The sequence below is a fragment of the Haliotis cracherodii genome, unplaced genomic scaffold, assembly GCF_022045235.1.
Source record: "Haliotis cracherodii isolate W230 unplaced genomic scaffold, xgHalCrac1.p SCAF_10, whole genome shotgun sequence".
NCBI lineage: Eukaryota > Metazoa > Mollusca > Gastropoda > Lepetellida > Haliotidae > Haliotis > Haliotis cracherodii.
Genome location: NW_027266265.1, coordinates 40,165,529 through 40,309,707, shown reverse-complemented (window position 1 = coordinate 40,309,707; position 144,179 = coordinate 40,165,529). Strand labels below are relative to the sequence as shown.

The 144,179-nt window shown below is 39.7% G+C and overlaps 7 protein-coding genes across 7 annotated transcripts; 2 read left to right on the top strand and 5 right to left on the bottom strand.

Annotated features, from left to right (window-relative positions):
• Positions 1-33,169: 33,169 nt before the first annotated feature.
• On the bottom strand, positions 33,170-52,831 carry LOC139454379 (alanine aminotransferase 2-like). The gene is made up of 13 exons (XM_071236044.1): positions 52,553-52,831; positions 50,407-50,496; positions 49,543-49,651; positions 47,245-47,375; positions 46,101-46,217; positions 45,560-45,689; positions 44,133-44,212; positions 42,105-42,238; positions 41,852-41,960; positions 39,627-39,692; positions 38,374-38,529; positions 37,768-37,880; positions 33,170-37,508 (listed from the first exon to the last, which is right to left on the bottom strand). Exons 1-13 carry the CDS (start codon positions 52,757-52,759, stop codon positions 37,418-37,420), a joined length of 1,533 nt encoding a protein of 510 aa, XP_071092145.1. The 5' UTR covers positions 52,760-52,831; the 3' UTR covers positions 33,170-37,417.
• Positions 52,832-58,106: 5,275 nt separating this feature from the next.
• LOC139450543 (NF-kappa-B inhibitor-interacting Ras-like protein 2) lies at positions 58,107-68,174 on the bottom strand. The gene is made up of 7 exons (XM_071232286.1): positions 67,840-68,174; positions 66,205-66,300; positions 65,074-65,121; positions 64,617-64,712; positions 63,204-63,297; positions 62,004-62,090; positions 58,107-60,295 (listed from the first exon to the last, which is right to left on the bottom strand). Exons 1-7 carry the CDS (start codon positions 67,942-67,944, stop codon positions 60,240-60,242), a joined length of 582 nt encoding a protein of 193 aa, XP_071088387.1. The 5' UTR covers positions 67,945-68,174; the 3' UTR covers positions 58,107-60,239.
• Positions 68,175-70,294: 2,120 nt separating this feature from the next.
• LOC139450536 (triple QxxK/R motif-containing protein-like) lies at positions 70,295-76,555 on the top strand. The gene is made up of 5 exons (XM_071232278.1): positions 70,295-70,426; positions 71,278-71,444; positions 72,395-72,545; positions 73,770-73,855; positions 74,708-76,555. Exons 3-5 carry the CDS (start codon positions 72,467-72,469, stop codon positions 74,825-74,827), a joined length of 285 nt encoding a protein of 94 aa, XP_071088379.1. The 5' UTR covers positions 70,295-70,426; positions 71,278-71,444; positions 72,395-72,466; the 3' UTR covers positions 74,828-76,555.
• A 3,557-nt stretch (positions 76,556-80,112) lies between these two features.
• On the bottom strand, positions 80,113-91,996 carry LOC139450530 (cyclin-D1-binding protein 1 homolog). Its single transcript, XM_071232264.1, has 10 exons — positions 91,913-91,996; positions 89,217-89,279; positions 88,141-88,220; positions 87,934-88,015; positions 86,494-86,587; positions 84,700-84,770; positions 83,804-83,880; positions 82,231-82,545; positions 81,048-81,094; positions 80,113-80,269 (listed from the first exon to the last, which is right to left on the bottom strand). The coding sequence occupies exons 1-10, from the start codon at positions 91,989-91,991 to the stop codon at positions 80,164-80,166; spliced, it is 1,014 nt and encodes a 337-aa protein (XP_071088365.1). The 5' UTR covers positions 91,992-91,996; the 3' UTR covers positions 80,113-80,163.
• A 331-nt stretch (positions 91,997-92,327) lies between these two features.
• Positions 92,328-101,034, top strand: LOC139454378 (programmed cell death protein 5-like). The gene is made up of 5 exons (XM_071236043.1): positions 92,328-92,402; positions 95,662-95,773; positions 97,368-97,459; positions 97,623-97,694; positions 98,515-101,034. The coding sequence occupies exons 1-5, from the start codon at positions 92,337-92,339 to the stop codon at positions 98,560-98,562; spliced, it is 390 nt and encodes a 129-aa protein (XP_071092144.1). The 5' UTR covers positions 92,328-92,336; the 3' UTR covers positions 98,563-101,034.
• Positions 101,035-106,250: 5,216 nt separating this feature from the next.
• Positions 106,251-109,436, bottom strand: LOC139453813 (chloride intracellular channel protein 6-like). Its single transcript, XM_071235272.1, has 4 exons — positions 109,354-109,436; positions 109,068-109,116; positions 108,514-108,556; positions 106,251-107,044 (listed from the first exon to the last, which is right to left on the bottom strand). Exons 1-4 carry the CDS (start codon positions 109,434-109,436, stop codon positions 106,251-106,253), a joined length of 969 nt encoding a protein of 322 aa, XP_071091373.1.
• Positions 109,437-112,915: 3,479 nt separating this feature from the next.
• On the bottom strand, positions 112,916-142,094 carry LOC139450519 (uncharacterized). Its single transcript, XM_071232254.1, has 7 exons — positions 142,021-142,094; positions 132,053-132,225; positions 129,827-129,891; positions 121,703-121,826; positions 120,983-121,117; positions 115,258-115,409; positions 112,916-113,822 (listed from the first exon to the last, which is right to left on the bottom strand). Exons 1-7 carry the CDS (start codon positions 142,046-142,048, stop codon positions 112,916-112,918), a joined length of 1,584 nt encoding a protein of 527 aa, XP_071088355.1. The 5' UTR covers positions 142,049-142,094.
• Positions 142,095-144,179: the final 2,085 nt, after the last annotated feature.

Here is a 144,179-nt window from a genome sequence, read left to right as displayed (position 1 = left end):
CTCACTCACTCCTGCAGTTGGAGGCGATAAGACACATGATGCACCTAAGCTGTATTTCTTAACATATTGTATTTACTTGACAAGAATTAATACTCACAGAGGTCCTTCTGTCTTAATCCAACCTATCTGTTTGTAAGAGCTGTATAATATAAAACGTAAACGCAAGAGAATAACCAATCGCGATTACCTGACGAAACCAGATTCCATTGGGCGTAAAAGGATAAATAGTGGTGAAAATTATTTGAAGAGATCGCTAAAAGATCCGTGATGACTACCCAGTTGTTCGCTCAAAGGGTAAACATGTCCTGCCTGTTAATGCCCCCAGTCCAATAACCAAAACCAACCGCTGTAGACACTTCGCTTCTTTTATTCTTCCGATAGAACCCGAAATTAAATCGTACAGGGGCTCGGTTAGGGTTACAGGCCGGCAAAGCCACATTTCGAAAATAGATAGCCCAAATTGATGTGGCTCTCGCGGCAATGGTTATGGTTGCGTGATTGTATAATGTGGCTCTCGCGGCTATGCTGTCAAAACATGCTTTGTGATTCTAACAGGTTACCGTATATAACAAAACAAGTCTTGTTTTCTCATTTATTATTCAACAAGGAAAACATATTCATCAAAACTTTACATTGATGAATATGAATAGCATATGAATATCATAATGGATTTAATGTCATTACTGCATTACTGCAATACGTGCATCGATTGCCTTGTACTTCTTTCTTCGTGAAGGTTCTCACCGCTGGTGAGAGAGTCTCAGGACTGCAACCTCTTTGAGTGACTGCTCTCGCTGAAATAGCTTCACTACCTCGTAGATGTTCGGGTGGCACTTCTTGGCAAGTTTCTTTATCTTGTTGTGCCACCCTTCCAGGGGATTGTTCGTACGGTGGCCTTGGTTTTCGAAATGGTTCCAAATCTCTGGCATGAAGGCCCCTCCTTGAACCTAACTGGTTGTCACGTAGTCCATGAAGGCAGTCACTTTAGGGCCAGCAGGAGAGTCAGCAATGGCATCAAGCCACACATCATCCACTTTGTCACGAGGTACCAGAGGGAGGGCAGCGGCTCTTCTCACCAGCTTCTTCACCTCCTCATCTTCCTTATAGTCCATCACCAGACCTTCTTTCTGCACCCTCCTCCAGATACATTTGGTGAAGTGAAAGAAACACCCTCTAACTAATGTCCCAGGAAATACATCAGTCACGGCATTGTGAGCTGCACGTTCAAAGTCCAACTGAATTGTAAGTGGGGCAAACTCTAGACCTCCTCTACTAGCAAAATCGCATAGGTACTGAAACATGTTGACATAACACTCTTTTGTTCGATTGGACAACAAACAGTAAACTAATGGAAATATATGGCCAAACACCTCAGCATGTAAACAATAAATCTGATCGAACAACTTGGGACAGGCATAAAATATACCATCACAAAATACAATGTCTGCAGTACACAAATGTTCAATGTTCTTATCTGTAGTGAATATGAGGATGTCGTCACTAAGACGGTGTAGGAACTGGTCGCCTCCCTCAGTCTGGGAGTATTAAATTGGGAGTATAATTAAAATGTGGGACAGTCATATACAGGTATCGGTAATCGGATTAATTAATTACCCGCTAGAATAGGTGAAATGCACTCAGCTGAAAATGTGGCTCTACCGGCAATAGCCAGTTCTGAAATGTGGCTCTCCCGGCTAGACACCCTCGGTTATGTAGGACCCCCCATTCGTCACCACTCGCCCCTTTCCGTACCCTGCAAGAAGCCCTTTTCGGCTTGTCCCGGAATAACACGAGTTGGTCACGAATGGTAGGACCCCGTGGGGTTGCTGGGTTAGAATTGACTGCGTGTCATCATGCCCCGACGGCGTAGATCGTTTCTCACAGTATCGAGCACTGGTTTGTCTGATCCAGACCCTGGTTATTTACAGACCGCGAACACAAACCAGGAATATTGGAGTGCCGCGTTAAACAAAACAATATTTTAAAATGAAATGTAGATAGGATTTAGTTGCTATTACAATAGATTATTGATAAATTAATTTTACTGCTAGAGTCATATCATCGTATAAGATAGTAGCACAAAAACACACATTCCCAAACATATGGAACTTATACTAAAAGATGAATGGGCATTGGCTCTATGTATTGGCTCCTTTCTTCTATTTATCATTGTAAAAATATCTGTCTCAAGTCCCTGGCCTTATTTTTTTTTAAATAAACCCTTCCCTTGATATTCCCTTACACTTTGGATGATGATTTTCGGCAGATTATCGTTTGTCATATTTCGGATTATTCCGGCATATCATTCGGGAACGCCCGTCGTTATGCAAAACGAAGAGATGCTCCGATCGTTTCACGCACGTGAGTAATGGCGAGTCCAGCGGAAAACAGAGAAGTTAGACAAGAAAATGGCAGGAGAATCTTAATAATTTGGTAAGAAAGTTCTGTCATGTGAACAGATTTTCCGTAAAGAGTCCTAGCACATGTCACTTTCAGAATTGGCAGATGCAAAATATGGTGTTTGTTTTGATGGGGAACCACTGGCGTTCTGAACCAAATGCCTGTCCGTCTCGTCTGACACACTGATCAAGTAAAAATGACATTCGTCCATGCCTAAATCGACAGCGACAGACTTGGTGGAGAGTCGGGTTGTGTTGTCATGTTGCATGCACTGACAATAACATAATCAAATGTACAAATAGTTTTCCCAGTTTTGTTCGCTATCTTTTCAAAATTCATTGGAACATCACGAACAGACGTGAATATTTTTTAATGAATTTAAAATTTATATCTACTACTGACTTGTTGTTTACAGTTAAGTGGTTTTCAATAAAGTTCGATAATTTAAAAAATCATTTGTCGTCGATACATTCCTCAATAGGAAGTTTAATCATGTGGGCATTTATTGATCAAATATCCCTGTGAAACATGGGTTCTCAGGACAATCTCCACGATAGGTCACATGTCACAAAGACAAGCAACCAGCTTTTGTGAGAATCAGTTGGACGTGAACTCCCTAACCTTCGGATTGTTAGTCCGACAGTTAACTGACTGAGCTACCAAGTGACCAGACAGACACTTACAAAGATTACGGGTAGGCCTGGTGTCTCGTGACCTTAGTCTACAGACACTTATGAATGATCCTGATGCACACTTGTGCCATTCTGTAATCTACAAGATACTGAGTGGTAAGGAATGAGCCGATATGATGCGAACAACTCCTGGCGTCAGATGTTGAATTCACACCTATTCATGAAGGACAGGGTTTTAATCATTTGTTGGGTGATTTTTTGTCAGAGAAAAGTGTTAACATTGTAAGGATAACGTGGATCATAGTAAGGAACTAGGAAGGCATAATTATTGCTACTGAATGATTACTGACAAAGTTTAGAGATTGAAAGTGGCTTTAGGGGCTTTTAATTCCATGGCAGTTCCTGCAGCCAAAATCTTTAACATGAAACTACTTCATCGTACTCACTCAATCTTCTTGTGAGGGAAATAAATGTAACTGAAAATTAAGTCCTTTGGATATCCAAAGGAATGTGGTAATGTTTGTGACAAGTCAAAATCAAAGTCCTTAATAGGGAGCAGCACAGAGATCCTATTACCATCAGCAAAAGTATTTTAAAATCATTTTTGTTCTTTACCATGCTTACAGTGTATTCATTTATCGGAGCACCTTTAGAATACAGTACCACAACTTCTCGTGAGGACGATCTCTGCCATAGGTCACATGTCACAAGACAAGCAACCAGTTTTAGTGAGAATCCGTCGGACGCGAACCCGCGACCTTCGGATTGTTAGCCTGACAGCTAACCGACTGAGCTACATCCACACTGTTAAACTTGGTGCAAATTTACCTAGTCATGCCTATGATGTTACGGAACTGAACGAAAAGGGTCGAATAGGTGACGGACACTTATGAAGGTTACGGGTGGGCATGGTGTCTCGTGACTTTAGTCTACGGACACTTACGAATGATCCCAATGCCATTTGGCACACTTGTCACATTCCGTAATCTACAAGATACCTGGTGGTGAGGAATGAGCCGATATGCCGCGAACTGAAAACGGCTCCAGACGTCAGACATGTAACTCGCGAGTGCGCATGAATTATATGGTATTTATTAATTCGTCGGGTGATTTTTGTGACAGAAAAGTGTGGTAGGGAACACTGTAAGGATGATGTGGATAATAGTAATGAACGATGGAGGAATAAGCATGACTAGTGACACAACGGTGAGTTCGCTTTTGAATCAGTACTGAAAAATGTAGCCGGTGAAAGTGGCTTGTGTGAATGTTCCAGGACAGTTTCCAGTTGCCAAAATATTCGACACAAAACCATTTCATCCTTTTTACTCGACGTTTTTATGGGAAGAATATAAGGAGCCGCTATATAATCTATAATAGCCACTAAACGAGTACCTAGCCCCTAACCCTAATGATCGTAAAGGGGTGTTTGATCGTAAAGGGGATCCAAGGGTTAAGGATAGACTTAGGGTAATCTAATAGCCACTAAACGGGTTCCTAACCCTAATGATCGTAAAGGGGTGAATTATCATAAAGGGGATCCAAGGGCTAAGGATAGACTTCGGGGTAACCTACCCTAACACTGGCGACATTTGGATGTGTTCAGCACCACTAAATATCCCTAACAAACTACATTCTTTTGCATAATAATGAAAATTAATGCACCGAAAAAATAATATATGTATATTAGTTCCCATTTATAACCTTTTTAGCCACTTGAATTACGAAAAACGAAATAAAAAATAAATAAAAAATAAATAAAAAATAAAAGTGCTTTCTTAAACTAGCGCTTGCTATAAAATGCGCAAAACAAATATTCAAAACTCTCCACAGCACTTGGCATATTCAATGACATTTCGTGTAGAGAAGATAGATCACTGGGAGGAGCTTATGCACACTCGATGACCCCTGACGTCACAGGGCATTGTTTCGCTGGTGTGACTGGCAACAAAATACTACAAATTACGTCATAGGGTATGATCACGTGTTTGGAAAGTTTGTGGTACTGTATTCTAAAGGTAGGCCCATTTATCTTTTTGTATTTGTATATTTTTCATCAGGTTTTCAGTCCAAAACATATTGCTGTCAATAATTTAGTAACCATGAAATTAGTATTTGTTTGGTGATATTGACTTTTTAGGTGCTTTCAAATAAACATTATACAACAAAATCTGAACTTTCATTTGCCATAAAGAATGTTGGATAATAAAGTGACGTATTTTGAGGCAAAATATTATCAAATTTGAAACATGCGTAAATATCAAAAACATTATCACCTATAACTTGGCCTTAGTTGGGGCTGAGAGTTCATTATGTGAAGGTTTAGACATGTTCAACATGTTCAAGGTTTTAAGAATTAAGACCACACCCTGGTACCTCAGAAAATTGTCAAGTACAAGTACAAGATATTGATCAGTTTCTAAGTATGGGTTAGAGCACAAGGACCTTGTGTCTAATCGTTGAGACTAACTAACTATGTCAATGATGTCCAACATTTAAAACACCTAAAATATTTAAAAAACATTGTTGTTGTGTTTTTTTCAAGGTATTTTGAAAGATATTCAGGAACTCTATGCTTAACTGTGAGGACACTGTGAGTTGTCCCTGCGTAATGCACATGAAATTTTGTAAGTGCACCTCACACTTTGATGACTCGGAAATGCATGTGCCTTGGGCAAGTATACCATTCTGAATACCTCTGAATTTTAGACAGTAGACAAATTGAAAATTTAGTCGCATTGGCGACCGTTTTAGTCACAACTTTGAGGCCTGATTTGTGTGTACAAATACTACAATATATGGAGAAACATACCGTATTAAAACTGCCTAAAAAACATATTTTACAGTTCATTAATGGATAAACAATTAGTCATGATGTATGTAAATATTTACTTGTTAATTTCATACAATTTCTCCCATATCGCCGTGGCAGAAGACTACATTGATTAGACTTTGATGCAGACTTTGTGGGTTCGACACACATCTTTCATGAACATGTTCTGTCATCAAGGTAAAAATTTAGGGGGGAAAAGAAGTAGTTGTATTACTAATAATTCAGTTAGTTAATACACAGTCGAAGACAAAGGCGCCTTGGTTAAGAAACTGTATGTTGCCATAAGCCAAGTTCTGGTTCCTAGAGTTTTATAAAGAGAGTGCAACAAAACAATTTGGACTAAAAAACTTGACTTTCAAAATATTATAACATTCGGGGACAATAAAATAACCAAGAAAGTTTGTGATCTTTGTGCTTTCTATTACAGGCTGTACATAACATGGGGGACCCGAAATTTGACTTCTATGTGGATTTCAGTATGACAACAGTAGTATTCAACAGTTGTGAGACAAATCAGTTGATTTTCTTAGTTACTCCCTGTTCTTTTGCTCTAGTCAAAATACATTTTGGAAATGGAGCAGCCCAAGAGTTTTTCATTCAGTCACACTCAATAATCATAGCCACTAGTCCGAAGACAGAGTCTTGTAAAGTTCTGTTTGTCTCATAAGATCTGCTATTAAAATACCATATGATAACACCCAAACTCATTTAAAATCTGACCTTAGTTCTCGCTACCGCTAAACAAAGATCTGAGAACACCCCATCCATTACAGGTCACGTCAGACCGACCTTGCGCGAAGTTTGACGACCAATGTAATGACTGACAGGAAGTCAACATTAGCCAATCAGTAGACAGCTTTCTCGTGATGCTAATTTCAAATTGGCGACTACTCTTCGAAACATATTTTGACAAATTCTCGATTAAAAATTTGAAACCTGAACAAAAGAACATTCTGGAATCGCTAATAGATGGGTTAGATTGTATGGATTCAGTCGTGAAGCCCGTAACTATTGTTTGGAATACCCCGTGTTAAAATTTTCAAGGTTGCATCACATTCCGAGTGTCACCTTCATGATCTGGTAAGCGACGCTCTGATTAGTCAGATGAAAGGTCATTCTGATTTGACTCAGATCTAATGGGATGTGCTCAGATCTTTTCTTAGCGGTAGCGAGAACTAAGATCTGATTTTAATGAGATTGGATAACACTAAAAGATAACAATAATGATGCTAAGAGCCAAGTTCGAACTAGTAGACTGATAACTTATGAGTCATAAGTGTTGGGCACAGACTGCACTTAGTAAAAGCCTGGCATTTTAAATACAATTTCATTTTAATTTCAATCAATCATCTTCTGAAAATGATGCAAAAAACAAAACAAGTTTAGACTAAGAAGTTCAAAAGGCTTTGGTCCAGTCTAAATGAAACTGTTCTAAACAGGAAATAAGGCAGAATTTGCTTCTATAATGTGCATGGGTGTTGGTCAGTGATACCTACCTGCCGACGGTCTGTTCTCAGATGCTCTCTCCCTTTTTTTAAAATATGCACACATCCGATTAGTTAATAAAACATTGAATATGAACTTCTTTAGTGAATATAGAGTATTCTCATCTGTAATTATTTGTCTTATGGTTCCGTCTTTATTGGTGGATGATTTGTAACCTAACAGGCAATTTACCATACCTGCCAGTCCATCTGTATGACTGAAGTTTATCTGAATTTTGAACACTGTAGATACTTACCTAATATGATGATTGATATTTTTCTAGCAATGTTTTGTAACAATGATTCTTCTGTTTATATCAGGACACCATGGAAAAGTCCAGCCTGCTTCTTCGCAAGACAGACACCAACTTGAAAGAGAACTCTGAAGTTGAAACTTAGTTTTCCAAAGAATGTGATAAATTTCCTTGACTGAAAAAAGATATGAACAGATAAGCAGTCAAAGAATGAATTTCAGGTTTCGTCCAGGGTTGCTTGGGGATCCCACTCAAGCCTTTGGAAACAATCACCATGCACAGGCAAACATGGGATTCTGTGCTTCAGGAAATGTGAACTTGAGCTCATGTGGTCCAGGGCTATTTGCTGAAGGAAGGGGTAATTTTGGGTGTAGACATTTTCAACACTCAACACCGAGCAACATCGGTGTATGTTCTAGACAGTATGGTCCATTGAATATGGCAGGTGGAGCAATCCACCAGAATGGTTCCGTTGGACAGAATCAGTGGACTGGAGGAGCCACGCCCAACATGGCGGCTGGAATGCTGAATGACAATCAGTGTGGTATGATGAACTGGAATCAGGGAAACTTTAGCTACAATCAGCTGAATCAAGGAAGCAATATGTCAAGGTTTCCAAGGTTTCAGAATGCTCTCAAGCCAAGAATGTTGCAAAACCATAGTCTAAATCCACAGATAAACCAGAACAGTGCACACAGAATGATGATGATCAGGCAACAGAACTTCAGTGGGAATTGTATGCAAAACATATCACAGATGAGAATGTGCCTGCAGCAGCAGCAAATGTTCTACAGAGCCCATGGTATGTCCATGGACAGCTGTGTGTCCTCAGACAGTAAGCCATTGCCATTACACAACTCTAGGATTGGTCGGTGGCAAACTGCTCAAGACAGTAGCAATATGATGAACAGTATGCAATCAAATACAAATTATCCCACCTTTCTCAATCAGAATTTTAATCCAGGAGACAATACAGGATACCAGCAACAGCCTTGGGGTGACCAGTGTGCAACAGAGAAAGTACATGTGGAGAAAGTTGTCACGTGTCGGACCGTTACTGGCACTCTACGAAGGTCTCACATGCAGAAGGATGACAAGACCTGTGGGAAAGAGACTGTCACAGTGCAGACCAGAGAGACTATCTTCAGGCAGACCCCAGTACAGGAAGTATTTGAGTACAACCACAACAGCTCACACCCATCTGGTGGTGCCAAACCAGTGTCTCTCTGCAGAGACCTCAGTCATACAAACAGCTCACACTCATCTGGTGGTGTCAAACCAGTCTCTCTGTGCAGAGAACTCAGTCATAAAAACAGCTCACACCCATCTGGTGGTGTCAAACCAGTCTCTCTCTGCAGAGATCACAGTCATACAAACAGCTCACACCCATCTGGTGGTGTCAAACCAGTCTCTCTCTGCAGAGATCACAGTCATACAAACAGCTCACACCCATCTGGTGGTGTCAAACCAGTCTCTCTCTGCAGAGATCACAGTCGTACAAACAGCTCACACCCATCTGGTGGTGTCAAACCAGTCTCTCTCTGCAGAGAACTCAGTCATACAAACAGCTCACACCCATTTGGTGGTGTCAAACCAGTCTCTCTCTGCAGAGATCACAGTCATACAAACAGCTCACACCCATCTGGTGGTGTCAAACCAGTCTCTCTCTGCAGAGACCTCAGTCATACAAACAGCTCACACCCATCTGGTGGTGTCAAACCAGTCTCTCTCTGCAGAGATCACAGTCATACAAACAGTGGAGGAGATGCAGACGCTAGGTCCCAAGTTGCTCAAAAAGCTGATCAAACAGAGAGTGATGACATGAGCAGGAATCACAGTTGTGGTGCCGATGTAAAGACACTTGTAAGAGAATATCATCACAGAAAATGTCAGGACGAGAATGATTCTGCAGGAAAGGCCAGCTCAGATAACCTGGATGTGAATGTAGATAGTTCACCAGAGACGGAGAAGCAGTTGAAATCAAGAGGTAGCCTTATAGATTCAGTTGATGAACTGATACCAAGTGATACGTCTACAGAGAAACGTAGAGACAAATCATTCGTGCGTGGACTAGAAGATCGTCATCGCAGATCTAGGTTAGATAGATGGACAGATTACAAGCCAGGTGAAGAAGTAAATCAGAGTATTCAACCTCATCCCACAGGCATGGAAAAGATCCCTCCACTTGTTGACAAAAGTCTCTCCTTTGATCATGTTAACACAGCAAAAAGAAGTCAAACAGAAGACAAGAGTTGTGAAGATAGCCTGCAGTCAGATTCGAAGAGAGTGAAAGGGAGGCAAGCACCAGATGTAATAAAGGAAAATGAACATATTTTGTCGCCCCCTGACAAATACTCACAATTAAGATCAAAGAGAAACAGTGCAGGTCTTTCATGTCATGTTCACTTGAGTGAAAAAAATCATTTACGTCAATCTCACAGACAAATTGAAAGACGGTCCTCTCCAATAGACAAACCGGAGAATAGGTTATATCAGCACAGAACAGAAGGAGGACATCACAGATCCAGAAAAGAGAAGAGTCATCCATCAATTGTCAAGAGCAAGACTGGAACACGATTGCAATCTCTGGATACAGTAAGAAGTGTTCCATGTGGTGACGTCATCAGTAGAGTAAGACAAGCAGATCCCATCAATACATCAGCAACTCAGTCATATTCTCCAAGAGGAAAAGACAAAGGTCCGTCTTCACATGAAGAAGGCAAAGGTGTGAGACACTGGGATGAAAACAGAACATCAGTGGATCAGATGTATTCTGAGAAAAAGATCAAAGGATACGATCTACTTCTCGGGGATCGAAAAAAGATGGGGGATTCATATCAAGTCACAAACAAAACGAGAGGATGTTCTCATCCAACTGTTACAGAAAAGAGTCTTCCATGCTATGAGGAAAGAGAAAAGAGATCACATAGGGACAAGACTGAAAATTGTCCAAAGACTGTCAACAGGGATGCAAGAAGACATTCAGATCCTATCATCACATCAGCGAAACAGCCATATGATCAGCAGAAAAATGAACATGTTGATTTTTCTCCTTCGTACAGTACAGAAAATAGACATGCCTCTCATAGCAAAAGAACAGTTGTGATTGTAAGATCTCCACAAAAGTCTTCTAAAATCATAAAACATGATGACACAAAAACATGTGAAAGACAAATTGAACTGTCAACCATGAAATCCCAAGACATGTCATTAGAGTTGAAAAAGAATAATCTGAAAACTATGGACTCTCAAGGGTTAGGATTTTCATTTTTGAAGCCCAAACAAGGTGAAAAACACATATCCTCTAAGGTTAAAAGTCCTCCAAGATTCTGGTCTTCTGAATATTTGAACTATGTGTCTTCTAGAAAGACTCACAAGAACTCCACTGATGATAGTGATAGTGAAACCAGCTCAGCCAAGCTAAAGTCTTCATATTGTTTCCTTCCACGATCTGTCAGTTTGGGTCGTGCTCCCCAAAAGTTGCCTACTTCCCGACAAGGTGCAAAAAACAAAGTTACACAAGCAATGAGCCGTATGAAGAGCAGAGAACCAGACAAGCAGGATCAGTTGTTTACACCCGATCCAGTCACTGTAGCCACTAAGAGTACAGTTTCCTTAAATAAACACAAACATGAATCATTCAAAGAAACATCATCAGCTATGCATCTCCCTGAACTTTCCAGTTTGTCCAGAAAGTCAGAACACACTCGTGTTGAGAGTCACTCACTTCCTCCTACCCTTACCAACAAGTCTCTGCATTCTGGAGCACAGGCCCCCAAAGCTCAAGAAAGTCATAAAGTAAAATTGTCAGGAAGTGGTCTGAAAATAACTCTCATTAGATGTGTAAAACCAGGCTCACAAGGTCCATTAGAAAGTAACAAAGGTAGTGAACCAAAGTCAATTCCAGTATCACGACGAACCAACCCTCGCACATGTGTGTCTGCAAGAAAGAGTGTAGTTACAGGAGAGCAGAAATCGGTGAGGAAGTCAAGGTCATTAGAATGCAGTCCAATGGATGTCAAGAAGGAAGGGCATTGCCAGATACAGGGTCGGAAGCAGATGATCAGGAGATGCCTGGGAGATAGATTTAGTTTACAACTCAAATCCCCTTTAAGTCATACAAAGTCCTTTGTGAAGCAAACCAAATCCCGGCATCAAGCTGAGAGCAACACAAAATCCCTTCAAAGTCACATTAAATCACTTCCAAGTGAAGCAGCAACTCCTCTGTGCCACACTACAGCTTCAATGTGCCAATTAAAGTCTCCTCTTCGTCCCATTAATCCACCACCTAGTAAAGTAAGGACACCTCTGTGCCATGCTAGATCTCCCCTGAGTCTATTGAAGACTCCCCTTCATCATGTTAAATCACTCCCTAGTAAAGCAAAGATATGCCGCACTCAATCTCCAATGAGTCAGTTAAAAAACATTAGGTTAACCCCCAGTCAAAATAAGCCTAATTCAAGTCATACTAAGTCACCTCCCATTCAAGCAAGGTCACCTCTCAATCTGATCAAGTCTCCTGTAAGTAAAACCAAGACATTTGTAACTCCATCAACACGTTCCCTTGAACGCAAGATCTGTGATCGAAAAAGAAACCTGAAGTCCCAAGTCATTCCATCTGGCAAGGTGATACCATTGAGTATACCCATGCGTAGACTAAGAGATCTTCAACAGAAACCTATCAAGACAGACTCGACACAAAACTTGGGCTCGAGATGTGTGACCCCGCTCAGGTTGTCTGTGACAAAGAAAGGGACTGCCAATGTGATGACGTCCAGATGTGGAGACCATCGAGCTGCACCAACAGCTTCTACTCAAAAGGTAGGGACTCCTGTGTCTTCAAAACAGTCACAAATGTTTCACACACATTCCCGCAGTCATAGTACTCATGTGACTCCTCCCATGAACCGGGGACAAAAATGGAGTAAGAAGACACGAACACCCCTTAGGGCGGTGTCCACTCATTCCCCTACAAATCGTACCTGTGTGACTCCCACACGGAAGTCCGGGCAGAGAGGGAGTGAGAATACTCATTCCCGTACCAGTGTGACTCCCACCCGGAACTCCGGGCAGAGAGGGAGGGAGAATGCTCATTCCCGTACCAGTGTGACTCCCACCATGAACTTAAAGTCACTGGCACCTTTGAAGATGTCCATGAAGTCAGTTACTGCTGAGACACAGAGAACCGCTGAGCCAGAGAAGGCATCATGGGGCCTAGGCAACAAAACAACAGCCTGGAGTGGTAATGAGGAAGGATCTCATTGCAGAAATGATGAGGGCACAACAAGCAACAGTTCAGATCATAAAGGAAGTAGTGAGGATGAGAACAGAGACAACACTGAGAATGTCACGGAACTTGCTTTGAGTGTGACAAGTATCCAGTCAGAGACCGACACGAATGCTGGTATTAAGTTAAAGTTTACTAGCATCAAGAAAGACAACTTTCGGAAGCCATTTTGCTCTTCATCAAGTAATATAGAAGATGGTATGGTACTCTCTTGTGTTCAGGATACGAACGGTACTGCTACTAGAAAGAGAGTTCCACAGAGTAGACTTGGTGCTTGTCTGAGGGGTCAACTAAAGTCTTCAGAGGAGCAGCTCAGTGCTGAATGTGTTGTCAATGTTAGTTACACAGACGTTTGGAGGAAGCAAAGGTCAGTAAATAAACCTTCATCTGATGTGAATCCACACTGCTCCTCAAAGAAGGCAAGACTATCAAATAGTGAAGTTTCTGATTCAGAGATGGAAAACCGTCCAACTGACAATGAAGATCCTGTAAGCCATACCAATGACCAGGAGATCTGGAGTCAAGATGTGAACCTTGATGTTGATGTACACCCTCAAATGAAAGGAGATATAGTGGACACTACTGATTTCAGCTTTCCTGAAGTATCAACTGTCTCAAGTGATATGCTGATGAATCAGGAAATTCAGTCTGCTAGGAAAGATTCTGAAGTCGTCGTACGATCATCAGAAAAACAAAATGGAGGTGATAAGAAGAAGCATATCAATGGCAAGAAGGACTATTATTTGAGAAACAAAAGTAAGTCGAATAGTCTTGAAAAGAAAAGAAGCTCTGTCGGCATGTGGGATGCTCCAGTGAATCACAAACATTCAAGGAAGAAAGGGAGCAACTCTGAAAGCGAGAATGTTAACTCAAAATACAAATGCAGCTGTAAGGTAGGTAGAAAAATTGATCGTAGAGGCAGACATTCAAAACAATGTGAAGTCTCCAAGAGGAAAAGGCACTTATCTGAGGTTACTGACTGCAAGCATAACAGGGGATTGTCCAGTAGAGAGAGTGGGAGCCATGTGGATAGGCATAGGAGGAAATACAAGGACGGGACATCAAACGTTGCCTCCAACAGCAATGCCCTGAAGCCCAGGTCCCCAGCCAGCAAGTCACTTGGTAAGACGAAATGTCAATTTGACAGCCGAGTGGCAGCAGAAAAGGAGAACACACATCGCATCACGTTCAACATAATCCAGGGAGATCAGTTGACTCAGCCACGCCTCCGACTAAGAAAGTGTGTCTACTGCGGCTCCTTCTGTACCCGTCTCACACACATCATGAGGGAACATGTCACAGTCGTCCATCCACACAAGTGTCTCACCTGCCATATCGCCTTTAAGAATAAGGTAGGTAGCTTTCTCTTGATAATAATGTGAAGTTAATTTTGGTTGTTGTAATCATGTAATACGCCATATGTTTTTAGTTTGAACACCAGCCTAGACGATCCAAGTGGGCTTACATCATTTGCCTGAATGTTGATTTTTTACCTACCGTATTTTCTTGAGTATAGTGCGCACCCATGTATAATGCGCACCCCCCTCTAGCGGGTTCAATATTTTGGAAAAAAAGAAATTTGAATATAATGCGCAGAAAAAATTTACACCGTACCCTTTCAGCGAAGTCCGGCAAACGAACGGGTGCTGAGAAACTTCGTCAGTACAAATTCGAAATTTGAGATAAAAAATCACCAGACATGTTTATTTACCGTTTAAATAGTATTTATTGTTCTGCTAGGCATTGTTTTATATCTAGGGATTAAGATTACCTTGTGTATTTTCTCGTAAACTAAGCCGGAAACAGCAATCAGCTGTACACACGTTTTCTTGGAATCGACCGGTGATTCGGTCAAGACACACCCAATGATATAACTTTATAGGATTTTTAATGCAAGGATCGGCAACAATTGTATCTGAAACTATTTTATTTATCGGGAATAATATATTCCATTATTTTCTTAATTATATGCAGCCTTTACTAAACATATTTAAAATAATAATAACCCTAAGCGAAGCAGCTGATCGCTATTCCCGGGTATTATTTTTTACATGGAACATGTCTGACCAGTCACCGTCAAGGCTCACGCGCACGTGAGCGCGAGAATTTCATGTTGACATAGAATCGTCAAACAAAAACAAATATGACTTTTAACGAGTCAAAGTATGTCATTTATGATATATGTATCCATTCTCTGTCAACTAAAGTTCGTTTCAAGGCGTCAATAGCGGTATTCTGACCGTGGTTGCTGTTAATAACGGTGAGTTGTGCGATCTTCCGATCGCTTCACACACGATTTCGCCGAAATTAATAAAAACAATATTATAAGGAATTTTGAATAAAATTAATGAAGTAAGTTACAAACATAAGTCCAGAAATACAAAGAACACTTTTTATAGACAGACAGTGTAATTACATAATTATTTTGCGTACTTCAGTATGGATTTGTTGACATGGTATTTCCGGTGTTTCGTGCTCACGGTACGTAATGTCTTTCCATGGGAGGAAAAAACATCCAAACTCATAATTCGTGTATAATGCGCACCCCCTTCTACACAGCTGTGTTTTTCCGAAAAAAAGTGCGCACTATACTCAAGAAAATACGGTATTCAAAACAGCTGAAGAGATAAAATATGATAAATTTAATTCAGAAGTGCCAACCATTATGCTTTTGGCGTAATAACTACACTTTTGAGCTGAAAATTATGCTCTTACGCTTGTCCTCCCCCCAATTACATTTTTTTTACATTTTTTTCACAAATTGTTTACATGAATAAAATATCACAGAGAGCAAATTGTTGATGCACCAGTCATGTGACGCATTCTACAGGGACCTAATAGCATGTACACCGATACTTCTTCAGGATTCAGAACACAACATTGTTTTAATGAAATACAGTCAACTGGTGTAGCATTATGCATTTTATGAATGTGTGGATGTTTGCTTGCCCACATTTTTCATGCACATCTAGGCCTACAAACCAATCAAAGCAAAAATGTCGAAGCGAAAACCCTCATCAGATATTCTCAAAGGAGATATTTCTATAAAATGTTTGCAATGTCCTGAGATTGAAAACTGAAAATAGCACTGAATGTCAATGTTTGAAACCATCGAGACTTAGAAATATGTGAGCTTTTTTCACTTTTTGTACCAGTAATACTGACTAGTGATATGTTGAAGGATAACTACAGAGCTCCAGATAAGCTGCGTATCTGCATGAAATAAGCATCAGAAATGCAGAAATATGCAGTAAAATCAAATCCAAGAGTATCAAATACGCAACGAATATTACAGATAAGCTACAAAAGTAAAACTTGTGTGTATCATCAAAATATTGTGAAGTAACCCTGCGTATTCGATTAGCAAATCAGGAACTTATTTTGAAATCATTAACAGGCATTCTGTCAACAATGACAGTTACATCATGATCATTTGCCATCACACTTTCTTGTGGAAGAATCGTGGTACTTTTGAGTCCTATAAAGCTCTAGAACCCACACGACACCAGTTTGCAAGGACTAGATGAAATAGTGTTTTTAAATATTTAACTTAAATACCCACGTGTAAAAACTAGTGGGTAACAGAAATTTGAATACCCAGATAGAATTACTGATACCCAATGATTTTAAAATGCATGGGTAAAACACCCACAACGCCAAAAGCTTATCTGGAGCTCTGATAACTACCAGATTCACATACAAGGATGCCCTTGTCACTTGGTTCACCTTGCAGCCCTAAGGGAGCAACTGCTTTAAACTGCACTGTTAAGGATGTTTTGATAGACTGTTACTTCCCATTTGGATAAGAGTTCTAAAAGAAGATATGAGATACGGGCTCAATGTGAAGAAAGTGATCAAACATGTAGCTACTAGATGGCTGCATGTCTCTGGAAGAATGTATGAAGAGATTGATGGAATTGTGAAGGAATTCTGTTTCACAGCCTGTACCTGTACCTGTACAGAAGAAAACAACTTAAAAAACAAAGTTTACAACCTCAAACGATAAAAAACACCATAGCCCTTAGAAAGCCAAGTTCTTCTAATGTTCAAGGACATTTTGTTGAGACTAGGAAAGACAGTGGTAGTGAAAAAACTAAAGGCTCATGGTATCTCTTCAGTGAATTCAGATGAACGAACAGGTATAACAAACTTGGTCAATAAAAATATGAAATTTGATGTAAGACATCACTACACTGATGATTTATCACTTAAATTGTATTTCCTGCTTTGCAAGGCAGAGATTAAGATTACCCTCTGTATTCTTTTCGTAAACTAATCCGGAATAAGCAATCAGCTGTACACCAATTTTCTCCCAAACCTCGGTGATTCAGTAAAAAAATTACTCAATGATACTACTTCAAAGTATTTGATGCAGTGGTTGGAAGAAATTGTATCTGAAATTATTATTTTATCAGGAATAATGTATTACAATATCATGTTATTTTAGCAGCTTTTAGAGTTTTACTATATATATTTAAAGTTATAAGAACCATAAGCATAGTACTTTGGTACTGCTGATTGCTATTACAGGATTCTTTTCCATATGGAACAATTTGACCAGTCACCATAGGGACTTCTGGCACTATATGTATTTTTCGATTGTGAAAATGTTATGTTGACATGTAATAATCAAATTGCCACAAATATGACTTTTAATGAGTCAAAGTATGGCAGATGTATCCATTCTCTGGAAACTAAAGTTCGTTTCAATGGGTTAATAGCAGTAACCTGCCTGTGGTTGCTGTAAATAACAGTGAGTTGTGCGATCTTCTGATCACTTCACACACAACTTCACCAAAATTAATGTAAACGATATTGAATGAAATTTTGAATTGAAATAATAAAATGTATTACAAACGTAAGTCCAGGTATGCAATGAATAAATTTTTGTAACAAGTTAGTATAATTATGTGATTATGTTTGAATATGTTGACTGGTATTTCCGGTGTTACCTGCTCACGGTAATCAGCTGATAATGTTTTTGGAGATGGGAATACTGTAACCTTAGGTTCCGGGTACTTTACCCTTCTACCTATGGTCACTTCTACTTATCAACTACTCCTTGGTTCTAGGGATGATGTAGCTCTCTTTCAAAATCACAAGTCCGATGGTTTGCTCCAGTCCTTTTTATTTATGATAGAGTTAATCATAAATATACACACAAGGTCCTCAGATATATTCTTGTTGTTGCCTGATATAAATACAACACATACCTAGATGATGGTTGAAGAGCCTGATGGTTTTTCTGATGGACTTTAACTCTACTTCTTTTCTGACTCGGGATCCCAAAACCTACAGAGAACCGTTCTGTTCAGCTGTATGCTCCCGACTCCCCGCAACACTCTCGGACAACTCCCTAAATACTATTCATGATAATTTTTGCTCCTCCCACCGAAATATTATTTGACGTCATGTGAAACGAGTCCTAACGCTCACCTCCATATGAACCCCAATTTCCGTTCCAATCAGTTTTTCTATCAAGCCCTTCTTAACCAAACCTTCAGCTAATTTCCTAACTCATTGGTCAACCGAATATACCCTCAACTCTAAACAACCCTAGATGTAAACCCAATACTCTGCCAGATTGGAAGGCGCCGAAAAGATTGTGATTCAAATGAAGCTTGTTATTTAGTCATTCAAGTCAGTAATAGCTTGCAGAAATATTTGATCACATCCGGACCCTCCGACCCTTACACTTCAAGACCATATTCTACCAATTTCCTCAGATTAATGAAAAGCCATCTCTATCACTCAAGAGAAGCAAAATAAATAATCATATGCCCTGGGGGTTATGCCCTCACCCCGTACGGTCACTTCTCTCATATGCATCCATATTCTACCCAAAAGCTCAATTTAGTAAACTACATTTTAAGTAAGTATTAAAAACCCTTTTTCCAAAATACCCTGGTTATAATACCCATTGTGTCAGTGTAAAACTTGTTTTTGTTAAAAATCTAAGTAAATTTGGGAGCCATGCCCAACTGCGTGCTATAACCAAGTTATCGCTTTATTGAAGGGCGCAATTACGAGGGAACACTGTACTACAGAGCAGCAATCTACTAGTGACAAGAAATGCAGTAAGGACCATTTAAATAACACAATACCAATCTTCAACAGAGCTAATTAAGCTTTACAGAGAGAATCTCCCCAGGTAGATAAAATGAGAAGCATTCTGCAAGGGATATTGATAGCCATGTTTGTGAGGTTTTTATTTCGCAAAGCTGTGGCTGGTGCTACGATACATTTTCAGCATTGATTTGGAAAGAAAGAAGCATCAAAGAGACAAAGCGGATATTATTAAAGGATCTGCAGCAAGGATGTTTATCAAAGAGGAGAATGGAGTTGGAAGACTTAGGTTTGAAATTGTAGCAGACTTCTGGAGAGAAGTTAGACAGTTTTACTGTAATTTTTGGAATTCCATTCTAAAGACTTTCCCTTCAGAGCATTAGCTGCAAGAAAATGCTGAAGTATTGGACATTACTTTAAGCGCTTCAGCAAAGTTCTCATTTCAATCAATAGATTTCCATTCTTGACAAGATCAATCAAGGTTCCAGATGCAGGGAATTTGCAAGACAGTTTAGAGAAAGAATTTTTGAAATATCAAATTGATAGCTTTCTAGAAGTGATTCTTCAAGCTGAGATGATTGATGAGATGAGGCTGGAATTTGATAGGACAGAAGAAGAATGTAGAAGGAGAATTGAAGTACAAACTACTTTCTAAATTAATGTTGGGAATTAATGCTGACAGTGAGTACATATTTAGCCAAGTCAGAAAGAACAAAACTGACTTCAGACTAAATTTGTCAGTTAATGTACTTTCATCAATGATGATCCTGAACATGCTGAAGGATGAAGGAAGGTGTCAGTGGCTGCAGAGTAAACTGCCTGTTATGAACAAATACCTACCAAGAAACTACTCAAAAAGGTCAAAAGTGCCACTAACTCTGATGAACAAATATCTTCCAAGAAACTACTTAGAAATGTCAAAGTGCAACACACTCTGCCCTGAACAAGAAAATATATGATTGTGCGCACTGTTATGCATAATTGTTTTAAAATATCTTGGTCATCATCATGATTATCATGGTACTGTTAGCATTACTCCTGTTGAAATGAAATTAATCCTTTTTAAACCACACTAATTACTCCAAAGCTTCAATTAGGGTTGGCATCCCTGTGAACTTAAGCATGTTAAGGAAGGTGCCTGACTGTGTACTTATACACCAATTTGTGCATGGTGTTTTCTTTAGTTTTGTAGGCATCAACTGAACATTAGGTTATACTGCTGGAATATTGCCGACTACATATTTTTTATTTGTTTGAGATGACAATTCAAGTCCAGATTTGTAGATTTAACTTTTGAAACAATTTGTACCTCTTTCAGGCTTGCGATATTTCTGTTTAAAGTCAGAATTACATCTTTATTACCTCTGCATGTTTGCCAACTTGATATAATGATTTCTTGTGAAAAAAGTCTGAGGTTTATAAGTTCTTGGCTTTTTGTCATCCAATTACATGCCTGCTTAGTGTTCTTTGACTGTTATGTTTGTATATGATTGAAATTGTTCACAAACAATTGTCAAACAACAAAAGTAAAGAAAACATCAGTGGCAAATCATCATGCATATTTCTTGCAGTTCCAAGGAACAAAGATGTGTGGTATTGAACTGTATTGATCTTTAAGAACTTGATGCTAGGGTTAAATCTGTAAGATATGTTCTGATTTTAGCTGGAGGCACGGGCACACAAGCTGTCTCGGCATCTGAAGGAGGTCCACCATTGTATGCTGTGTCACAAAGTGTTGATGTCTAGACTCCGCTATGAGAGACACATCCAGTGCAAATCTCACCTGCGTCTGATGGAGGCTCAGAGAGAGGCTCTTGGGGCTATCTGCAGGGCGTTCTTTCAGGGAGGTCAGGAGGATTTTGCAGGTGAGATGACTGAGAGTGAATGAGTGAGCAGGGTTTGTGCACAGATTTTAGCAGTAATCCAGCAAAGTCAACTCCACTCCATGTCCTCGAAAACGTTTGTACCCCAAAAAAACATGTATTTTAGGTAAAAGTTTGTACATGTCGTACGAAAGGTTGGGCCTGAAACTATAAATCTATTGAGTGACTAATGTAGATGTTTCAATGTGTCATTGTCTGTCATTCATTGAGGGAAACTATTTATTAGTTTGGATAGGGTGTATTACTGAATTGCCCAAGCTCTGGGGCTTTCATTCCAACAAGTCCACAATACGATAAATGAAACAAAGAAGGTAGGGACGTCTCAAAAACAAAACCGGGACGTACAAGGATATTAGAGTGAGTGAGTTGGGTTTAATGCTGCTTTTAACAATATTCCAGTCATATCGCGGCATGTCAGCTTAATGTGGGAGGAAAGCCCGAAGTGATGCAGGTTTCAGATGTTTACCACTTCGGTGAAACCCACGAGCACGGGTATGGTGCTGACAAACCTAGAAACATAATCAGGGCGAACCGGGATTCGAACCCACAATCATAGGTTTCTGGCGTGCCCAAGGGACGCAACTCTGCACAGCGAATCGCGGCGCCTTAGACGACTGGGCCACCTGTGCACCCTCAAGGATATTAGACAGCTTTGATACCTTTTAACTATTCCATGACTTTTATAAGCAAATATTATGCAGTACATATCCTTACTGCTACACCTGTCAACGCATATCTCAAGAAAGTACAATAACAGCAATATTTTGAGACGATCCCCAGCTCCAAGTTGATTTTAACACCTGTGAGAATACACGGGCCGGTGTGAGGTCATCACCTCGGGAAAGGTGTTAGGTAATTACTTCAGGCCATTTCATTCATGCATGACAACACATGAATATTTTTTAAGTTTATCATCATTTTACTTGTAAAAGTACCTGCTAGGACAGGCAAGATTAGGTAAGTTTACGTACGTTATTTTGATATATGCTATTTTCATAGCCCAGTTATTCAAATTTAATATATGATGCCAGAAAACCATTTTTCTTGCTTTTCTGACAGTTCTTAGGCTACAAACTCTGAGGACCAGTAAAAACGTTTCTAGTTTATTATTAAACAATTGAAACAATGTAAGTTCTTTGAGTTTTATTGATTTTCAATATGGAACATATTCTATGTTTCTTTTTATCTGTAGACACTCTCAGAAAGGTACAGAGCCAGGAAACAGGTTTGTGGAACCCAGGGAGGGAATGTGGAAAAAAAGCTCTCGCAGCCCCAGAGGACGAGCCTGTCCCTCCTCCCCAACCTGCCCCCAACCTCTCTCATCTCCGCCATTTCTACTACGACAATCCAGAGCTAGGACAAATGGTGAAGAAGTTTGAGGAATGTAGTCCTGCCCAGACTCGAGCACTCGGCTGCGGGGGTTCTTCAGCAACAGTGTCCTACACGGACCCTCAGTCAGATGTCTTCTTCTTCCCTCTGCCTCCTGTGCAGGACTCAGAGAGTTGGACTCTTACAACAGAGACAGAATCTGAGACCGAGGTATCCACACAGATAATTTTACAGGACAGAGACCTTCTAGATTTAAGTCTCAGTGAAGCTCTGGGAACTGCTATTTCAGAGTGGAAGGATCCATTTCTATCAGGACGGGTTTCAGAAAACCAGAACATTTCAAATGTGTATGCCAGTAAAGAACAGTTAATTTCGGACAACAACATGACAAACATAGAACTGCTATCCATAGATAGTAATAATCAGCCATCCAGTGTGGTCATCTGTAGCGGGGGTGAGCCACCACGCACAGATATGTATCAGTATCAGACAGACACAGAGCCAGTCACAGACTCAGCCACAGAATCGTCAGTCTTCTCAGATTGGGATGACCCTCACAAGATGTCTCGACATCTGCCGTTCCCCAACAGGAGTCAGGAACAGGTGCCATCAGTAGGGCCTGTGACATTTACCAGCACACCTACAAAGATGTCATCCAGCGTTATAGACATAAACACAAGACTTTCATCTTGTCAGGACAACTGCTCTGTTCTTTCTTTTCCTCTGAAGGAGACTGAAGCAACTCTTACCACAGATGTCAAGGTCATCACTGAGTTTGGTGACAGTACAATTTGGCCCATAGACAAAAGTCTTTCTGCAGTAGCACTCCCTGCGGAGATAATTGGTGATAATGAGAAGTGCATGAAGTATGGTCAGAGTGTTGCGATGGCAGACCCACATCTGGGCGACAGTGATATGAATGTCTATGTCAACACTGATCGCAATGAAAAGGGAGTTTTCAGAATAGAAAATAGTGAGGGTCCTCTGTGTTTAAACATGACAAACATGGTTGATGTTGATACTGGTCCACCTGCCCCACTGATGTTGTCAACAGTTACTAGCACATCAGACACCACAAACACATGTGTTGATAAACGACCTCATGACTCCTTGACATGCAATGACCCACAGCAAACCCAGACTGCCTCAGCATCAGACACCGACCATCCTTCTGCACCCATCTCGCCACCAGCAGACTGTCCACTCAAGGAAGTATCAACACCATCCTGCACATCGAACAGCATTCAGCCATTACCATTGAAACTGCCTGCAATTCCACCAGACATTCTTCCATCTCACCAGTGCAATATCACACTGTTGTGTGACTACACAGACTCCAGCGAGGAGGAAAGTAGTGCAGGTGCTGAGTGTTCTGAGAGTTGGATTCAGACTGGACAGGATAAGAATTCAAAAATCCCGGGTCAGGAAAGTGTAGATCCTGAGGTAACTGAGAGTCTGGTCCAGTCAGAACTGGATGGGAAACACGCATCTCCTGGTCAAGGCAGTGTAGGTGATGAGGTGACTGAGAGCTTAGTATGGTCAAAGCAGAGAAGGAAACTTACATCTCCGGGTCAAAACAGTGTAGATGCAGAGGTAACCAAGGGCTTTGTGTGGTCAAGTCAGAATAACAAGACCAGCTGTTCAGAAGAATCCAGTGATGCTATAAAGGAAGTTGATGATTCTGAAGAATGTCGTTTGAAGGCTGAATTCAGTTTACTTCTGAAGGAGATTGCCGAAGATGAGAAGTTCCTGGGTACTGCCTAAGCTGAAAGTTGACCACAGGACAGTAGAAGGATAGATACCCCATTATGAAGTGTCTGGATAAACCTTTCTTAAACAGTATACTCAGTCAGGAGTATGACTAAACATAATAAACAACATCGTTTTCGCTTGGATTCACATGCTGTTTTCGTTCATGTAAACCTGTAATGAAGTTAGCTGGAAGCTATCATTCCAGTTTAGGATTTTGTTTTATTATTGAATGCAAGCTATGTTAGTGTATGTGAGATATGCGTGTTAAATCTATGTTATATCTGTTTTAAGTTGTTATTGTTCTAGGTTTATTATTTCAAGTGATAAGGTAAATACTGTTTATCACGTTTGTAACCTTACAGGCCAAGGTCACTAGCAAAAAAAATCACTTACGGCTTTCCTCCCACACAAAGCTGACACGCAGTGATATACTGTAAATTTCGAAATTAAGTGTGAATAAAATGCAAAAAATGTGAGTGGTCTATGCTCGCTTTAATTAACTTCGCATTTATGTCTCCAAAATGACTGTCATCAAAAAGACGGCTTCACTGCACACTTTGGATAGTGGAAATGCCAACTTGAATATAAACTCAAACACAGTTTATTAAGCAGTTGTAACCAGTATATAACAATGCCATTTAAAGAATCGGAATTACCCAATGGGCATTTGGTAAGTTATCACTGCTGGGGTCAAGAGTTCTACCCACTCATGTTAAGCTTGTTGACACCTTCTCCGCATACCAATCAGTGAACTGTTGTTGGTGAATACATTTTATTACCATTGAACTTCTTTAATGCCAGTTAACAAATTGACCATATAATCAGTGTGTTGTTTTTAAGAAAACACTGTTTATTGTTTTTGAGGAAGTTCTCTACTCAGTGCTAATAAGCAGTGCTATTTGCTGTTTCATTGGATTGAGGTAAGGATATGCATCATTCCACTGGGGATAGGAAGGGACAGTCTCATTGATATTGAGACATATTTGGCTAGGGGTCAGCAGTTATTTGAAACACTGATCAGTCCATGTGGAAGTGTCGTTGTTGCACTGAGATTATCACTCTGTGGAGTGGGGCAAAGACTGATACTGGTCATCACATGGAAAGAAGTGAAATTTGATTTCGAGAGTTCACAAATGTTTTCAAAATGACAGATGACAATATTTTATTGGAGAATACATTAGATGAATATATTACTAGCCATAGCTAACAAGCAGGCAACAGTGTCAGACTCTGTTCTTTGTGTTGTAGGGGCACGGGTGGCCCAGTCGTCTAAGGCAGGTTCGCTGTGCAGGGTTGCGTCCCTATGATTGTGAGTTCAAATCCTGTTTCGCCCCGATTATGTTCCTAGGTTTGTCAGCACCATACCTGTGCTTGTGGGTTTCGCCGAAGTGGTAAACGTCTGAGACCTGCATCACTTCGGGCTTTCCTCCCACTTTAAGCTGACACGCCATGATATAACTGAAATAATGTTAAAAGCAGCATTAAACCCAACTCACTCACTTTGTGTTGTATGACATTGATTCATTAAAGATGTAATGCTAAGACTACCTTTGGAGTAGAATAAGAGGAACTATGCTCAAGAAGTTGTTAAGAAACCCGATGGTTAAAGATGGTTAATTTGGTGATAAAAATTCTCTGGCATTTGCCAACAGAATGTTTTCTTCAAGGTTTTATGACTAGATATTTATAACCTATTTAATTTGATACTTGTTCATGTGTTTGGACATAGCTGTATCCTAATCATTCTCTAGTGTTAATACAGTAATATCTGGATGTATGTTTGATGTACTGATTCACATAGGCTGATTTTAAGCTGTATTACGTAGAATTCTGCAAATATGAATATTCTAAATATACGAGAATGAAGGGTTATTTTATTATTTAGGATATTTTACTTGCTGTAAAACTGATTTGATATTATGTGTTTTAGATAGACATTGTTGTTAATGATAGGCAAATAGAGAACTCTGTTTAAAGTGAAATGTTTGATTTGGCAATTCAGTTAGTCATGGTACCAGCACTGAACATAATATCAGACTCCATGCTTGTCTGGTATGTCTTTGAAACATTGTCTTTTCTTGAATCTAGAAATCAACATTATTTTTAGTCAGATCTGAGGTATTAACGTTGCTGATTTTCAGGAAGTCATTTGTGTGGCATGGATCACATTTAAGATAAATGTTTTAATGCAGAGGCATTCAATTATGTTTTGTGAATGCATTTTTAATTACCAATGTCCTTGCTTGTGTCAATCTCATTAAAATCAAATATTAAATCATGCTGCAAATTCTAAGGACATCCCATTACAAGCCACATCAGAATGACCTTTCATGAACTTTGAATGATTAACAGGAGGTTTACATTAGCCTATCAGAAGCAGCTTTGCCTAGCTTTATGGCACTAGTTTCAAACTGAAAACTTCTAATTCAAACTACCTTTTAAAAATTATTTGGCTGAGATTGTATGGCAGTAGTTTCCACATGCCCTGGGAAGTCTCTTCCGTTTCAAATGTTTATCGTATTGAAGCGATTGAAATCTTGTCATAGAACCCTATCTTATTTAGAAAGCCTCTTGTTAACCTTTTCCAGGTTGCATGCTTAGAAAAGACATTTGGACTTTCACTTCTCGATCTCGTTATGCTGTGATCTGTCAGATGGAAGGTTGTTCTGAAATAAGGAATTTTCTCAAATCTTTGTGTAGCAGTAGCGAGCACTAAGATCTGATTTTAATGGGAGATTATGCGTGTGTTATGATATTAGGACTTGTGTTCTAGTGTCAGATTACGATGTATTTTGTAGAGGTATTATGTCTCATGGCTGTTGGTCAGTCATGCTCCACCAGTGTTTTATAGTAGGAAGTACATGCTGCTATGCCACTGTTGTTTTCTTGCCAGTTTACACTACAATTTTATACTTGTTCTTTTACCAGCATTGAAGTGCTGCACTGTGTTTTACTTGTCAGTGTCTTGATCATGATTAATCACATGACCTGTCACCACTGGTTGCTAGGAAACCAGATGTTACTGGTTGCTGAGGAGCCGTTGTTCCATATTGTTTGCTGTTTGGGTCATCCGAACGAAAGTCAAATGAGCTAATGTATATCTGCAGTGTGTGTAAACATCTTCTGATGAGAACTACTAGAGCAATGAAGCTTAAATTTGGCGCACTTGTAACCACCAAGCATGTTCTGATTAGATTCTCATAAAAATTGACTTTTTGTGAAGCAATTGAATTTAACTTTAGAAGAGTGTTGCATAATATACCTTGCATCCATCTTTAAAATTTAGTAACTTGTTTCATATTTTCCCTATTGTCCTGAAACCATGCTGAAAATTGTTGAATAAGAATTCTGAGAACTTTTCAGTAATCGATTGTTCATGTAATCACATATAGGTCTTATAAGTCAAGACTGTTATTTCACAAAAATATCAGTAAGTTCAAATTTTACTTGGTTTCTTTCCTTGTTGTTTAACGCCGCTCTCAGCAATATTTCAGTTATTCATATGTTGTAGCACTTACATTCCTTTTTATTTAAAAAATAGTCCATAAGTTAGGTCAACATGGCCAAGTTGCACTTCTTGATCTTGATGGTGGTGTAGCCAAGTGGTTAAGGAGTTTAGTCGTCACACTGAAGACCTGAGTTCAATTCCCCGAATGGGTACAATATGTCAAGCCAAGCCCCTTTCTGGTGTCCCTTATCCCCCCCCCCCAAACCCCAAGTCAATCAATCAATCTATTAATCAATCTGTATATATCAGTTATCAGTCTATCTGTCTGTCTATCAATCAGTCTGACTGTCGATCTATCTAATCAGATTCTTATTCATTGTATTTACCTGGTGTCACTGTTGACAGGTCTGTGAGTTTTAACAATGCCATGATAATGTGCCTTACGATGTTTTTAATGTACCTGTTTCACAGGAGTGTTTGAGGTATGTACCATCAGTAGGTGAGCTACATGCTTTCTTGTTTATCGTCCGTTTTATGTTTCCTGTTGAAGACACCTCTGATCATGATGAAAGATATATCTTTGAGTTCTTGTTGAAAGTAGACGAGATAACATCAGAGCAGTCCTTGTTATGTTGATGGGTTTCTTCAGGAAGACCATGGAACACTTTCTCAAATCATTTTCCTCTACAATCTAAAGAATTTTGGGAGATCATTCATGAACTTTTTGGTTCTGTCTATACTACTCAAAAGAAGTTAAAGAATACACGAATCTTTCAGTTAACTAGTTAACTATCGTAATAGCAAAGAATCAGGTAGTCCTTAACTTCTTTTGGGTAGTATATTTCACATTTACAGGATGTGATATCTATTATGTGTCCCCCAAGCTATGTTATGGTGTATTTACTGGTAATGTCATGTTCTCATTATTTGATAAAACTTAAGAATATTTGGCCTTTTGGTTCAAATTTTGACAAAATTATTTACCTGCCAACCCATATAATTGAAACTGAGGTTATTATTTTGAAAGCATTTTACTCTTAAGATAACGATGTGTATACTATTGAGTTTCTGAATAACAAACCATGGAAATTGTTGACGCCCTTTCATGTGGCAGTTGATTTTAGTTTCATGCTTCACAACTGCTTATCTGAAGTTGCAAACTTGCAATCCGGTAGGCTGATAAAAAGGAACCTCAAACTTTTTTATCTTACCTGTTTAACACCAATACTATGCAACTCATTTCAATATCTCTGTGATGCCATTTTCCCCTGAGTTAATGTATAGGCTTCACATTAAGTTCAGTTCACTAATTATTTTGGGCACTTTATCAGTATCAGTTTATTTCAGACACTCCAGCAAGTATTTATGACATTTGATTTAATTTGCAGAGGAATATATCTGTTTGATTTTCTCACAATATTTCTATCATTTCAGCAAACATCTTATTAAATATTTTGCATCAACATACTGTGTTTAGTGTTCTTTGAAGCAGTGAAATATTACTTGGTGAGTGTTTGCATGTTTCCAGTAGTTGGTTGTCTGGAATCATTCTTGTCACACCAGCATATTGCTGCTGGTTATTGTTAAAAGAATCTTAACACCGTTCATACCCATCCATCATTAAAAGCCACAAATTATTGATTATTTTTACATTGTAGTGATGCCAAGTTAATTAAGACAAGAAAACAGTGTTATCACTATCCCCCCGCCATGGGGCACGTTAGAATTTTGTTTGTTCATTAGAAGTGAAAAAACTATTTAAAGAAAAAAGGAGTCCTATGAAGTCTTCACAAGTATCATTTAGATAAGCTTGCAAGTATCGTCAGTAGTTCATGAGAAAACTTGTCTCCACTTCACAGTATGCACGAAGTTGAAAAGCAGGGAGCAAGGGACATAACTCTCAATAAATATATGACCCGACCAATTTTGACAAGTATCTCTTGGATAGTAAACATTAGCTTCTCAGTAGCTTACATATTTTGTTTAAGAAAATGTATTTTGGATTTTGAAATCATTTAACTAATAAGCTTCAGAACTGAAAACAAACCTACCCCAGAGTGTGACATGTTGCATCAATATATAGCAGAGTAATGTGCCAAAATTGGTATTTTCAGTGTGCTGACGATGTCAAATTTGTCTTCCATAACTGAACGTCAAATGTCTCAAGTGGCATTTTAGAAGCTATTGTATCAATGAAGACTTACTATTGTATCAATGAAGACTTACTATTGTATCAATGAAGACTTTACTATTGTATCAATGAAGACTTACTATTGTATCAATGAAGACTTACTATTGTATCAATGAAGACTTATGGATTCATAAATGTGCCAGTACTTGTACCTAAATGTCACACAGAAAGAATAATTTTTTTAATCAACGCTGTCTTCAGTAAGGCTAAAAAAAATAATAGTCTTGGTTCTCAGGTACTGCCTGCATAATCATAAAGTTCACCACACATTTCGTTATATTTACATTTTTTTAAACACACACACACAAATCCTTAAATATTCCAAGTTCAATAGAAGTGAAATACTGTATTCCAGTATTTTACTCATCAAGGAACACATTTATGTAGGGAGGCCCTTTTTACATGTTTATTGTACACAATTGTTTATTGGTTACACAACTGTTTATTTGGTTACATACTAGTTTGAACAATAACAACAACAAAAAAGGAAAAAAAGACACCACCCACCCACTGCGCACTATATTTTCACAAACCATTGCCTGAGAACCAATTCTTTTATTTTGTTAATCTTAAAGAACAAACATTTATCTTATTGTGGTCTAATCCTGTTCTCTTCATCTCTAGCCACCATACATATAACAAAGTATCATCAGCAATAAAGGGTTTATTGACAGGGATGACCTGTCCAAGCACTCAATACAAGCAGTGAGGTCTGCAGCAGCAACATGTATGTCCATGAAGACACTGCGCTAGCAAATTGGGTGTGTATGAATTTACTGTATTAATGCAACCCAGTGCTGAAACATGTAACAAATAGCAGTTTACATGGAATACATCGAACCTGTGGGTACTACAGTTTGGTCTGACCTACCAGACTTGAACCAAGTCTATATCAACCAAGAGAAAATACTGGTTCTGTGGACCTGGAATATTATGTTAGTAAATTCTGAATTAGCATTACCGTATATGGAATGGACTGGTGGAAGATCAAATAAATACTATACATCCAGTACACTATTACATTAAAAATTGCAATTACAATTCAACGCAATTACACATTCCTCTACAAGCAGGAGTTACTTGCTCATTACAAAAGCAAGATGCAAAATACCTTATTTGACGTAATAAGCACCCAGGGGGCTCTTATTAGAATATTATTTTGGTGGTAAAAAACAAGGTTGAAATATAAATTTCGTGGTTTATGCTGACAGCCTGAAATGTTTATATACGAGATATATTTTTTCCGAATTTAATTGCCCATAATTAAGGGTGCATATTACATAAGTGTGCGTATTATACGCGAATAAATAAGTCTTGTGTACATTAATCAATCAAATTGCTAATTGGGAAATTTCACTAGCCAATATATTAGCAAATATCACCATGGGCGCTTATTATGTTTAATACGGTAGTAAGATGACCAAGTGGGTAGTGCACCAGTTATGCCAGACAAGGCCTGGGTTTGAATCCATATGTACTGTATCAATGCCATGAATATTACCCCCAATTGTGAAAAAGACTTGCAAGGCCCAGTACTAAGGATACACTACATTATATAATTTAAAGATACTGCTATTGGTTAATCAGAGGATATTCTTTGATAACTGAAATGAGTTACTGGTTTACCAGATGATCTTTGATAATTTACATGAGTTGTAGTTGACCAGGGGATATTCTTTGGCAGTTTATTCCTGGATATAAAAAAAACAATTATGCAAGTAATGACAATGTGAATCCATGCACTCCATACTTGACACGGTCTGTGCTTCAGTAGTCATGGAAGAACTCCCTTTATTCTAGTATTCATTACTGGCACAGCAACAAGACTTCTCTCTTTAAGTTGAAGGATCTTGAACTAGCTATTAAAGCAAAACAGAGACTAAAGTCAAAGATACAAAACAATTGCAAGATGTACACTGACTACTTTCTCCGCCCATCCAGGGTATCGGCTTCTGCAAAATCAAGCTGACCTATAACCTAGTTCAATACTTGCACAATGACTGATACTACCTGTTAAAAAACATAGTTTGGCCAAAATCACACTTTATCTTGAAGAACAATTCCCTTCTTAATATGGGGTTGTGATAATGTTGATCAGTTAAATCAACCATGGACAAAAGAATGTCTACCAAGAAAAAAAGAACTGATCTTAAAGGGACTTTATCAAGGACCAGTGGCCTGTTAATCCTATGGATAACATGCAATGTTTTTGGTTATGTAACACACAAAATTCTAATGATAATTTATGAACAAAATGTCCTTTTGACAAAAATAAGTAGTCACTTTGTTGTGGCCTGACCATCAAATTCTCAGTTCCAACTAATGAAAAATTTAAGACAAATTAATATGTTTCAAGCTACAACAATCTTGTTACCGTAAATAATGGGTGTATCATTTATTTCAGAGATGTCATACACTCGGCATCAGTTCAAAGCAGGTGTCTATATTTTAGGTATGGTAAACACTTTTAAGATGGGATGAGTAATTGAATATAATGTATGTATTTGCATGTTGTATAAAAACAACATTTGTTTCAATATCACTTCTAGTTTCTTAATGTATTTCTATGTTTTGTTGATTTTGACCTGGAGTCTATTCAAGGCTGTTGTTTCACAAGTCAGAACCGACTGTATTCAAAAGGTGTTTATTCAAGGATTTACGGTATATATTGCTTCTGGACTCCTACAAGTTAACACAGACCCACTCACCTACGTAGACACAAAGATCTGATTAATAAGGTAAAAGCAAGACGTATAGTATCAAAACCATGAGAAATCAGATACACAGAGTATAACCGTTCAGAACAATGTGACGAGATTATTTGCCATTATTCATGTATTTACAACACTGCATATTGTATCCCCACTGCATCCTCCAAAAGTTAGTGCCATACCAAATATTCTTTAAACAATGTTCTAGCTGTGACATATTCTCTAATGCACAGAAATGTACAGCAAGACTTCACACACAATAGCATACATGATGGGTATCATAAGACATGTATTAACAAATATTAATCAGTTCATTTGCAGTTTTCCTGTGCATACAGTCTCCATTCTATTATGATAAATACCCATGACCCATTCGCCACCACAGCTTCTTTTCAAGTCCAATTTGAAATATACTGAACCGCAAAAGAAACATCAGTTCATGAAATTAATTCATGAAAATAGTTCATGAAAGATTCCTATTGAAATATCAATGCATTTTTTGGAGGTATCTCGTTTTTGGCGTTATACAAATTTAATGATAAAGGCCAAAAAGTGACACAAATTTGGATATTATGGAAAACTTTCATGAATTGTTTTCATGAAGTGACGTTTTTATTTATGATGGGAAAACACTCATCCAATCAAATCATACACATCAGAGAAAATCTGCAAAGATACTGATATGAAAGATGGAGGTGGTGACCTAATTTCTCAAATGAAACTGTTGTGACAAAAGGGACTACACGGACATGAGTATCGGGTTCACGGTGTGATCTGGCAGTTTGTGTGTTGCTCCTACATCAATTAGTGGTGGATCGTATGTACAGGCTGATGTAGTCAGAGTAATGCAGCAGTATCAAACCAATCTCATTAAAATCAGATCATATGCCCCAATGCTCGTTGTCTAGGTGTGGAGACACCCCCATAGTCTCTTTGACTGCCTATTATGAATAAAAAATGCCCTGCTTCAGATGTCAGCTTTCAATCATTTATTTACTAACTCAATTTGGAATTTTCATTTTGGCAAAACAGAACCTCTAGAGAGCACAAATATACCTTTGAAAGTAACCATTTTCAGTGGTTTGATTGATTGTTTGTTGTTTAACGCTGCACTCAGCAATATAAAGATAGGCACAATTTTTATGGATAACAACTTCTTTAATACTGTAAAAAGACCTTGCTTTTTACAGTATTAAAGAAGTTGTTATCCATAAAAATTGTGTCTATCTTGTCATCCGCCAACTTCTAAGTAATGCCTATCAAACAACTCAGCAATATTCCAGCAATATGATGGCAGTCTGTAAATAATCAAGTTTGAACCAGTCAATCCAGTGATTGACATCATGAGCATCGATCCACGCTATTGGTATACATGACATGCAATGACATGACAATTTAGCGAGCCTGACCACCCAATCACGTTAGTCGCCTAAGCAGTGTCGCCTTTTACGGCAAGCATGGGTTGCTGAAGACCTAGTCTACCCTGGATCTTCACTGGTCCCTTTTGAATGGAGATGCCATGATGCTCAGCATGAAAGCAGGGACAACAGACACCATTGGTCATATCCAACTAGTCTGCAACTCATTTCGGACTAGTGGTTTCCTGAAATACAACAGATTAGGGGAGGAAAATAACTGGTCCGTCTAGATTTTCACTAGTCTCAGACTATGGCCATGTCTATCCCCGAGTTAAAGCAGGATGTGAAAAATACCGATGACCTTATTTTGTTCATTCAGAATTCCCTGATCATGTTAATTTTTTAGATACAATCACTCATACACAGAATTTACAAGCATCAATGCTGACTTGTTAACTAGAATTTTAACCTGACGCAACCTGCTACGGAGGTGTCCACAGGTCTTCATGCAGTGAGTGAGTATGGTTTTACGCTGCTTTTAGCAATAGTCCAGCAATATCATGCCGGGGAACACCACAAATGGGCTTCACATATTGTACCCATGTCGGGATTCGAACCCGGGTCTTCGGCGTGACGAGCCAACGCTCATTGAGTGAGGAAACGTATTGGAGTATAAGATCTGATTTAACAAGATTATATTTGTATTCAACAGTTTGTAAAATTAAATTGTGTGGGCCCTGGGCGCTAAATACATTGAGTATGGTAACACTTGAATTCAGGTACATCCTCTACACAGCATAGGGAGTTCTTCTCCCTATCACATGGAATTCTTGATATATGTCAATAAAGTGGAATCATCTCAACTATTTCATTGTTAACAATAATATAAAATATGTACATTTGTATACCAGTACTAAAATGTGTGTAAAGAATTGACATAATAATCTATAAGGTTAACAAACAATGAAAATATCTTCAACGATAGCACTCAACTTACAATTTTCATTAAACTACAATTCACATTATTTGGCTTTTCATACACAAAACTTCGATAAAAACAGGAAATGTCATGCCTAAGGGTGTAAGTCAGACTGAGGCTATTTGTCACCATAGTAACCAAAAAATTGTCTTAACAGACCACAAATTTCCATACAAACAGGTATATTTCACAGATAAAAGAATAATTTTTGTAGACATACAGATTAAACTCAGCATAAGAGTCAGTGGAATACTGAAACAGTGGCAGACAATATGGAGGATTTTCTGATAATATTGGATGAGCAGATCTTTATGGAAAAAATATGTCTTTGATGAAAGTTGGTATAAATGGCTGTGTAGGGTGTTATAGGATATAACTGATAGCTGAGTACATAGAATCCGATCCCTCCCAACCTGACAACTGTGTCAGCAGGCAGAACCACCCATCAGATCCATGCCCAGTGAGGATAGCACTGGCTATACAGTGCAGTCACTTCAACACACTTGTAACAAACTCACTCACATCTATCAACTCTAGTACATCACTCCACTCGCAGTACTGATAATTGTTTCAGCTAACAAACAGGATTGATTCTCAGGGAGAATACCAGAGCTCAATAAAATAGCATTATTTTCTGTTTGGAGTAAAAACAAGTGTTTTTACAATTGCATGTCAAAACAGGAGACCACCCTTCTGCACCTATTTCCAAATTCCACTTCAAGGGAAGCAATTGTTTTATTGCTTGTATCCTTCCCATAAAATGCACTTCATTACAGCCATAAAGATAATTTCCCATCCATTGTATGCAATATACCACGTATTGGGGTCAAAGTCAGTATGCCCAATCCATTGTATGCAATATACCACGTATCGGGGTCAAAGTCAGTATACCCAATCCATTGTATGCAATATACCATGTATCAGGGTCAAAGTCAGTATACCCAATCCATTGTATGCAACATACCACATATCGGGGTGAAAGTATACCCAATCCATTGTATGCAATATACCACATATCGGGGTCAAAGTCGTAATACCCCATCCATTGTATGCACTATACCACATATTGGGGTCAAAGTCAGTATACCCAATCCATTGTATGCAATATACCACATATCGGGATCAAAGTTAGAATACCCCATCCATTGTATGCAATATACCACATATCGGGGTCAAAGGGACAATACCCCATCCATTGTCAACAACATACCATGTCTAACCTGTCAGTGACCACAACATCTTAATTATGTACCAAACGCTTTCAAACAGAGCAAGCTGACATTTGATTGCTTAAAAAACTGTTCACCTTAGTGACCTTGACACTACAATGAAGGTGAAGGTAGCAGCTGGGTGATCCCTTTCCACACTGACAGACAGAAAATATTTGATTTATAATATAATCTTATCATAACAGCTCATAATCTGAACATATTAACTGGCATAAGTTATTATCAAGGTTATCACTAAGGTCATCACTTAGGTCAATATTGAAAATAAAGACCAAGGTCATCACCCAAGGTATTACTAAGGTCATCACTTAGGTCAGTATTGATGTTAAACACCAAGGTCATTACTAAGGTCACAACCATGGGTGTCATGATATGCTTACATACCGTACTGATACACACACTGTAATACTGGAGTCATGGTATCATGATACTTAATTTGTGCCACTTTTCATGAAAGTCTCCATGTTCCATGTGAAGTGGCATACAAAAACTTGCTGTCAACAAGACTCTTTTACTCACATGACTGGTTAATTGAGGCTCTTTCTAATAGTATAATGCAATCCAATTCAGACTGTTTTACTTACATGACTGGTTAATTGAGGCTCTTTCTAACAGTATAACACAATCCAATCCAGCTCCTTGTTTCCTTACAGTTAGGAAGGTAATGCTAGCCAATGTAGTTATCAGGCCAGATTTTTGTAAAACATCAAGAATAACACTGTTGAAAATTGACAAATTGAATCGATAAATGGGTAGGCATATCCACATGTATCATCAGGAGTAAGTTTGCAATGTATCGATACATCTAGCGATCACTATATAGCACACTACGTAGTTGTGAGGACGTCTAAGGCTCGTCCATCCAATGATGTCTTCTTTGTCTGTGATTCCTGGTCTATGGACACTTACTATAACTACAGTATACTTCCTGGTGTGTAGCAGCACTCTGATAACATGGGTCCAGCCACGGTATGAGATTCCCAACTCCAGAAACTTCATAATTCCTGTTGCATTGCAGTCTGAATCAAAATGTGTGTCTCCCAGTCCGTGGTCTGGCTGTCTGTGTCTGTCTCAGTCTGTGCTCTAGCGGTCTGTCTCTCAGTCTGTGGTCTGGCTGGCTGTCTCGCAGTCCGTGATCTGTCTGTGTCTGTCTGTCTGTAAGGGTGATGTTTGAATAATTCGAGAGGAATCTGTTGTGAAATCGTCCAGTCTGAATAGTCTCTTGTCTACCTGTGTCTGTGTCAATCTATGAGGGTAATCAAGGAATATTTGGATAGGAAGTTCGGTCGGTCGTGTCTGTCCAGTCAATCTGCGAGAGCGATCTAAGAATACTTGAGGGAAGTTGTGGAATCATTCAGTCTGTCATCTGGCTGTCTGTGTCTGTGTCTGTCCAGTCAATCTGCGAGAGCGATCTAATAATACTTGGAGAGGAAGTTGTGGAATCATTCAGTCTGTTGTCTGGCTGTCTGTGTCTGTCCAGTCAATCTGTGAGAGCGATCTAAGAATACTTGGCGAGGAAGTTGTGGAATCATTCAGTCTGTCGTCTGGCTGTCTGTGTCTGTGCAGTCAATCTGTGAGAGCAATCTAAGAATACTTGGAGAGGAAGTTGTTGTGGAATTGCCGAAACCTCTCCATCATTTCACCCAGCTTGGCAACGGGAGGAAGAATGGTGGTTCTGAGGAAGAAAAAACAGTTCAATTCAAACTGATCATAACTAACATGGTCACATTTACCACTGTTACAGTGGCTTTGCCAAAATTTACAAGATTTCAACATAACTTTCTACAGAAGACAGTCTGAACAACTTGCACAGCCAGATGATTAATGTAGTGTGATTAACTTCCCATTGGTATTCCGTTAACTCTCCATCTCAACTCAATCCTGAACTGTTCGTGAAGGCCTCCCCATCTTCTCCCACTCACTCACTCCCTCACCTGAAGTGGAATGTCCCCGGCAGCTGTCCGAAGCCGCTCCCTGGCACCACACATATCCCAGTGTCCTCCAGCAGACTGAAGCAGTAGAAGGCATCCGGCGCCTGTCCCTTGGCCTGTAGTCAACAATACAGCATCAGTCATCTTAACACCTTGATGCTACATCACTGTATCTCCTGCCTATTTCCATGTACAACTACTACTACTACTACAACTACTACTACTAATAAAAATAATAATAATACATCACTATATATCCTGCCTATTTCCATGTAATAATAATAATAATAATAATAATAATACATCACTTTATATCCTGCCTACTTCTATGTTATGATGATGATGATGATGATGATGTGTTCTTATGTTGTGCTTGCTTCCATACACAAGATACATGCTCAAAGCACTTATATTCTTACCCCGGTCAATGGATCAGTGTGAACGCGATGTTCATTTTCAGCTCCCTGGGGAGTATACAAACCAAACAGCCCTGTTAGGCTCTACTAGAGGGTTTACAGTCACAGTATCATATCATCCCACCGGGTACCCATTTCTACTGCTGGGTGACCATATATAGATGTATTCAGCCATGACACAGGGGTGGCCTACCTTGGCGGCCTCGATGGCCTTCTGTGGCAGTGTGATCCGTGGGAAGGCATACATGGCACCCTGCACCTTGTTACACCTGATGCCTTCCATGGAGTTGAAGGTCTCCGTCACCATCTTGGCTTTTTCCGCCAGTTGACTCAGCACCTCAGTCTTCTCCTGTAGACGGGAGGCAGCATATGCTCACACTGACTTAGCACTCTTACTGGGTCTTTAATGGGTCTTTAATGGGTAACAAACTAACCACCTTTGAAAAACTCTTTCTTTTTTTATTCATTGGGACTAGGGCCTACTTGCACAAAGCGATCTTAGCGCTAAGATGATCATAACTCCCATACTTACGATAATCTTAGCGCTACGATCACTTTGTGCAAGTGGGCCCTGATCTTGGAGTCTAGGAACACCTAGATCAATCCCTGGGTGGGCCATTTGGGGATATTTTACAATGCAATAAGACTGTAACAGCTATATATAACTTGTATTGTTGTTGCTGTTTATTGTGTAACGCCACACTCAGTAATATTCCAGCTATATAACGGCGGTCTGTAAATAATCGAGGCTGGACTAGACAATCCAGTGATTGATATCATGTGCATCGATCTTTGCAATTGGGATACGATGACATCCATCAACCAAGTCTGCAAGCCTGACCACCCGATCCCGATAGTCGCCTTTTACGACAAGTATAGTCGCCTTTTTTGGCAAGCAAGGATTGCTTAAGACCTATTCTACCCCAGGTCTTCACCAGTGTCCCCAAAACAATGCCACCAGTGCCCCTTGAACACTGCCACCAGTGTCCCTAAACAATGCCACAAGTGCCCCTAAACAATGCCACAAGTGCCCCTAAACAATGCAACCAGTGCCCCTTGAACACTGCCACTGTGTTACAGCAAGCATACTGTACTGGGGTCTCTGCTACCCTGGCATCTCAACATTCAGACATCTCAAAATTCAAGTTGGGCACCAGGGTACGATGATACACAATTAGCCAGGTAAGGTAACCCAGGGTACTCTACTAGGGTACTGGGGACCTACTCTGCTATCCTGGCATCTCAAGGTTAAGTCACCTCTGAAAACATGTCTACTCCGTTTCATTTGACCTCGTATTCAAGTAGGGTACCAGGGTACGATGATACACAATTATGTACCCTGGGTCTCCACTCTTAAGATAAGCATGGGGTACTAAGGTACTGGGGACCTACTCTGCTATCCTGGCATCCCATGGTTCAGTCACCCCAAACACATATCTACCTCACCTTGTTAAAGAGCTCGTACGAAGGTTCGCCTGGCTGTGGTGGGTTGACCACGACATCCATCACAGCCTGCAACATAGATTTGGTTTGGTTGTTTGTTTGTTGTTTAATGCTGCACTCAGCAATATACAGCTATATGACGGCTGTAAATAATCGAGTCTGGACCAGACAATCCAGTGATTAACATCATGAGCATCAATCCAGGCCATTGGGATTGATGACATGCATCAACCAAGTCAGCAAGCCAGACCACCCGATCCCGTTAGTCGCCTCTTACGACAAGCATAGTCCCCATTTACGGCAAGAATGGGTTGCTGGAGACCTACTCTATCCCGGATTTTCACAGGTCTGCAACATAGCCAACATAGAAGGCCTGTGGATGATTGAACATTGCTTCAACAGGGACTTACTTGGGCAAATCAGCAGCCTTATCTCACACAAACAACTTATAATCATTATATCACAGTTAACTATACCCACCGCCAAAAGAAACACGTAAACTATACTTGTTGATCGATATATGAAGACTTACTCATGATCAAGTGAGTGAGTGAGTGAGTTGGGTTTAAAGCCGCTTTTAACATTATTCCAGTCATATCATGGCGTGTCAGCTTAATGTGGGAGGAAAGCCCCAAGTGTTGCAGGTCTTAGACGTTAACCACTTCGATGAAACCCTTGAGCACAGGTATGGTGCTGACAAACCTAGAAACATAATCGGGGCGAACCGGGATTTGAACCCACAATCATAGGTTTCTGGCATGCCCAAGGGACGCAACTCTGCACAGTGAATCGTGGATCAACAGACATGAGATTGGTTCGATGAACATAGTGGTATCCTGTGTGAACCGATGCTCATGAATGCATCACATATGACGTAGATCCATGACTCGAGTTTCACCATTTGTCTCATGCAGGATTAGCGTGTAAAGTTTGAAAATCACATGCAGCATATCGTGATAAGAATAAAGTCACTCTGTGGTAACACTTGACTGATTGTTAGTTTTGTCATTAATTGGTACACATTGGAAACTTCTCTTCTTAAGGTAGACATGTCTCTATATGTTTCTATGGCTTGCATTTCTTTTGGCGTGAGTATATAACCCTGATTAGCATAAGACGTTTCAGTGTCACACGGCTACAAAGTCCAGTGAGCGAGTGAGTGAGTGAGTATGGTTTTACGCCGCTTTTAGCAATATATCAGCAATTATTGCGGCGGGGGACACCAGAATTGGGCTTCACACATTGTACCCATGTGGGGAATCAAACCCAGGTCTTCGGCGTGACGAGTGAACACTTTAACCAGAAGGCTACCCGACAGCTCCCACAAAACCTAGACCTTTCTGAATACAGACAACAGAATGAGGAGCATATTCCTTCCTTAACATATCATCCAAATGTAAAAATACATCTGAATTTCAGAAAGTAAGGATTTTACATCAATTTCTAATTTGGGACAATCAAATTAAAATCAGATCTTAGTTCTCGCTATCAGTAAACAAAGATCTGAGGACATCCCATTATGGGTCATGTCAGAACCACCTTTCATCCGACCAATCAAAGTGTCGCTTACCAGATCATGAAAGTGACAGTCGGAATGTGTTTTCTAATCATGCAACTTTGGAAACGTTAACACAGGGTATTCCGAACAACAGTTACGGCCATACGACTGATTCCGTCAAAATTATCGTCTATGTCTTACTTCCATGGGATAAACATTTGAACGGAGGAAACGTTGCACAGTACGTGGGAAGCACTGCCATACAATCGCAACCATATATTAGACATTCCTGAATGTTCATTTGTTCAGTTTTCAAAATTTCAATCGAGAACTGTGTCAGCATATTTTTCAAGCGCAGTCTGAAATGGAAGTCACCAGGTTGAAGTGAGTTCCATAAAGCTCAAGAAAGCTGCTTTCTAATTGGCTGATGTCGACTTCTTGTTAGTCGTTTCGTAATGGGATGTCCTCAGATCTTTGTTTAGGGGCAGCAAGAACTTAGATCTGATTTTAATGAGATTGAATTTGGGACAAAATATTCTCTATTTTAAATATGCCTGACCCAGGCAATATAGTTAAAATCATAAATAAATGACAATTACAACTCAAAATTTAATATTGTATTTTTAAGTAAATGTTATGTTCAAATATGCTATAAAAGGTGGCTCAGATGTATTTTGAACAGTGTAACCTACTGATAATATTCTAATTGAGGACATTCCAACCTACTCACCTGGCCGGACACGGATGAACAGAGTTTGGCTGAGATTGACTTCACTAACATTGCCTTCACCTCAGGGTCAAAGTTTATGACCTCTGAATAGCCTCCTCGAAATCCACATCTAAACCAATGAAAACACAAAGCTTATTTCACGATTTCCTATATTTGGCTACAACAAAACAATTGTCTTTCTGACAATTTAAGCCTTTTAGCCTCAGTGCTATATTGCCATACTACATCATTAGGTGAAAGTAACTATACTCACTCTCCCATGTACCCCTTAGACGTGGACATGAATGACGCCATCTCCATATCGCTGTACGGCGACCCCATCTCCATCAACACCTTCTTGAAGCTGTGGAACTCAGACTCCGCGGCGTAGACATTGTGCTGGTACACCTGGATCAGTGAGTGAGTCAGTGAGTGTTTGTTTCTTTAAATGTTTGTTTGTTTGTTTGATGTTAACGCTACACTCAGCAATATTCAAGCTATATGTCAGCGGTCTGTAAATAATCAAGTCTGGACCAGACAATCTAGTGATTGACATCATGAGCATCGATCCACACAATTGGGATACGATGACATGCATCAACCAAGTCATCGTGCCAGACCACCCGATCCCGTTAGTCGCCTCTCATGACAAGCATGGGTGCTGAAGACCAATTCTAACCCAGATCTTCACGGGCGAGTAAATGAGTGAGTATTGTTTTACGCCCCTTGCAGCAATATTCTAGCAAAATCACGGCGAGGGACACCAATTATTGGCTTCATCCTTGTAGGAAACTGAACCTCGTCCTTCGCTTTCACCACAAGGATACCCCACCACCCCAAACCAGCATCAACATGGAGAGGAGATAGCACATATATTACTCATATTGTAGAGCATGGGTATAAGTTAAAATATTTGTAGTACTTCAAACTAAGCATTATAATTCTTGCTTCATGCTGATTGGCTTGTTCATATCAATTGTTCCACTGTTTTCATTGTTTGCAAAGTGTCCCATAATCCTATATATACATTGTCACAAATAACTCAAGATGAGTGAGTGAGTGAGTTGGCTTTTACTCTGCTTTTAGTAATATTCCAGCAATATCACAGCGGGGGACAACCATTGTACCCTAGTGGGGAATAAAACACAGGCCTTCAGCGCGACAAGCAAACACTTTAACCACTAGGCTACCCTTGCTTCCCCAACTCAAGATAATGTCATCCTTGTTTAATGATGTCATAAATGATACATGTATAACGTAACATCACCCCAACAACAGATTGACTGAGCTGATGTACTTAACTGTCATAGAAAAAAATCAAAATTTTGCAACATTTTCTCAGAAAAAAGACTATGTGTAAGATGAACAACAACATATTCACAACACACAACTTACAGAGCACTATCCCTGGTGAAAAAATATCAGATGTGAAAATGAATTCACATATGACAAATGTCATAATTTTTGTCGCTCATAGGTTATTCAGGAGAAAATCATACTGTTGTTTCCATGTAAAACTATGTTACCTATAGACTGGAAAATGCTTAACTGAACTTGGAACCCAATGGGCAACAAACATACTTTGAATACTGTAGTAACTACTTGGGCTGGGACGGGTAACTCAGGTACTCGGGTCCGGTGGGTCCTGAGTTGGACCCAGATACCAACAAGACTACCCGGACCCGTGGTTAGTTAGATGATATATTGTTTAATGACAAAAAGTCACTATAGCTCATTGGTGACACTTAGAGTCGTTAATGCTCGCATTTCTTTCTGACAACGAGCACATTCCTTTTGACTTGTATGTTTGAGTAAAGATAAAGCTTCAGTCAACATCAGTTTATAGTTTTTGCCAGGGCTGCGGTAAAACAATTCCCAATCAGACATTTTGTACTAAACTCTTGAGACCTACAGCGGGTACCCAGGTAGGGTCGGGTAATAGGGGGTTGGGTACCCGGGTAGTAAATTTGGATTTGTCCCAGCCCTAGCAACAGCAACTCTGCCTTTTGAAACCTATAATTGTACATGTCATGTTTAAAATACCTACCAACCATGATTGAGAAAACAGTAATTTTATGTACATTTCAGCTTCTTCTGTGATGCGAACTTCAAATCAGTTGTTTAATTCAGAGGCAGAACTGTGATTCGACATCTCTGATTAACCAATTAGAATCAAATACTGTATTTTCCAATTTGAGAGAATTTCTAAAGGTGTGTTAACAAAACTGAATATACTCTTTAAGGTAATTACTGCTCTTATTTCATACATTTTTGGTCAATAACATGTACCAGGACTACTGACCTCATCCGCCATCAGCAGCAGGTTCTCCTCCTTGGCAAACTTGATGATGTCCTCAATATTCTTTCTCGTTAACACCTGGCCTGCAATCAGGGGTCATATATTCAGACACATGATAGTCATGGGGAGTTACATCACCTGTCTACTTGGTTTCAGATTTCTATTTCAAATGAATGATACGGAGTAACATCACCTGTCTACTTGGTTTCAGATTTCTATTTCAAATATATGATAAGGAGTAACATGACCTGTCTACTTGGTTTCAGATTTCTATTTCAAATATATGATAAGGAGAAACATTACCTGTCTACTTGGTTTCAGATTTCTATTTCAAATGAATGATACGGAGTAACATCACCTGTCTACTTGGTTTCAGATTTCTATTTCAAATATATGATAAGGAGTAACATCACCTGTCTACTTGGTTTCAGATTTCTATTTCAAATATATTCAAATATATGATAAGGAGAAACATTACCTGTCTACTTGGTTTCAGATTTCTATTTCAAATGAATGATACGGAGTAACATCACCTGTCTACTTGGTTTCAGATTTCTATTTCAAATATATGATAAGGAGTAACATCACCTGTCTACTTGGTTTCAGATTTCTATTTCAAATATATGATAAGGAGTAACATGACCTGTCTACTTGGTTTCAGATTTCTATTTCAAATATATGATAAGGAGAAACATCACCTGTCTACTTGGTTTCAGGTTTCTATTTCAAATGAATGATACGGAGTAACATCACCTGTCTACTTGGTTTCAGATTTCTATTTTAAATGAATGATAAGGAGTAACATCACCTGTCTACTTGGTTTCAGATTTCTATTTCAAATGAATGATAAGGAGTAACATCACCTGTCTACTTGGTTTCAGATTTCTATTTCAAATATATGATAAGGAGTAACATCACCTGTCTACTTGGTTTCAGATTTCTATTTCAAATATATGATAAGGAGTAACATCACCTGTCTACTTGGTTTCAGATTTCTATTTCAAATGAATGATAAGGAGTAACATCACCTGTCTACTTGGTTTCAGATTTCTATTTCAAATATACGATTTGTAGGATGACAAGTTTTGACGACAATTTTCTTCCCTGAAACAGCTCAAGTTAAAGGGAAGTAACTCTAATCTGAAGTTGTCATAATCCTTGCTAATCAACAAGATGCAGTTTGAAATTTGATCATTCAAGTTGAGTTTTCTGCATAATGCATGTTTTATTAATAACTAATTAAAACTATCAATTATTTATACATACTATCTTCAATGCCATAAATTCCAATCAATGTACTACAACCATAGGGCCAACAAATGTAATACATTGTTAGTTTGATATCTGATTACACTCCTTTCAACTACCGCCTTATCACCCTCCCACCAGCACCAAGTGCTGACATGTTCAACGGAAGGAGTGACTCTCACCTGTTGGGTTGCCAGGGTTGATGATGACGATGGCGCGGGGCTGACATTGTGTCCTGGCTTCAGAGATGGACCTCTTCAACTCATCGATGCTCAGCGCCCAGCCGTTGTCCTCGTCAAGGAAGTAGCCGATCTGCAAATATAATAGTCGTGTGACCAGTAAATTCTAAAATATTTGTAATCTGGCACACAAGGCGAAGTTAGGTGAGGCGAGGTGAGGTGAGGTGAGGTGAGGTGAGGTGAGGCGAGGCGAGGCGAGGCGAGGCGAGGCGAGGCGAGGCGAGGCGAGGCGAGTGAGGTTTAATGTTATTGCTCCCACTGACTCTGAATGAGTAAGTATGGCTTTACGCCGCTTTTAGCAATATTCCAGCAATATCATAGCGGGGTCACCAGAAATGGGCTTCACATGTTGTACCCATGTGGAGAATCGAACCCGGGGCTTTTGCGTGATGAGCAAACGCTTTAAAAAGTTTTACCACTAGGCTAACCCACCGCCCCTTTACTGACTCGGAGCCGAACAAGAACAGCTGGGTGTTGTACTTACAGGGTGAGCGTTGTATTCAGCTATGGTTGCTGTGTACAATGGGTACTGAGGAATTGGAATCATCACTCCCGCACGTTTGTTCCCTGTCTCTCCTGTCATCGTCAGTTTCATCACATTCTGCAACAAGAACATCTCATGTTATTGTAACCTTGTCATCCTCTCATGGAGCTGAAGGAGTCCACAGCCCCAGGATGGCGGTGGTGGTGGTCCATAGATTTTAGTTGCAGCAACTCAAAGTGAAAGGTTTCAGTAAGGCAAAAAAATAAAATAGTCTTGGTTCTCAGGCACTAGTCGCATCATCATAAAGTCTGCTGCACATTTCGTTTCTATTTCAATTTCAATTTTATTTTTTTTAAACGACCCTGGCAGTGAAATGCTACAATACTTAAGAACAACATGATTTTGCTGAAATTATTGTGAAGAAAATTTGCTTACATACTAGCTTGAACAACAACAACAAAAAAACACTGCCTGCCCACACTATGTTTTCAAAACCATTGTCTGAGAAACTATTCATTTAATTTTTTTAAGCCTAAGAATGCATTTTACATTCTGCCAATTTGGCAAGGGATGTGCAAGAGTTCCTTCCTTAGCCACAGATAGTTTTGCAGCAACATATTTCACAGCCGGGCTATAATAACGACACCTTGTAATACATTTTTTCATATGAACATTTAAGTAAATGAAAAATAGGTATTATTCAAATGTGGCGACAATAATGGCTGTAATCAATGAGGTTGCTACACGGCACACACTACTATCTAACTTCCATTTCCCAGTCATTTTTTAATGTTTAGTTTTGATGTTTCAAGGTTTAATCACAATAAACCAACACATGCATGTAGTCTGTGTTTTGGTTATACAGGTATTGAGCTTTATCATTGTATTCTGTCAATACTCACTTCCGTCATCACCCACAATACAAGTAGCATCACACAACCATGGCAGGGAATAATGCATGAGTAGCTTTGTAAGCTGTTTCTTACCAAGGACTTTCACTCTTTGTTAGTTCAAAACCTGTTTTGACTTAATGACTTTGGGCTTTCCTCAAACATAAGTTGTCCAAAGTGTCATTATTAAGAATTAAAAGAAATTGTTTTGAGCAAACTGTTTCACACCAGTCAGAGATGGATTGTTCACCCACCTTGATGCCATCACTGGCTCCTGTGCTGAGGAAGATGTCATCAGGGCTGCATGGATGGCCGTCACGGGCGGCGATGTATTTGGCAACATCCTCGCGGATCACCCTCACCCCAGCACTGTCACTGTATGCTCCTGAAACAGTGTAGTATCATTAGATCAGGACTGAGTGTAACAGTGAAGCAGTGGAATCAGCATGTACTCTCTCACCTACACTCTTTCTCCATATACTAATACTCCCAATGCTCTTACTCTCTCCCTCCCAATGCTCTTTTTCACCAATGCTCTCTTTCTCCCAGTGCACTTTCTCTCCATGCACTCTATTAGTCTTTTCTCCGAATGTTCTCTTTCTCCTAATGCTCTCTTTCTCACCAATGCACTTTCTCACCAATGCTCTCTTTTAGTCTTTTCTCCGAATGTTCTCTTTCTCCCTATGCTCTCTTTCTCACCAATGAACTTTCTCACTAATGCTCTCTTTCTCACAATGCACTTTCTCACCAATGCTCTCTTTTAGTCTTTTCTCCGAATGTTCTCTTTCTCCCTATGTTCTCTTTCTCACAATGCTCTCTTTCTCACCAATGCACTTTCTCACCAATGCTCTTTCTCACCAATGCACTTTCTCACCAATGCTCTCTTTCTCACCAATGCACTTTCTCACCAATGCTCTCTTTCTCACCAATGCACTTTCTCACCAATGCTCTTTCTCACCAATGCACTTTCTCACCAATGCTCTCTTTCTCACCAATGCACTTTCTCACCAGTTCTCCTTCTCCCAATTCTCTCTAACCATTGTGCTCTAACCGATGATCTAACCAATGCTATCTGACCTAAGCTCCCTCTTTCACATGCTCTTTTTTGCCGCCATGTTCTAATCTCAGTAATTTTCTCCCTCACCAATGCCCTCCAACTTCACCCATTCTCTCCCCCACCTATGTCCTCCTGTTTCACCCATTCTCTCCCCCACCTATGTCCTCCTGTTTCACCCATTCTCTCCCCCACCTATGTCCTCCTGTTTCACCCATTCTCTCCCTCACCTATGTCCTCCTGTTTCACCCATTCTCTCCCCCACCTATGTCCTCCTGTTTCACCCATTCTCTCCCTCACCTATGCTCTCCTGTTTCATCCATTCTCTCCCTCACCTATGCTCTAATGTTTCACCCATTCTCTCCCTCACCTATGTCCTCCTGTTTCATCCATTCTCTCACTCACCTATGTCCTCCTGTTTCATCCATTCTCTCCCCCACCTATGTCCTCCTGTTTCACCCATTCTCTCCCTCACCTATGTCCTCCTGTTTCACCCATTCTCTCCCCCACCTATGTCCTCCTGTTTCACCCATTCTCTCCCTCACCTATGCTCTCCTGTTTCATCCATTCTCTCCCTCACCTATGCTCTAATGTTTCACCCATTCTCTCCCTCACCTATGTCCTCCTGTTTCATCCATTCTCTCCCTCACCTATGCCCTCCTGTTTCACCCATTCTCTCCGTCACCTATGCTCTCCTGTTTCACCCATTCTCTCCCCCACCTATGTCCTCCTGTTTCACCCATTCTCTCCCTCACTTATGCCCTCCTGTTTCACCCATGCTCTCCCCCACCTATGTCCTCCTGTTTCACCCATTCTCTCCCTCACCTATGTCCTCCTGTTTCACCCATTCTCTCCCTCACCTATGTCCTCCTGTTTCACCCATTCTCTCCCTCACCTATGTCCTCCTGTTTCACCCATTCTCTCCCTCACCTATGCTCACCTGTTTCACCCCTTCTCTCCCACACCTATGCCCTCATGTTTCACCCATGCTCTCTCCCACCTATGCTCTCCTGTTTCACCCATTCTCTCCCCCACCTATGCTCTCCTATTTCACCCATTCTCTCCCCCACCTATGCTCTCCTATTTCACCCATTCTTTCCCCATCTATGCTCTCCTATTTCACCCATTTTTTGCCACCATGTTCTAATCTCAGTAATTTTCTCCCTCACCTATGCTCTCCTATTTCACCCATTCTCTCCCCCACCTATGCTCTCCTGTTTCACCCATTCTCTCCCCCACCTATGCCCTCATGTTTCACCCATGCTCTCCCCCACCTATGCTCTCCTGTTTCACCCATTCTCTCCCCCACCTATGCTCTCCTATTTCACCCATTCTCTCCCCCACCTATGCTCTCCTATTTCACCCATTCTCTCCCCATCTATGCTCTCCTATTTCACCCATTTTTTGCCACCATGTTCTAATCTCAGTAATTTTCTCCCTCACCTATGCTCTCCTATTTCACCCATGCTCTCCCTCACCTATGCCCTATGCCTCTCACCTATGCTCTCTCCTCCACAAGCCTTCAGTATCCTGCTTGCTCTGTCCTTGGCATCTGACGGCATTTTGGGATCATTCAGGAGTTCCGGGTAGGTGCACAGTGCTGACACCTGGTGGGAGAATACATTGGTGCTCGAGGTTAAAGGTTAATGTATTCTAAACAAAAGATACATTTTCTATAAGAAGAAGGAGCTACTGTCTATTTCAGCATTTTTCTTCCCAAAGCATAGAAAAAACAGTCCATCTTTAACAGGCCAATAGTTCAGAAGCAAAGTTTTGACAATTGAATTGTGTGGACTCCTTAAAATGATAACGATATCAGTACCTGTCTGATGATAACAACATCGGTACTCACCTGTCTGATGATAACATCGGTACTCACCTGTCTGGTGATAACAACATCGGTACTCACCTGTCTGATGATAACAACATCGGTACTCACCTGTCTGATGATAACAACATCGGTACTCACCTGTACTCACCTGTCTGATGATAACAACATCGGTACTCACCTGTCTGATGATAACAACATCAGTACTCGTCTGAAGACGAGATTGGTATTCACCTGTCTGATGATCATGACATTCGACCTTGCCAGTATGATGATGATGATATCGGTACTCACCTGTCTGATGATCATGACATTCGACCTTGCCTGTATGATGATATTGAGATCGGTACTCGCCTGTCTGATGATCATGACATTCGACCTTGCCTGTATGATGATAATGATATCAGTACTCACCTGTCTGATGATCATGACATTCGACCTTGCCTGTATGATGATAATGATATCAGTACTCACCTGTCTGATGATCATGACATTCGACCTTGCCTGTATGATGATAATGAGATTGGTACTTACCTGTCTGATAAATGTCAAGGGGCGTTGTCCGACAGCATGACAGTCACCAATGTTGGCTCGGATGACATCGGTAAAGGATTTCTTCACACCCTACAAGCATGGCAAGATAAAATACTTGATGTTTCTGTGGGTCATTATAACAACAATATTAACATTTTCTGAGGAGACAGATAAGCAAGTCCACTAAGGAGCCATAATTAACTGTGTACAGTTACTCCCCTTAGTAGTACCAGGAACCTTTTATCCGTTTTTCAAATCCAAGATTTTCCTGTTTATGTTTCAATGTTTGTCAGTACCTTATGCATGCACATGATTTCATCCAAGTGGTCAACATCCATACCTGCATCCCTTGGGGTTTTCCTCTCACATTATGTTTGTTTGTTTGTTTGTTTGTTTGTTTGTTTGTTTGTTGTCTAACGTCGCACTCAACAATATTATAGCTATATGATGGCAGCCTGTAAATAATCAAGTCTGGACCAGACAATCCAGTGATTAACATCATGAGCATCGATCTACGCAATTGGGATACGATGACATGCATCAACCAAGTCAGCGAGTCTGACCACCCAATCCCATTTGTCGCCTCTTAGGACAAGCATAGTGGCTTTTATGGCAACCATGGGTTGCTGAAGACCTATTCTACCCCAGGTTTTCACAAGTCTCTCCCACATTCAGCTGACCTGTAGGGGCCTACCCATTATCTGAAACACTGTTCAAGTCCTCCATACAATCCTTTCATAATGTGTCAGTGAGCTACAGGTACATCTGCACCGAGTGGACACTACATGTAAACATTGCTCAAGCAAGTTGCAGCTCCTTAGACGACTGTGCCACCTATACCCCCTCAAGGGGCGGTCGGGTAGCCTAGTGGTTAAAGCGTTCGCTCGTCACGCCGAAGACCCGGGTTCGATTCCCGACATGGGTACATTGTGTGAAGCCCATTTCTGGTGTCCCCCGCCGTGATATTGCTGGAATATTGCTAAAAGCGGCGTAAAACCATACTCACTCACTCACTCACTCACTATACCCCCTCAATAGGTTAGAAAATGTGTTCCCTTTAGACGACAGGAACTTTCATTTTAAGATGAGGGTTTTCAAACCCTGGTATTTACTGCTCTACCTTTTATCATCTATTATTTTTTGGTTGCCAATACATAGATAAAATTCACACCCACAGCTGATCAATGTCTCCAGAATCTGTCACTAGTTTTGTGCAGGACAGTTTACACACACCAGTTTCAAAACTATTTGCCTTTTTCTTCACCAAACTTTGATTGAACATGCTGTTTGTTGAAATGTATTGAATGTTATTGAACAACAGATGTTGAACAGCAAACTCAAAAGGTCAAAGGCAGTGCCATTATATCAGCTGATATATAGCTACATAATCACAGCAAGGGTCAAGTGACTATTATCAGTTAAGTGACTGGCCTAATATCAGAAAACAGTTTGTTTTCTAGCATCATCATCCAAAATGTCCCAATGTTTTAAGATTACTTTTTATAATGTGGTATGAATTACACGGAATTATGTACTATCAACTGTTGAACAAATCATGAAAATGCCCTAATCCCAAAGGTTTGTCTCAGGTGTCAATCAACAGGTGTCAGTCAATCTTGAACCACTGCATGTGTGTCCGGCGAAACCTTGTTAGCCCAAACAACCATCAATCCAGAAGCCTGCCTTCAAGACAATTAGTGCTAGGTACCTCTTTTTATACTCAAGATACTGGTTAATCTGGATGATTTCAATGGGAATGCTACTGTCCAGATTAACAGGAGTTCACTAATTTCATGAATCTTTTGGTACTGAACTTGACAAAGATGTAAATAACAAATAGTGAAGTACTATCATGGTGAGGGTAATCTCACCAAGACAACACATTGAATGACCTATGTAACAAATATCGACGCCTGTGTCTGACGTCACACAGAGTTTCATGTTTCTTTGACATCACCACACATGAATGAACATGCACATGCACACGAACACTACCTGACCAGGACACCACAAGGGAGGGGAAGTAACTCTGGAACTGATTTCAACCACCGACCAATTATCAGCTGATTACGTTTGTTTTGCATGCTTGGTTAACTTTACGAAGATAATATACATTATGTAAATAGGAGAAATGAAGTTTTGTCACCTTTGCCAGCTCTTGTTCTATTTCGCCAGCTCTTATCACGATGGGGCCGCGAACGGCATACTCCATCGTTTTCACGAACGGGTTCATATTTGCGACTGTCAACACCTTCCCTCTCGTGCACATCTTCTCCCCCGTCTTTCCTCTGAGGGCAAGGCATGCTGCGCGTCTTGCTGCGTTCTCAAGGCGTCTCTCTGCCGTCCGAAACATCGCCGAATTTCAATATGATTCCAAGTCAGGGCCTAAAACTGTTAGAACGACTTTCAGATACTCTGTCGGACATAAATAGCAAGGGTGAAGGTCGCAGGTCAAATAAGGTCAAACACGTGGAGTTGTTACCACTCCTCTCATATTGCACAGACTCTGTAAAAGATACACACGACAAGCCCAAATTTCAGCTTTAAATTTTACACAATTTGAGCATGTTGAGCAGATAAACATTGTTAGTTTTGAGTGATTTGCTCGGAGTTATCAAATGCACTGCCATTGACAGTTATTATAACAGAATTAATACATGTTAAAAAAAAATTTAAATATGTGAGTGTGTGTTGTTGTTTTTTGTTTTAGAGTCTAATATCAGTTTTGGGCAACCCGTGTCATGTGCCATCAATCTCAAATAAAGCTGTTGTTGTTGTTGTTGTTGTTTTGGGCAACCCGTGTCATGTGCCATCAATCTCAAATAAAGCTGTTGTTGTTGTTGTTGTTGTTGTTGTTGTTGTTGTTGTTGTTTGTTTGTTGCTTAAAGCCGCACTCGGCAATATATCCCAGCTATGTATGGCGGCTCCCTGTAGAATCGATTTTGGACCAGACAATCCAGTGATTGACATTATGAGCAACGATCCACGCCGCCGGGGTTGGAAGACACGCCATCAAGCATGTCACCATGCCTGATCACCCGATCCTTTACGTCGCCTCTTACGACCAGCATAAGTTGCTGGGGACCTATTCTATCCCGGATCTCCACGGGGCCATAAATGACTGCCTGGTCTAGACCCGATTATTTACAGACCGCAGTCATATAGCTGAATATTGCTGAGTGCGACTTTAAACAACAAACAACAAACAACCATAAATGATGCTTCCTTTCATGGATGTAATTGTGGCGCCAACATATTTTTCATCCCTATATATCACTATATATGACTCACTATAATATTCACATGCGCTTGCAACGCGGTCGTGCATATACATGATTATGTACATCTGCTGCTGGCAAAAACAACTATCGATGCAAGCATGCAGGAAGACTTACGCATAGTCTCTGAAAATATATAATTTAGATAGAAACAAGCAACTACATTTAATTTGAAAAGGACCCCAAGTGAAATTCGACATTCAGAACCTTCAAAACATGTAGAGTTGCTTCGTTTAGGACTGTAACATTACTGGGGGGGGGGGGGGGGGGGGGGGGGGGGTGTACTCATAGTGGTTCTGGGACTGTGAGACAGATTAACATGCATGTAGCAAGTACACTCACGATGTTCTGCATATAGCACTATATACAATTTGACAGAAGATATGTTCTTGTATTACTAAGGTGAGGTGACATGGGATTTAAAGTCGCGTTCAAAATTACGTACTGGAGGTATATAGCGACGTGCATGCACGTGTGTGTTTGTGTCTGCTTGTACTAGTCCGGACTAATTACAGTTTTTATAGTGCTAGCCCACTGAGATACCATGCCGCAGTTTAACATGAATATTCCACAGGATACTGACTCTGAGCCGACCAGTCCTTGTTTTAGACCCTTAATGCCGAGCACCAGGCAGGGTAACAACAAGTACCATCTTTTAACGTCGTTTGGTGTGACACGGGCGGGGATCGAACTAATTCGGGAACTGACCTGACCTTAAGCCTATTTCTCTACATACTGGTTAAGAAACTATGTAAAATCGGAGAGTCTATATATGTCTTAAATAAAACTTCTATTGCCTTCATATGCATATGTGTTATAGACTCCTAGATAAAGTACAAGTTATAGAACGACACGTACGGGTTTGTCTCTAGCATGGATTGCAGGATCCGATGGGCTAGATGACTTCTGGAGGTAGCGCTTCTTTCTATAAACAAACAGAAGACACGACCTCTACAAGGATGTAACGCTTGGTCATCAAGCCGGAGCTTCGCCAGCATCACGTTCTCATGGAGCATGTCGGCTAAGGAGTGGCACATACAAAATATCACGTAGTTATTATCAGAACGTAACCGTGCATAATCATACATCAAAGGAGATATTCATAAATATAGTAGGATAAGCCTCCTCCCTCCCTCTCTCTCTCTCTCTCTCTCTCTCTCTCACGCACACACACACACACACAAACACACACAATCTCTCTCTCTCGCGGTCTTCAGCAACCCATGCTTGCCGTGAAAGGCAACTAAGCTTGTCGTAAGAGGCGACTATCGGGATCGGGTGGTCAGACTCGCTGACTTCCTGTTGCATGTCATCGTATCCCAATTGCGTGGATCGATGCTCATGATTTCAGTCACTGGATTGTCTGGGCAAGATTGGCACCCAACGAGCAGATATTTTATTCATCTGTAAATGTTAATGAATTATAGTTTCAATGGGTCCATGGCTTAGACCCGTGTCTTCCTCAAGTTCAGCAATGGTAATATGTCTGTCTGACAGTATAAGTTTTTTCTATCTCCTTGATTTAATCTTCACTGATTGAAGCTGAGGGACGTCCAGACCTAGGGTCATCATCAAGGCTTGTTCTTCCAGCCTTAAACATAGCTGCCCCACGTTTAACAGTGGAATAGCTGGGGCACTTATCCCCATACACCTGGTACCTGAATTTCTTGGAGAGTACTTTTCTCTTCAGACAAAAACTTGATGACTGCTCAATATTCGTTCTTTTCCATTTCTGTGTCTATTTGGACCCCTATCACGTTCAACTGGCTGTCACATGTTTACAAAGCATCAACAGGCCAAACACACTTGCAATGAACTACTCAAACAATGTACTACATTGACAAGTTCACTTTGTTATGGCCCATAGTTGAAAGTTAGTTAGGCTTAGAACATTTTTTGACCAGCCCTCGTACAAGGGGGATGTTACCGTTCAGGGAGTTAGAGGTACTTCAACCGCTTGTGAAGAGTTCCCTCCCCAACAGCGCCTTATCCTGTATCAACTTCAGTCAAATTTACAGTTGAGTGTGTTTCATCCAAGGCTCCTTTAAGGTAGGCGAATACAATTTAACAACTCTTTCTTTTTTGGTCTCTAATAAGTTTCCGTTTTCGATATTTAGTCTGTACATTGGGAAGGAAACTGCCCCTTTCCGCATTTGTCTAAATGTGCAGTTAAAGTCAGAGTGCGATTTGTAAACTGTGTTCTATGTGAGATATGGAAATTCATACGTAATTTAAGTTTTAGCTCAGTTTTCCCAATGTACTAGATGTACTAGATCTTCAGCAACCCATGCTTGCCGTATAAGGCGACTATGCTTGTCGTAAGAGGCGACTAACGGGATCGGGTGGTCAGGCTCGCTGACTTGGTTGATGCATGTCATCGTATCTCAATTGCGTTGATGGATCTGGTCGAGTCTCGATTATTTACAGACCGCCGTCATATAGCTGGAATATTGCTGAGTGGGGCGTTAAACAACAAACAAACAAAACATGTACCACAATTCTGCTGTTGCATTCAAGATTCTGTTCCACACTAACAAACTTTGTTGTGTTCAATATTCACAGAGGAACTAAGAAGTATATTTTACAAGGAAGGCAACGAGAGTCGCCGTATTTTGAAACAGTTGCTACTCACTAACCGGAGTAAATTTAGAATAGGTTAATTATTTGTTGCTTATCTGAGTTTTATGAAGTAAAGAATCCAGTAGACGACTCATCTTCCAGCAGATGACGCAAAGGTGTTGACTGACTTTATAAAAAAAAGGAAGTGAACTTTTTTATGAAGTCAGCTAACACCTGGGGCGGTTGGGTAGCCTAGTGGTTAAAGCGTTCGCTCGTCACGCCGAAGACCCGGGTTCGAATCCCGACATGGGTACAATGTGTCAAGCCCATTTCTGGTGTCCCCCGCCGTGATATTGCTGGAATATTGCTAAAAGCGGCGTAAAACCATACTCACTTACTCACTCAATCTGTTAACACCTTTCCCGCCGGAAGATGACTTTGCCTTTTGCGTCACAAGGGAAAGAGCACTTTAGTGATTTGGATTAAAGGTGGAGACAACATTAAAAACACTTTTGTCCGAAGTTTGCATTTGCTTCGGGTCTCTGAGTTGATCGTGCTCTAACATTGAAGCCCTTTCAATGTTGTCTAGGACAAGGATTTCTAAATAGTTTACAAACATTGTTTTTACAAGTTATTACAAACGTTCTTGTTTGAGAGGGTAATCTTTCTTTATCGAACACACTCCTTTTGGCAGACAGTACGACTGTTTCTTTTCGTGTGGCCTGGGTGACAGGATTGGAAATCCAGATATTGATGAGGTACAGAGTGAGTTGGGTGTTGGGTGTAACGCTGTTTCGATTTGTTTGTTTGTTTGTTGCTTATTATCACCCTCAGCAACATTCCAGGTGTAGGGCAGTCTGTAAATAATCGAGTCTGGGCCAGACAATCCAGTGATTGATATCATGACAATCAATCCACGCAATTGGGATAAGGCAATCTTTCGGAATCTTCATGGGTCTCGGCCCAGGTCAGTGGTAAGAGCTAATGGCTTTATGTCAGAATGCATCCTCTATATCACCTGGGATAGATTTTCGGTAAACCTACAATACCCTTAGAGGATGATCAGTATTTAACAATCATTACAACTGAGTACAGAAATATAGCCTTGTTATAGGTGAGGTGAGGTGAAATTGGGTTTAACGTCGCGTCCAAGATTATTGCACTTATATGCACTTATTTGCCGAGCGCCAGACAGGGTAACAACAAGTACCATCTTAGGTAGATGCGTGGTTAAAGCTTCCCACATGGCTACAATACTTCTCTCAGTGTACACTGCTGTGATAAGGATAGATTAGTGCTAATAGCAACACACAACAATGGCAGTTCTCTCAGCTGTTACTTAAGACAGTGAGGCTGAGCAATGTGGTTGATGTCCTATCATAGTGCTCTGAAGGTAATGAATGTTGCTCATAATATCAACCACTGGTTTGTCTGATCCAGACTTGATTACGTACAGGCTGCTATGATATAGCTGGAATATTGCTGACTGCAGCTTACAATTTAGTACCCGGAAAGGCACTATACACTACTCTCAGAACACAGTTCTTTTAATATTACTGTACTCAATCTGTCATGGTACGATAGATTAACTGTAGTATTGTGGAAGAATCGGGTGTTTAACATCTTTGAGTAGTCTACAACAGAACACTGGCTGAAGGTGGAACTCTGTAATGTTGCACTAACCAACAAACCTCTGTTGTTGACCTGTCTACAGGGCGTCCCACCTCCAGAAACAGACACTTGTTTTCTAATTGTCTGTGTGATAATCCCTGACCTTCAGCCCCAGACACAGATGTCGGATTCCCACTACTTGCAGACAGTCAGAACTTGTAAGCAATGAAAACTCAGTGAAGTGTTCTCAAAACTTTTATTTTGTAAACACCATCAACAATATATTCACTATACAGCATACATGGGATACAAACAGTTATACCATGATGTGTGGTAACAATACATCTGGCCTAATGCATGTACTACTTGTCTATGGGATTGTACTCCATGCAGGGATTACGTGAACACCTCACTACATCTCCACTGAGTGATATGAAGGTCATTCTCAGGACTTGATAATCATTACTCAATCTAAGGGACCAGTCATTTAATACAGTGGGTGGTTGAGGGTTTTTTATGCACCAATGTACTGAAAACTGTGGCCTTCCCCTAATGTTTGTCATATTTTTGGATGACGATTCCAGAAAAGACAACATGACAAGTCCTTTATATTTTATTATAAAAAGTCCATTTTTGTTAAGATTCTCCCCAAATGTATGTATTTTGTTGACCCTCCCACTAGGGACTATCATATTTTGGGGGGGACCCTCTCCTGATTCCCTCTGACCCACCCACCCCTATAATAAATGACCAGTCCCTAACACAACGTGGAACATCATCAGACGAACTACAGCTCATGTCAGTTGTCTGCTGACCATGTTCCAGCCTGGGTCAGACAGTTTTGGCATCACTTGCAACAAGGTACCAATGTCTCAAAACCCTTTCCGACTAGAGTACATGATATATATGCCATACAATCAACATTTTCATATTTTTCAGCATCATCTGAGTCAATATACATCAAGACACTATCGTTACTCTTCCATGTCTGCAAGCATGTTAGAGAAGTGAAGATGTGAGTTATTTCCCTTGGTAGGGTATTTATGTCCTTGACATAGTACTCAAATCCATCTAAATCCAGAAGTAATTGAGTACCCGTCAGAGCCCTACTTGTAGGTTGTCCAGTAATTGAACAAACAATTTGAAAACGAGGAACTGATAGACTAATACCTCTATTCTGTTTCTGAGCAGTAACCAATAGTTGAAAAAATAATTTTTGTAATGACATACCGCTCATGCAATGTCACCCTTTTTTTAGGTAATTTAGTAACATTATGGGGACATGCCTTTGTAGAGATGTGTGCAGTGTTGGACATCATGCCAGATTCTTGATTGGCCTGCATGTAGTCGTTATGAGTGAGTGAGTGAGTATGGTTTTTAAGCACTATTCCAGCAATATCACGGCGGGGGACCTCATTGGTGCAATCTCATTAAAATCAGACCTTAGTTCTCGCGCAAGGGCGGTCTGACGTGACCCGTAATGCGGTCTGACGTGACCCGTAATGCGATGTCCTCAGATCTTTGTTTAGCGGCAGCGAGAACTAAGATCTGCTTTCAATGAGACTGCTCCTTGGTGGTACAGTGAGTAGCATCTCCCCAATGCAAGGGAGGTAACTGACAATAAAAGTCCAGTTTCCACCCATGCCGAACTAGGCTGGAATTAAGGAGTTATATTTTGGATGGACTAACGAGTCTATGCATAGTCCAATCAAAATCGTGTAACAATATCGCTATCTGGTTCGTAAACTGCCGCGTAGATTTCAGTTGACTGCAGGATTTGCAAAGCATGTTTACCAACAACTTAGCGTCAACAGATATTTTCCAAATGATTTTATGTTTTTAATCAAGGTGCTCATGTGATTTGATGCACTTTGTGAAGTAAGGCCCGTTTCAATACAAAATAGATCTTTATTATCAATCAGATTGTCTTCACTAGGTGACGCCATTTTATTTAAGCAAATGCAAGTGATATGAGAAGTGGAAGCTGATTGATCAATAGCAGGGACATAAAAGGGACATAACTAATAATACCCATTGGCGGTGCTACGATCGAGCCCAGAAATTGCATCCTAATTCAGCAAGGGTGGAAACTGGACTTTTACAGTCAGGTAACTCCCTTGCCTCAGGAAGATGAGCTAAGTTCCAACAAAATCAATAAGGTAGTTGTTACCTCATATAATTCCCCAAATTCTCTTAAATGACAAGATGATAGTGGGGTTTCCAGCCTGACAACATGAAATAGAGAGTAACAGTTAGTCAGCTGACCTCAGCTAAGTGAGTGATGCAAGACCTTTGTGAATCGACCATAGAACTATGTCGTATCGACAAGGCCTTAAAGGTACATTAGTTACATGAACACGACCATGGACTTCCTTCTGAACTTCCTCAGCTCTCCATGCTTACAGACTTGGCTTTCCTGCTGGGCAGGAATGTTGACTTGCCTGCAAAAAAATATACATGTAAATGTTTCAGCATTAGAAATTGGCACTAAAGTACTCACGGAAATGAAAAAAACCTGTTTTTCTCAATTTAAAAATCGACACAAAGTGTTACGTAGCTGTAAATACGAAATAACAAAACAACTCGAAAAGTACTAGTCTGAATTTGCTAGTTTGATCTCAGTGAACAATACAAAATGTATTTTACAGGAGGTAATTTGTCGGCACTTTCAACATTCAAAAATAAAACTAAGTCCAAATTGACATAGCAGAAACAGACTATAGGCATTATGCACCTGTTCTCATCTGTCGTCAAGGTGTCATAGGTCACCTTGATCTACTTACACCTGGTTATGCCCTGTTTCACATTAGTCTGTTTTATTCACATTTTTACACACTTTTACGTGTAAAAAGGCATAAAAACATTTGATACGCTGTATTTGTGCCACGGCCCAATTAGTACTAATTTAGTTGTTTGAATATTTACATATTTTGTTTCTTAACTTAAGATCTGAGGTCGAAAAAAACAGTTTTTTTTCATTTCCGTGAGTACTTTAGTCCTGAATTCCTTACCAAACTGCCCAATAGTAAAGGTATCTTAAGGACGAGTAGAAATTGGCCCATTTCAAGGGTTTTGCTATATGTTATCATTATAAGGACAAGTGGACAAAAACTGTTAGTTTCTAACCCTGTGTTTGCAAGCTTGAGTGTCATAAGCAGTAATGAAGCAAAAGAGTCTGTGATCGGCTAGTTGATACCATTATTGATGTGAGTGTGTTAATTTTGATGTGACATTCCATCATACATTGTCTGCAGTCACAAGATCATTGTCTTACAATGTCCAAGTCATAGTGCATTTGATTTAAACACAATACAGATTTCTTCTGAAATAAGTTCCATGAGCCAAATGAAACTAGATTACAAATGCAGACAAAATTGAACAATCCAATTCTTTAGAACATTTCCACATTACCAATACAACCAACTTTACATGAAGTTCTCCTCTTACTGTCTTGTACAGAATTAGTAGTATCTGTACAATTAAAATCTAATCTTAGTGTTTTCTACTGCTACACACAGATCTGAGGACATGACATTACAGGTCAAGTCAAAACAACCTACAGCAAAGTTAACCAATCAAAGAAATCACTTAACAAGAAGTCAACATTAACCCGATCAAAAAGCAGTTTTCTCGAGCTTCACGGCACTTGTTTCAACCTGGTGACTTCCATTCAAGACTACACTTTGAAATATATTTTGAAAAATTCTCGATTCAAAATTTGAATTATATGAATAAAAGAATGTACTTCACACTGGCTGTGTAAAGCTTTTTCTGTTCAAATATATATCCCATTGAAGTGAGAGATAAACATTGATTTTGATAGAGTAAGCCCCTAAATGTCATTTGGAATACTGTTGTCATAACAATTTTGTGGTTGCATGATTATAAAACATCCCTTCAGTCACGTTCATGGTCTAGTAAGGAACGCCCTGATTGTTCAGATGAAAGGTCATTTTGACGAGACCTGTATTATAAATGGGATGTCCTCAGATCTTTGATTAGTGGTAGCGAAAACTAAGATCTGATTTGAGTGAAATTGGTATCGGTACAGTCAAATACTAAACAATAACAAGAATATATCTTTTGACTTTACTGATTGTACTGCCTACACAGCTACAACAATCACAGAGACATGGCGGCAGTACTTACTTGGTGGTGTTGTGATCTTGGAGGCCAGCCACACAAATGGTTCAACAAGGGACTGACGGTTCGTGACGGAGACTTCCCATAGTCGCACTGATAACAGAGTTGTGAAATATATTAAACACAGATACCATTTTAGGTCTTTGAAAGGCATTTAGAAGTGATACACATTAGGAAGAGAATATATGGATGTCAACTTCTTTATTATCATAATAAAGAAGTTGACATCCATATATTCTCTTCCTTAGATACCATTTTGTTTTGTTTGTTTGTTGTTTAACGCCATACTCAGCAATATTCCAGCTATATCATTGTGGTCTGTAAATAAGCAAGTTTAGACCAGACAATTCAGTGATTGAGAATCCATCTACAGAACTGGGGATACAACTAGTTAGCAAGTCTGACCACCCAATCCTATTAGTCGCCTCCTACAGCAAGCAAGGATGAAGACCAATTCTAACAAGGATCTTCACGAGGTAACTCAGATATCAGCTGATTACATACCTACATAATTAAACCACATATTTCTTTAAGTCCATGAACTTGATGAATGATATACACACAAATTAATTTCTCACCGGCAATGACTTCTTTCTCGGGTGACACTTTTAAGGATATTTGTGGTTTTGTACAAAACACAGAAAATATACATAAAATATGAACATTTTCAGTTAATTTATATTTTCCCAACTGCTTGTTCTTTGATTGATTACTGTCAACTGTTAAAATAATGATTTATCAAATAGAGTGTATATGTTGGTCTTGCCATTGCATATATTAAAGTGACCAAAATAAATACAAGTACATTGTTCCTGTAAAACCATCCTCTAGTAGCATTTTTCGTTTAGTTATCAAAAATGTCCCCAAATTAATTTTACACCAAATAAAATAAAAAGTATGCAACTACACGTTTGTGTATATTTTAACCAATCCTTGTTAATTGTTTCTGAGAAAAAGGTGTACAGATGCCAGACATCGAACAGGGTTATGACAACCTCACTTGCGAGTCAGGTGATTCAAAAAGTGCTGCCATAATTAATGTGGAAATAATGAATCACTTGGGGTACAAAAGAAATGGAGTCATGAAGGGTTATGCATCATAATAATCAGTATTTTAGAAGTTATTATTTCTCCAGTAACCATGACACAGGTTTGTATGTAATATTTTAAACTAGTCCTTCATGACATTGACAGACAGAAGCCTACATTTCTCCTTGCCGGCCCAGGCCATGGCAGTGTTGAAGTCCACCTGTCTGTGTTCCGTTAACTCACTCTTGTTGCCGATGACGATGATGTGAATCTGTTGAAGATAAATAGATGAGCTGGTTGTGTTGAGATGATACAGATGCAGAAGAATGAGTAGCTTCCAATTAAATATAGAATCAAATCTTAAATAAAATGTTTAAAGAAGAGGTACATCAGGTATGAAGTCTCTAACTCTGTAAAAGGAGCATTGTTGAGAAAAACAATAACAGCAGTGGCAGAGCTCAAATTTTAGCAAAATGATTAAACAGCTCACGAGGGTGTACAAGAGGTCTCAAGCTACTTTTAAATCAATAAACTTCTATAAAACAAATATGTCTTGGTTGGGCTATTATTTCAGTCCATTTGATGATGGATTATGTTTCCTAGCATGGGACCGCCTCCATGGTCTAGTGGATAGCGCATCTGCCTGGAGTTCAAACCCCTGGCCACATCTTACGAAAAGACATTAAAAGATAGTACTTGTTACCCTGCCTTGCATTAAAGGGACAGTACATCTACGGTCCTGCATGTTTTTAAATCATACATGAAATAATTTCCAAGTGAAATCACATGCCTGATTCAATTCTCAAACCAAAACAATAGAGCTCCGCACAGCGAAGCCAAAAACACAAGCGCTGTGCAGAGTAAACTGGCTTCAGTCATGTTTTTTATTAGAGGCAAATGACGGGCCTAATGCAAGCATTTCGGTGTACTTTACATTTTGTTCTGCATAATTATATAGACGTTTCCACATGATTTGACGTAAATATGTGTATCACGATACGTACCATATCGTGACCTATGTATCATGATACGTATCATATCGTGACCTTGATGTCTCATTTCACCCTTAATATAATGACCTTGCTATGGAGATATGATTTGTATCACATAAGCCCTCGAGGACATTACTGGAACGTTCTCTTGTCATGCTGAAGACCCGGGTTCAATTCCTGACATGGAAAAATGCATGAAACCCATTTCTGGTGTCCCCCGCTGGAATATTACGGGGGCGTAAAACCATACTCACTCACTCACTCGAGGACATTACTGTGTCCTGCTTATGACAGAAGACAATAAGCAGTATTGAATCAGAACACAGGGTTCAACAATGGTGGGTGGGTGAGAGTTGTTTTATGCATTCAGCTACATTCCTGCCATATAACGTGGTCCGAGTCGGGCAAACTAGATGTCGACAGCATGAGCAAAAATCTACCTTATTACTTTACACACAACCAGTTCACACATTGTGACCACCCAATCCTCCGTTATATTAGTTCACACATGCATGGTTTTAAAGGGACCTGTTCTGCCCCAGGTTACCCATGGGCCATGGACATTACAAAGGGAATATTTATGACGGCCTCAACTCACCTCCTTCTTGTCCCTGGTTTTGTCGATGTCTCTCTTTAGTTTGTCTAGTTTCTTGAAAGACTCAAAGTTTGTCACATCATACACAAGCACAAAGCCCTATAACAGAGACACATACAAACTACAATAAGCAGTGCTACAAAGAACTTATAACAGAAACAGTTTTGGGATTTTTTATTTATTTTATTTGGGGGCAAATATAAAAAAATACAATCACCATATATAATATGAGCTCAACAGCTCAAATTAATAATATCAATAAAATTTTAAAATATAATTTCAAATTTCATTTGTACATATTAATTATTTGAAAATGATAAGCATAATAAGAACCTGAGACCATAAATCAGTCTCGGTAAGAACTAATGATTTACATTGTACATGTGTACTCCAAAAAATATTTCTAATATCATATTGTGTGTTGTTCAGATAATTAACAAGTTTCTTATTCTATACTTACATCAGGAAAGTTGAGGTAGTGTTTTGGTAGATCTGTGTTGCTCCCATCCTACAACACACAACACATGAAACCCTCACGAAGCCATGGAAACATTAAAACAAAAGTCAAGTTGAATATCAAGAATCATGTTACACTAAAACCTTACTAATCCAAACTTTACTGTTCCCATAGAAACTCTAATAATCCAAACTTTACTGTTCCCAGTGAAACCATATTAATCCGAACTTTACTGTTCCCAGTGAAACCCTAATAATCTGAACTTTACTGTTCCCAGTGAAACCCTTTTAATCTGAACTTTACTGTTCCCAGTGAAACCCTATTAATCTGAACTTTACTGTTCCCAGTGAAACCCTAATAATCTGAACTTTACTGTTCCCAGTGAAACCCTATTAATCTGAACTTTACTGTTCCCAGTGAAACCCTATTAATCTGAACTTTACTGTCCCCAGTGAAACCCTATTAATCCAAACTTTACTGTTCCAAGCAAATTCATGAAGATTAACAAAACTCCAGATTAATAATTCATCAGTATGTAGTAATGTCCCTTTAAGAATATTTTTGCATTTATGGAGGTATAGGTATACTGTATGGGCACACTGTGTAAATATGTATCTACAATAAGAACTTTGCAGTCCGCTTATTCAATAATTAACACAAACATAACTGTAGACAACAATATGAAATCAGTGACTATGTTCAGCACGGGTGCACGGGTGTCCCAGTTGTCTAAGGTGCTGCAATTCGCAGTGCAGAGTTGCGTCCCTTGGGCATGCCAGAAACCTATGATTGTGAGTTCGAATCCCGGTTCGCCCCGATTATGTTTCTAGGTTTGTCAGCACCTACCCGTCCTCATGGGTTTCACCGAAGTGGTAAACGTCTGAGACCTGCATCACTTCAGGCTTTCCTCCCACATTAAGCTGACACACCACAATATAACTGGAATACTGTTAAAAGCGGCGTTAAACACAACTCACTCATGAAAGTAATTTGAGTAATTTGGGTATATTGCTACTTTTAGCATCATTTTTTTTATCAAAATAGAACAGAGATTTATTTTTCTAGATAAACAAGGATGAATAGCCCCATAAAACAAGATGCTTCTACGAAGATTTTGTTTCTGAGAAGACTTACCAGACCTCCAATATCAAAGATGCGTATCTTCTCCTTTATGCCCCGATCAGTCTCAATCACAGCTGTGTAGATGTCTTCAATGGTGGCCTGCATCGGCTGACGAAACAACATGGACACACATTTCACCGCATTTGTTAAAAGTCAGACAAATATTCATCAAGCAGTAATAATTACTCATAATTATTGATGATCCGATAGACTGATCGTTCAGTAACCATGTACTGGTGAAATGACCGATTAAAGTGTTCATAATACATTACGGGTTAAACCTTATTTAAGATCATTATAATCAGTGTTCAAACATCCATTAAATTCAACACAATTCCAAAGGAACACACTCCTTTTATCATTGTTAATATACAAATAATCTGGCATCATTTAAGAAATAATTAAGATCATAAAAACAGGTACTATAACATGAAACAAGGGGGTTTATGATCGAGCAAATCAACAAACCTTACCAAATGTATAACATGTATCCTGCCGACACATCAATCCGTGGTATTTTTTATGACGTCATTTCTCGCTCACCTCGCACGGATTAGCGCCCCCTAGCGATTGTTTACATTAACAACTCGATCGTGACAGCTCCGAGCGAAAAATGTTCAGAATTGCATCTATTTGCGTAAGTACAGCTTTATATTACGATAAACTAACTAAAACTAACATTCTGCACGTAATGCACTTTTTGTACCATTATAAAAAATGAGATCGTAAAAAATATTCAACTCATAAGTTCAGCAAGAGGAGTTCGTCTGCTGGCTGATGTAAACACTAATGTGTATCACGTGACTACTAAGGGGAATACCCGCTCAATTTTTAAAACTATGGAAGCTGAGTAGGGCCATATCTTATATCGTTTATTGTGGTTTGTAGGGTAATTCTGCAAGACGTAAATGACAGTACCGGCCTTATAGACCAACACAACTGGAAGTAGTTGAACGAGGTTCTTCTGTCTACAAAGCAGACTCTGAGGGACAGAACTAAAGGCATTACCTCCCCAGAATGTTTGTCCTCTGGACCAGGCCCATTATTTTCCCAAGAAGAAAAGGCACGCCTTGTCGACCACATAAAGCTTATGGCCTCAGTAGGGTATGGATATACCAGGGCGCAGGTTATCTGTCTTGGAACTGACTATGCAATAAATCTCAAGAAACGTAGAAATGATTCCAAATCACTATCACTGCAACCATTGATAACCCTTAGAATACAGAGACAATGTCTTAGTTTCCTTATGAGCTAATTACAACCTAAGAGCAAGACTGAAAAGGGACTCTATATTATGGAGCATAGTCCCTCTTTAATTAGAAAAGTTTCTCATCGTAAAAAGCTCTGTGCACAAACTTTGCTATTTTGGCGCTGTCAATCAGTGAAAGTCCAGTAGGCAAATAGCATTCTGCGACAAGAACCTTGTCTACTCTTTAATAAGTCAATTGTTCATACATTATTTTGATTATCAATGAAACCTTATGAAGTGGGTTACATTTATGCAAACTAAAGGCTTCTGAATTTCTTTTTCATATGGCACTTAGGTTTTGTTATGTTTGGAAAGGTTCCGGATAAATTATGCTTTCTCCTGAGTTGTTTTTTTTAAAAGAAATATTTAAAATTATACGGAAGAAGGCGATGCCTCACCGTGTTTTCGATGACGTGATTCGCGTAGAGCAGCTGTTCCACCATGGACGTCTTTCCGACACCGGTCTGGCCGCACATCAACATTTTGCCGATCTTTACAGGCATCGTGAGAAGTTGTGAATGTCACTGTCAGCTTGCAAATATCAAAATTTTGTCATAATCTAAGTAATTTTATTATTGTTAGGGATCTTGTCTTCGTAAGTTAAGAAATCAATACACGGATGTCAGTCCTTGTGAGATAAGGCAACATTCATCGCGCATCACACGCTGATAAACGCTTGTATTTTGCTTTTCTGGAAAACTCCTGTCAAATCGCTATTGCTTCCTGTTTACATTATTACCTCCCCTTGTTGGTTACGCAAAAAGTGGGATTGTATTCGCCTCTTCTCGAGCTAAAGATTAATGTGGCAATATTTTAACATAATGGTTGTCGAATTACAGAAGAATACCTTTGAAATGCGTAAGTGGCATTAGAATTAATGACAAGAAAAGTATGCTCTTTTCTTATTGATCGAATAATGGGGAAAGAAGAAATTAATGTAAAATGGGTTTCCAATCCCAGCCTAGAGTTATTGGTGACAGCAGAGACCATATAATAGATTATTTTATGGTCTCTGGTGACAGGGTTCAATTCCATTGTGCCTACATCCCATTGTGCCTACATCCCATAGTGCCTTCGTCCCAAAGTGCCTACAGAGATTCAGTTTCATTCCTATTTATGTGTAGGTTTGACCAGGGAGCTTATGCCAGCATGTCACCAATACTGCTTCGTTTGAAAATTCGACCTCCCACATGGTGTAGCGGTAGAGCGTTCGCCAGGAGCGGAAGGTCCGGGGTTTGATCCCCGTCCGCGTCATATCAAAATACGTTAAAAGATGGTACTTGTTGTTACCCCATCTGTCGCTCGGCATTAAGGGGCTAAAACAAGTCAGTATACTGTGTCTGAGTGGGGTATTCATGTTAAACTGTGGCGTGGTATCTCAGTAGGCCAGCACTATAAATCGGCATCAGTCCGGACTAGTATAAGCAGCCACACACGTGCATGTACGACGCTGTATAAGTGCAATAATCTTGGACGCGACGTTAAACCCAATTCACCTCACCTCATTTGAAAGTTCACCCGGCGCGTCTTTCTATGGAGGTGTCCTCAGATCTTCACGCAGAGAGGAATCATCTTGGTTGGTTGGTTCGTTGTTTAACGCCGCACTCACCAATATTCCAGCTATATGACGGCGGTCTGTAAACACTCGAGTCGGGACCAGAAAATCCAGTGATTGATATCATGAGCATCGATCCACGTAAATGGGATAATATGACATGCATCATCCAAGTCAGCGAGCCTGACCACCCGATCCTGTTAGTTTCCCCTTACGACAAGCATGGGTTGCTGAAGATCTATTCTACCCCGAATCTTCACAGGTCGAATAATATCGGAATAAAAGTTATGATTTTCAATGAGATTGCTACATCTAAAGACGTACATACATCTATTTACGTCTTTGCTACATCTCAACACTAACACACATCTTCATTACTAATTTATACCCTTTATACATTGTCATTCTGATAACATTGATTGATTAAGTTATGAATGATTCGGGTTTACAAGTATTCACCTTTGGAATTGACGCGAATGCCTCCCATGTGCATAGCAGTTCAAAGTTCACTACGGCTAACTTGGGTGTGTAGGAAGCACGTGCCATGAATTAATATAATTTAATTAATCAGCATTTATGCAGTCGGTAGTCGATCAGTTTATCGTTTGATAAACACATTCCTTACTATTTAATTATAATAAAACAGGGCACACTTGATGCCAAGTCGTCTCAGGCGCCGCAATTCGCTGTGCAGAGTTGCGTTTCTAGGGCCCGCCAGAAACCTATGGTCGTGGGTTCGAATCCTGGATAAAGTATCTTGGTTCTTGTGCACGTTCTCGTGGGTTTCACCAAAGTGGCAAACGTCTGAGATCTTCATCACTTCGGGGTTTCCTCCCACATTGAGCTGACACGCCGTGATATAACTGAAATACTGTTTAGAGCGGCGTTAACAAACAACTCTGTCACTCACTAAATGATAAAATTCTCAAAAATATATTATACGTATTGTTTAATATGAAATTTGGATACCGAAATACATAAGGGTCTGACAGGCGGAAACGTAATGGAGGAAGCACTCCATCTAATGACTCTTTAGATCAATGAATCCCGGGTAGGTTTGTTTAGATATACTGCGGGGGCACGGGTGGTCCAGTCGTCTAAGGCGCCGCGATTCGCTGTGCAGAGTTGCGTCCCTTGGACAGGCCAGAAACCTATGATTGTGGGTTCGAATCCCGGTTCGTCCTGATTATGTTTGTAGGTTTGTCAGCACCATACCCGTGCTCGTGGGTTTCACCGAAGTGGTAAACGTCTGAGACCTGCATCACTTCGGGCTTTCCTCCCACATTAAACTGACACGCCGTGAAATGACTGGAATACTGTTAAAAGCGGCGTTAAACCCAACTCACTAGATATACTGCATTTGGTCCTGCAGCAAATTCCAGTCCTCTACATCAGATGGCAACTTTGGTTTCTACAATCTACCAACACAGGTTATTGAACTACAACTTTAGCTTTGGCATTGACGTCGTTGTTTGTTTGTACATCCCTCACAGCTGATATAAGCTTAAACGCTTTCGGTGAGGGACTACACCATTCAAGAGAGACAGATAATCCGTAATTCCCAGATTCGAGTAGATTATTGTATATGTTATATCAAAGACGTATATACGTCCGTGGTTATATGTTGTATATGTTACCCAGAGACAATTAAGAAAGAACGTATGAACAATGGATGACGCCATATCGTATATTTCTCAGCAATGGAACACGGTGTCATTTTGCATCCACTGACACACGGTCATTCTATCCTCATGGGTTATATAATAATTATACACTACGTAACAACGCTCTCGCTCAGGGAAATGCAACAATATGACACTGTTTTGTAATATGACACACAGTTCTATTTCTTTGTTGGATTAAGAAAAAGTTAACCATTGTTATATTTGTTTTGTTTATTGGAAAGGTTTTGGTTTGGTTTGTTGTTTTACGCTGCACTCAGCAATATTCCAGCTATATTACGGCGGTTTATCGGAAAGGGCGCAGAAACATTATTTCGTTTTACTTACTTACTTATATTGGAGATTTTACGTGCGCTTTCCGACTGCAGCGTATTTCACACACGGTATTTCGCTTTAGTCGGACCCGCCTTTTTATGATCAGCCAACAGGAAGTTTGGGCAGAAGAGTTTATTATATCGGAGGGGGGTGCCTATTCTTTAAAAGTTACTATATCTTGCGAGAGCGCCTAATACCTGCTACCTCTTATAACATTATTAAAATTATATATTTTGTAAATTGAACCGACAGTGACCTACACCTTGTTTGCTTTTACATTAAAGGTGTAGCAACAAAACATATGCCATACTACCTTGCGTCAGAGAGAAGAGAACGACCTGCTTCTGATGACGATTAGCTGGTTCCCAGTCTGATCTGCGCGTGCGACATTCAAACATTGTATAGCCAGAACGCAGTCAGTACAACGAATGGATTGACAACACGGCAAAATGTGAGTACTCCCCGTATCTCGATTCAAACAAAGAATTCATTTGTGAACTAAATGACAACATGCAAGTACAGCTCTATAACTTGACAATAGTTCGTGACGATTGTCATATTGTTTTGCAATCCTAGACTGCATTAGAATAAACTGAATTGTTTACCAATGGTACACTGTTACAACTATAGTGAGACACGGACGTACATTCTATATACGTCTTTGAGTGAGATAATATTATATATAGCCAGTTAACTAGTCCTACACCATGACTGTTGAATATGTTTATTTTATGAAAAAAAATATTGAAAAATCTAGAAACGCATACAAAAGCAAGTCTAGCTAGTTCTATTCAGGATAGGGATTTTTTGATTTTTTAGAGTCAAGAAGGATATTGTGTAATATAAGATTTCATAGACTACTGTTGATTATTGTACTAGTAGGTGTAATCATCCTTTCTAAATGGAAAGACTTCCACCCGTATCCCACTTCCAAAAGTGATATATATTTACATGTAGCATGTTTCTTCCAACTATATATGGGGCGGTCGGGTAGCCTAGTGGTTAAAGCGTTCGCTCGTCACGCCGAAGACCCCAGTTCAATTCCTGACATGGGTACAATGTGTGAAGTCCATTTCTGGTGTCCCCCGCCGTGATATTGCTGGAATATTGCTAAAAGCGGCGTAAAACCATACTCACTCACTCACTCACTCCAACTATATATATTTATTTAGGGGATGGAAGTCTTACCGTCTTTCCGAAGGCAATACATATTTGATGGTATTATTTGTACAGCTGCGTATTACTGTGGTTACAATTAGTGAAGATGACACTGAACATAGGTTTTAGTGTATGTGCAAGGTTAGAATTTAACTAGGAGTAGAAATAATTGTCACTTTCACTTTTAAAGATTTATTTTTCAAACGAATTGAAAGGATGATTTTCTTCTGTCATATTTTACAGAGTTGACTGAGAATGGGATAAGATTGGTGACAGGAAGCTACCCCAAAGAGAGAGATCAGCCAGATTCACAGGATGGGGAGGAAAGATGCAAGTAGTCATAGTGGTACAAGTGCACACCTCGCTCCAGTAGATCACTACAGAAAACAAATAGGTAATATATCATCATATCATGTTTATTATCAAGATAGACACAATTTTTATGGATAACAACTTCTTTAATACTGTAAAAAGCGACGTTTTGGTATAGATCCTTATACCAAGGACAGTCTTGCTTGACAACGGTATAAGGATCTATACCGAAACATCGCTTTTTACAGTATTAAAGAAGTTGTTATCCCTAAAAATTGTGTCTATCTTGTCATCCGCCAACTTCTAAGTAATGCCTATCAAACAAGTTATGTTTATTATCCCACGCCACAATATGGGGCAGGGGATATAGGAACAGAGTTCATCCGTCTCTCTGTCCATCCGAACACTTCTGAAAGTGGACAAATGTTCCGAAATTTTAGATACTGATATTACTGGTCATGATCTGAAATGAGTTTGAAAATTGGTGTCTTAAATTAATTTTTATGTTATGGCCCTTACTCCATGCTTTTAAACTTTGTGCATACTGCGTGAAATGGGCACAATTCTTTTCAGAAACTATTGAAATTAGAGGAATGAAAGTTGGCATACTTATATAAGAGATACTGTCAAGACTGTGTTTGTAAATTATATTTTTACAGAGTTTTTGGCCTTGCTCCATGCTTTTCAACTTAATAGTGTCTGCAGTGGGGTCAAGCTTTCTCAGAAACCTTCACTGACTGCATGCAAGTTTACAAGGCTGAAGCTTATTTAAGAGATAATTGTCAAGACTGTGTTAGAAAATTGGTCCTGTGATTTTTTTCCAGAGTTATTCCCCTTGCTACATGTTTTTAGATTTTGAGCATGCCGTTACGACCCTTGATCCATGTTAGTTTCGTGCAGAGTGTCTGCAGTGGGGACAAGTCTTCTGATAAACTACTGAAGTTAGCTTATCTAAGAGATACTTATCAAGACAAGTTTGATAATTGGTGCCATAAATGTTTCCCGAGAAGGGTCCTTTTTATTAATTTCACATTTAATTATTTTTTCTGATGACATAAAGTGAGCCGAGTGTCTGACTCATTGTTATGGTAGCAGGAGCGCTGAATTAGTCAACCTGACTCAGTTTCCTCTTTCTCCAAGTTATTTATTCTTGTATTATTTTTGTTCATCTGTTAGTTGCAGTCAAGTTCAAGAGGACAGGCACAGTGTGTCCGTTATTAGTGGAAAATGATTTGTTAGTACATGTAGATGATGTACATGAAGGAGCTGATATGATACAATTTTCCCAATTTTGTGCATCTCACAGGTAAACAAGATGTTAAAAAAAGCAAGAAAGATGCTAAAACCAAGAAAAGACAGACTGACCAGAAGAGATCAGCCATGACAATACAGGTGAGTGTGGGGCTATTCCAGGCTGGTAGGCCCGGCAAGTATTTTCTGACGCATAGTTTCTCAGTTCACTTTGTTAATGAATTCATACTTCACATCCAATTTTGGGTCAAATTTCATATATTTCACAATGAGACTTACTGAATTTTTCTGCAATATCCATGATCCTATGGTACTAATGAGAACCTCTTTACCCCTAGTGAACAAAAATATTTTTTTTCCAGAAAATACTGAAAATAATAATTTTAATTTAAAAAAACTGCATTGTTTACTGCATGTCCTGACAAAAGTGCGTTGAAGGTCCCCATTAAAAACATCTGGACTATCATATAGAGTCAGAGAAGATGTTCCCTCTCAAACAACCCCACCTCCCTCTGAATATCAAATAGTCGGTCCTGAACTTAATGTTGTTCAGCACAGTGTCCGAAATTACTGCCTGCCCATGGCTGGTAACCTTGTCTGTTGGGCTGCATGAAACTTTCCTCCACCTGCCCAATTATCTGGCAGACAAGCTTAAGACTTCAGTTTTATGATAACTCCTTGTGAATTCTCAAGTAATTGTTTGCAATATTTCAACTGAATCAAAAATTATTTGTCTCTTAGTTTTTGAGATTTTTCAATTTTTATAATGCCTGAATGCGGGTCACCTGTCCGATGGTCTTGTTGGGTTTTAAATTTTTTTCGAACACTGGTTCAGCATGATAAAGACTATAACTTTTTCATCCCATCAGAGTCATCAGCACTGTGATATCATATCAACACTCTGCTGGTATCGAACTACACATAACCCAATATACATGTATTTCCAATGTCCCAAGTGACTTGGCATCAATGAGGATTTTCTGTAACCACCAGGAGATTGTCCTGGTGACAGGGTCCGGACTGGCCATGCTGATTGGTCTCTACATGCTGCTGTTCTGGTATCTGGGGACATCGGAGTATGAGAATCCAGTGAAGGAGGAGCCGCTCTCGTAGATGGAACAATGGCTGCTGATCAGGGATTTATTTTCCGCAAACTTTGTGTTCAATGGCATAACTATCAAGATTTTAAATTTAAGTTCAAAGGGGACTTTGTTCCATGTTCTGGTACCCGTTTCTAGTATAGAGTGTACAGACATTGTAATTAGTGCTCTGTGAGAAACTGAAACATTGTCCATGTGTAGTTCATGAAATTATAAAGCACTAGGTGGATATATGTCATAATATGTAACTGACAACCAAAGTAGTGTTTAAATGACTTGATCAAACCTGCTGGGACTGTCAATTTGCCAGAGCTGAGTCTCTCTTTAAGGATCCTTAAGATTCAAACTTTTAGCCATTGAATCTTTTAATATTTACAGCTTCTTATACTGATGTGGTTCAATCATTCCGTGTTTTCCAAGCAGTACATCAAATCATCACTGAACACTGCTCCATTCTCAGTTAACGGGGCTGGCATAATGTGATTGTGTGAGTGAGTTAAACTATAAAGCTGCATCGACATTATTTCAGCCATACATTGACAAGAACAAGTTTTAATTTCTACAAGGGGTTTCCATGGAGCAATATTCAGTCACATATTCAAGTCGTGTTCCTATGCAAGCATATGATTTTTGTCTGCACAAATTTCTGCTGTTATTATGAGATTGCTATGGGTTTTTTAAATGACACATTTAATTTAATAGCTTTTGACATGTGACCATACATGAATGATTTGGGGAATATGGTGACAGACTTGATTCAATTACTTTATTCTTGTCTCTGCATAATTAACAATGACAATCACTATGTGCCAAGAATGTAATAATGTTTTGATGAACAAATCAACTTTTCACCACAGTAGTTCATAATAATTCATACGTGAAGTTGTTATATTACTTAAAAACCTGTAAAAAAGGGCAGCATAAACAGACTGGTCGAGGGCGGACCTGTTAACTTTAATGTTTGGTGGAATGGAAGAAGGTTTTGTCTATGTATGTCATGTGGTCCTCTGAGTTAAAAAAACTGTTGTGATGTCTTTGTTTTATTATAAGTATGAAGAAATAAAATTAGAATGTTATAAATGCAAAATAATGGAGATGGCTTGTTAGTTTCCCAACTTGTCTAATTCATTTGTCTTCTGACAATAAGATATGTTTAACATTGAAAAAAGAGAAAATGGTGGCTTTTTTAGTTATACATGTATAGAGAAAATGGTTTCTTTTTTAGTTATTTGGATAGATTTCTGGTTACACAAGATAGACACAATTTTATGGATAACAACTTCTTTAATACTGTGTTATCCATAAAATTGTGTCTATCTTGTCATCCGTCAACTTCTAAGTTATGCATATCAAACAAGATTTCTGGTTAAAGCGTTGTCTCTGACTGGGTTCCATTCCCCACGTGTACAATATGTGAAGCTAGCTCTTGGTATCCCCCGTGACGTCTTGGGATAATGCTCAAAGCAGATTCAAAACTGTCTCTAGTAATGGGTTGTGAAAACCATCTTGACAACTTTAGCCAAAAACGGGTCTCCAGCCTTTCAACACAATCCTAGACTTCGTATGAACTTAGTTTATTTCTTCACCATTGTACATGCCACCAACAAGATATATACTGTAACCATGGTAACAAGCCTGTACACAACATATCAATGTACATGAAGAACTTAAATACACTTATATGCATAAAAGTATGTACAAGTATGTACATATGTAAAACTATGACAATAAACAATGTAAAACTGAAAGGGTTCCGTGTTTTGTGCCATCATTCATGACATGAAGTCCAGACTCAAGTCCATGACAGGTGACGACATGTAACCATTTTATGGATAACAATTTCTTTATTGTTTGAATTAATTCAGTGCTACTCGTTACCTCTTCATCTTGCCCTGAAATGTAACAAATACTGTATTCGACGTAATAAGCGCCCCGCTCTAATAAGCGCCCATGGCAATATTTGCTAATATATGGGCAAGTGAACAATCCCAATTAGCATCCCTTCCGATTGATCAATGTACACAAGACTTTTTTTATTCGTCTATAATACGCAGTCGTGTGTTATATGCATCCTTAATTATGGGTAATTAAATTCTGGAAAATATATCTGTCGTATATAAGCATTTCAGGCTGTCAGCATAAACCACGAAATTTACGATCTTTCAACTCTGTTTTATTTCACCAAAATGATATTCTAATTAGAGCCTCCTATTCAAAATTTTGAGAGCGCCCTGGGCGAATACGGTAATTCAAAAGTTCTCCATATAAAGTTTCATGTCTTCATGTTCTGGCCACCTGTAAATGCCGGGCGAAGACTTGAGTTACCAAGTGAGTTTTAACACTGACAGTCTTAGATCCTGTATGTGCTACTGCTAGGAATCATTCATTGGGAAGGGACTCTTTTGAGAACCGGGTTTGGCAAAATTGACATTCATTGGTATTAATGAGTGACTGTCCGTCATCCCATCTTTCTGAACGGTGTTGGCTAATGTTACTGGACATGTATATTACAACTGAAAGGTGCATGAAGACAGCCATCTTCCCAATGTCCACTAGCCTAGTTTCCTGTGGCAAGCATGTCCACTAACCCATATCAAAGCCTAGTTTCCTGAGGCAAGGGTGTCCACAAGCCTATATCAAAGCCTAGTTTCCTGAGGCAAGGGTGTCCACAAGCCTATATCAAAGCCTAGTTTCCTGAGGCAAGCGTGTCCACTAGCCTATATCAAAGCCTAGTTTCCTGAGGCAAGCGTGTCCACTAGCCAATATCAAAGCCTAGTTTCCCGAGGCAAGCATGTTCACTAGCCAATATCAAAGCCTAGTTTCCCGAGGCAAGCGTGTTCACTAGCCAATATCAAAGCCCTGTTTCCCAAGGCGAGCGTGTCCACTAGCCTATATCAAGGCCTAGTTTCTACCCTTATCACATCAAGGCCACTTTTCATGGCTCGACCGGGGCCACCTCACGTAAATCAAGTTGTGCCCCTTGTAATGAAATCACGATATTCCATCAGATCGCTGTTCTTATCTCGTATAGCTTCACAAAGACAGTGACTACCATAGGCAACGACCTAGTTGATCAGGGAACAAACACTATCACGATTTCATCCCTGACACAAAAACATAGGCAATCGTTGGGGGGTTTAAAAGATAAAAAAAAAGACATATTATATCAACAAAGACAGGCAGCGGTAAATCACATTCATACGAAGGTGTACAGTCGTGGATGTTGATTTTGTGAAACGTTCTCTGATTGGACTAGCGATATATGCAGTAGTCCAATCATATTTAGCACAGGAAAGTGGGCTTGATGTGGCAAGGGTGGAAACAAGACTTTGATAAAAAGGCTAGTAGACGCTCTTGCCACGGGAAGGTGGGAGTCAGCTGTCTGTTTACATAGTGATATAAGGCTAAACTGTAGTAGCAGAAGGACAAACATGCAGGCTTACATCAATACACTGCTTGATAACCTAACAACAATGTTCATACAGTGCTCTGTGCAATAACAAAATTTATTAACTTGTTTTTTCATTTACTAACCATTCTAACAGTCTTTTCTTAACATTTCTTACCAAAAATATTATATTTTTATATTTTAACATTTCATAATGATTTATCAATGTGAAAGTCAAGAAAGAAGATTTTGTAGGTAAAAGATAGTCTTGATTCTCTTCCCTTCTTCATCAGTAAAATACCAGCTTGTAACAGCATCTTATTTCTGTTTTTTACCTGGGTAGCACATTTATTTTCTACACAAAAAAGATACTGCCAAGTTCCATAGAACCAGTTGTTTTTAGTAAGCTTGATACAAAACTATCCAGCACAACCATGGTAAAGCATGGGGGTCACTTAACACTCTCCCTCACACACTGGGAATACCATGCCATGGTAATGTGGCATCACTCCGCACTCTCACACACTGGGAATACCATACCATGGTAATGTGGCATCACTCCGCACTCTCTCACACACTGGGAATACCATGCCATGGTAATGTGGCATCACTCCGCACTCCCTCACACACTGGGAATACCATGCCATGGTAATGTGGCATCACTCCGCACTCTCACACACTGGGAATACCATACCATGGTAATGTGGCATCACTCCGCACTCTCACACACTGGGAATACCATACCATGGTAATGTGGCATCACTCCGCACTCTCTCACACACTGGGAATACCATGCCATGGTAATGTGGCATCACTCAACGCTCCCTCACACACTGGGAATACCATACCATGGTAATGTGGCATCAATTCCGCACTCTCTCACACACTGGGAATACGATGCCATGGTAATGTGGCATCACTCAACACTCCCTCACACATTGGGAATACCATGCCATGGTAATGTGGCATCACTCAACGCTCCCTCACACATTGGGAATACCATGCCATGGTAATGTGGCATCAATTCCGCACTCTCTCACACACTGGGAATACCATGCCATGGTAATGTGGCATCACTCAACACTCCCTCACACATTGGGAATACCATGCCATGGTAATGTGTCATCGCTGAGTACTCTCTCACACACTGGGAATACCATGCCATGGTAATGTGTCATCGCCGAGTACTCTCTAACACACTGGGAATACCATGCCATGGTAATGTGGCATCGCCAAGTACTCTCTCACACACTGGGAATACCATGCCATGGTAATGTGTCATCGCTGAGTACTCTCTCACACACTGGGAATACCATGCCATGGTAATGTGTCATCGCTGAGTACTCTCTCACACACTGGGAATACCATGCCATGGTAATGTGTCATCGCCGAGTACTCTCTAACACACTGGGAATACCATGCCATGGTAATGTGGCATCGCCGAGTACTCTCTCACACACTGGGAATACCATGCCATGGTAATGTGGCATCACTCCGCACTCCCTCACACACTGGGAATACGAAGCCATGGTAATGTGAGGTCACTGATTACTCTCACACACATACAACGCCATGGGATAGTGTGGTGGTGCATCACTTAACACTCTCTCTCACACACACACACACACGCCCGCACGCACGTAAGTATGCACACAAACACGCACGCACACTGGCAATACAACACCATGGTAATCAGTGGCACCACTTTAACACACTCCCTCAAACACACACACACACACACACACACACACACACACACACTGGGAATACAACACTATGGTAATGTGTGGCACCACTTTAACACACTTCCTCTCACACTTCCTCACACACACACACACACACACACACACACACACACACACTGGGAATACAACACAATGGTGCTGAGCATAAATAAATACACAGCCAGACAATATTTCAGCAGATTGGTGAACAACGATGAAATCTTGTTGGCATGGCAACTAGCTCTTATGAACAAGGCTGTGAACTTTATCCCGGTTGTGTAGATTGGCCTTGAGAAGGAACTCCAGCCACTGTTGGTCTCCCTCCCCCGTCATGTGAGAGTGCCTGCAGAAGGAAGCAGCGGCAATCATGTCCACTTCGTTGACTAAGTGTTTGTTTGTTTGTTTGTTTGTTTAACGCCACACTCAGCAATATCCCAGCTAAATGACGGCGGTCTGTAAATAATCGAGTCTGGACCAGACAATTCAGTGATTGACATCATGAGCATCAATCCACATAATTTGGATACGATGACATGCATCAACCAAGTCAGCGAGCCTGACCACCCGATCCTGTTAGTCGACGCCATTTTCAACATATCATTAATATAATGAGCTTGTGTCAGCTTCATGTAGCAGGAAAGCCTGAAGTGATGCGGGTCTTAGGCAATTACAACTTTGACGATACCCACGAGCATGGGTATGGTGCTGGCAAAGCTAATCAGGGTGGATCGGGATTCGAACCCACGATAATAATAATACTAATAATAATAGTTCATTTATATGGCGCTGTACTGCATTCATAATCATGCTTTAAGCGCTTAGACAATTGATCAGTGTACACTCAACAATCATTCTCTGCTCCCTGGGGAGTATACAATGATCACAGGTTTCTTGCACACCTAAGTCTGTGTGAGGAATGTGTTGTGTTAAAACACTGGGCCATGTCCCCCACCCCCCAACCCCCTCACTTCTTGGAGCAACAAGTTAAGCAGATACCAGTTTGATCTTTAATACTGATCAGATCTTGATCATGTTGATGTGAAACTGGAAAGTTTATGAAGTACAGATTAAGTTTAAATAATGAAAACTATATTTGTGCAGTGTCTGCTGAGAGGACTTACTTGAGGAACTGAAGGTACTTCTCCACACATGCTGATAGGTCGTCCGTCTGTAACATGCAGTGTGAGGAGTTAGTGAAAGAAAGGTGACATTCATGTTGTCAACTTTGTACAAATAAAACTTGAGACTTTGAAAATACTAGTTTCTCTGATTTTGCATCTCAGTTCTCAAAGATGCTGTTATGTAAAGTTTCAGGTTTTCAAAGCTATGTTTTTTAATGTGTGTGTATTGTTTCAGCAATATTCCAGCTACATGACAGAGTCCTGTAAATATAGTAAACTACGTTTATAATGAACACGCTTATAACAAACTGATGGATATAAAGAACTATTTTTGGGCCCTGTCCATATGCTGTATGTATTCTGTACATTTGCTTATAACGAAGCACGGTTATAACAAACTAAAATTAGTGGTCCCTTTGAGTTCGTTACAATCGTAGACAATCGTAGAACAACGATCCACACCATTAGGTGAGTGAGTGAGTTGGGTTTAACACCGCTTTTAACAGTATTCGAGTTATATCACGGCATGTCAGCTTGATGTGGGAGGAAAGCCCGAAGTGATGCAGGTCTCAGATGTTTAACACTTCGGTGAAACCCACGAGCATGGGTGTGGTGCTGACAAACCTAGAAACATAATTGGGGCGAACCGGGATTGGAACCCACAATCATAGGTTTCTGGCGTGTCCAAGGGACGCAACTCTGCACAACGAATTGCGGCGCCTTAGACGACTGGGCCACCCGTGCCCCCCACACCATTAGGGTATGATGCCTTGCAATCAACACACTGATCCTGACCACCCCATCCATTTAGTCACCTCATACGACCTGTATGGGTTACTGAGGAGCTATTCTAACCCGGCATCCTGTTGAGTTTGTTTGTTTGTTGTTTAACGCCGCACTCAGCGACTTTCCAGCTATATGATGGTGGTCTGTAAAATAATCGAGTCTGGACCAGACAATCCAGTGATTGACATCATGAGCATCGATCCATGCAATTGGGATCGATGACATATATCAACCAAGTCAGCTAGGCCTGACCATCCGATCCTGTTAGTCGCCTTTTACGACAAGCATAGTCACCTTTTACGGCAAGCATGGGTTACTGAAGACCTATTCTATCCCGGAATCTTTACGGGTCACATCCTGTTGAGAATATTCCCCCTTTACAAGGAAGTTTGCGTACATGCTTCATGATACTCTGGTACACCATGGGAGGGTAGAGGCAGGCGGCAAGGTTGTCCGTGGCAGGACTCAAGTTGCCCAGATGGTCCACCAGATCGTCCAGCTGAGCGATGTTAGCCTCAGTGTCGCATACAGCGTTCTGCTTGACCGATTCCTTGGACTTCTTCAGCAGCGACTTGACGGTTTTGATGAGGCCCATGCATGCAGTCAAGACTTCCTTGTCCGAGTCCGTCCATGTGTCCTCATTAGACATCACGAAGCCATCAGCAATCAGCAGCTCATCAAGGTCATCTGCCTGACCTTCATTGTCCAGGGCCTACAGAAGACGAATAGTGAACTGGGTGTCATACACTTGGCAGAAGTGACTTGTGTACATGAAAATTGATTGAGTGAGTGAGTGAGTATGGTTTTGCGCCGCTTTTAGCAATATTCCAGCAATATCGCGGCAGGGGACACCAGAAATGGGCTTCACACATTGTACCCATGTCAGGAATCGAAAATGGGTTACTGCCTTCTTTATCACACTTAACATTTCTACATTTATGACAGTGATTGGGTTTAATAAGAGTAAACAATTACTAAACATATAACAATATAAATCATTTTGCGATATATTTTCAACACAATTAACACAACTATCAAATGCACTTTGCTTCAAGGACAACATGCATTCATATCTTGACTACAAAGGGTGATTAGAATAAACAAACATGAAATGAAAATAATTATTATAAATAATATCACATTAAAAAGATTGTTTAATACTCAAATAGGTTAAAAATAGTAGGAAAATGTTCCCCTCCTTTTCCAAAAAGTTGTATCCATATTTGTATAGTTCATTGCTAACAGCGAGTGAGTGAGTTGTGCTGAATGCTGATTTGAACAGTATTTCACTTACATCATGGTATACAGTCAGATTAATGTGGGCAGATCGAAACAGTTTTTCACTTCAATGAAACTCACAAGCACTGTTCCAACAGGTCAAGGATCATATGGCTTAAAAAAATAAAAGAATTACTTTTGAAAAGATAATGTGGGCAGGCGGTGTTTTGTTTTTCGCTTGTTCAAACTAGTATGTAACCAAAAAAACAGTTGTGTACCATCAACCTGGGAAAGGGCTTCCCTACATATACAAGTATACAAACTCCTATAGCTGCTATGACCATAACACGGATGCACAGTAAAGCAGTGCGCATGTAAATGGAAGTAACTGTGTACTATATTGGATCGCATTGTGTTAAGTATTAGGGTTTTTAAAGAAAAATTTAAATGGAAATAAAAACGAAACGTGCGGCAGACTTTCTGATGATTCGGGCGGTGCCTGAGAACCAAGACTATGATTTTTTTTAGCCTAACTGAGGAAAATCAGAATTCTTGCACATAAAACTCTACACAGTGACCTGCGGCACTTAAGTCAACTGATCACTGGAGCCCAGGGTGGTATTCAGCCATTGTGAACAACCAATCTTCTATGTAGCGCTGCCCTCTCTCATGGGTGTAGTGTTATGATACCCTAACACCCATTGGTGAGCTGTATCCCAAGCCTCCCACACAACACTGTGTCCCCGTCTCACCTCTTGCAGCTCATGTAATGCATCCCTCACTAACTCCGACGTCTCTTCAAGTATGGCCAGTGCGGCTCTCTGGTTATCTGGGAAGAGATTTATTAAACTCAGTAACATCTGAATATTTGTTACGTTTGTAAACTTTGTATACTTATCCTGCATTACTCCTTAATGCATCTATTGATTACCTTACAACAAAGAAAGACAGCATTTCGCGATGGGAGGGTGAAGAAAATTATTGTTTCCATCTTCAGTCTCCTTTTTGTAGGACCCATCGCTTCTGTCATGTGACAGATTGTGACGTCACACCAAATCATATTCTTGCTCATTGTGCTGCTGGGAAGTTGTGTTGTCTTTCTTTGTCATAAGGAAGGCAATAGATGCATTAAGGAGTAATGCAGGACAAGTAAAATATTTATACTTGTAATAGGTTTTCAATATCACTTACAGTGTGAATGAGTTGGGTTTAACGCCGCTTTAAACAGTATTCCAGTTATATCGCGGCATGTCAGCTTAATGTGGGAAGAAAGCCCCAAGTGATGCAGGTCTTAGACGTTTACCACTTCAGTGAAACCCACGAGCACTGGTATGGTGCTGACAAACCTAGAAACATAATAGGGGCAAACCGGGATTCGAACCCACAATCATAGGTTTCTGGCGTGACCAGGGGACGCAACTCTGCACAGCGAATCGCGGCGCCTTGGACAACTGGGCCTACCGTGCCCCCTATATCACTTACAATCAAAGTATCACATTGTATCAACGTCGGGAATCGAACTCGGGTCCTTGGTGTGACGAGCGAACGCTTTAACCACTAGGCTACCTTCCCCACTACTGGTATTGACACAGTCTATCACAGTAAGGTTCAATAAAGGTACAAGTTACAGTACTACTCTCCCTCTCACCTTTAGGTAGAGTTGAGAGGATTTCTGCCCCATGCCACACAATGCCCGTAGCTCGCATCTGCTCCTGGGACCTGTCAACACACACACAACATGGTACAGAATGGCCACCATGAGTAAGGTGACGCGGCTTTTAGGAATATTCCAGCAATATCACAGCAGGGGACACTGAAACGTGCTTCACACACTGGTACCATGTTGGGAATCAAACCTGGCTTCCTGGCATAATGAGCCAACATTTCTAATGTGCACACAAGTTATGCAGAGTTATGTCCCTGTGACGTGCAAGCAACCTATGTTGATGGGTTCAAACACTGTAGGGCTGGGACGAGTTTCCGAATTGGGCTGGAATTTCTGGGCTCAAGCGTAGCGCCAGCAGTGGCCATTCTGAATTATGTCCCTTCTATGGCCTTCTTATTGACCAATTAGATTCCACCTCTCATATCACTTGCATTTTCTTCAAACAAAATGGCGATGATCAAGATATGTATTGTAATAAAACAAGTCTTATCTCGGGAAGTGCATTAAATCACGTGAGCACCTTGATTAAAAACATGAAAAGATTTGGAAAATATATGTCATCACTGAGTTGACGGTACACATCAATTACAGATCCTGCAGTCGACCGAAATCTGCACGTTGAAATCCATGTTGTTTACAAACCGGATGTCGATTGTGTTATGCAATTTTGATTGGACTATGCATAGACCAGCCAAAATATAACTCCATAATTCCAGCCTAGTTTGGCAAGGGTGAACACTGGACTTACAGTCAGTTCACTCCCTTGCCTCAGGAAGATGATACCTTGGTCATGACAACAATGAAGAGAGATGTGGATTTGTTGCTAAATATTCACCTTAATGGTAGTCGGCCCATCAAATCAGCTGTTTCATTCAGAGTCAAGTCCGTTAATCCGACATAGTTGGTTGCATATGATTATGTCGGATTAACGAGTATATCGGACAAACGAAATTAAGTAGTATCAACGTTCATGATCGAAAATCAAACAACTACATGATAGATAGCAATACAAACATGTTGAAATAAAAAAACGAAAAATGAAATATTAATATTATGGTACCTTGTTAGCTGAATATGTTTTGTAATCATGCAACTTCTAAAGCTCAAAACAAAACTACTGTTATGGACTGTATGACTTATTCACAATACTTTTAAAAGTAGTCTGGAATGGCAGTCGTCTGTTTGAAACTGGTACCGCAAAGCTCAAGAAAGCTGCTTTCTTAGTGGCTTCTGTCGACTTCCTGTTAGTCATTTCATTGGTCGGTCATAGTTCGTGAAAGGTCGTTCTGACGTGACCTGTATTGGGTTGTCCTCGAGAACTTGTATCTGATTTTATGTGAACATGTCATTAATCCTGTTTTGCTTATTTAAAGTATTAATTGTTTATTGTTAGGCAAGTTTATCTCTGCAGCCATTGTAATATCCAGCCGACTCATCTCACATCAAAACACGGGGCTGTGTACTCGCGGGCAGATGACCATGGAGTACACTGATCACTGTGTCAGATTAACAAGACAAGTAATTAACAAGTAATTCGTTGCAAATTAGGTCTGTCGGAGTCGGAGTGCAAGACTGTCGGATTATCGGGCCAAAATAGCAATGATTTAATCAGTTCCAAACATTAGTGTCGGATAAAGCCGACTGTCGGATTAACGAGTGTCGGATTAATGAGACTTGATTGTATTGGGATTTAAACCTCTGCTTGACTACCGGGTAATCAGAAATGAGTATTTTATAAATTCATGGTAGAATCAATGTCCAAGCCTGTTCGCCTACCCTAGATCGTAGTCTGCGATGTTCTGAGCCAAGCTCTTGACACTCTCCATTATATTCAGAACAGCCTTCTTTAGAGCCTTTCTTAGTGTCACACCTGTCACAGAAACACTTAAATTGTATCTCACACTAATTTGATAAAACATGGTTTAACGAAACAAGTCACTCCATTGTATCTCTGTTTTGTTTGTTTGTTGTTAACACTGCACTCAGCAATATTCCAGCTATATGACTGCAGTCTGCAAATAATTGAGTCTGGACCAGACAATCCATTAACTGACATCATGAGCATCGATCCACACAATTGGGATACAATGACTTGTATCAACCAAGTCAGCGAGCCTGACCACCCGATCCCGTTAGTCGCCTTTTACCACAAGCATACTCGCCTTTTACAGCAAGCATAGTCGCCTTTTACAGCAAGCATACTCGCCTTTTACAGCAAGCATGGGCTGCTGATGACCTATGTTACCCCAGAACTTCACGGGTCTTGTATCTCTGTAAACCAGTGAGTGACTGGATGAATAATATCATAAGGTGCCAAAGTCAACAATATACCAATTATTGCAGGTTTGTAAAAAATGGAGTCTTTTCCAGACAAACCATTGAGTGAATCAATATTATCAGCATTGACATTATTAGTGTTGGATAAAATTCATTCTGATTAACAAGGCATACAACTTACCCAAGAAAACATATCTTGGTTTTTTTTACAAACAAGACTCGTGGCTCAACTTACATGACATTTAGCTGTGTCTCGACTTACATGACATACCTGTGTCTCACCTTACATGACACACTTGTGTCTCGACTTACATGACACACCTGTGTCTCAACTTACATGAGAGATTCCTGTCTACTGATGCCTATGACCTACCATGTGACTTGACATACAGTTCTTACCATGTGACTTGACATACAGTTCCTACCACGTGATATCACATACAGTTCCTAACACATGACTTGACATACAGTTCTTACCATGTGACTTGACACAGTTCTTACCATGTGACTTGACACAGTTCTTACCTTGTGACTTGACACAGTTCTTACCATGAGACTTGACATACAGTTCTTACCATGTGACTTGACACAGTTCTTACCTTGTGACTTGACACAGTTCTTACCTTGTGACTTGACACAGTTCTTACCATGTGACTTGACACAGTTCTTACCATGTGACTTGACACAGTTCTTACCTTGTGACTTGACATACAGTTCTTACCATGTGACTTGACACAGTTCTTACCTTGTGTCTTGACACAGTTCTCACCATGTGACTTGACACAGTTCTTACCATGTGACTTGACACAGTTCTTACCATGTGACTTGACACAGTTCTTACCATGAGACTTGACACAGTTCTTACCATGTGACTTGACATACAGTTCTTACCATGTGACTTGACACAGTTCTTACCATGTGACTTGACACAGTTCTTACCTTGTGTCTTGGGAAAGGAGTAGTAGGCAGACACTAGAGCCAGGGTGGCTTTCTCCAGGGATGTAATCATGAGCTGTGAATGCTGCAACAATCAACAGATTATTAATACAGTAGATATATTAATATTGTGTATCTTACCACTTTTGCACTGAGCATGTTAGCAGTAAATGTTCCTGCTTGACCTGAACATGTTGCTTTGTTACTCACCTCAGGAGGCGGGGCTGGTGGTTTGGAGAATGCCATGGACAGTTTGGTAGCTTCATTTGATATGGCTGTAAATATTGTCCCTGGAAACATGAAGTTTGCTGTATAATTATTGTGCTAATTAAGTAAGGGGAGCACATGCCAAAGGAAATGTGCTCTGTAGGACAACAAACAATCATGATAATGAGATCAGAAATAATTGACAAACCAACACTGTGAGTGAGTGAGTGAGTGAGTATGGTTTTACGCCGCTTTTAGCAATATTTCCGCAATATCACGGTGGGAGACACCAGAAATGGGCTTCACACATTGTACCCATGTTGGGAATTTAACCCCGGTCTTTGGCGTGATGAGCGAACACTTTAACCACTAGGCTACCCGACCGCCCCAACCAACACTGTGAATATTCCAGTGAATATTCCAGTAGCTCCAGCCTTTGATGTCTACATTTCACAACTTTTGACATTGTTTGTTTATTGTTTAATGCCGCATTCAGCAATATTCCTGTTACATGACGGTGGTCTGTAAATAATCGAGTCTGGACCAGACAATCCAGTGATTAACATCATGAGCATCGATCAACACAATTGGGATACAATGACATGCATCAACCAAGTCTGCACTCAGCAATAGATGGCAGTCTCAATCTCATTAAAATCAGATCTTAGTTCTCGCTAAAGCTAAACAAGATAACAGTAGGTCCGATTCTGTTTCTCACAACCTGAGTGATAACTGTGGTACTAAATATGTTTAACAAGATGACAATAATATGGCAAGAGTGAGTGAGTGAGTTGGGTTTAACGCCGCTTTTAACAGTATTCCAGTTACATCACAGCATGTCAGCTTAATATGGGAGGAAAGCCTGAAGTGATACAGGTCTCAGACGTTTACCACTTCGGTGAAACCCACGAGCACTGGTATGGTGCTGACAAACCTACAAACATAATCGGGGAGAACCGGGATTCGAACCCACAATCATAGGTTTCTGGCGTGCCCAAGGGACTCTGCACAAGACGAGTTGGCCCACTTAGACGACTGGGCCACCAGTGCCCACTAATATAGCAAGAATCTTCCCATACCTAAGTGACTCCAGTAGGCCTGACGATCAAACTCATCCTTTTCATCCCTCTGCGACTCTCCCTCTGCAACAGTCAGACACAGTATACATTCCCGGTCCTCTCAAGGTCATGTACACTACTCAACATTCCATAGGGATATTCTGAGTGTCCAGGTGGGGCATAAATCTGACTGGTTGTTTGGAGATGTTGTTGTACAAATAGGATGATTTTTAGGCTTGGAAATGTAAACATTTTTAAGGTACAATTCAAGAAATAAAAAAACCTCATTTTAACATGCATCAGGTCCAGACCAAATCGCATCCTATTCATACGACAACATCTCCAAATTTATCTCCCACCTGGACACTGAGAATATCTCTATCAAATGTTGACTTGTATATGTTGATACACCCCAGTAGTTACACTGGTTGCTCGTGAGTTACTGTGGAGTAAACATGGTAATGTTATTCAACAGATGCTGTTATCATAACAAAGGGCACAGGTGGCCCTACGGTATTACTGTCATGCAGGTGAGGTGAAATGGGGTTTAACATCGCGTCCAAGATTATTGCACTTATTTAGCATGTGTGTGAGGCTTCTTGTACTAGTCCGTACAGATGCCGATTTATAGTGCTAGCCCATTGAGATACCATGCCGCAGTTTAACATGAATACCCCACTCAGACACAGTATACTGACTCCGAGCTGACCAGACCTTGATTTAGCCCCTTAATTCCGAGCGCCCAACAGGGTAACAAGTACTATCTTTTAACGTTTTTTGGTTTTGGTGTGATGCAGCTGGGGATGAAACCCTGGACGTTCCGCTCTACCACTAGACCACGGAGACAATCTACTGTCGTTCAAAGGACTCAGCCAAGTTGTGTCTGTTGGACATGTTAGATGTGCCTGAATCGACAGGTCGTGATTATGATCCCTTGGTTATTAGCATCAAACGTGACATATAAACACAAGGGGTAGGTCAGTACACAGAGAAACAAATGACTTTGGTTTTCAATCTGGAATCCTTATATAAAGATCAGTTTCAATGACATATACCAGTAGTTTGGCAGGTCTAGCTAGTTTCAGTCAAGTCATCAAACATCACTTGATACACTTTGGTGTGGAAGAAAAGATGTAAATCAGATGGTACTACTAGTGCTTGGCATTAATGGAATAAAACAAGGACAGCTCGGCTCGGAGTCCGTATGTCTGAGTGGGGCATCGATGTTAAACTGTGGCAAAGTATCTAGTCCAGGCTAGTACAAGCAGCCACACAAACATGCATGCATTTTGCGATTTAAGTGCAATAATCTTGGAACACAACATTAAACCCCATTTCACCCCATCTCATGCACTTTGCCTTCTTACTTTATCAGGCAGGAGTGTCTGAAATAAGTAGGGTCCTTGAGGTTTGTCCCTATTGTGTTTGAATCTAGGGACCCCTAAACCTTTTAACAATATCATTAACAGTGGTTGGGGCAATGCCATGGACCCATTCACTTTCATGCTTAATTTCAAACACTGTGATGCATACCAAGAATATCTAGCAGTCACTAATTACCCTTTTTACACAAATATAACATCTGTTTCATATACGATACAAACAACAACTGCAAGACTGCAGTTTGTCATGTTTGTCCAGCTCAGTTATATGGTGCTAATTGTCTCTGACTCACTGATCTTGCATGTTTCTTCAGTCCTTAGAATTACGGTAGGTTACCACAAACTAGGGCTGGGACGAGTCCAAATTTACTACCTGGGTACCCACCCCATTACCCAACCCTACCCGGGTACCCACTGTAGGTCTCAAAGATACAAAATGTCCAATTGGGAATAGTTTGTCCGTAGCCCTGTACAAAATGTATTTAGATAGACATATAAAACAATCTGGTCATGCATACAAAGAAAGTGACTGAAGTTTTAAATTTATTCAAAAATATAAAAAGAATGGGTGCAGAGTCAGAAAGAAGTGCGAACATGAGTGACTTGTAGTGTAAGCAAAGAGTTCTAGATGAGATTTGTCATTAAACAATATATCACATGACTAACCACGGGTCCGAGCATTACTGTGGGTACCCGGGTCCTACTCAGTACCCACTCGACCCGAGTACCTGAGTTACTCGTCCCAGCCCTACCCCAAACACTACTCTTAGCACCTGGATTACCTTTTTATCTTAGGGTTAGCCTTCTAACCTCTTTAATAAATGTTTCCAAAGACAACTCAATGTATTCAGAGGTAAATCAGTATCTATTGATCAAGTTTTGCACATGATTGTGCACATGATGTGTTTTAATCGTGTGGTAATCACTAGGTTAACACTAACAAATGCTAACAGGCACTAATTACCAGCACTGCCCTCAATGCTTTCATTGTAAAGTATTGGCTAATCATCTGTCTCATCAGTCTAGCACAACAGACTGTGGAAGCAAATCCCTCTGAATAAACAGATAAGGGGAGATGGCCACCCATATCGAACGCCGGACAGGGTGACAAACAAGAACAATCATTTATGTTTTGGAATGACGCTGCCAGGGGGTCGAACCACCGTCCTTCCACTCTCCGAGCATACGCCCTATCCACTACACCACGGTTGCACAACGTACGAGCAATCTGATGGGGATGCATATAAACATTAGAGCTATTTACAAAGTAGGCTTATGACCATTTCTCATTAAAATCAAGGATTGAATGTAGACGAGCGACAAATATATGACAACCTCTTATTTGCGACAATACAAGTTGTAGATTGTCAACAAAGTTTCTCATGACATTCACATGCGCTCCCTTTTCTGCCATTGTTGTTTACACCGGAAGTCATGGAAAGGAGTAAACTCTACACATCACTGTTTTCTACAGCTAATGTTTATAAGCGCCTCCTCTCAGCAGAATTGTGGTCCGATTTATCAAAAGGTAAGACTCACAATAGTGAAATTTGATTATTAGTGTTTTTTGGTCGTGATAAGGCTCTAAATGAAATCGAAAGATTAATTTTAGCATTAGTTACCATACATTTGTGGCTTGTTTTGATACTGAAAGTTATGTGGTAATTGTTAGACATTGGTATTCATTTTTAACGAAGTATAAAATTGATTGTTCCGCTGATCAAGTTTTGAACTTTTCAGGACCGCTTATTCTAGAATCATGGCTGACGACGATTTGGAAGCTATTCGTGCTCGCCGCATGGCCGAGCTTCAACAACAGTATGGGGTGGGTACATTCGTTTAGCTTGTAGCGTGTGATGTTAACAAGCCCTAAACCTAATATGGGAACAGAAAATTTCTATGGAAGAACAAATCGACTTCCCCAAAATACAAATTCAAAATCAGTTGACACTTCTCATCAAATCAAAAACAGTAGGATCTAACAGTTGCTAAGTAGTCGAGAGGCGTGGGGAGCCCAAACAGTCAAAGCCAAGACTCTGCCTTTGAATGATGGGCACCCTCATGGCTCGCGTCTTGTGGTAGTGATGCATACAATTTACAGAAAGGTTTCGTATTCAGAACCGAATCCCTGTGCTGCTGCATAGAAACGATTTTGATTGTGACTTGTCGCAAATAACGTGTGTGATCTTTTACCCCTGTGCATGGTATGATCGATCCCCTGTTGTACACACCCCCACACCCACCCCCACCCATCCCCAACTCATTCTAGCAACCAAGAGCTTATATTATAGACAGGCCATGAGATGGCTATATACGTTTACAGGAAGGTACCTGGAGCACATTTCTGTAGTACCTGTTCATACAACAACCCCTCAAGTTTTCAATGTGTATTCCCAAATAATATGAACACGGTGAATCTAGGAATGAACATAGCGTGTGCATGTACTATTCTGTTGGTGCTGATGCCAAAATCTAGAGATGCGTTGTTCTCTGGGACATGTTGAATACCATGGCTAAAGCTGACTGTAATTCTCCTCCTTGCAATCTTATGACAAAAAATGATAAGGGCACCAATTCTTTATTATACACACACAATGCTACTTAATGGGCATTTCGGATAAGAATAGGTTCCTAGTGGCATATGCTTTTCAAAAGAGGTGGCTGAATGAATCATGTTGTCATGGTCAGTGACTTGGTTTATTTGCATATATTTTACCGAGACGGCGTGGGGCATTGCTCTCAATATCAGTCACTGGTTTGTCTAGATTTTCAGTGACATTGCTAAGTGCACCATAAAGGACTTAACATGTTTAAAAAAAACAGACAAAAACACTAACAATGCGAATAGAGCATGCTACAAGAATAAAAATATGACTGAGTATATCCATATTGAGGCCAATGTTCATGCATCACACACATTGATAATCATGTTACAGTCAAGTGTCGTTAATCCAACACTCGACAATCCGACAATCAGCTTTATCTGACACTAAGGATGGGAACCGATTAAATCAGTGCTATTTCGACCCGTTAATCCAACAGTCTCGCACTCCAACATACCTAGTTTGCAATGAATTACCGAAATCACTCATTCTCGTTAATCCGACACAGTGATCAGTGAACTCCATGGTCATCTGCCTGCGAATACACACCAGTGTTTTGATGTGAGACGAAACGGCGAGTAGTTGCATATTTCAACGGCTGCAGAGATAAACTTGCTTAACAATAAACAATTCCTGCTTTAAATAAACAAAACAAAATTAATCACATGCTTCGATTACCTCAATCTCATAAAATGAGATACAAGTTCTCGCTACCGCTGAGAACATCTCATTACAAGTCACGTCAGAACGACCTTTCGCGAACTTAGACCGACCAATGAAATTACTGACTGGAAGTCAACAATAGCCACTAAGAAAGCAGCTTTCTTATGCATTGCGGCACTAATTTCAAATTGGCTGCTTCCATTCCAGACTATGCTTTAAAAAGTATTTTGAATCAGTCATACATTGTGTTAAACTTTAGAGGTTGCATGATTAGAAAACATATTCCGCTAACAATGTAACATAACAAATATGAGACCGTCTACGTGGTCTAGTGGTAGAGCGTCCGCCCAGAGAGCGGAAGGTCCAGGGTTCGATCCCTGGCCGCGTCATACCAAAAGACGTTAAAAGATGGTACTTGTTGTTACCCTGTCTGGCGCTTGGTATTTAGGGGCTAAAACAAGGACTGGTTGACTTGTCAGTATACAGTGTCTGAGTGGGGTATTCATGTTAAACTGCAGCATGGTATCTCAGTGAGCTAGCACTATAAATCGGCTTCAGTCCGGACTAGTACAAGCAGCCACACAAACACTCACACGTACATGACGGCGCTATATAAGTGCAATAATCTTGGACGCGACGTTAAACCCCATTTCACCTCACATAACAATATGAATATTGTCTTTTTCCTGTTTTTTTTATTACAACTGATATCATGTTTGAATGATTATCTATCGTGTAGCCGTCCGATTTTCGATCACGAACGTTTTCGTTTACCCGACATACTCGTTAATCCGACATAATCACATGCAACCAACAATGTCGGATTAACGGGACTTGACTGTATATTGATATGAGATATTGAATTTCTTCTCAAAGTTATTGGTATGACCCATCCTTCATTGTTCAGTGTATTATATCTCCATTCTATTATTATAACTACCATGGTCGCATTTGCTGCCACAGCTTCATTTCAGAAGTGATGTCACCAGCACCATTTCTCTAATCACCAACTTTGCACAGAATGTTCCTCACTCACAAGGGGGCACAGGTGGCCCAGTCGTCCAAGGCGCCGCGATTCGCTGTGCAGAGTTGCGTCCCTTGGGCACGTCAGAAACCTATGATTGTGGGTTCGAAATCCTGGTTCGCCCCGATTATGTTTGTAGGCTTGTCAGCACCATACCTGTGCTCGTGGGTTTCACCGAAGTGGTAAACGTCTGAGACCTGCATCACTTGGGGCTTTCCTCCCACTTAGCTGACAAGCTGCGATATAACTGGAATACTGTTAAAAGTGGCGTTAAACCCAACTCACTCACTCACAAGCTTGAACATGTTGAAATCAACAACCAGTCAAAATACACTCCTTGACAGTTCAACATAGATCTCATTTCTGGATCACTCACTCACTCACTCAACAAAGATATAAATTTGCGGCAAAATTGCAGTTGTCTTTGGATAATTGGCCCTTGTTATATTTAATTACATCATAAGACCTTTGTAAATAAACTTTCCCAGAGTACTAAGCCTGCTAAGATAGGGGAGGAATGTGCTTTTGATTCAAGATGAACAGGTTGTAAATGAGAAGACACACAAAAGTCAAGTTCAGTACTGGTGATAGCATTGCTCGAATCAGTCATGAATCTGTTTTTAGCGCTGTGTCATTAGAACTGGACTCAATACAAAGCTATAGTGGCGAATGGGTCCAGGGTGTTTATGGTAATTGAATGAAGATATGATACACTTGATAATTGAGGATGGCTATGACCTCAGTCTCCCAATACTTGAACCTTATTAACAAGCGTCTATTGTTGTGAACTGCAGGGATCTGGCGGTGGTCCCTCTCAAGAGGAACAGCAGCAAGCTCAGAAACAGGCACAGGATATGAAGAACTCCATCCTCAGTCAGGTGCTGGACCAGTCTGCCAGGACAAGATGTGAGCACAGGAACTTTACAGCTTTTAGACAAATTTTAGGCCAAATAAAATGTGGTAGTTGGGATCTTTTTCAAAAAGCAAACTTTTAACTATGAGAACTACTGCTGAGTTGACAATGGTTTGCGTGTTTTGTCATGTGAGAGTGAGTGCCACTGAATAAAAATGTTTGGGTTGGCACCATTTATTAGCATCATTGGGGACATTCTGGTAATTGGAGCACCTTCATTTTATTAGCATCATTGGGGACATTCTGGTAGTTGGAGCACCTTCATTTTATTAGCATCATTGGGGACATTCTGGTAATTGGAGCACCTTCATTTTATTAGCATCATAGGGGACATTCTGGTAATTGGAGCACCTTCATTTTATTAGCATCATTGGGGACATTCTGGTAATTGGAGCACCTTCATTTTATTAGCATCATAGGGGACATTCTGGTAATTGGAGCACCTTCATTTTTTCCAGGCCTTATAATGTACCTTGGTGAACTGTGTATGATGTTGTTATGAATCGAAAACACTGTGATGATAACTTACATGCTCATTTATATGGAGTCCAGAAAATATGCAGAAATCATATCAACATAGTTACCTACAGCAACTTCTAAATTTAAAAAATGGCAAAGCGTAAAACATTTTCTCTTTGTATTGTATATTTATATTTATATACTTATCCTGTCTCACACGCTATGTGCCCTACCATGCCTACGTCACAGTTACACCAGGCTACCCGCTTTGAGAAAGAGAATGATGTGGCAGGGTATGTCATGTGACCAGGTAGCTTGGAGTTGATTACAGGGAGTGCCTTGTTGTGTGACCCATTGTCAGGTGGTCACCATGGTGATGCTGGGTAATATCTGGGTCAAATGGTTTTTTTGAGCTGGAAACTTTATTCTTGGATGGTCGTCACAAGGATCAAAATAAGAAGGAAGAAATGCATTGTATTGACCTTCTTTCAATAGATTAACACCCATAGCATCAGCTATGGTTTAAAAAATGCTACTAGGATTCACCCGCGTAGAAAGCAGACATATTACCGGTACTATTCGTGACAACAGTTCGATTTGAATTCGATTTAGTGAGTGACAGTGAGGAAATCAGGGCTGGGATGAGTCCAAATTTACTATGGGGGTACCCACTTCCCTATTATCTGACCCTACCTGGGTAACCGCTTTAGGTCTCAAGAAATAGGTACAAAACGCCCGATCGGGAAAAGTTTGATGTTAGCCCTGGCAAAATGTATTTAGATACATGTATAAAACAATCTGGTCATGCATACGCTGAAGTTGACTAAAATTTGATCTTTATTCAGACTATAAATAAGAAGGAATGGGTGCATAGTCAGAAAGAAATGTGAATGTAGTGACTTGTAGTGTAAGCATAGAGTTCTAGATAAGTTTTGTCAATAAACAATATATCATGTGACTAACCAAGGGTCCGGGTAGCCCTGTGGGTACTCTGGTCCTACTCAGTACCCACCCGACCCGAGAACCCGAGTTACCCATCCAAGCACTAGAGGAAATGTTTGTAACTTTTTGTGTGTACCTCTGAGCAGGTAAGAGTTTTGTTCCAACACAGTTGTATATGTGTTTCAGTAAACACGATAGCCGTGGCCAAACCTGAGAAGGCTCAGATGGTGGAGAACCTCCTTGTACAGATGACGCGGACTGGACAAATACAAACTAAGGTGACCCGTGTAGAAAGCCTTGTCTGAAACCCATTTCTGAAGTTTGCAGAGTAACTAAGTTTGTTATTTATCAGTATACTGATATATCGTGATACTTTGGAGTGGACATTTCAATATGAATGACACCCTATACCACATGTGTGATACGTATGTTATGTTTCAGCTCGATGAGCATCAGCTGATTGGCCTGCTGGAGAAAGTGAGTGAACAGACCCAGAAGAAGACCACAGTCAAGGTGAGGGTCTTTCTTACCTAGTCAGACCGCCTACGTGGTCCTGTGGTAGAGCGTCCCCCTGGGGTTTGATCCCCGGCCGCGTCAAACCATAAGACGTTAAAAGATGGTACTTGTTGTTACCCTGTCTGGCACTCAGCATTAAGGTGCTGAAACAAGGACTGGTCGGCTCGGAGTCAGTATAATGTGTCTGAGTGGGGTATACATGTTAAACTGCGGCATGGTATCTCAGTGAGCTAGCACTATAAATCGGCATCAGTCCGGACTAGTGCACTCACACACACACACACACACACAAGCACACACACTTATATCCAACAGTTTCTGTAAGTTTCTGGTGTTACAGACCCGTGCTATTACAATATAGATCTTGATTATCGATGAGATTGCCTTCACTGGGTACGGCCATTTTGTTTGTTACAAATTCAAGTGATATCAGAGGTATAAACTGATTGGTCAACAGGAGGGACATAGAAGGGACATAACTCTAATAGCCACTGGTGGCGCTACGATCGAACCTAGAAATTCGGCTTAGTTCGGCAAGGGTGGAAACTGGACTTTTACAGTTAGTTAACTCCCTTGCCTCGGGAAGATGTTGTGAGATAGGATACTTAAATAAATATACAATTTATTGTAAAATTTACAATAATGAATACCCAAGGTACCATAATATTATTTTTTACACAACATTAAATCCCATTTCACCTCACTATCTTTTTACTTTATCAAAGTTTCACCCTAATTTTCTAAGATGTTCCTTATTGGGATTGACATCTCTCGGTAATGAATTATCCGTGTTAACTGCCTGCTTTCCTTACTTCAGTTTGACCGGCGACGGTGTCAGATGGATGATTCTGACGACGACATGTAGCGGAAGAGCTGTGCGTACTTTGTGAACATCATGACAGCAGCCCAGAGCACGCAAGATGGGACCTCGTCTGTGTTGAGGCAGCAAACTACCTGTGATACTCACAGGGCATTCTCATTGGACAGTTTGATTGTAGCCCCTGGAAACTGACCAGTGCTTCTCTGTTCCCCCTTGATTGGACAATTAAATATCCATGGTAACCAGTATCAACCACATGTGAATTATGCAATGATAATGGATGGTTTACTATTGAATATATTGGAGCTCTGTGGTAGTTGTACCATATTATGATCTCCGGTAGTTTTCCTAGAAACCAGCTTGCATTTTTTGAGCAGTATGAAAGTCACAGGTCAGCTGTCCTTTACCTGATGTTTAGATGTAAAATACTCAAAATTTAATTATTTCCATTTGTCCTTAATTTTGAAATGAATTGGGTTTGAACACTGTTGGAAGTGTGGTAGTTTCCATGCCAACTGCCTCAATCCATGGTTACGGACCCTGTACTATAGTTCCTGTCCATAATAAGTTCTTTTGCGGATGAATCCGTTCTGCCAACACTTGTGGAGGAGTCCATTCTGTCATCACAATTTTCTTCCAAATATCCTGCTCTGTACCTGTATCAGCACTGCCATGTTGCCTGTCTGGTTGTATTTAAAAAAAACAATCTGTAGCTTGAATCCATGTACTCATAGCCATTACCTTGTCATTACTTCACAGGTATGTAACAATATGTACCTCCAACACCAACACCAACACCAACACCAAAACACCAACACCAACACCAACACCAACACCAACACCAACACCAACACCAACACCAACACCAACACCAACACAATCGCCATTTTGAACTTTTAAGACAGCCTGGTTCCAGCGAGAGGGAATCTACCAAGTGCTCAGATAACATTGCACACATGACAGCACCTCTCTGTCATAGCCATACAATCATCAGCTCTACACATTGCTTTTACACATCTATAAGGCAATGTAGGCTTCACACAAAGCTCTGTATGGAGTCGGGTTTGTTTGACTTTAATGAGTGATAAATAATGTCATTTCATTAGCAGACTAAATATAGACATGTACTTCATTATAACACAGCAAAGCGGTTGTATGTATTCAAAGGTGATGGAGGAACATATTCAAAATCAGTTAAGTATTGATGCAGCCATTGTATCTTATTAAGCAATGGAGAAGTGTGTTTATAATTTACTCTATGGGAGCTACTTCTTACTATATATAACTCAGCGGTGTCTTCATCATGGACTGGTGACTCAGTGTGTGACGTGATGAAGAGACAGGAGCCCCTTAACTGTCATGAACGATGTCTCAGAAATACATATTTCCTTAAAGTGTGCTATTGTGGAGTGTATTTTGGGGTCTATCTGATTCATTTGTCAGAGGTCTGTCGGGTAGCCAAGTGGCTAAAACATCCGCTCGTCACACCTAAGACCTGGATTCGATTCCTGACATGGGTACAATGTGTGAAACCCATTTCTGGTGTCCCCAGTCGTAATATTGCTGGAATATTGCTAAAAGCGGCATAAAATCAAACTCACTCTCTCACTCGTTTGTCAGAAGCTTGAAGGGTGGACTATTTGAGCATGTTGAGTGACCCCCCATCTCACTCATCTGCCTGGTCAACCAGTAGGCAGTGGCACCAGTTATTATACAAAACTCAATTTTATTCCATTTATGCAAGGAATAGCTAACTCTATGGTGATCATATAAAATTTAATAAACTCCACATTCAGTATTGCAGGTAATGTTTTCGTTGGTTACCATGGTTATGCAATATATGACCTGGCTAAATAAGAACTTTACTCATGCAATAAATCACTTGTTTGTGTGGTTCAGATTTGATAATGAACATGCAGCAGTGGTTGCCATGGTTACCTATGTTATTTTTGTCAGTTCACAATATCCATCTTGTCTGTAGTATGTAGTTTCCTTAGCTGGTTTCAAATAGAAAATCATAAAGTGTATAGGGTATAACTGGCGAATGTGGAACATTCTATATATTTTCGTACATGATTTTTGCATTTGACAATTGTTAATGGATAAAAACCTAACCGTTGTAGTAGTATTAGTAATTAAAGGAAACCTTTTCTACCTGTAATTAGAAATACATCAATACCAGTTATTGTTGGGGGTTGCCACTAGCTAAGTAGTACATGTGTTTGCTCATCACATCAAAGATCCGGGTTCGGTTCACTGCATGTGAAGCCAATTGATGGTGTCCCCTTCGTTCTATTGCTGGAATATTGCTAAAAGTGGTGTGAAAAACATACTCAAGTAAATCTTTTAGTCTGCCAAACTATTTTAGAGAAACCTGATGACAGAAGCGAGTGGTACATATCTTGGATTGTCAGTAGTCTACCCGGTATCCATGTTTTTACATGTTATGTATGTGTGCCATTTCATTGCTTTGTATTGTTCGATGAAGTGATGTTACAGCCCAAATAAACATTCTTTATCATGTGCGTTGTCATGGTTACATGTACCAACAGAACATCAAGTGTCTTCATACAGATAGTTTGTGCCATCACTGAGAAATACTGAAGCCAATCTCCCTTCCTTGGAAATGCAACCCTTGTTGGTCCCCAGCAACCTCTGCAGGTCGAAAGAGGTGACAAAATGCATCGGCTGGTTAGACTATGTTTGTTTGTTTGTTTATTTGTTTGTTGCTTAACACCGCACTCAGCAATATTGATCAAACATTGATCCACGCAATTGGGATATGATGACATGCATCAACCAAGCCAGTGAGCCAGACCACCCGATCCCGTTAGACTAGGTGACTTGGTTGATGGTGTGTCACTGCGCCATGATGATATGGATCATTATTCACAATACCAGTCACTGGATTGTCTGGTCCAGATTCGATTTACAGGCTGCCATCATATTACTGGAATATTGCTGGGTGGGGCTGTTTACACACAAAACAAAACTGAACTGTGACAGCTGACTGAAACAGATATAGGAACTGTAGACTGAATCATTTGTCCCCCAGACAAAAACAACCACCACCATGCTTCAGTGCACCCAGTGAACTGATTTGTTTGTCTAGCGCGGTACAGCAATATTCCAGCGATACGATGGTGACCAGTAAATAACTGAGTCTGAACCAGACAAACCAATGATTGATGTCAGGTTGTCAGTTTGTTGATACGCTATCACCCATGTCACGTATGACCCTGACTACCCAATCCATCTTCTGATGACCAGCATTGGTTGCTGGGGACCATTCATTAATTCCAGATTCCCCTTGGGATGGTGAAAATACAAAAGAACCACCTGTTAGTTTATTACACTTAAACTAGAAATTAATTTTATTTGTCTTTTTTGTTTGTTTGTTTGTTTTTTAGCGCTGCACTCAGCAATATTCCAGCTATATGACAGTGGTCTGTAAAATATCACGTCTGGTCCAGACAATCCAGTGACTGATATCATGAGCATAGATCCATGCAATTCGGATACGATGACATGCATCAACCAAGTCGGCAGGCCTGACCACCCAATCCCGTTAGTCCCATCTTACAACAAGCATAGTTGCCTCTCAAGGCAAGCATGGGTTGCTGAAGGCCAATTCTACCCCGGATTTTCACGCGTAGTCTGTTCTGTTGTAACTTACATTGACCTACTGTGTAGATGTATAACTGTAAGTGATTTGTTATTTCTTAAGCTGTCTGTTAATCTCCCAGTAATGGGGAAGTTGTTGCCAAGTTTAAAGGCTAACTTGGGCCACGGGAAGGCCTGTTGCACCCTTGATGTATAGGTATAGTAGAGTTATGTCCCTTAGATACTGGATGCAGACTTTTGCAAGATGGTTTGTTGACCTGAAAGCAAAAGACCACGGTGCAACTTTGTCCACAGGGAAATGTTGCACTTCTATTGTAGGCACTCTAATTGTAACCTATGGCATCTGAACCTGATGAAATATTCACGTTCCCACTACCAATGTGTGGATAGCAGGTAGAATCGGCTGCAAAAAACCTTTGCTTATTTCAAGATGCAACTAAATCGATCCGGTGGTCAGATACGGTTGACTGCATGTCATCATTTCCCGATGTCTCGTAATGTTGCTCATACTTTCTATCACTGGACTATCACTTTCTATGACTGTTATTCACACGCTGTCGACATAGCTGGAATACTGCTAAGTGTGGAGCTATACCAACAAACATTTCAACAATATCCCGTAGATGCCAAAACTCTGCTGGATAGACAAGTAATGAAAGAAAACATCTTCACAGATATCACAGATGTTTATTAGTCTGATATAAAAATACTAGCCATCATGTACAAAGAGAAATGGCTGTCTCCTTTGTATAACATTGCATACAAAGTTAAATCAATGTACAAAATAGATGGAAAAAAAGCAGAAATGTTTCAGTGAAAATTCATCTTTGTTTTTCAAATCTTGACAATACTGAATTGGTTGGCTGGGTACTGTTGTTAAATTGGTAATGTTTCATTTCACCTACGGGTCCGTGGGGTAGCCTAGTGGTTAAAGCGTTCGCTCGTCATGCCGAAGACCCGGGTTCGAATCCCGACATGGGTACAATGTGTGAAGCTCATTGCTGGTGTCCCCTGCCGTGATATTGCTGGAATATTGCCAAAAGTGGCGTAAAACTCACTCACTCATTTCACCTCCAGGAACCAATTCAAAAAGTAACCTAGAAACATGACACCAAGAACATACAGGTTGTCCCATGTTACTCATCAAAATACCCTATCTCCAAGTTTCAAGCAAGGAAGTGACTAGACTTGTTACGATGTGGAGTAAACGGTGTGAGTGTCATTTATTCCCTCAAGATTCCCTCCCCATCTAATTCTATATCATGGTATACACGGTCGTAGTTGGTTGGTACGCCAACTCCATTTGTAAGCGTACAAAACATTTGTACATTTGAAAGTTTTATAGGTTGTCATGTGTACTTTGTGTAAACGTGTTACAACACTATAACTAACTCATGACGATATGTGTGTTCAACAAAACTTGATGGATCAATGAGCACTTGATTTTCATTCTCAGCTCCCTGGGAAGTATACAACACATGCTTGCTGTAAGGCGCTAGCAGGTTGACAGTCACATTACCGTCTCATCATGCTGTGTACCAAAGTCACTTAGGCTTACGGAGTCCGCACGCGTTACACATGTTTTAGTGTAGGGCAGGGAAACTCTCAAGAGTCAAGCAGCAGCCGTATCCAACTACTCCCCGCGACCAACGTTGCTGAACTTCACCTGACTTGTGACCTGTGTGCTGTATACACAGGACCACAAACCACAATGTAATAAAAAATGTCCACATAACATTTTTACAGCTTAAACAGAGTACTACTTGAATACCGTACTTACATATGGGGTAAACATTATCACAGTTAATGCTTAATGAATAGGCTATGGTTACATTTGATACATCAATAATCAATAGCTGAATATCTTTGAGCAAGTTGTTTTTTGTATCAACCAATTGATCTACAATGGAAAGTACAGGATATGTTTGTATCACAGATGCTAATAAATATATAATAATTAACAATTCTAACAAATTCTATCTTACATACAACAAATTTTTGCACCCAAGGCATAGCCCAGTGGTTAAAGTGCTTTCTAACTTGAGGCCTGGGTTCAATTCCCACAGGGATATAACATGTGAAGTGCATTATTGATGTCTCCTGAAGTGATGTAACAGACTATGGCTAAAAGTAGCATAAATCTCTATTCACACAAAGCTGATATAATACAGACAACTTATGGTGCATTTTTTTTAAATTCAACATGAACAGATTTGGATGTTGGTTTGAGAAAGTGCATATTATATGACATATTATAGCGGTTATATAGGAATATTTTACTGGGAAGTAGCCAATGAAATCCATTAGCATAACTTTGGCCTATATAATGATTGTACTGCATATACAGAAGATTAAACAGCTACAAGTTACTGAAACCACTTTCATTCCAGGCCTTAACACATATACAAATACTGAGAGATACTTCCACCACAATAGGAGGAGGTGGGGTAGTCCTGTGGTTCAAGCACTCGGTCATCAAGCTGTAGACCAGGGTCAGATTTCCAAGATGGGTACAATGTGTGATTCACATATATGGTACCCCTCTGCTATGACAAGGCTGGAATATTGCATAGAGGGGCCCCAAACCCAACTCAACCACAATAACATCTATTCCGATACTCCAATCTTGGTTGAAAATGTTCCATCAGTTGATGAGCAATGACCATCGTGAAGCCAACTCTGTCGTAAGTCTTGAAGAATTTAGGAGCTATAATGGTCAAAGATCAACTCTGTCGTAAGTCTTGAAGAACTTAGGAGTTATAATGGTCAAAGATCAACTCTGTCGTAAGTCTTGAAGAACTTAGGCGCTATAATGGTCAAAGATCAACTCTGTCGTAAGTCTTGAAGAACTTAGGAGTTATAATGGTCAAAGATCAACTATGTCATAAGTCTTGAAGAACTGAGGAACTATAATGGTCAAAGATCAACTCTGTCATAAGTCTTCAAGAACTTAGGAGCTATAATGGTCAAAGATCAACTCTGTCATAAGTCTTGAAGAACTTAGGAGTTATAATGGTCAAAGGTCAACTCTGTCATAAGTCTTGAAGAACTTAGGAGCTATAATGGTCAAAGATCAACTCTGTCGTAAGTCTTAAAGAAGGTAGGAGTTATAATGGTCAAAGATCAACTCTGTTGTAAGTCTTGAAGAACTTAGGAGTTATAATGGTCAAAGATCAACTCTGTTGTAAGTCTTGAAGAACTTAGGAGTAATAATGGTCAAAGATCAACTCTGTCGTAAGTCTTGAAGAACTTAGGAGTTATAATGGTCAAAGATCAACTCTGTTGAAGGTTTGTGTAAGAGTTTAGGAGCTGTAAGTATCACAAGCTATGTCTGCTTGTTTGTTTGTTGTTTAACACCACACTCAGCAATATTACAGCTATGTGATGGTGGTCTGTAAATAATTGAATCAGGGCCAGACAATCTAGTGATTAACATCGTGAGCATCAATGTACGCAATTGGGATACGATGATATCTGCCAACCACTCGATCCCATGAGTCACCTCTTCTGACAAGAATGGTAGGTTGGTTTGTTGTTTAACGCCATGCATCAACCAAGTCAGCGAACCTGACCACCCGATCGCGTTAGTTGCCTCTTACGACAAGCATATTTGTCGCGGATCTTCACGAGTCAAGATGTCTGTTGGAAGTTTTTGAGTAAGCAGCATCATTCACAGAGGTAAGATCACTTTCTGGTACAGGCCTGTTCTCATGAAGTAACTCCTTGACATAGTACACTTGTAATGTAATGAAGGCGTGATGGTGCACAGTCAGCTCAATTAAAGGCCTGAATCACCTGAATGTCAGACCCCATGCTGGATAAGGCAATGGGTCAACGGTTGAAATCCAACAGCAACTTGCATAACAGCAATATGGAAACTGCTTCCAAAACACGATCAGTGACTGGTGTGTGTGTGGCTGTCCAGAACTCATAATTTCTTACAATACTATACATGTTACCATTGGTTACGAAGCTGTCATTCTGTAATCCTTGAGAATAATGGATCTTACTCATTCTCTTCTCTGACCCTCCATAACATTCAGCGCTAGAAACACACTGTCCTCCTGTTGATGTTCTATTAATGTCACACAATGGATGACACATCTGATTCAGCTGTCTGTCACCTGGTTTTCCTCCTCCTGGAGAACCATTCCTGCATTCTCCTCGGAGCCTTTCAGTTCATCTCCTTCATCCACATCTTCCCGCTCCCCTTCCACCACCCCATCATCACCATCATCTACCGCCTGTCTGTCACCGCTCTGACCGCCTGCTTCCTCTTGGTCTGCCACTTCCTGGTCAGACCGAGCCTCACTCTGATCAACTTCCTGTGTCTCTGTCTTCACTCCTGCTGATGTGTTGTTTTGACTTTCATCAGTATTTCCTGTTTCATCATGGTGACTCTCTCTTTCCGAATTAGCATTATCACCATTGTTACCTTCTGTGACTGCAGCATCACCATGGTTTCCTTCTGTCTCAGCATCACCAAGGTTACCTTCTGCCTCAACAGTATCACCATGGTTACCATTTATCCCAGAAGTATTACCATGGTTACCTTCTGTGTCTGCAGCATCACCATGGTTACCTTCTCCCTCAACAGTATCACCATGGTAACCATTTATCTCAGAAGTATTACCATGGTTACCTTCTGTGTCTGCAGCATCACCATGGTTACCTTCTCCCTCATCAGTATCACCATGGTTACCATTTATCTGAGAAGTATTACCATGGTTATCTTCTGTGAGAAAAGTACCACCAGGCTTTCCATCCTCAGATTTCTCACTCTGCGGTGCTGGGTGTTGATGAGAATCAGCTTCAGACGCCCACTCGGCAGTGTGTGGGTTCCTGACGTTATCAGCGACAGACTCTCCCCTCTGGGGGGTTCCGGCTGACCCCTGGCCCTCACCTGAGAAAAATATGTTGAGCATGAATGGGTAAAATGAAACACTCAGTTTTTCACATACAATTGAAAACATAATGTAGGCAACAACAAATTGTTTTCAATTGTGTGGCATGAGGAAATTTATTATTCATATTTTATATTCAAAAAGGGCATTAACATGTACAGTAACTATGAACAGGTGTGACTCACATGAAGTATGATCTTTTGGTAGTATAACTACGGTTATAACAAACTCCAAGGAACCACTCATTTTAGTTTGTTATAACCATAATTCGTTATAAGCATATATACAGCATATATATAGCAAATTGGGACAAAAAGAACAGTTTGTTATATCCGTCTGTTCATTATAAGCGTGTTCGTTATAAACGTAGTTTACTGTATCACATATGTTTTGTGTTTTGTGTATTTCATTCATTATTTTGCCCTCCAATACTTGGGGGCAATAAAGTTATGGCATTCCACCTCATAACGTAGCTGATGTTGTAGTTTTGTACTTACATTAGTGAGTGAGCATGTGTTTTCATGGTTTTAGCAATTTTCCAGCTATATCATGACAAGGGACATCACAAATGTGCTTCACCTATGGCATGGTATCCAATGTGCGATCAATGAGTAAATGCCTCAACTACAAGGTTATCCCCCCTTCTTTTGTGAGGCAAGGGGACCGCCTCCGTGTCCTAGTGGTTGAGCGCCCACCCGGAGAGCGGAAGGTCCAGGGTTTGATCCCCGGCCGCGTCATACCAAAAGACATTAAAAGATGGTATTTGTTGTTACCCTGTCCGGCGCTCGGCATTAAGGTGTTAAAACAAGGACTGGTCAGCTCGGAGTCAGTATACTGTGTCTGAGTGGGGTATTCATGTTAAACTGCGGCATGGTATCTCAGTGAGCTAGCAATATAAATCGGCATCAGTCCGGACAAGTACAAGCAGCCACACAAACACACACACGTACATGCTATATAAGTGCAATAATCTTGGACGCGACATTAAACCCCATTTCACCTCACCTCACCTCTGAGGCAAGGGAGTTAACTGACTGTATAAGTCCACTTTCCACACTTGCCGAACTAGACTGGAATTTCGATCGTAGCGCAACCAGTGGCTATTACCGGTACGAGTTATGTCCCTTCTACATCCCTCCTATTGACCAATCAGATTCAGTCTCTCATATCACTTGCATTTGCTTCAAATAAAATGGCAGCGCCCAGTCAAGACGATCTGATTGATAATCAAAATCTCTATTGTAACAAAATGGGCGTTACCACGCAAGGTGCACCAGATCACTTAAGCACCTTGATTACATGAACAGTTTTTGCAAAATATCTGTCGACGATGCCCAGTTGACGATACACATGCTTTGCAAATCCTGGACTTTTATAGTCAGTTAACTCCCTTGCCTCAGGACGATGTTTGCTGACGTAAATAACAATGATCTGGATAGCTAGGAAAGTCAACACAAATTCAGCCTACCTTGTATTCGTATCTCCTGTTGGCCATCTTTGTCTTTTGAATTCTGCAACATAACATCAAAGGCTGATTTTCGTAAATTGACAGCTCTGACAACTCGAGTTGTACACCAATCAGCATCAAGGCTTTTCAATTCTGGGTATAAGCAATCAAAGTATTTGGAGCAGCATATCTGATTTTTGTGGCTCACAAAGGAATGTAACCTAGCTGCTCTGAATGGAGAAAAAAAAAGCTGGGCTATATATGCTGTGGAACATTTGTGGGCAGTGTTTGTTTTCTTTTGTTAAGATCAACATGCCATGATCGAGGTGGAAAAGAAATCATATCATTTCAGAAATCTGTCATCTGATTGGCTAAAGAAACCACTCACCCTTCGATATGACTGGGTGGTCAAAGTTCACTCAGGTTCTTTGGAGGATTTGTCAGATCATAACTGAGGGAGGTCTTCAATAATCAGATTCTGATTGAAATATCTCATTTTTGCACCTAATTTGCTGAAGTAAACCTCCTTTTCCTGCAGAGTCAGATTCAAATTATTTGTCTATCCTAAAACTGACCTTAAAGTAGCCATGGTCCAAGCTGACCTTTGGTGCCTTGGGGATTGGACTGAAAATACATTAACAGTATCAAATCTACTATCATTTTAATTAGCATAAACTAACAATACTGAATACTTTTTACTGAAAATGATATATTTTAATTTATATATGTTTATAGAATGATAATACATTTAATTGAAAAGTAATAACTTGTAAATGGTATTAAACAAATAACCAAAGTGTGGGATGTAAGTAAAGAAAGGGGGACAACTCTTGAAATACATCAACAAGGGAGATAACTCACCCAGACAACAGGTAGAAGTGACAGACAACAGCAAGTTTGTGAAAGAGTGGATGAATGAAGACACTGATGAAGTAGGATGCCATAGTCCTACTGACTGAAAGTTTACCATGAAGTTGGTGGGTGTGGAATAAAAGACAGACACCACATACTGCGAAGGTTGGAAAAAAATGGTGATATAATTATGATGAAATAAGTGAAAAAATAGCTTTGTAAATTGCTTGACAAGATAACATTATATTCATGAAACTGTCTTCTACGGAGAAATTAAAGTGAAGAAACTGAAGTCATTCCAGTCAGCAACATCAATCATGTCTGCCTATGATATTCTGCCTAACTTGGCCCTAATTGAACTGAAGTAGGTGCAGTTTCATTCCACAGTGAGCAACTGTTGTGTTGTATCAACTTTGCCTGTAAATAGTCATCAGTAGTAAGAATATCCTCTTATTCACTTAGAACATCAGAAGTGAATGCTGTTTTATGCCAGTCAGCAATTTCCCAGTTGTTTCATGGATACCAGTCAAAAAGGCAGACCATTTAGCCTGCACTTACCACAAGCACTGTGCTAATGGATCTTCTGGCCTGAAATCTGCATAGCTGGGCATCGGGTCAGATTCCCAATGATATCTAGACTGAGTACAGGAGACTGACACAACAACCATTCTTATTTGTCCTACTCATCCCTGTAGTTTGTGATAGCACTGGATTATTGAAAATCAATCATCGTTAATAAAAGATACAAAGAAACAAATTGTTAATCACTAGATTGTCTGGTCCAGACTCGAATATTTACAGACTGCCCTCATATAGATGGAATATTGCTGAGCGCGGCTTAAAACATCAGACAAACAAGAACAAAAACAGAACACTTGCTAATTTCTCGATGACTACACCGAAATTTGTCCCGATGTCTCCACGGGTGATGGAGGAATGTAGTGTATACAAAACCTCTGAAGTACTGACAACAGTATTTTTTGGGCCAATTCAGTCCCCATTAATTAGACTGATGTCCCACAGGTGAGGTGACAAGAAAACTGTGAGTTATTAAAGCAAACATCCAATAGAGTCTAAATCTTCACAACAGAATTAATACACTCTTAACACATTGTATTGATTCCCATGATGAAAATACTAACATGAAGACTAACAAATCCAGTTCAATAACAAGCCAATAAACTTATAATATACTATTTATTTTCCACCTTTTTGTTCAATTGTTCAAATATGAAAAGCATCAAATAAAATATGGCAGATCAGGACGATACTGAAAAAACAGGCATGACGTCTGAATTACTAAAACAGTTTCGACTTCTTCCATGCCAAACAATACTAACGGTAATATCTCATGACTAATTCCATTGATATTTCTAACTTTGTTTCCCTTCAATAAGGATTAAGAAAAATAGTATGACAGCTCATTGCAGCTTAACTGGATATGTAGTGAACAATTTAAAATGCCAACAAAGACAGCAATTTTCAGCATTGATCAGGGTCAATAATAAGGAACTAAAACTTGATACTAAAATCCTAATTATTTGAACAAAATATTACGGTAATTTCAAAGTTTACAGAACCCACAATGCATTTTGAGAAAACTTTAAAGCATGGTCAAAATGCAAAGGTCAAAACAAGGTCAAAATTTAGAATATGCGTTGAGACCTGTGACTAAAGATTTCATGTCTTTACATTTCGAACAAATATGGATGAGCAATGGCAATATAATGGTATTTCAATATGGCTGCAGGTGGGTCAAATACTGACAGCTAAATAAATAGAGGTTATCGCGCGAGTGTGTTTGGGGATGGTAAATATCCTGCATTAGGAATAAACATTGTATTTAGTGAGCCTTGGCGAGGATGGTAAATATCCTGCATTAGGAATAAACATTGTATTTAGCGAGCCTTGGCGAGCTAAATACATAGTGTTTATTCCTAATACAGGATATTTACCATCCCCAAACACACAAGCGTGATAACCTCTTTATCACATAATGTCATTCTTTAATTCTGTGCCTCAAAATCGCTTTCCCTCTCTCACAAACATTACTGAAACATTGCGAGTTTTCCTGGAATGTGTGCATTAATATTTATTACGTCACAGGGTAAGTGATGTGTCAGTCGGACAGTGACAGTAGCCAATATAGTTCCAAATGAAATCTGTTTCTTATACAGTGGCAAAGCAACATATACCCTAAACAACAATTATTTTTAATTGACTTTCGCAGCAATCCATCGGTCTGTCCGCTAGAGTAACTGCCCTTTGTCAAAGGGAAGCTACTCTAACCCTAGTCTATGAGACGTCACGGCCTCGGTCAGACCTTGTTGACAGTCGGTCTGTCCTGTCATAACGTAAGAAGTGTAGTCAGATGTACACACAGGGACAAAACGAAACAAGGTAATAATTCAAACATATTTCGGCCAAATCCAACTATTTTAATTTGTGGAGAAGGTTTCAAGCCACAGAGGTCTACAAGCACAGATATGGCTACTGATCCCGCTTGGCTAGGCCTCTTGCCCTCGCAAAATTGTTTCGAAATTTATATCTCCAAACTTGCCAAAACTTATAAAATGCCTTAGTTACGTCACAGTTAGACACTGATTTCCAGTATTTTAGACTGTTCTTTTGATAATGATAGCAATTATCCCTGTAGTTTATCCAGATTCCCGATGGTTAATTCTGACTCGATCGCTGAATGACGAGGGCGAGGCCATGTTTGTTAATAAACAGTAAAAGTAGTCCCTACTTGACCTTTGATATTTGCATCTCTATCCGCATATGACCCCGAGGGATATCGTTTTTATCCGTTGGCTTTATCCTGCCGAGAAACCTACCCATTATATGGTAAACAAATATATCAGCTTGGAGAAGAGAATATTGTAATGATATTGTCATTACTTACATGATTGTTAAGATACAGTGATAATTTGTGATTTTAGAAATAAAAACACATTCGATTTTTTCCACTTAAGCTCAGGTATGAATCCTAAAGGGATAGAGGTTTTACATCCTTTATGAAGTTTCTGTTTCTCATCTGTGTGTATGATCAGTTATTCCATAACCAGGTTTAGAAAACATTTACTACTAAGTAACAAGATATTTTAAGTAATGAAACAACAGAATTTATTGGTCCTCGGGTAAAAGATGCTAAGATCCCTGTAAATGATCTGGTACCGTAGTCTACACTGAACAAAACTGGAGTGATTTAACTGTTATAATACACATACCTCACTCCATAACAACATAACACAAATAAAATTCAACACGTAGTGATTATAGTAGCACCTGTAGGTCATGTGATCATTCAATAGAATGTTATAAAATACATTGCTTAAAAAAATGAATTAACATACAAAAATACAAAAATTCAAATACTGATTGTTTGGAAAAATCACATAAGCAAAAACATATCACACACATCATTTACAATATCTTAAAGAAATAATTATAACAAGTTCAGCATCATATAGAAATTGTTACAAAAAATGAAATTTAAGTGTGTAATTTGCTTTCAATCAGCCCTGACAAGGTAATGAATCTCCTTGTCAGCAGAGGGCACTGCTGAAAGTCACATGATCCTCTTCGAGAGGAAAAGTTGGTTCCCTTGTACTGACAACATGGCGTACGAACCTTGACGACAGCTACAAATGACTGGACTTTGTGTTGCAACAAAGCGACTCCTCGGATTCCGAATAGGAAACTGATGTATTGGTAAGACTTGATTATTAATCTTTTTCTTCTTCATCAGCGGTTGACAACATGTGCCCTTGTGCACAAATCTACTTGCAGTGACCTTGCCCTTCCTGACATGGTCGTGAGGATTAAATGGCAGCATGGTGTAGCTGCCATGGCCTGGTGTTTTCTGGATCTTGTGCGAGGATTCTCGGGCAGGTGGAGTATCATCTAGGTTATCTTTAATGCTGTGGTGAGCGGGCGACCATGTCACTATGTCCAGCATGCACTTGTCCTTGTTGGAAGTCACCTGGTGCTTTAGAATGTCCACAACAGCCACATCTCGACCTGGAGGGGAAGCTGGTTCCCACTTTTTTTGGATCTCAACACAACTGATCGGCCGATCTGTGTAGGACTTATCAAACTCCTTCACCATCTTGCCAGGACTAGATGCATTAATGCCTTGTTCTACAAGTTCTGCAATATCTGGTTCTTCTTCCTGGTCTTCAGGTTCTTCCTCCAGCTCCAACAACAGACTGTCCTGCAAGTCCTCCTCTCTCGGTACATCTGCCTGAATCCCTGACTCGGGACTGTCGGCACGGTACTCTGGCGACTTGCTCTTGGTCCGGGACAAAATGGCTGCCTTGGGGACCGGCTTCATGACACCTGTGTCACTGTGAGGAGAGACACCCTGCCCTGAGTCTGGCGTGTCCAAGGACTGACCCCCACATGTAGGGGTGGGGACAGGGGTGGAGGAGATGGGAGGTGACACCCCCTCCTCAATCAGGTCAACTGATTGGGGCCTGGCGATGAGATGCACAATGAGTGAGTGACTTGGGTGAGTTGGGTTTAATGCCAATAGGCTTATAAATGTACTAAGATTCTCTTGTGCAGCCAGGGCACCATTTCTCAAAGTGAACTCAGTGCTAACAGTATGACTATATAAAGAATGAGAGTGAGTGAGTGAATGAGTGAGGAAAATCAGAAGTAATGGTGAGGTGTGGTGAGGTGAAATTGGGTTTCGCGTCGCGTCCAAGATTATTGCACTTATATAGCGAGGTGCATGTACGTGTGTGTGTTTGTGTGGCTGCTTGTACTAGTCCGGACTGATGCCGATTTATAGTGCTAGCACACTGAGATACCATGTCGCAGTTTAACATGAATACCCCACTCAGACACAGTATACTGACTCCGAGCCGACCACTTCTTGTTTTAGCCCCTTAATTCTGAGCACCAGACAGGGTAACAACAAATACCATCTTTTAAAGTCTTTTGGTATGAAGCGGCCGGGGATCGAGCCCCGGACCTTCCGCTCTCCGGGCGGACGCTCTACCACTAGACCACGGAGGCGGTCCAGAAGTAATGGAGGTCTTAGACGTTTATAACTTTGGTGAAACCAAGAAATAATGAGCATGAAGGCTGAAAAACGAAGAATGCTAATTAGGATTGTATGGAGCTGACACAGTGGCACATTGAAACACGGGGCCGATGATCATAATGAGGAGAAGGCGGCGACGATGATTGGGATGATGATGATGATAATAACATGGATGATGATGCTACGGGAGATGACAATGACAAGGGGGATGACGATGACGATGAGGAGGGAAGGGGGAATGATGACAATTACAACTAGAAAGTGTTTTTACTCGTAAAAACATATGTCTCCCCCCACTCCCCTAACCCCCATTCATTTGTTTACTTCACGTTAAACCCCATCTCTTCATTCCCACCCTCCATTACTAAATAACAGAGACAAAAATAGAACTCCTAGAAATTTCAAACAACTAATGGGCACCACTTCAGGACTTGGTTAATATGTTACAACTTCATGAAATAATATTGAACAGTTTTTGAGTTATGGTCCGGAAACAAAGTTTACCCCCAACGAGAAAAAATAAAAATGTCAAAAATCTCTAAATAGCAAAAGGCACAACTTCAGTGCTGGGTTAATGTGTATACAAAGTTTCGCGAAAAAATATTAAACGGTTTCTGAGTTATGGTCCGGAAACGGTGGGAACGCCGACGCCGACGCCAACGCCAACGCCGACGCCGACGCAGACGGGAACCGTGCCAAAAACAATATGTCTCCCTCCATTCTGGGGGAGACATAATGACGATGATGAGAGGGAGGGGGATGATAAAGATGATGATAAATATGATGATTATGACAAAGACAATGGTGATGGTACAAAATCACAGAGAACCTGTACAGGTGTTCTGGGTGGTAGTACTCACTGTGTCTTTTGGGACTTTTCTCTCAGCACCCGTCTGGCTTCCGACAGGTCCTTCAGCTGCTGAAACTCATCCTCACTGATCTCGTACTTCGGCTTCAGCTTGATTCCCGAGCCACTCATCATATACATCTTGTCCACACGGTGTCGCAGGATCTGACACAATGGCAAAAGCATTAATAGTTTCACGGTTCCAGTGAAGAGGGCTGTAAGTATAGGATAAAACACGCCTCCGAGGTTGAAAATGCTCCTAGGCCTGTTTTATCCAACTTCTGAACTGTCTAAATGTAAGAAATATTAGAAAAAATAAGAAAACATTGACATACCTTATAGTTAAACAATACAGTGTGTCGCAATATAAAATGAATTCGATTAAAGCGTGCGAGACGAAAGCCATGTGCAGTATGGACAAGCTGGAGTCATGACATGTAAAATTGAGCAACTTCTCATCACCTGCCCCGGTGGCTCAGTGGGAAAACAGTGGGTTACAAAACCCAACATGTATAGGTATAACAATTGAAATGGAAAAACTCAAAGCAAGTTTAGAAGTGACTCATTTCAAAACCCAGGTTTGGAAGAGCACCCCTTACTAGTTTACTACTGAAAAGTCTTATACCCGCAATGAGGTCTTACTAAGAAAAAGTAAAACCTCATTCTCAGTCTTACAACTAAAAAACTTTTACCCAGGATGAGGTCTTACTAAGAAAAAGTAAAACCTCATTCTCAGTCTTACTACTAAAAGAACTTATACCCGGGATGAGGTCTTACTAAGAAAAAGTAAATTCTCATTCTCAGTCTTACTACTGAAAAACCTTATACCCGGGGTAAGGTTTTACTAAGAAAAAGTAAAACCTCATTCTCAGTCTTACTACTCAAAAACCTTATACCCAGGATGAGGTCTTACGAAGAAAAAGTAAAACCTCATTCTCAGTCTTACAACTAAAAAACCTTTTACCCGGGATGAGGTCTTACTAAGAAAAAGTAAAACCTCATTCTCAGTCTTACTACTAAAAGAACTTATACCCGGGATGAGGTCTTACTAAGAAAAAGTAAAACCTCATTCTCAGTCTTACTACTGAAAAACCTTATACCCGGGGTAAGGTTTTACTAAGAAAAAGTAAAACCTCATTCTCAGTCTTACTACTCAAAAACCTTATACCCAGGATGAGGTCTTACGAAGAAAAAGTAAAACCTCATTCTCAGTCTTACCACTAAAAAACCTTTTACCCGGGATGAGGTCTTACTAAGAAAAAGTAAAACCTCATTCTCAGTCTTACTACTAAAAGAACTTTTACCCGGGATGAGGTCTTACTAAGAAAAAGTAAAACCCCCTTAGAGGTTATGACAAGAAACAAGTAGTGTCCAAAGCAATGGTCAATATCCGTGACAGGTTGATAAGAGAAGTGTTTGTCAGCCATTCCTACACCCAATCATCATTGTCTCCACAGACTATCGATGGGGAGCTAAATTAGGTACATCTCAAATCTCAAACTGAAAACTAAATGTAATTCTCTTTTTAAACCATGAAAAAATCAGTGGACAGATTGTGAATTCTTAAACACACCAACAGAAATAGAAAGATTATTTCAAGTTTATTTATTTATAAAATTTGTCAATGTATGTGAACTTCCAAACAAGATATACACAAATATTGGAATAATAATGGTATAAATTAGTTTACTTTAAATAAGAACTGTTTCCATTGGCACTCAAGACTTCAGGACAATTTATTACAGCAACACACCTTGTATCAATGTGCGCAAGACAAATTGAGTCACAAAAGGTACATTAATTAATACAGCTCTCACCTGTTGTACCTCACCTCTAGACTGACATGTGTCTGTGTACACACCAAGTCAGGTATATTAGTTTCTGTGCTGATAAAACCTGACACCCATTATTGTGCTCCCAGAGCATATAGGCCATGTGCGTGATACCAGATTAACAGATTACAGAGATTAACTCCAGACCTACAGCCCACCCATTCAAACACTCGAGGGTCAAGCTACATAGAGATCACAGCAGGATGGATGTCATAAACCATATATTATTGTTTGTTTGTTGTGTAATGCCTCACTCAGCAATATTCCAGCCATATGATGGCTGCCTGGAAATTATCAAATTTGGACCAGAACATCCATTGATTGATATTGTGAACAACGATCCACACATCGGGGATGACTCGCAATCAACTAAGTCATCTAGCCTGACCACCTGATCTATAAAGTCACCTCCAACAATCAGCATACTGTATTCGACGTAATAAGCGCCCCGCTCTAATAAGCACCCACACTGATATTTGCTAATACATGTATATTGGCTAGTGAACAATCCCAATAAGCATCCCTTCCAATTGATCAGTGTACACAAGACTTATTTATTCGTGTATAATACACACTCGTGTGTTATATGTACCCTTCATTATGGGCAATTTAATTCTGAAAAAATATATCCGTCGTACATAAACATTTCAGGCTGTCAGCATAAATTACGAAATTTATCTTTCAACTCTGGTTTTTTCCTACAAAATAATATTCAAATAAGAGCCCCCTATTCCTAATTTTGAGAGCCCCCTGGGCGCGTATTACGTCAAATATGGTAAGTGCTTGGGGAGCAACTCTAACCCAGCATCCCCATTGGGTCACTCATAGAATTAAAAGAGTTGAAGAGTTAAGGCGACACTTTTTTTTGAGTTTCGGTGTAGAGTGCAGAGTGTACAGCAGCCACACTAAAAGTCACATTAAGAAAAAAAGATAACATCTGACGCTCCAACTTTGAAGGATTAGAAAAATGAAAAGATACAAATATCACATAAACTTTAAGTAATGATTAATTTTTGAAATAAAAATTCATGAAACTTTTGTCTGTAGTACAGTATACTACGGTTATAACGAACTCAAAGGGACTGCTAATTTTAGTTCGTTATAACCAAAGTTCGTTATAAGCATATATACAGCAAATGGCAGGGACAAAAAAAACATTTCATTACAAGCGTGTTCGTTATAAACATAGTTTATTGTATCTGGTAGGGCTGGTTAAGTCCTAATTTACTCCCCGCATATCTGACCATCTATTACCCGCATACCTGCTGTAGGTCTCAAGAGTTCGGTACAAAATGTCTAATCGGGAATTGTTTTACTGCAGCCCCGGGAAAAACTATTTAGATACATGTAAAAAATGATCAGATCATGCACACACTGAAGTTGACTGAATCTTTATCTTTACTCAAACATTTTAAAGTCAGAAGGAATGTGCACATTGTCAGAAAAATGCCAACATTAGATTCTTGTAGTGTAACCATGGAGTTTTATTATTTTTGTCATTAAACAATATATCACATGACTAACCATGGGTCCGGGTACCTGGGTCCTACTCAGTACCAACCCAACTTGAGTTCCCGAGTTACTGTCCCAGCTCTAGCTATAAACGCCTTTCGTAAACCTCCGGTGACGTCATACCATTGTTCTTTATGGGATTTTCTCCTTTGAGTAAGTGCTTAGATCAATCAAGTTGAACACGTTGAAAGGCTAGAGTGACTTTCAATATACATTGGCAGGTCTTACCTTACCAGGAAGACCAGCATTGAGGTTTTGCTTCTTTCAAGTAAGACCATAGGTTTTACTTTGAATCATAAATAAGACCAGCTTTGAGGTTTTACTTGTTTCAAGTAAGGACATAGGTTTTACTTTGAATCATAAATAAGACCAGCTTTGAGGTTTTACTTGCTTCAAGTAAGACCATAGGTTTTACTTAGAATCATAAATAAGACCTGCTGTGAGGTTTTGCTTCTTTCAAGTAAGACTATAGATTTAACTTTGAATCATAAATAAGACCAGCTTTGAGGTTTTACTTGTTTCAAGTAGGGACTGAGTTTTACTTTGAATCATAAATAAGACCTGTGTTGAGGTTTTACTTCTTTCAAGTAAGACCATAGGTTTAACTTTGAATCATAAATAAGACCAGCTTTGATCGAGGTTTTACTTCTTTCAAGTAGGGACTGAGTTTTACTTTGAATCATAAATAAGACCTGTGTTGAGGTTTTACTTCTTTCAAGTAAGACCATAGGCTTTACTTTGAATCATAAATAGGACCAGCTTTGAGGTTTTACTTCTTTCAAGTTAGGACATAGGTTTTACTTTGAATCATAAATAAGACCAGCTTTGAGGTTTTACTTGTTTCAAGTAAGGACATAGGTTTTACTTTGAATCATAAATAAGACCTGTGTTGAGGTTTTACTTCTTTCAAGTAAGACCATAGGCTTTACTTTGAATCATAAATAGGACCAGCTTTGAGGTTTTACTTCTTTCAAGTTAGGACATAGGTTTTACTTTGAATCATAAATAAGACCAGCTTTGAGGTTTTACTTGTTTCAAGTAAGGACATAGGTTTTACTTTGAATCATAAATAAGACCTGCTTTGAGGTTTTACTTCTTTCAAGTAAGACCAATTTTGGTGAATATTGTGCTGCTTTTAGCAATGTTCCAGCCATATCACTGCGGGAGACACCAGAAATGGGCTTTACACATTGTACACATGCCAGGAATAGAACCCAGGCCTACAACAAGACAAGCCAATGCTTTATCTACTAGGCTACCCCACCATCCTCCCAGATAACAAGTTACTCCCACCAGGTGAATTGTCATGGCTGAGTTGAATTGCCAAAATCAGTTAATCCCAGGTGCCAGAGAGACCAGACTTTTCATTTCATGGTCTACAGATAGTTTAATTTTTTGAAAACTCCTGGTTAGTGGGTAGGAAAAAAAATTATATAAAAAACAATTCAGATTTTGTTGTTCTTCAAAATGCTATAGGAATAATTTGCCATGTGTGCAATGTTAGTCCAGCCTGTCTCATTGTGTCAATAGTATATGCGACCGCCTCCGTGGTCTAGTGGTAGAGCGTCCGCCCAGAGAGCGGAAGGTCCGGGGTTCGATCCCTGGGCGCGTCATACCAAAAGACGTTAAAAGATGGTATTTGTTGTTACCCTGTCTGGCGCTCGGCATTAAGGGGCTAAAACAAGGACTGGTCGGCTTGGAGTCAGTATACTGTGTCTGAGTGGGGTAGTCATGTTAAACTGCGGCATGGTATCTCAGTGAGCTAGCACTATTTAAAGGGCATCAGTCCGGACTAGTACAAGCAGCCACACAAACACACACATGAACATGCACGTCACTATATAAGTGCAATAATCTTGGACGCGACCCCATTTCACCTCACCAATAGTATATGCAATCTTGTAAGGTAAACATGAAGGTAGTCTGTCCCTCAACCATATCATGTTCCCCTCCTGTAATGCCATAGTCCTAAATGAAGCCAGTATGATTTTCCACGGGTTCATTAATCTACCATCTCACTGGGGATCCTTTTCAATTTAAATGGAATTGTTTGTTTTTATCAAAATTATTTATTTTAAGAGTCTACATCCACCCTAGTCTGTCTCATAATCTCTGAACTGTATCATGTTCCCTTCCACCAGCCCTTACTGTGATTTATTAAAGCCCTAAATGAAGCAAGTCTAGCTTTTCCACAGGTTCAGGGATCTCTGATCTCACTGGGGCTCCTTTTCAATTTAAGTTACTTGTATTAATTTATTGTATTTTCAGACACTAAGCGTCAGTCTAGCATGTAAGTTGCATTATGTGGAAGAAAATATAACACTTTTGAGATTAGATTTTTGTCCCTTTTATAAAATGTAGGGTGGGCAGAAAAACAAGTGTTGACTGACTTACCTCTGAGTTCCTCTTCATGCTGCGGCGATCATGGAGTTCTATCCACTCCTTCTCCAGACGGAGCGCCTGGTAACTGGTGTTCCACCGGTCCTGGCTGTCTATCTCAAGGATCTTCTTTTCCACTGGGACCCCACTCTGTAAGGACAACCACACACATAAGGTAGCTGTCATTGTGATGGAGGGGGGAGGGGAGAGGGGGGAGGGGGAGGTGGCAGAGGATGCAAAATTGAAACTCAAAATCAGTTAAATCTTTAGAACTTTGGTTTGGATTGGTTTGCTGTTTTACGCCACACTCGGCAATATTCCAGCTATATGACGGCGGTCTGTAAATAATCGAGTCTGGACCAGACAATCCAGTGATTAATATCATGAGCATTGATCCACACAATTGGGATCGATGACATGCATCAACCAAGTCAGCGAGCCTGACCACCCGATCCCGTTAGTCGCCTTTTACGACAAGCAAAGTCACCTTTTATGGCAAGCATGGATTGCTGAAGATTAGAACTAAATTCCCAGGTGAACATATAATGCAAAGGTATGTACATCACCATCCTCTTTGATTTTGTATTGAACTTCTCCTATAAGAAAGTGTATATAAATTTGATATACATGTCATGGGTTCTGTCGGATTCAATGGCCATTCTTTATCTTGCCTATCCTTGTTAACTTATACTTTGATGTTTGGAGAATTAAACATTTTGCATGTACACTTCCTACCAGATGTTTGTCTCCCCTTGAAAGGAGCCCAGGTGACTTGGTCGGTGTGCTGCCGTTAGCAACAGCCCGCTTCTTGCTGGCGTATGATTGGCCGGTGTGTACCCTGCAGGCAGGTGATGAATCCCTGCAACAACAACGTATCTTAGTGTTAACTCAATATTCCTCGGGGCGGTCGGGTAGCCTAGTGGTTAAAGCGTTCGCTCGTCACGCCGAAGACCCGGGTTCGATTCCCGACATGGGTACAATGTGTGAAGCCCATTTCTGGTGTCCCCCGCCGTGATATTGCTGAAATATTGCTAAAAGCGGCGTAAAACCATATTCACTCACTCACTCAATATTCCTCAGTGAGGAGAACTAGTGTTACCACCAGTCTAATAACAACTGTGAAACATGTGTCCCTTCTGATGGGACTGCAGGTGTCATGTGGTGCATATGACCTGGGGATAAATTGTGATAGGTGTTGTCTGGGGATAAATTATTATACATCTCATCTGAAGATAAATTGTGATAAGTGTTATCTGGGGATAAAATATCATACATTTCATCTGGGGACAAATTGTGATATATCTCATCTGGGGATAAATTGTAAAAGTGTTACTGGGAGATAAATTGTGATACATCTCATCTGGGGATAAATTGTGAAAATTGTTCCCTGGGGATAAATTGTTATACATCTTATCTGGGGATAAATTGTTAAAAGTGTTACTGGGGATAAATTGTGATCCATCTCATCTGGGAACAAATTGTGACATATCTTATCTGAGGATAAATAATAATACATCTCATCTTAATTGTGATAAGTGTCATCTTGGGTTAAATTGTGATAAGTCCAATTTGGGATAAATTAAATCATGATCTAACCATGATCTACATATCAGACAGTTTACAAGTAGAAACACATTAGAACTATTGATATTTATTACATGATGTATATTTATTACATGATACAATATTGTATTTTACTGATGTCTTACTCTCCGCACTGATGGTTCCTAGACTGGAGAGTCTAGAGGACAAGGAGTACATATTCATCCACAAACATGACACAATATTTTGTGATAAAAAAATATATAAAAATATAAAAAAAAAATTAATAAATTTTCTTGAACCAACATCGAAGAAAAGTGAAAGAGGGCATATCTTGACATCGATATATATTTTTTCTAAAGGTAATATAACAATAGCGTTAAACAAGGAGATCTGATACATCCTTAATCAAAGATTTGACACTATTGGCAAAACACAGCTAACAATGAATACAATGTTACAATAATGTATATCACATGCAGTCCACCATCAATCTCCCACATTCAGATCACACTAAAAGCATAAAGTTAGAGTACCATACTCTTCCATGATTTTATCATTTCCCTAATACCGGTAAGTGAAATATTGCATGCCTCGCCTGAAGCTCGATACTAGTACAATACATGTGTGATATACAAGTGTTATTTCCACCTCTGCCACCCCAGTACAATGACATGATGTAAATCTCGTATGAACACAGCCCAGCATTTCCCTGGTGACACTGGTGGTGAATGGGCTGTATTGACCTGTCAGGGTTGCCTATGCCGCGACAATAACACTCACTGTGGGACTCTCGATCTCAGCTCATAAAGGGAGCCACAATTCCTGAAAACCTGGTCGAGATCACGCTGTTCTCAAAGACAACACTCACTGACATAATCTGTAATGATCTCTTGAATTCCCTCTCTTTGACTCCAATGACTTTTACAGCTGTCACTCTCGTGGAGAATTTGACACCAGGGGGCCAGGAGATCACAAGGGAAGGGAGAGGTCAGAAGTAGGGGAGCGCAGGTTAGACATGTGGAGATTGGGGGGTAGACACAAACCTATAGTCTGTATCGATCTGTTATGTTGACGAGATCTTATCTGACATTCAGTGTTCAGACCTGGTTGGGTTAAAGCCACATGGTTTTTTTTCATTTTAATATTTGATGTACACATTTTTTTAAATGTCTGCTAGCCTGGGTTAGAAAGTCCTATACATGTATATACTACAGCTGTACTGGTAATGTGCCAACATTAACCATAATAAAATAGTTTAGGCTAAAAAAATAATAGTCTTGGTTCTTAGGCACTGCCCACATCATCATAAATTTGCCACACATTTTGTTTTTATTTCCATTTTTAAAAAAAGACAAAAAAGTCTATAAATATTTCAAGTTCCATGGTAGTCAAATACTGCATTCCTGTGTATACTCACCAAGGAATACATTTATGTAGGGAGGCCCTTTCCCAGGTTGATTGTACACATACCAGTTTGAATAACAAAAAAACAAACAAAAAAACACCGCCCAACCGCTCTAAATTTTCAAAAGCCATTGCCTGAGAACCAATTCTTATATATTTTTTTTAAGCCTTAAGCATTGATTATTGTCAAGCCAAATCACACAACATGCACAATGTCAAGCAAAAAATATAAGCAATTGATTTATTGTGACCAACGCTTAGCAAACAGTCTGTAAACTAAAGAAAAAACTATGTGACCCCAAGTACAAGAAAAGATTTATGTTGTCTGATAAAGTCTAATGACTTTTTGTAGGAATAAAAATGCTTTTCAATAGGGCTGCAACGCTAGACTGTGTCACGTTACACTAGTGCTGATCACTGAAGGGTAATGTTGCAATATGATACAAGAAAACTTTACACTTGTCATGTTAAACCATCCATCATGACAAGACAACAAAACATATTCGTAAACTTGAGGCAGTTAAACAAGCAACAGCCTGAGAACTATACAACCGATTATACCATTATCATACACTTAATTTCACATAAAGGTTCCAACATTGTACACCTGTTGGGTGTTAAATAAACAGTTGGGTGCCGTATAAAATGTTGGGTGTCATATATCAACTGTTGGGTGTCAAATAAACTGTTGGGTGTCAAATATACTGTTGGGTATCATATATAAAATATTGGGTGTCAAATAAACAGTTTGGTTTTACATAAATCGTTGGGTGTCATATTTACTGTTGGGTGTCATATTTACTGTTGGGTGTCATATAAATTGGGTGTCATTTAAAAACTATTCGGTGTCAAATAAACTGTTGGGTGTCATATACTAACTGTTGGGTGTCATATACTAATTGTTGAGTGTCATATAAATTGTTGGGTGTCATATAAATTGTTGGGTGTCATATTTACTGTTGGGTGTCATATAAACTCTTGGGTGTCATCTATAAATTGTTGGGTGTCATATATAAACTGTTGGGTGTCGTATAGACTTTTGGATGTCATATAAACTGTTGGGTGTCATATAAACTGTTGGATGTCATATAAACTGTTGGATGGCATATAAACTGTTGGGTGTCATATAAACTGTTGCATGTCATATAGACTGTTGGATGTCATATAAACTGTTGGGTGTCATATACTAACTGTTGGGTGTCATATAAACTGTTGGGTGTCATCTAAAAACTATTGGGTGTCAAATAAACTGTTGGGTGTCATAAACTAACTGTTGGGTGTCATATAAACTGTTGGATGGCATATATAAACTGTTGGGTGTCATATATAAACTGTTGGATGGCATATATAAACTGTTGGGTGTCATATATAAACTGTTGGGTGTCATCTAAACTGTTTGGTGTCATATAAACTGTTGGGTGTCATATATAAACTGTTGGGTGTCATATAAACTGTTGGGTGTCATATAAACTGTTGTGTGTCATATATAAACTGTTGGGTGTCATATAAACTGTTGGATGTCATTTAAACTGTTGGGTGTCATTTAAACTGTAGGGTGTCACATATAAATTGTTGGATGTCATATAAACTTTTGGATGTCATATAAACTGTTGGGTGTCATATAAACTGTTGGGTGTCATTTAAACTGTTGGGTGTCATTTAAACTGTAGGGTGTCACATATAAATTGTTGGGTGTCATATAAACTGTTGGGTGTCATATATAAAATGTTGGGTGTCACATATAAACTGTTGGGTGTCATTTAAACTGTTGGGTGTCATTTAAACTGTAGGGTGTCACATATAAACTGTTTGGTGTCATATACACTATCAGGTGTCTCATAAACTGTTGGGCATTATATAACTGCCGGGTGTCATATAAACTGTCGGGTGATATATCATGTAAATACTGTACAGTGTTACATACATTATCAAGAACGGCCTATAGGAGAGGGGGAGGGCTCCCTCCATGGTGACAGTCAAGGCATAGTGAAGTATGTGGCCGCTGTGAGCCAGGCACACTCTAAGGAGTAGAACACACTCAGGATATAATACAGGAATATACAACATTCAAATCAAGATCTCTCTGCCAGACGTTGAGTTGGGCATAGCAGATTTACCCCAAGTGTTCACACCGGTTTTCATGCTTATAACTCCATAAACGCAAAAACATACTGGAGTTAATTCCTATAAATATATAATAATGATAATAATAACAAAAAAACCACAAAATCAGTGTCATCATTTAGCGCAGTACTGTAACACAAGCCCCTCTTATTTTATTATCAGCCTATCAAGAAACAGTAGTCTTTTAGTGGGCATGATTTAATTCATTTTCAATTTATGGAAACATAAATGCATAACAAGTTTTTTGGCTACCCAATCAAATGCCATGGAATCACTTGAAATTTATTTATATTGCAAAACATTTTCAAAGTATTATCTGAGGGTTTTTAGGTAATGGATTGTAACATCTTGTAAGACCAAGTTTCTGCCTGGCTGGCTGTCCTTGTGTATCATCATACACGCAGGACACCATCATATAGCTATTTACTGACGTGACAGAAACAGTGACATCAATAAGAGATGCTAACAACTACACTAAATATAATGATATAGTTATCAAAGGGTCCTTTCCCTCCTTAATAATCACAAGTAGTGATAGTGCTAACTAATGTATGTGATATGAGAGTTATCACCAGGGCCTTCCCCTCCTTAATAATCACACGTAGTGATAGTGCTAACTAATGTATGTGATATGAGAGTTATCAAAGGGTGCTTTCCCTCTTTAACAATCACAAGTAGTGATAGTTTTAACTAATGCATGTGATATGAGAATTATCATCGGGTCCTTTCCCTCCTTAATAATCACAAGTAGTGATAGTGCTAATGTATGTGATATAAGAGTTATCACCGGGTCCTTTGCCTACTTAATAATCACAATTAGTGCTAACTAATGTTTGTGTTATGAGAGTTATCACCAGGTCCTTTCCCTCCTTAATAATCACAATTACCGTATTTTCTTGAGTATAGTGCGCACCCATGTATAATGCGCATCCCCCTCGAGCGGATTCAATATTTTGGAAAAAAAAAATATTTGAATACCAAGCGCAGAAAAAATATGACACAGTACCCCTTCAGCGAAGTACAGCAAACGAACAGGTGATGAGAACTTGGTCAGTACCAATTCTAAATTTGAGGTAAAAAATCACCAGACATGTTGATTTACTGTTTAAATTGTATTTTTTGTTCTGCTAGGCATTGTTTTATATCCAGGGATTAAGATTACCTTGTGTATTTTCTCGTAAACTAAGCCGGACAAAGCAATCAGCTGTACACACGTTTTCTTGGAATCTACCGGTGATTCGGTCAAGACACACCCAATGATATAACTTTACAGGATTTTAATGCAAGGATCGGCAAAAATTGTATCTGAAACTATTTTTTTTATCAGGAATAATATATTTCAAGTTCTTGTTAATTTAGATGCAGCTTTTACTAAACATATCTAAAATAATAATAACCCTAAGCGAAGCAGCTGATCGCTATTGCCGGGTATTATTTTTTTACATGGAACGAGTCTGGCCAGTTACCGTCAAGGCTCCCGTGCACGTGATCGCGAGAATTACGTGTTGACATAGAATCGTCCAAAAAATATGACTTTTAACAAGTCACAGTATGGCATTTATGACATATGTATCCATTCTCTGTCAACTAAAGTTCCTTTCAAGGCGTCAATAGCGGTAATCTGACCGTGGTTGCTGTTAATAACGGTGAGTTGTGCGATCTTCAGATCGCTTCACACACAATTTCGCCCAAATTAATTAAAACAATATTAAAAGGAATTTTGAATAAAATTAATAAAATAAGTTACAAACATAAGTCCACATATACAAAGAACACTTTTTATAGCCAGACAGTGTAATTACATGACTAATTTGCGTACTTCAGTATGGATTTGTTGACATGGTATTTCCGGTGTTATGTGCTCACAGCAATGTCTTTCCATGGGGGAAAAAACATCAAAACTCATTAATTTGTGTATAACGCGCACCCCCTTTTACACAGCTGTGTTTTTTGGAAAAAATGTGTGCACTATACGGTAGTGCTAACTAATGTATGTGTTATGAGAGTTATCACCGGGTCCTTTCCCTCCTTAATAATTACACACTACAAGATACAACAAAATGTTTAATAACCTAGACCTCCTCTGCTTTTATCAGGAAACTGATCCAGAAACTGATTTCAGCCTCGTGTTGAACATATCTATACAAAAGATAAGAGACGTAGGGGACTGCGAAGGTAGTTGTGCAGTAGAAACACGACACATTTTCTCTTTCATACACCAACATTAATATTTTTTCAATACAAAAGCTAGCTTCACATAATTTTTTAATAGAAATACATGTAGATTTTTCATATTGACATAGGGCACTCATGAAAATAATTAGGTTAGGTGTGCCTTTGGAATTAAAGCATGCCAACAATATATAATTTTGATCACTGCGAAAAAATCCTTTCACCAAGAATAGAACAAAGATGTTACAAGTTGGAAAATGTTTCCCTTCCTTCTTCACTAAGATTGATAAAACGCTATTTAGTGGGTTTTTCAGGCACCAGGAACTGTGCCATCAGCACTAAGTCACAAGGAATGTCTAACACTGTAAACCCACAGTGGTGTTCCCCAATCACAACACTTTGCCACTTGACGTGATGAAGTAAATGACAACTCTCAGGTGTTGGGTTCTATTCAAGCAACACACTCCATGACACACTAACTCAATAGCCATGATGACCCTGGTATTGAGCCCGGGGTAATGGGGGGGATACTTGCATTACCATGATAAAGCTCTGCCACCGTACACACGGTCGCACAGGATCGACTCCCAGCATGATGTATCGATTCTGTCACCAACACAGCAACCTAGTGAATTACGCCCCCCACTCACCCCCCCAAACCTGATCTTCACACACAAACATAAATAAACCAGCACTGTCTGCCATGTCAAGCCAACACACAGCTGCAATAGCAAAGTCTCAAAACATTGTCTGTATATTAACTAAATCCTGTGTAACGCGTACAAAGTTGAAAAAAAGCCCACTCCAATCTAAAATATATTCAAAATAGAGAAGCTCACCCAAGTCTTTTGATATCAAATATATCAACACGAGTCGAAAGTTTAAAACTCTTATTGACGAGTGTTGACATATTTGATATCAAAAGACACTTGGGAGAGCTTCTCTTTATCAACCAAAACCATTCTTCCGACTTTATTACTATGTACACAGTAATAACTTGTGTGCTGTGTGTAACAAGTAGACTTAACACTGTCACAGAGGTAAGTGATGTCACTTGATTGTGATGTCATGGTAACCGATGGCATCACAATGGCCTGCAAAGCATTATAATGCAATTTTATTGCAGCAATATCTCCTTGGAGATATTGCTTGATCTCGCCAGTGGAAGCCATAAATAGAAGCCATAAGATAAATTAGAATGCCCCAGTACCGGTAAATACCCGGTAAATGCCCCTCCAGTTTCCCAACACATGGGTACATTCAAATAACACTAAGAATAATAAATGATCCTTACACCGACTTAAACCGGAACAAGTACAGCTGTTGAATCTGACTTGTTTTAGCCATTCATCCCCAAATAATATAATTAAAGCAAGACTAGTCTTGACTGGTTTAGTGATTCTGCAAAACCCAGAACAATGAACAGTAAAATAATCATCCAAAAAGCTATGATTTGCCGTTAATTATGACTTACTGCAGAATTTACTGCAGAATATTGGTAATTTTACCACAGAATCTTTTTATTTTTATTGCAAAATTTGTATCGGACATATTTACGAGTTATATACAGAAGGTCTATGTCATAACTATATGTGTGTTAGCATCAGAACTCACCTGTTGACGCCATCGTGTGTCCTCTTTAACATTGCTTCATTAGGATCTGCTATATTCAGGTTCATCTGAAACAAACACCAAACAACATATATATGAAACAAACAACATGTAGACAATTGCATGGGGACAAAAAGATAGGTAGCATCTGGAATACTGTTTTTGAACAATTACAACAATTGTCTCACTGAACAATACAATTTTGCGTCTAGCCACACCGAAGGCCTGACTTCAATTCCCAAATTGGGTAAAATGTGTGAAGCCCATTTCTGGTGTCCCACTCACTCCTGGATAGAATAGGTCTTCAGCAACCCATTCTTGCTGTAAGAGGCGACTAAGCTTGTCAAAAAAGGCGACTAACGGGATCAGGTGGTCAGGCTCGCTGACTTAGTAGAAGCATGTCAACGATCCCAACTGCGTGGATCGATGCTCATGATATCAATCACTGGATTGTCTGGTCCAGGCTAGATTATTTACAAACTGCCGTCACATAGCTGGAATATTGCTGAGTGCGGCGTAAAACAACAAACAAACCAACACTCACTCACTTCTATCTATCAATCTATCCATCTACCTATCTATTTATCTATTATTCTGACTGTCTGCAAAAGCCCTGGGCAAACTGGCCACCAAATTGGGTCATCATCAAAAAATAAATGAACATAAAATTATTCAGCATTCTAGTTAAAAAATTTATGTGTCATCATTCCAAAAGTTTATTGACTGAACTAGGAAATCTTTTTAAAATCTTTTTTTAAAGACTATCGGTAATTCATAGAACAACCCACCATTACTTAGAGGGTTACAGGCCGGCAAAGCCACATTTCGAAAATAGATAGCCCAAATTGATGTGGCTCTCGCGGCAATGGTTATGGTTGCGTGTTTGTATAATGTGGCTCTCGCGGCTATGCTGTCAAAACATGCTTTGTGATTCTAACAGGTTACCGTATATAACAAAACAAGTCTTGTTTTCTCATTTTTTATTCAACAAGGATAACATATTCATCATTCCAAAAATTTATTGACTGAACTTGGAAATCTTTTTAAAATCTTTTTTTAAAGACTATCGGTAATTCATAGAACAACCCATTACTTAGAGCTCTACTCAGAGTGTTCAAAGGATTAACTGTCACCCATTAAGTAATGTTGAAGATCCTTCACCAAGGATGAAGATTTACAAAATGAGTTTACTGTGGCAGATATCTGTAATTCCTTGTGGTTCATAGGTCAATAGTAAGAAATTCACACATTTTGAGGACCATTTTTATTTCAACACAATCAAATAGTCCGATAAAATAAAACCAAAATTCTTGAAACATTGTTCATAAGATTAAAAGACTACAGACATATCAATAATGTATTTATAGTTGACACTTGTTTGGCCTGTTAGAATTTCATTCATTCTTCACATTTTCCAAATATTACTGTATTTGAGGGCCCTCTCCAAATTAGAAATGAGGGGCTCTTATTAGAATATTATTTTGGTGAAAAAAAAGTTGAAAGATATATTTCGTGGTTTATGCTGACAGCCTGAAATGTTATATTTTTCTAGATTTTAATTGCCCATAATTAAGGGTGCATATAACACACGAGTGCGAATAACTAAGTCCTGTGTTCATTGATCAATCGGAAGGGGTGCTAATTGGGATTGTTCACAAGCCAATATATTAGCAAATATCAACGTGGGCGCTTATCACGTCGAATACGGTAAATGTCAAAAGCATGTATACAAGAGCTGGGAGAGTAACTTGGGTACTCAGGTCAGGTGGGTCCTGAATAGGATCCGCGAAGTCCTGTGGGTCCATAGTGTTAGTCACCTGATACATTGTTAAATGAGAATAAAATTCCATGGTTACACCACAAGTCCCTAATGTAGCATTTATTCTGACTATGTACACATTATTTGTGACTTTTTTGTGACAAAAACATTTTTTGTAAGTATAAAGGTTCAGTCAACTTCAGTGTACACATGATCAGATCATTTCATCCATGTATTGAAATAGTTTTGGCCAGGGCTACATTAAAACAATTCTTAATCACACATTTGGACCAACTCTTGAGACCTACAGCGGGTAAACGGGTAGGGTCGGGTAATAGAGGGGTGGGTACCCGGGTAGTAAATGTGAACTGATCCCAGCCAAAAAGTATACATGGTACATCTTATAAAGTAGTTAGAGCTGAGAGGGCGGTTTATTTATGAGTAACAGTTTCATGTGACAAAGTGCCTACCTGCAACAGGGTGGCCCCTGGGGTCGACTTGCCTCCGACCTCTGACTTCCGGGAGGGGGTGTGAGACTTCCGATTGGGGCTGGAGCGCAAGGGGACAGAACTCCGGCGAGCCTTGTCAGGGAAGCGGCCTGTGCTCATTATCTTGTGGAAGATCTTCTCTGTGGCCTGCAGGTCTGGGAGAGACATGTACGACATGTAAACATAAATTAGCCTCTCTTGTTTCATCAATTGGTTTACAGATTATTCTTTTCAAAAAACATATTGGTGGTTGAAAAAAATATTTGAAAAAAATATTTAAAAATTCAAAAACATTTCTTCTTAAAGTGATCCTGTAAGTATTTGGTTATTTGGGGGAAACAATGCTCTATAGCTCACCTGAATTATGAAGAAATAATGGCTTCTATGTTAAAAGTTGAACTGGATATTCTGTGAGCAATGTTTGCCGACAACATAGCTGATGTCAGTCATACAAGGTGTAAAAGTTAACATCAGATGGACAACCAGGCAACCAGACCATGGACAATATACCATGACAAAAGCTTACTTGACTTTCAGCCAGGTGAGCTAATAAAATGGAACATAACAAGGAAAAATGTTCTGGAGGGAAAGTCAAAGGGTTACGTTCAACCTCTACTTGGAAAAAAAGGACTCTCATCAAAGTATGAAATTCAGGGACACATCGACATGCCCGAGACCTCCAAAATGATTTCTGAGAGTAATTATTCACTAGTATATCGATAAACATCAAAACAAATGAGCTATCAGACAAACAGAGTGGGGTTTCAAGGATTTAAATCAAACTTGCCGGTAACTCGGTAACCATTTTTTACATATAATTACTAATTCCCAACATTAATCATGCTACTGCCGCCTTCTAGTTCTAGGTGCACATGCACTTAACACATTGCCTGTCCCTGATCTATTATTGTCTATGTCACACTGACCTGTGTGGCCACACATCGACACACCCACCCCACACAACTACTAACATGACTGTTGTAACTAGATGTAATCTACAGGACGCCAGGACAAATCACAAAGCTTTGTGTATTAAACAATTTCAATTTGTCTTGGGCAGAGTACCTAAAACATGAGAATGACAAAGGTGAATTTGACACGCTAATCAGTCACACATGCAGACCTGACAGTATCAACCAAACAATCACACTTTCCTTATTAGTAAAGACGGGCGGTCGGGTAGCCAAGTGGTTAAAGCATTTGCTCGTCACGCCTAAAAGCTGGGTTCGAATCCCGACATGGGTACAATGTGTGAAGCCCATTTCTGGTGTCCCCCACCGTGATATTGCAGGAATATTGCTAAAAGCAGCTTGTAAAACCATACTTATTAGTAAAACCCAATAAGTATCCCAGCCAACTTATTATTTCTGTTGTTCTTTTTCGTCCAAAGCGTTGAGTCAATTTGATTGATTACTTGGTTGATTGTGTGTCACTGTAACCCCAAAGGCATCAGATGTTGCTCATAATATCAACCACTGGTTAATCTGGCCCAGGGTCCCATTTCACAAAGCAATCACAGCATGTCTTTGCATGTCTGTGTGTTTGGATTTTAACACAGCAACCAGCAATATTCTAGCAACATGATGGCGGCCTGTAAATAATCGAGTAGACCAGACAATCCAGTGATCGACACCACAAGCAGCAATCCCCATCGTCATGGTACGATGACACATCATTAACCAAGTCACCGAGCCTGACCGACCGACCGACCGATCCATTTGGCCACCTCTTGTGACCAGCAGAGGTTGTTTGGGGCCAGTTCAACCCCTGCTCCCTGTAAGCGTTTATCTTTGCATTTCAATATTTATATGAATCTTAGGATAACAATGCAGCAAATCGCAAGCGTTATTGATATTACACAGATGGCATTTATTACGCTCCATATACTTTGTGAATGAGTGAGTGAGTGAGTACGGTTTTACGCAGCTTTTAGCAATAATCCAGCAATATCACGGTGGGGGACACCAGAAATGGGCTTCACACACTGTACCCATGTCGGGAATCGAACCCGGGTCTTCGGCGTGACGAGTGAATACTTTAACCACTAGGCTACCCGACCGCCCCCCATATACTTTGTGAATAAAATGACATGCAGTGTGCCAATTTATGAGGTATCCCAGGCCACCGGAATATTGCTGGTGGAAACAACAAACAAACAAGCCTACCGACCCTTATATATGTTTTAGGACATGCTACCTGAAACGCAAAGAACTTTTAGAGTCTCGGCAAATAATACAAACTGAACCTGTTGTAGGTTTTATGGCCCATCACACATTCCATAGCCTGTTGAAGTGCATGCAGCTTCAAGCTTACCCACAGTTCATGCACAACAGATTGAAGCGATAGCAGGGTTTGCCTTTCTACTTTATTACCAGTTTCTATCAATGGTGGACAATGTTATCTTGGCTTCCATGTCCATAAACGTCTCTCCTATCAATTATGGCTCTCCTAAATATATACACAGTCAACCTTGCAACAATATGAAAACACTGTGAGGTCGCACTGACCACCTTAGTTAACGTGTATTGTTTAATAAGGCACAATAATTAAAACATAACACGTATATATTTTTAAACACGTTTATCAAAGATTTATCAAGACAAGCTAAACAGTAAAAGGTTTATCAAAGACTTATCAAGAGAAGCTAAACAGTAAAAGTTTTATCAAAGATTTATCAAGACAAGCTAAACAGTAAAAGGTTTATCAAAGATTTATCGAGACAAGCTCAAAGACAGATATTCGATCCCAAGTCTGCAGAAGGTGTCAGTAAATATTCCCAACAGAAATGAAAAATTCCTGTTATTATAGTTATAACTAGTCTTAAGGCCTGCAGGGATGACATGTATTTCACTGATAGCAGGACCAATGAAGGAGAAGATACTTGAAAATGATTGCATTGAATGCAATGCCAAAATTCCTCTGAATTAAGAAAATAGGAACTGTATATTAAAAAATACATTTTGGGGGGGAAAATCCTTGTATAATAGTGTTATCATTATAGATCACATCTCACTTGGGAGGTAAACTAGATAAAGCCTTGTTTAATAGTGTTATCATTATAGATAACATCTCACTTATGAGGTAAACTAGATAAAGCCTTGTTTAATAGTGTTATCATTATAGATCACATCTCACTTGGGAGGTAAACTAGATAAAGCCTTGTTTAATAGTGTTATCATTATAGATAACATCTCACTTATGAGGTAAACTAGATAAAGCCTTGTTTAATAGTGTTATCATTATAGATCACATCTCACTTGGGAGGTAAACTAGATAAAGCCTTGTTTAATAGTGTTATCATTATAGATCACATCTCACTTGGGAGGTAAACTAGATAAATCCTTGTTTAATAGTGTTATCATTATAGATCACATCTCACTTGTGAGATTAACTAGATAATGATTACATAGGAATGCTATCTACATGACTACTGTAAACAGCTTTATTTCTGCGCCGTTAAAATATTGCGAATACCACACCAAAGACAATACTGCGACGAGATATTTTTGCGAGTTGCCGTGTTGAGATGACACCTCGATTACCAAACAATAGACAGCTTCTCTCCGAAGCTAGTTAATCTGAGTTGGCCGGAAAGTTGACCAGTGTCATGAAACCGATTCACGCAAGATGGCTTGTTTCCTGTGTGGACGCAATCAAGCAAGGTTGGGAGAAGGCAGGATTACTGTGAGGCAACAGTGACACTATTTGGTCTGTTTACACTGTCATTTGTGATGTATTGTGTGACCATTCTGCATTCATTTGTGTTTTTAACTTATTGACTAAACTTGTGGTTCTGGTTGATGATTTCAACATTTGATGACGTGTTGCAATGAATAAAGTATGTATGTTTTATTTATACTTATTTTTGCGTTTTTAATTTTTGCGATTGAGTCTCGTTCGCAAAACTCGCAATAATAAAACGGTCGCAAAAAATTCCCTGTTTACAGTATCTACCTGTAGTCAACTACCTGTCTACCTGTAATCAACTACCAGGTACACTAATTAATGGACACAATGGAATGCGCTACTGGTTTAAAAAAAGAATCAGTTTTGTAATGACGCAGACATACACTTATTAAGAATGTTTAGTCTTGTATTCCTAGTATTTCTATAAGGGCAGTGGGGTAGTCAAATGGTTAAAGCATTGGCTTGTAATGCTGAGGGCCAGGGTTTGATTCCTATCGACGGTAATATAGATGGACCATTTCTAAAAGCATCATTAAACCAGCTATCTCACTAGTATTTCTAATGCTTACACTAACATTGCACTTGCTTGATAATTAGATTAGTATGTAGCCTTATCTACCATTTATGACATTAATAATGCTTGAGTTCCTAAAACTTCGGAGAACAACCTGATTCATATATATCTTTTTCACATATTTGATACATATTTTTAAAAATAAGTCAAAAGGGATGGTGCTTAGGTCACAGTGAGTGAGTGAGTGAGTGAATCTGGTTTAACGCCGCTTTTAACAGTTTTCCAGTCATATCACGGCGTGTCAGCTTAATGTGGGAGGAAAGCCCGAAGTGATGCAGGTCTCAGACGTTTACCACTTCAGTGGAACCCACGAGCACGGGCATGGTGCTGACAAACCTAGAAACATAATCGGGGCGAACCAGGATTCGAACCCACAATCATAGGTTTCTGGCGTGCCTTAGGGACGCAACTCTGCACAGCGAATCGCGGCGCCCTAGACGACTGGGCCACCCATGCCCCCTGCTTAGGTCACAACAGACAGACAGTGCAGGTAACATTTCCTACCACAAGTGCATGGCAGAGGTTATATTTGATATAAGTGGAGAACTGGAAATTCTTTTAGAACTGGCTGCAAATCTTTTAGAATTCAGGAAACAAAAGTTCATGAAAATAGTGAAATACACTGCTGGTCTGCATGCAGTGAACTTGCAGAACTAATTCTTCACAATTACCGCTAGGACAGTCACTCATGAGGTTATAATCACAATAAACAGATACTTCGAAATGTTGTTTACTGGATATCATGATGTGAAAAGCCATATACAGACTTTCTCAAAATAAAATACTGGAGCTAATTCTCAAGGTTTTTTACTCTTTGAATTTATCTAATACCTAATCAAAATAATTGAAAATACAGTTTCAGTTTATGATAAAATGGTGCAGCCAATATTATGGTGATGCAACCTGATTAATTCACTAGGTTGCGCTGGTGCAGGTGGTAAAACAGAATGAAATTGTACCCTACAGACTGACAGACAGTTTTATTTGCAAGAAGGCCATCATAGTACAAAAAAAGTTTACAAGTACAACTTTACAGAGGAGTTATTTCTTAAGGGAAGATAAACAAGTGATTAATATAAATATCTAATGAGATATTTCTGTTATGTTAGAAAATTAACAATCTGTAATATCCTGGATGTACAAGTATTAAAAGTAGGAGCAATCTTCTCCAAAATGGCAGCCCATTGACAGGAAGACCTGTTAAACAAGTCATCAAATTGGTTCAGCCGTATATTCTAAAGTAAGTTCTGTTAATAACTACATTTAATATCTGGTTGCCATGGTTGTGTGGCCGTCCCCCTTATTACCAAAATCTGAACACAACCCACTACATACATAGCTGACAGTCATACACGACTAATCGTCTCCTAAAAGTAATCCAACCGAAGTCAATCTTATTCAATGCTGTCCTAATCTACGTATATCCTAATACTCTTCTTAGATACCTGAACATACCTCACCAGTGATGACACTGTTTTACTCCACTTGTACTCCCGCTTGCCTCTGTTTATCCACTAAGCGTCTACAGCACATTTATTCTACTAGTCTTGTAGTTATGACGGCGTTGTCTTTAGACCCGACTGATCCTCTTGTCAATACTGACAAATCCACTTGGAGATTGGATTGTAGATGTGACGGGCTATGTTCCTAACACACAAGCCAACAATGAAGCCACTCATGGTCACTGAACACATATAATCTCCCAACGTACTTACTGACATATTAGGACGTGTACCAAGGACTTGTGTATGTAAATCACTTTTTATAATGGAAACTGATCAGTACTGTCTGTTAGTGGTTGTAAATATTGGCTTAGTGGGGTGTGGTGGTGCATGCTGTTGTGTGGTTAGTTTGAACAGGGAAAAAACCATCAAATTAAGTGCATGTGTCGCTGCAAGCTAGTTTGTTTGTTTGTTGTTTTTAAGCTGCAATATTCTAGCCATATAACCTGGAATCTCCATGAGGTCTGCAAAATGAGTGAGTGAGTGAGTGAGTGAGTGAGTGAGTGAGTGAGTGGTCATTCAGCAGTTGTCTTAAGGTTTTGGAGTAATGATTGAGAATACTACCCATGCAAATCAAACATTGAGTTTATTTCCCACATTTGCACACACGTTTTAGATCCCCAACATTACTGATCAGTTAGAGTTATGATTTCTACATTGATCAGAAACAAAACCATATCATAATAGACATGGTAACAATATGTAAGATATATATATTGAACTCTTATTGAAGTATAAGTGGTTACAGAAAATATTTTCACCTCTATCTGTATGGTTTATACCTACACAAAACTCTAACTATCTAGATGCCTAATGGATGACTTGTTTGATAGGCATTACTTAGAAGTTGGCAGATGACAAGATAGACACAATTTTATGGATAACAACTTCTTTAATACTGTAAAAAGCGACGTTTCGGTATAGATCCTTATACCGTTGTCAAGCAAGACAACGGTATAAGGATCTATACCGAAACGTCGCTTTCTACAGTATTAAAGAAGTTGTTATCCATAAAATTGTGTCTATCTTGCCTAATGGATGATCATTCAGCCAGGGAAAGAAACAAGTACAAACAACAGGTCCCAAGTAGGTCCCTAATAGGGATGGGTATTGGAGGTTTAAAGTGTATCACAATATTTTGCAATGCACAAGGCCGTATTGTGATACATATCACGATGTATTGTATAATTCAATATTTTTAACTCAGAAGCAATCTGATACATTCAGGTATGAACTGAAGTTCATAAATGGAACAAAACAAGATGCTGGTACAACATAATGTTTACTCATTCACTAAATACACAGCCATCTTGGGGCCAAGGATGCTTGCTCCTGGGTATCTAAGGCATTTGGCAAGTATATAACATTAAACACATGATAAAAATCCCAATATGAAATCACCCGCTATATCGAACATGAAGAAATGATATTGTGATATGTATCATGGAAAGAATTAACCTAAATTTACCGATATACCTGTAATACCGCACACCTTTAGTCCCTAATGCCCCATACCATCATGGTTTGTATGGTCCAGATAAATTATTTACGGGCAGCTTGGACAAAGCTGGAAACATCCTGATCAAGCACCCAAGCAGGATTCCAGGCCGGACCAAGTCCTAAGAACCCCTGCTTTCATGATAGCTAAGTAAATTGAGGAATGATGATTACAATGTGTTATTTGTATAACTGCCTCCCAGTGTTGATTGTTACTATTAACTCCTGGTCTGCCAACACTTGATGATATAGCATGTTGCAGCATAAAACATCACTCACTCACTCACTCACACTGAATCAAGTTTGGATTAGATATAAGTAGAACTGGCAGTCAGAAAGTTAAGGCCTCATACATACCATATTTGACCTAATAAGCGCCCAGGGCGCTCTCAAAATTAGAAATAGGGGGCTCTTATTAGAATATTATGTTTATCCTGACAGCCTGAAATGTTTATATATGACAGATATATTTTCCCATAACTGCCCATAATTAAGGGGGCACATTACACACGAGTGTGTATTATACACGAATAAATAAGTCTTGTGTACATTGATCAATAGGAAGGGGTGTTAAATGGGATTGTTCACTAGCCAATATATTACCAAATATTGCCGTGGGCGCTTATTACGTCGAATACAGTATACATATATATATTTTGAACAAGAGTCATCTTGACCTGACAGCTATACAATTAACCAGCCTACAATATAATTGATCAGCCATTCTACACTATGGCTTTACCTTGGTTGTTATATTGATGTGTCCTGGAGACACTCGATAGTAAACTATTGGGATCATAGGCATTTAAATTGAAGCCCCACGGTGATCACCATACCAAAAGCAAATAAAATACAAAGTATATGTGAAGTTTTATGCTTTTTATAGATAATGTTTTCTTGAATTAAAACTTGGTGATTCAGTGACAAAAGTTTTACATTGACGGTTTGAACATTGATTGTATTTCGTTTCAGAACAGAAGTAATTGACAAATCTGTCATGCATGCTCCAATTCACATAGTTTCAATCAATACAACATCCATACTCTTATGGGACTCTCTGGGGATATTATTTGTGTCCATCCATTATCTTTGTGAGTATTGGCTGCAATGGTTTGCACATTCCTAATGACTTAACTATGAAAAATGTAAGGTACGTGTTAGTCTGTCGAACAGACCCTGATACAAATATATCAAAAATATAGCCCATGCAGGTCTATCATGTTTGGCAAGTCTAGATTACTGCAGTATCTGAAAATGAAGAGAGTCTCTGGGCTCCACTTTATTAAACGTTTATTGAGAAAATTGAACAGCTGATTTTTTTCTGTACAATATTTTCATTTCAGAGACTAGATGTTAGTCTAGGTACGTGAGAATGAGAATGGTTTTACACCATTTCATTTATTTTTTTCAATATTTAGGAAATATATCAGCTGGGGACACCAGAAATGGGTTTCACACATGAGGGGAATCGAACCTGGGTCTTTGGCGTGATGATTGACCACTTTAACCAATAGGCTACCCCCCCCCCCCCAAATGTTTAATGAAACAGTTTAGTGGTTAGTCATGAAACTTATAGTTTGTCATCCATCTTGACAGAAGCCAAACATGAAAGGCTTCCAGTGGCAGATCACTTGAGTTCCAAACAAATCAATTATCAGCTCAGATCCAGAGAAATTCTACACGTACCAAACCCTGATAAGTACACACGCTCTCAATGACAATGTTTACACGGTGTATTAAGTTAAGAAAGGGACAAATAGTACTGAGCCTCTCACATGACTGACTGTGGGCTGGTACTGACCTCCATGTCCACCCCGATATGTCAGCCACTGTAAGTCACACATACAGTTCTACCTAGATCTACCTAGTGGGGGAATTAGATTAAATGCACTCTCATGTGAACCAAAATAAGCTTGTTATTGTTGCCTCTTATAAACCAGTAATTGTATTGTATTGGATTCACGCTAGTTTGACATTCATTGATATTAGGAAACTTAGAATCAGCTGTTCACCTTCAGTATGACATTTAACAATAATTATAATTGTAGAAAGTTCAGCTATGAAATGTAACAATGCCAGATTACATTTAACTTATAAACGCTTGGAGGTATTTTTTTTCTGAATGGGCTGTGCAAATTCAGTTTCTTTACTGCTGTCATTAAATCTATATTTTTCAGGTTCATATAGTAATCTCCCTATTACCAGTTAATGTCTGCAATTTTTTTCTGGCAACGTTGATGTAAAATTCTACTGCAGATTGACACATACTTCGTTAAATTGATATTAAGCTAACTGTTCATATCCCTGGCATTACAAAATATAGCATTTTTTCCCACAACCCTCCCTACAGAGGGATGCATTATCCTACTCGAAGATCGATCCTTTGTCATTCGATCGTTGCATTTCTTCCGAACAGCTGACTTGTGACAGACCATCTCTTTCAAATACATAGTCTGCTATACTAACATTCTTTCAAATATATAGTCTGCTGTACTAACATTCTAGGTCTACAAACTCAATACCTACATATCATCAGTCAATTTTCATCTATCCGGTATTATTATGATTAATAGTCAACAAAAATAATATTATCGATACTAATACTAGATCTAGCAATAATGACATAATTATTTACATTATTCTAATTTTCGGCAAACTGACAACCAAACAAAACTAGTGCACCGTCTTACCCGAGTCTTTACGCGCGTAATGCGCCATAGTCGACTTCTCTCCTTTACGCTAAAGGCGCTGTCATCGTAGTATGATCGGTACTTCCATGTGTGCGGCTGACCGCTACCGCCATAGAGCACGTTTTGTGACGTCACGTTACTATGTGTAAACACAAGGGAGTAATCATTATGTTAATTGCACGTGATTTGGGGTGAACTTTCGCCGTTATTGGTTTCTCATTCAACGATTGCATAAACACAAAGTTGTCACTATCAGTCTCATTAAAATCAGATCTTAGTTTAGCGGTACAGCAGTAACACCAACTTATCATTGCTTTGTTTACAGAGTTATTTCGAAAAGTTATTGGTTGTAGAATTAAATTAATTTTAAAACACATTGTTTATTCGATCTCTGCAAATTAGTATATAAGGTGTAATAAAAAAAGGATTAAAAACAAGTTATTTAGAAACACTTCATGAAGGAAGTCTCACGAGGCTGAGGTTGACCTGGTTTAAAGCAAAAACTATCAATCAGCAGAAAATTCGTGAACCATATACAGATACATTTACAAATCCCTTCGGGTATGTTTGGTGACGGTATCATCCCATTAGTAACACGTCCCATTTGTCACGCACCTTGAAACAACATAGGTCATGGATGAAGGCACCGACGGGTCTACCCTATGTTACCCCACACAGCTTACTTTGTTTGTTTGTGATATTATTTTTGTTTTGTTTGCTGTTTAACGCCGCACTCAGCAATATTACAGCTACCTGACGGCGGTCTGTAAATAACCGAGTCTGGACCAGACAATCCAGTGATTGACATCATGAGCATCGATCTACGCAAATGAGATACGATGACATGCATCAACCAAGTCAGCGAGCCTGACCACCGGATCCCGTTAGTCGCCTCTTACGACAAGCATAGTCGCCTGCTTACTATGTAATACTCTATAACCGCATTAAGTCTTACTACAAGTCCTACTTCATGTGTAAATGTTAGAAACCGAGCGCAAAGGACAGTTCTATACCTCTCAGATGATTTTATTATGTTTGATTTTCAACTGAAAATTCTCAAGTTAGCTATGTTATATTTAAAACATGAACTCTACAGTGGCTTAGTCAGCACTCAAAGAATACATTTCTATATACAATATTGATTTAAAACATATATTATTTGATTTAAAACCTTTAAAATCAAAATATATTTTCGCTTAATACACAACCGCTGACGGGTATCCTGGACATCTTATCTTTGAAAATCAATAATTTTTTCGACACATTTTTACATTTAAAACATGGTAGGGGGAATGTGGTTGCAAATTATTTTCTTACTTTCTTCATTGTACCACTTTATTTTTACACAACGGTACCCAGCCACAGAATACTATTGCAGGAAGGAGTAACGGTTAAACAGACATAATCAAAGTTTACAACAGTTGTTTCAATTACATTAAAAACAATCTCGGTATACTTTCTTTTGCCCCTCAGTTTACATTCCATGTGGAGTTCACTACATCTCTGAACGAGGAAGAGACACGCCGCCTGTTCGGTATTACCTTGTCCCCAAGGCCTTATCGATTACTAGTGGACACACCTTTTGTTCGTTGTACTCCGGGCGATTAGAGCAAGGCACAGATTATCAACACATCTGGAATAAGTCATTTCACATATTTGTAACTGTGTATCATTTTTTTACTCGATATTCCTTAGTAATATATGTACATATGCGAAGGGCGTGTTTAGCGAAATACAAAGTTTCAAGTAAATATATTTGAGAATTTGAGATAAGTGTAAGTTGCATCTACGGGGACTTAGCGTATTTCAGAAATGTCGCGAAGCCAGTTCTGTTCATTACGTAGAGGGGAATGTCAGAGTAACTCTCCATTCCTTAAAAATAATGGAGCAGGGGCCGAGGCCCATTATTTTTAAGGAATGGAGAGTTACGAGGATATTCCCCTACTTAAAACTCATCCCTACTTTTACACTTTGATAAAATATCCTGTAGTTGAAAATATTTGAAAAATTCAAATGCTGCTTCAAGATAATGTACAGTTGACAAGCAACTCTCCATTCCTGAAAAATAATGGAGCTTTCAAACAATAGAATGACGTCTAAGATGTGTTTTAAAACAGAAGCGACGACCCATGAAGATCCTGGTAAGAATTCATAGGCGG

What these genes read in the sequence shown, in the direction of transcription:
- LOC139454379 (XM_071236044.1), bottom strand. Translation starts at nt 52,759, where the DNA reads ATGTTTCGGACGGCAGAGAGACGCCTTGAGAACGCAGCAAGACGCGCA. An exon ending in CCTTGACATTTATCAGACAG is followed by an intron (nt 49,652 to 50,406) that starts GTAAGTACCAAT and finishes TTCTCCCACCAG; the next exon opens with GTGTCAGCACTGTGCACCTA. An exon ending in CTGAATACAACGCTCACCCT is followed by an intron (nt 45,690 to 46,100) that starts GTAAGTACAACA and finishes TTATATTTGCAG; the next exon opens with ATCGGCTACTTCCTTGACGA.
- LOC139453813 (XM_071235272.1), bottom strand. Translation starts at nt 109,436, where the DNA reads ATGGCATCCTACTTCATCAGTGTCTTCATTCATCCACTCTTTCACAAA. An exon ending in CACTTCTACCTGTTGTCTGG is followed by an intron (nt 109,117 to 109,353) that starts GTGAGTTATCTC and finishes ATGTATTTTCAG; the next exon opens with TCCAATCCCCAAGGCACCAA. An exon ending in ACAGGAGATACGAATACAAG is followed by an intron (nt 107,045 to 108,513) that starts GTAGGCTGAATT and finishes TATTTTTCTCAG; the next exon opens with GTGAGGGCCAGGGGTCAGCC.
- LOC139450519 (XM_071232254.1), bottom strand. Translation starts at nt 142,048, where the DNA reads ATGGCGCATTACGCGCGTAAAGACTCGG. An exon ending in TTACGCGCGTAAAGACTCGG is followed by an intron (nt 132,226 to 142,020) that starts GTAAGACGGTGC and finishes TGTCTCTCCCAG; the next exon opens with ACCTGCAGGCCACAGAGAAG. An exon ending in GCATGAAGAGGAACTCAGAG is followed by an intron (nt 115,410 to 120,982) that starts GTAAGTCAGTCA and finishes CCATTGTGTCAG; the next exon opens with ATCCTGCGACACCGTGTGGA.
- LOC139450543 (XM_071232286.1), bottom strand. Translation starts at nt 67,944, where the DNA reads ATGCCTGTAAAGATCGGCAAAATGTTGATGTGCGGCCAGACCGGTGTC. An exon ending in ATCACGTCATCGAAAACACG is followed by an intron (nt 66,301 to 67,839) that starts GTGAGGCATCGC and finishes TTGTTTCGTCAG; the next exon opens with CCGATGCAGGCCACCATTGA. An exon ending in ACTACCTCAACTTTCCTGAT is followed by an intron (nt 64,713 to 65,073) that starts GTAAGTATAGAA and finishes TCTCTGTTATAG; the next exon opens with GGCTTTGTGCTTGTGTATGA.
- LOC139454378 (XM_071236043.1), top strand. Translation starts at nt 92,337, where the DNA reads ATGGCTGACGACGATTTGGAAGCTATTCGTGCTCGCCGCATGGCCGAG. An exon ending in AGCTTCAACAACAGTATGGG is followed by an intron (nt 92,403 to 95,661) that starts GTGGGTACATTC and finishes TGTGAACTGCAG; the next exon opens with GGATCTGGCGGTGGTCCCTC. An exon ending in CCAGTCTGCCAGGACAAGAT is followed by an intron (nt 95,774 to 97,367) that starts GTGAGCACAGGA and finishes TATGTGTTTCAG; the next exon opens with TAAACACGATAGCCGTGGCC.
- LOC139450536 (XM_071232278.1), top strand. Translation starts at nt 72,467, where the DNA reads ATGGGGAGGAAAGATGCAAGTAGTCATAGTGGTACAAGTGCACACCTC. An exon ending in TCACTACAGAAAACAAATAG is followed by an intron (nt 72,546 to 73,769) that starts GTAATATATCAT and finishes TGCATCTCACAG; the next exon opens with GTAAACAAGATGTTAAAAAA. An exon ending in GATCAGCCATGACAATACAG is followed by an intron (nt 73,856 to 74,707) that starts GTGAGTGTGGGG and finishes TGTAACCACCAG; the next exon opens with GAGATTGTCCTGGTGACAGG.
- LOC139450530 (XM_071232264.1), bottom strand. Translation starts at nt 91,991, where the DNA reads ATGGCAGAAAAGGGAGCGCATGTGAATGTCATGAGAAACTTTGTTGAC. An exon ending in GGCCTACTGGAGTCACTTAG is followed by an intron (nt 88,221 to 89,216) that starts GTATGGGAAGAT and finishes TCATGTTTCCAG; the next exon opens with GGACAATATTTACAGCCATA. An exon ending in CTCCTTTCCCAAGACACAAG is followed by an intron (nt 86,588 to 87,933) that starts GTAAGAACTGTG and finishes TTTCTGTGACAG; the next exon opens with GTGTGACACTAAGAAAGGCT.